Source organism: Peromyscus maniculatus, chromosome 1, assembly GCF_049852395.1.
Source record: "Peromyscus maniculatus bairdii isolate BWxNUB_F1_BW_parent chromosome 1, HU_Pman_BW_mat_3.1, whole genome shotgun sequence".
In the NCBI taxonomy this organism is placed as follows: Eukaryota; Metazoa; Chordata; class Mammalia; order Rodentia; family Cricetidae; genus Peromyscus; species Peromyscus maniculatus.
This window is the reverse complement of record NC_134852.1, coordinates 1,743,519-1,887,697: the sequence shown is the minus strand read 5'-3', so window position 1 is coordinate 1,887,697 and position 144,179 is coordinate 1,743,519. Positions and strand designations below refer to the sequence as shown.

Sequence of the window (144,179 nt, the reverse complement as noted above, 5' to 3'; positions counted from 1 at the left end):
TGTGTATTGTGCCCAGTTTTGCAAAATATGCATATATTATAAGCAAAACTACAGAAAGTAAGCATAAGAGGTTGTTGGGAGGTGTCAGAGAATAAAAAAAATAAGTATAAAGAAAGAAGACACATGTTTCTTAAATAATGGCAATGATGTGTAAATAAGTAACTCCTCTAACACTGTTCTCAAGTGTCTCCAGGTATCTCATACCACAGCTGTGACAGCCTCACTTTTCTTTTTTTATGATTTTTTTTTATTTTACAATACTATTCAGTTCTACATAACAGCCACAGATTCCCTTGTTCTCTCCCTTCCTGCACCCTTCCTCTTCCCCCCCAGCCCACCCCCCATTCCCACCTCCTCCAGATCAAGGTCTCCCCCGAGGACTGAGATCGACCTGATAGATTCAGTCCATGCAGGTCCAGGCCCTCCTCCCAGATTGAGACATGCGTCCCTGCAAAAATCCCAGATTTCTAACAGCTAACTCATACAATGAGCCCAGGACCTGGTACCACTGCCTGGATGCCTCCCAAACAGATCAAGCCAATCAACTGTCTCACCTATTCAGAGGGCCTGATCCAGTTGGGGGACCCTCAGCCTTTGATACATAGTTCATGTGTTTCCAATCGTTTGGCTATTTGTCCCTGTGCTTTATCCAACCTTGGATTCAACAATTCTCATTCATATAAACCCTCCTATTTCTCACTAATTAGACTCTGATCTCTCCACATGGGACCTAACCGTGGATGTCTGCATCCAGATTCCTCAGTCCTTGGATGGTGTTTCTGGCACAACTATTAGGGTGTTTGGCCATCCCATCACCAAAGTACGTCAGTCCTTTCTGTCTCTCGACCATTGCCAGCAGGCTTTTGTGGGGGTACATACCATATTTGTCTTTCTGAGTCTGGGTTACCTCACTCAGGATGATTTTATCTAGATCCATGCATTTGCCTGCAAATCTCATGATGTCATATTTTTTTTCTCTGCTGAGTAGTATTCCATTGTGTATATGTGCCACACTTTATTTATCCATTCTTCAGTTGAAGGGTATCTAGGTTGTTTCCAGGTTTTGGCTATTACAAACAATGCTGATAAAAACATAGCTGAACAAGTGCTCTTGTGGTATGATTGAGTATTTCTTGGGTATATGCCCAAGAGTGGTATAGCTGGAATTTGGGGGAGATTGATTCCAAATTTTCTAAGAAAGCACCATATTGATTTCCAAAGTGGTTGTACAAGCTTGCATTCCCATCAGCAGTGGAGGAGAGTTCCCCTAGTTCCACATCCTCTCCAGCATAAAGTGTCTTCAGTGTTTTTGGTCTTAGCCATTCTGACAGGCGTAAGGTGGTATCTCAGATTTGTTTTGATTTGCATTTCCCTGATGATTCGGGATGTTGAGCAATTCCTTAAATGTCTTTCAGCCATTTGAGTTTCCTCTGTTGAGAATTCTGTTTACTTCTAAAGCCCATTTCTCAATTGGACTGTTGATCCTCTTGATGTATAATTTCTTGAGTTCCTTATATATTCTGGATATCAGTCCTCTTTCAGATGGGGGGTTGGTGAAGAACTTTTCCCATTCTGTAGGCTGTTGCTTTGCCTTGTTGACTGTATCCTTTGCTCTACAAAACCTTCTCAGTTTCAAGAGATCCCATTGATTGATTGTTTCTCTCAGTGTCTGTGATAATGGTGTTATATTTAGCAAGTGATCTCCTATGCAAATGCAGTTCAAGACTACTTCCTACTTTCTCTGCTCGTAGGTTCAGATTTGCTGGATTTATATTGAGGTCCTTATCCACTTGAACTTAAGTTTTGTGCATGGTGACAGATATGGATCTATTTGCAGCCTTCTACACATTGATATCCAATTATGTCAGCACCATTTGTTGAAGATGCTTTCTTTTTTTCATTGTACACTTTTGGCTTCTTTTTCAAAAATTATATGTTCATAGGTGTGTGGGTTAATGTCAGGGTTTTCAATTCGATTCCATTGGTCCACATGTCTTTTTTTATGCCAACTCTAAGCTGTTTTTATTACTGTATCTCTATAGTTAACTTGAAGTCGGGGGTTGTGATGCCTCCAGAGGTTGTTTTATTGTACAGGATTCTTTTGGCTATCCTGGATTTTTTGTTTTTCCATATCAAGTTGAGTTTTATTCTTTCCAGGTGTGTGAAGAATTGTGTTGGTATTTTGATGGGGATTGCATTGAATCTGTAGATTCATTTTGGTATAATTGCCATTTTTACTATGTTAGTTCTGCCTATCCATGAGCGATGGGAGATCTTTCCATTTTCTGACATCTTCAATTTATTTTTTCAGAGACTTAAAGTTCTTGTCATATAGGTCCTTCACTTGCTTTGTTAGTGTTATCCCAAGGTATTTTATGTCATTTGTGGCTATTGTAAAGGGTGATGTATCTCTGATTTCCTTCTCTGCTTTTTTGTCCCAGGAAGAATAGATGCCAGGAAATTATTAAAGTGAGAGATGAAATTAATAAAATAGAAACTAAGAGAACAATACAAAAATTAATGAAACAAAGAGTTGGTTCTTTGAGAAAATCAACAAGATAGACAAGCCCTTATCCAAACTAACCAAAAGACAGAGAGAGAGAATCCAAACCGACAAAATCAGAAATGAAAAGTAGGACATAACAACAGACATTGAGGAAATCCAAGGAATTAGCAGGTCATATTTCAAAAACCTCTACTCCACAAAACTGTAAAACCTAAAAAAATGGACAATTTTCTGGATAGGTACCACATACCTAAGTTAAATCAAGACCAGATAAACCATTTAAATAGTCCAATAACCCCTAAGGAAATAGAAACAGTTATTAAAAGTTTACCAACAAAAAAAGCCCAGGACCAGATGGTTTCAGTGCAGAATTCTACCAGATCTTCAAAGAAGTGTTAATACCAATTCTCTCTAAATTTTTCCACATAATAGAAACAGAAGGAACATTACCAAACTCCTTCTCTGAGGCTACAATTACCCTGATTCCTAAACCAAACAAGGATACAACAAAGAAAGAGAACTACAGACCGAGTTCCCTCATAAACATTGATGCAAAATTAGTCAATAAAATACTGGCAAACAGACAGCCTCACTTTTCAAAGAATGCAAATAAATCATTTACACTCTATAATTTCCTTATTTACTAAATAAAGAGTGAAGAACTGGATTTTGAAATTAAAGACCAGGCTTTGTACATGTATGTAAGTGAAGCACAGAGGGATAGGAAAACATGATGTTCACAATAAACATGTCTCCTACTTCTATTCTCGATGAGGCTTCAGAAGACATAATGTAACCACATTCAGAATGTCTGAAATAGTAAGTGTACATCTATGTGAAAATTCTCTGCAGCTAAGTGTCCCACAAATATTAGTTGTCCTATCAGTTGCATTAGGACCTACACAGTAAAGGAGGGACCATCAACTGAATCTACTCTAGGGCTGTTTACATGTATCCTGCTAGAATGATACTAATTGAAACAGAATTGTGGTCCATTTGATTAGTCATCACCTGCTACTGTGCTACAGAAACTTTGAAGAGGAAGGCTATATATGATAGAACAAGGTAGACTCCTTTCTTAACTCAGCTTCCAGCCTTGTAAGTTGGAGTTGTAACTGGTAGAAAAACATAAAACACTGGACAAATCAAAATTAGAAAAATAGCAATGAGTCTCTAAAATAATTTTGGGTGTTTGTTGATTGCAGGATGGGAAAATGGGGGAGAAGATTGAAATCTTTTCTCTGATTCTCATCTTCTATCCCTCATGAAATAAAACATTGTTGAAATTCTCTTTTTCTATTGGCCACTGCACTGCTGCAAGGGAGAAGACACAACCTGTCACCAAGTCTCCATCTTGTCTTCATTCTGATTTCTTCTCCAGGAACATCTGTGATGAATGAAACTGGACACAAGAAGTGGAATGCTCACGGGCAAGAAGAGGAAAGTCAAAGTGAACATATTTGTCCAGTTGTATGCCTGAGCAGTGTCAATTGTGACCAGCCATGCAGATATGCACATCAAATGGGCAGCAATGTATCCCTATCTGCTTTCATTTCTGTAGATGGAGAGGAGACACCTGTGCATTTATGATTCTTTTTTTTTCTGGTGTTTCTTCACTCCTTGAACAATCTCTGACACTTTCTTCTCTGTGGCTCTGCATCTGATGTCTACAGTCCATGGGATTATATTTGGTTGATAAATATATATGAGGAGAGTTGAAGTAGTTTCATGACATGACTCATCTTTGTGGAAATTAATGCCCCTGGCAGGATGCAATCTTGGGAAAACTAGGGACCATGACTGCCTCATGAGCCCATTAATGTTAATGCCTTTGAATGGGTTGTCAGGGACTTTAATAGATGATCCACAATGAGGCATGCACTATTGGTTTAGAATTATTAAAAAGTCAGAATTCATGGTTACACACTGGGCATTGTATTACAAAGTTCTTGTCAGGGTAAAGCAGCTTCATATTTGGAGCAATTGAGTTCCACACAACTTGTACAGTGGGGCCTATGCTACAAAAATGACAGGTACAGAATATTTACCAAATTCGTGTTTCTACTCTCTTGAGAACCAGTAATCAGGCCACATTCAGAAATTTCCTCAATTCTGCTGTACCAAAACTATCCAGCTCATCAAAGAATTACAGTTCATTTTTACATTAAACGTTGATTTTTAAATATTCAACAAGACCCAGAGAGAACACCAAACCACAGTTCCTTATTTAATATACTATATAAGACATATCGCTTCTCCTACTCCCCATCAAACATTATTAATGAAAAGACGAGCTGAATATTTGATTTCTAAAACACGATATTCCTTCCTTCTTTCACAGATCAATACCTTGCAATAGCCCATTTATTCTTCTTTATCTTTGATTTCCTACATTGTTTTTGCTCACTTTACAATCCTGAAGTGGCTGCAAAGAAGACTATTTTGAATATCAGGTGAGCAAATAGAAACTGGGATGTGACCTACTTATACCATTTTCCTAGTCTTCTACTTAGTTTATTCTAGAACACATATTGCCCGTGTGAGAGTGTTCTGATGAGCATGGAATGCTGAGCCTCTTTCAGTGTACATGGACTGCAGAGAAATTAGGAATACATGGGCAAGTCTTTGCTGTGTGTGGTGATATGTCTTCTTTAGTACTTGAGATAAGGCAAATGGGACTACTAGCCTCTTCTAGATTTTAGAGTACATTTAAAGAGAAATATTTAAAATGTACATGACCGCTGGTACTGTGATGATCTATACTGGGCGCCTAATATGTGGATATAGAATGTGAAAGGAAGATTCTTTAATATGAAGACAGAGCAAATTCACCTTTCTTAGAGGGTACAAATCACAATTCTAGTGGTCCAGATTCAGGATTGTATCCAATTTTGTTTTGGGTGTAATAATGATTTTTAATTAACATACATCATACATGCTTTTATTATGGTAATTAACAAATGTATAGCATTTCATTTGTTGGTATTTGCCCCTCTGTCAACCACATATATTGCTCATGAAAATACTGATTCATTTCTTAGTTAGAACACCTTTATTTTTACTTCATGATATTTGTTCTTGTTTAATTTATGAGATATATAATGTTTTTGTCATACTTACTTCACTTAGTATGTGAAGTACGTCCCAATTCCTTTAGGCCTTCTGTTCTCAAATAATACCTTTCCTACTTTTTTATGTGAAAAAATGTGTATATATGCACACCCAAAGAGAGAAGCGCACTGTGACATCTAGAATCTGTGAAAAATCTTAATTTCCAGATTTTGTCTCTTTAGTTAACATGACATTCTACTCCATCCCCAATACCTGCTAATGACATCATCTACTTATTTCAGATTGGGGGACAACTCCACTATGTGTATATAAATCCTGTGAGACCTTCATCTGAATTTGCATATGCCTAAGAGCATTCTGTACCCAGTAATCATATTTGTTCATCTTCATCACTGGTTTAATCGTTTGTGAATTGCATACAAGCTATTTATTTAAAGTTCTCTAAAATCAATATATATGGTATAGTTAAAAAATCACTTGGCCAGATGGTAGTGGCACACTCCTTAAAGCCAGCCCTCTGGAGGCAGAGACAAGTTTATCTCTGTGAGTTCAAGGCCCACCTGTTCTACAGAGTGAGTTTCAGTAGAGACAGGACTGTTACACAAAGAAACCCTCTCTCAAAATGGCAAAAAGAAATCACTGTGTGTATATTTAATTGTGGTAATCAATGAAATGAAACTTTCAAATTTCTATAAATAAATTGGAAATAGCAATAATGAATCTTTGTTTATATGAAATAAAAACAAAATTTTATAGGAAGTATTTTCTTTATTTCCTCTTATGTTTAGGGGCATCAGGGTTGATTCCATATCTTCTGTATTCTGAATAATGCTGAAATAAACATGAGCAGACAAGTGTCTATATGCTATGCAGATTTATCTACTTTCAGAAAGTCCATAGAGGGTGTAGATGGACCTTAAGATATTGCTGCATTTACTGACTGAATTAGATGTATGTACTTACCACAATGAGGACCTTAGTTTCTACTCATACTAAAAACCAAAAACATGCTCATTAATTAATTAATTTTTTTTGGTTTTCTGAGACAGGGTTTCTCTGTGTAGCTTTGTGCCTTTCTTGGAACTCACTCTGTAGTCAAGGCTAGCCTCGAACTCACAGAGATTCACCTGACTCTGCCTCCCGAGTGCTGGGATTAAAGGTGTGCACCACTACTGCCCGGCTTGGTCTTTTTTCAACTATTCATTTATTCTCACTGTAAAGTGGAACATCTTAACTGTGATTTTACATCATTATAACTAAAATATTTAAATGTAATTTCACACTCATATTGTCTTATATAATTTTAAAAAGGGAAGTAAAATATACGGGTTTTAAATAAGTCAGCATTACTAATTTTTAGTGTTGGCCATGTACTTGTTATAAACTGCATTCATCATGTTGAGGCAGGTCCCTTACATCCATATCATGTTCAGGACTTTTATGATTAAATTGTGTTGGGTTTTGTCATCTAATGAGATGACCATGTGTTCTTTCTTTTATTCATTTTGTTTATATGGTTGATAGCTTAGTAGGTTTCCATACATTGAACCATCCCTGCATCTCTGGGATGATCATTTTGATGAGATATTTGATTAGATTTACAAGCATTTTATTGAATATTTCAGCATTGATGTTCACTAGGAAAATTGGTCTGCCATTCTCTCTTTTTTAGGCTCACCTGTGGATTGGTGATCAAGGTAACTCTATCTCGTAATATGAATTAGGCAATATTGATTTTGTTTCTGTCTTGTAGAATAATTTTAAAAGAATTGATATTAACTTATCTTTGAAAACCTAGTTCGATTTTGCACTAAAACCCTATGACTGTGGGCTTCCCCTCCCCTTGGGAGACTTATGAAGACTGCTTCTATTTCACTAGAATTTATAGGTCTATTTAAATTGTATATCTGTTATTGAGTTAAGTTTGGTAGGGAGATCTATCAAGAAAATTATCCATTTATTTTAGATTTTCTAGTTTGGTGGAGTATCGGTTATAAAAATATGTTCCTATGATTCTCTAGATCTCCTTGGTGTCTATTGTTTGCACCCCTTTCATTTCTCATTTATTTTTAAATATGATAATTCTCTTTCATTCTTTTAGTTAGACTAGATAAGGATTTGTTTACACTGCTAACTTTCCCTGAAAATCAGCTCTTTGACTCATTAATTTTTTTTATTTTTTTCACATTGATGCTATTTTATTGATTTTAAACATAAATATGATTATATATTTTTTCTTTTCACCTCTGGGATAACATTACTTTTTTTCCCAAGAGACTTTAGGTGTGTTGTAAAGTTGTTGGTGTGAGATCTCTCCAGTATTTTTATGTAGGCAATTAGTGCTATGAACTTTCCTCTTAGTACCACTGTTTTCTTGAATCCCACAATTATGGGTATGCAGTATATTCATTTTCACAGAAGTCTAGGATGTCATATTTTTTATTTGTCCCAATGTACTTTCCATTTACTAGAGAGTTATTCAGTTTCCATGAATTTGTGAGAATTCTGTTGCTTTTGTTTATATCTTGCTTTAATTCATGATGGTCTGATATGATACAGAAAGTTATTTCAATTTTCCTCTATCTGTTGAGACTTGTTTTGTTTCTGAGAATGTAGTTAATTTTTGAGAAAGTACCATGATGCACATAGAATGTATATTCTTTTGTGTTTTGGTGCAATGTTCTACAAATATCTGTTAGGGCCATTTCATTTACAACATTAGTTAATGCAGGTATTTCTTTTTTAAGTTTTTGTCTGAATGACCTATCTATTGGTGAGAATGGGTAATTAATTCTCCCAATATCAATGTGTGTGTTCAATATATGATTTAAGCAGTATTAGTGTACCTCTGATGAATTTTGGCAACCTTGTCTTGGGGGCATAGATGTAAAAAATTGAAATATCATTTCTGTGGATTTCTTCTTTGATGAGTATACAGTGGCCTTCCTAACACTTTTGACTAGTTTTGGTTTGAAGTCTTTTTTTGTCAAATATTAAAATGTCTACACAACCTTGCTTCTTCGGTGCATTTATTTGAAATAAATTAATCCATCAATTTATCCAGAGGTAATGACTACTCTTGATGTTGTGGATTGTTTCTTATATGCAGTAAAAGAATGAATTCTGTTTTTCCATCCATTCTGTCAGTGTGTGTCTTTTTTATTAGTGAATTGAGACCATTGATAGTGAGAGATATCAATGGCCAATGGTTGTTGATTCCTGATATTTTTTGTTGTTGTTGTTGTTGGTGTGTGTGTGTGTGTGTGTGTGTGTGTGTGTGTGTGTGTGTGTGTGTATTTCTCTTACTTTATTTCTGTTCTGAGATTATTTATACCTTGTGTTTTCATGGACATAATTGAATCCTTTGGTTGGCGGTTTTATCCTAGAAACTTCTTTATGCCTGTATTTGTAAGTACATATTTATATTTTGAATTATCGTGGAATATCTTATGTTCTCCATCTATAGCGATTGAGTCCTTTGCTGGATTTAGTAGCCTGACCTGCCCTCTCTGGTCACTTAGAGTCCACAGCACATTGGTGTTGGACTTTCTAACTTTTAGAGTCTCCCTTTACAAGTCAGTACTATCTGTATATGTTATTTGGTACTTTCCCTTTTTGCTTTTAATATGCTTTCTTTGTTTTGTATATTTGTTTTTTGATTATTATCTTATAATAATAAGATAATATTAGGAAAGTTTCTCTTCTGGTTCTAATATTAGTTTTCTGATTGCTTCTTGTACTTTAGAGGCATCTCCTATTATAGGTTAAAATTTCTGCTGATTTTGTTGGAATTTTTTTTGCCTTTATCCTGTTGGGTTTTTTTTTTTCATTTAGATTGATTTTTTATAGTGTCCAAAATTTACTCAATGTTTTAGTTGGTGGGTTTTTCAGGTAAAATATTTTCTTTGACTAGTGTTTCCATTTCTTCTACCATATCTTCAATGCCTAAGATTCTATTTTCCATCTCTTCTTTTATTGTAAAATCTTGCATCTGTAGTTCCTATTCAAATTCCTAAGTTTTTTATTTCCACAATTGCCTCAATGTGTGTTTTCTTTATTATTTCACTTTTCATTTTCATGTTGTTAACAGTTATACTATTTTCCTTCACCTCTGTATTTGTATATTCTTGATTTGTTTATGGGGCTTCTTCACTTCCTCCAATTTCTCTTTTTGTTTTCCTGGGTTTCTTTGTGGTATTTATTCATTTCCTCTTTATAGATCTGTAGCAACTTTATATAGTTCATTTTAAGGTACTTTTCATGGGTTTCATCTATCTTGAAATATTTAGAACCTATTGTAGTAGGATAACTGGTCTCTCTCTAGTGGAGATTTACCTCGCTTGCCTTTATAGATTGTTTTCATGCTTGCTTCTGGGTGTCTTGGTCTAGGAGCTTTATAGATATGGGTGCCAATTTCTAGATTTTATCTTTTTAGGTGAGTGTTTTGTTCCTTGGTTTCTCTTTCCACTCTAGATTTTTGGGAAGAAAGATGGCAGTGTGCTAGTTGTTTTTCTGACATGCTCTGTCTGTTATGTTCACATGGAATGACTGCTTGTATTAGAGGCTAGAATACTGGGATAAGTTGGGGGAAAGAAATTTGGAGGAGAAAAGACTTTGTGATCTCTTGAGTAGAGTGCCCAAGAGGAAACTAGAGACAAAAACCATTTTTCCACAATGTTGCAAGAACCAGACCTGGGTGATTGGATTTCAGGAGCAGTAGCAGAGTTGTGGGTCTGCTTTCAACCTACTTGTTGCCCTTTTAGAAGCAGCCCCTGGGTTATCTAAAAGATGTCACATGCTGTTGGGGGCTGATAAAATGTAACAAGTTGGGGTTTGGAGCTTATAAGTGAAAGATATTTGGGGTCCTGTAGTGGGTAGCCATTCCAGCTTGGATCTGGAAGTTCCAACCCCCATTGAGACTCTGGCAACTGTCACACCTACGAGGCGGGGCCAGGGGAGGCGCCGGGGGACCGAGAGCTGGATGGGTGAGCTCTCTCTCTGTGCGCTCTCTCGGTGCCAGGACGCTGGACGGTGGAGGTTGACTGTGCAGAGCTCTGGAGAATACCGCTGGACTGCGTTACACCTTCCCCAGACCCTGCGACCTACCCATTACTTAATTTGTGAGTTACGCCATAAAATAAATATCCTTTTAACTACGTGGAGTGGCCAAAATAATTTCTCCAATATCTGGCCCTCACTTGGAGCAAACTCCAAAGGCCTGGGCGGCTCCCACTGTCTCCTCCCTAGCTGGCGGGTACCTAAACCTGCCTGCAAAGTTCTATATAACCAGGGAACACCTACACAGTTCCATTCCCTAAAAGGACAGAAGGCCAGGGAGCAGGCTATCAGGAGTGTTCTATTGCTGAGCTTGGGCTGAGTCTGGGCAATTGGATATAAGGAAACTGTAAGAGAAAAAAGGTTAATGAGAAGCCTTGCGGACCCTGCTGTATTTGGATGCTGTAAGACAGCAGTGTGTGGGGAAAAGAATATTAGAAAGAAATAATCTGTGGGATTCAAAGGAAATGGGAAGAGTCCAGTTGTGAAGGCTGCCACAGGAGATCTGTTGTAAAACTTATGACCATAATTGGGAGGTTGGATCTGAAAGAAAGAAGAAGGGAAGCCTGCAGGTAGTCTATCTTGATTTCTGGCAGCCATGCCTATTGGTTAATGGGGAATTTTTCTAACATTATTTCTATACTTTGGATATTAGCTTCTGTCAGTTGTGGAATTGATAAAACATTTTGTTTTTTGTAATCTACTTTTTTTTGTCAGAATAACAGTGCTTTTACCTCAGAGAAGCTTTTAAGATTCCTAAGGTCCAATTCATGAATTGTTGATCTTAGTGCTTGTCATAACATCATTCTGTGCAAAATGTCATCTCCTGTGCCAGTGAGTTCAAGGCTATACCCCACTTTTTCCTCTATAAGGTTTAGTGTATCTGTATTTATTTAGAGGTTTTAATCCATTTGTACTAGACTTTGTGAAAATTATTGAAGATGGGTCTATCTGCATTCTTCTACATACAGGCATTCAGCTTGACCAGCACTATTTGTTGAAGATGCTGCATTTATTCCTGTTTACATTTCTGACTTTGTAGCTGAAGTTTTCCTGTGTCCCACATGGTCCGCAGCCGCTCAGACCCATGTAAACACGCAGTGGCTTATATTAATTAAAACTCCTCGGCTATTAGTTCAGGCTAACTACTCACTAGCTTTTACACTTGAACTCAGCCCATTTCTGTTTATCTATATGTCACCACCTTTTCTCTGGCTTTACCTCTGTGCCATTACATGCTGCTCCCTGGAGATGTCTGGCTGATATCTCCTGCCTTTCTCTTCCCAGAATTTTCCTCTTTTCCTTATCCCGCCTATAATTCCTGCCTGGCTACTGGCCAGCCAGCATTTTATTTATCAACCAATCAGAGCAGCACACATTCACAGCACAGAGAATGACATTCCACAGCACTCCCCCTTTTCTGTCTAATCAAAAAGGAAGGTTTTAGCTTTAATATAGTAAAATTGCATATAACAAAACAATTACCAAAAAAGAATTACAGTTATAATATCTAGTTTATTTGTAATTGACATATTTAAAGAAAATATATTATTTATCCTACATTTGTGAGTCTAAGGTTTCATATCTAACTTAACTTTTAGCATAAACAAGTAAAATTGTAATTATAACTATCTAGTCTTCAACTACATCAAAGAACTCAGCAGGATATAATATTACGTAAGTAAACTGGAAGAGCATTGTAAGGAACTTATAAAAATCTAGAATGACAGACAGCTGTCTCCCTGGACAGTCACTGCAACTTCTGTGCAATATTGGGGCATGCTTCTTTAGCTCATAGGCTGAGAGTCTCTCAGTCACTTCACTCTGTGCCCTGTAGAATTTCTGGCAGTTTCTTTTGTGAAACAGGAACTTGAATGAGCATCTTGCCTTGTGAAGTTTAGTGGTCACCTTTCCAAGGATCCTGTATGTCCAGTTTAAACAACATTTCCTCAAGCAGTCCAGGCAAGAGCTGTTTCTTGCCCAAGTGGCTATGTTTGGCAAGAAGATAAACTCCGTATAGAGTGTCTTCAATGCCCATCTTCCTCTATGAAATAAATCTGTGTTGCCAGGAGCAGACTTGTCTCATTGTCCAGAAAGTCTAAGTTTTTAAAACTTTTAAATGTGATATTCTGTAGGCCTTTGAAGTGTCTGAAGATTACCACCTAATTGAATTATATCCATGTTTACCTATAAAACTTGACATGACTATAAATTTGACTATCAAAGAAGACTAATTATTAATCTGTATTTCTTAATTATCCATTACAATTTTAAATGAGCTGTGCAAACCTAATACCTTAAACAAGAGTATAAATATACATAGAGTATAACAAAATTAACTTTAAATTTGTATCAATACACTAAAATCTATAGAAAATTATAACAAGTTGCTCTCTAAAAGTAGATTCAATAATCTATCATTTCATCTTATCAAATCTATATCATATCCCCCTTTTTACTTTTAGAAAGACATTGACTATGACCAATAACAATATGTAACCAATCTCTAGAAAAGACAAATATCCATAATCCACTTTTGGGGAATGTAGGCATAGTTATCAAGGCTACTTTCTGCTGTTTGAGGGCACTGTATTCTTATGGCGATCCTGAGAAAATTGAGAATTACAGTCAAGTACTGACTAGAATAGTCTGTGACACTATAATCACTGAGCTAGTTGCTTTGAAGCTGATCTGGATGTTGGAACATCTTGAGACCTCTCAGGGTCTTCCTTGATCAAACTGTATTAGGCTGGAAGCAATCCACAGGTTCTCATCTTCTGTGAAAACTAAAGCAGAACCTCTTTTCCAAAGCAACATATCCTTAAACACAAATTTTGAAATAAAGACACCTTTGAAATATATATATTGATTTAATTGAGCAGCATTTATAATCAAATGTATTTCTGCAGTTAAAAATCCCAAACACCATACCCTCCACATTCTCTGTGTAATTAATATCCATCTTTACATGGCTTATTTTTTATACTACCTGTACTGTCTCTTTAAAAACTTTATTTTTTAAAACTATTTCTTAGTATAACTGTCTATATTCATTTTCTTTTCTCTTCCAGGCCTATCTACATTTTTATACACACTGTAAATATTTTAGAATTCTATTTCATCTGAGTCTGTCTTATTGTGAATCTATAATCTTTCTCTAACCAGGAGAGATTTTAAATTTTGTACTGCATGGCTAGTACAAAGAGAATCAGCTTTGATTACTGACTCCACCCACCTCAGCTTCCAAATATGCCCTGGATGCCATGTTCGCTGCAGACTCTGGGAGGCACTGGGTCCATGCCTCCATCCAGCAGCATGCAGCCCAGAAAAATCTTCTATTTTTTTGTACTAACAAAAGCTGAATCACCATGCAGTATACAGAATATTTCAAGTTGGAGACAAGATGGTAGACTTGAAGACAAGGCAGAAAAATTATAAAACTGAAACTGTTACAAAGGTAAAAATAAGGACAAATGAAAGATATATGGGACCAGGGGGATAGGATTAAAGGATCAAATTCACAAACAATGAGCAGAATAGAAGAAGAAGGGCTTACCAAGACATCACCACATATCTAGTAAAATACAATGGAATTTCCCACAATATAGGGAGACATGTGGACATCTAGAGACAGGAGCCATTTAAATTCTAAAGACATACCAGAAAAAGAAAATCTTGCCATGACATATTTTACTTAAAATCTGAATTATAAAAGTAAAGAAAGGAAACTGAAGGCTGCAGATAGAGAAACACATTTCTTCAAAAGGCCCTTCCAGATAACAGCAGATTCCTTCATGAACTCTCTTAAAAAGGGAGAGTACCAATGACGTGATTTAAGTTTTTAGAGACACAGATGCCAAACCCAGTTACTATTTTTAACAAAATTATCCTTTATAGTCAATGGAGGCTCTTCATGAGTGTAAACTTGGCTACATGTTGAATTTATTAAACCTTGAAAAGGTTAAAAAGTATAGAAGGCATACTTGAGAGGTGTTTTTTTTATTTAATTTTAAGTAGGAAAATACACTTGTTATCCAGATCGTTAATAAGAAGACATGCCTTATATCAAGTGAAAGTGGTACATGTCTTAATCCCAGTACTCTGAAGGCAGAGGAAGGTTAATTTTTGAGTTCAAGGCCAAGCTACTCCTCAAATCAATTTCCAGGACAGCCAGGACTACAAAGAGCAACCATGTCTATGAAATAAAACCAAAAAAAAAGAAAGAAAGAAAGAAAGAAAGAAAGAAAGAAAGAAAGAAAGAAAGAAAGAAAGAAAGAAAGAAAGAAAAGGAAGTCATGCCTTTAACTGACATCTTTAAAGCTGGGAAAAGACACATCTTTTATCTGGATCTTAAGTTGGGAAGACATAATTTTAAATTAAAACATTTGATCTTGAAAATTCAACTCTAATCTGGGCTCTCCCCTCTGCTGGAAGCCTACGTAAGGACACAGAAAATTGAAACTTGTGCTATTAGTGTGCTTGCTCTCACCTTGCTAGTGTTTCCATTTCTTCACTGGCATTAGAAGCTAAATTTATGGGAACTAAGTGTTTAATAAAGATCAACTGAGACATTCAATATCAAGGAGTGAGAAGTTTCTACTTTCCTGGACTTAGTATTTATACCTAGCATTGTTAGATTAGCTAGACCCCATCCTACAAGCCATCCTAATAGATTACAGACAGACAGATTCAGATTCACTTTAAAATTTCTGTTACTCTAGAGAACCCTATCTAATACAGAGACATCCCAATGTTCATGGATATATGTAAGTTATAAGAATTCATAACCACTCTCACATTTCTATGAAAGACACATGAAGAACTACTACACACTGAAAATCAGGATAAATAAAAGTGGTCATAGAAGACAAAGACAGCATGAGAACACTGGACAAAAAAACAACTGTTATAAAACTCTATCATGTATTGCATTAACAAAACAGACACTAATTAGCATACAATTATCAATAACAATTGAATGTTAAACTTTTCATTCTCTAATCATAATACAAAAGCAAAAAGACTGTTTTGTAAATACCAACATTCATTTTTGCTTCTAAAAACAAACCACACTTACAAACATGGAGAGATCCCTTCTGTAAATATTGAGGGAAATAATTTTCAGGAAATGGAATATAATAAAGAAAAATGATAGACTAAACAGTTGGATAGACATGGATGGAAAATATTCTCAACTAAACACTGACTAATGTAACTAAACAACACTCCAGAAAGATCTGTTCCCTGTGACAAAAAATGACTACATTCCAGGGACAGGATGGTTCAACATATGCAGATTTATCTGCCAAGTAAATGATGCACAAAAATAGATTCAAGCACAGGACTATGTGATTATGCAATTATGTGCAGATAGGGCTCTTACCAAAGTCCAGCATTAATTCAGAATTAATATTTAAAACAAAGAAAAACCTGACAAAATAAAAGGAAGACATTCTGATTAATAAGGTTTTCTTTTTTATTATTCCAGCCTCATCACTATAATTTTTTTCTTATGGCATTTCTATTGACAACATTGAGGAGAAACTCAAAGAGTTTCCATGAAAATTCTCAGTGAGGTCAGTCATATGTGTTGGTGCACATTTTAAATCAAAACTCTTGGGGGGGGGCTCAGGCAAAACCTTCTCAGTTTATGGCCAGTCTGGCATACATAGAGAGTCCATATGAGCTAGGGTTGTATATAGAGACTCTCCCTCAAAAGAAATGAGCAGAAATTGGACATGGATGATATTTTTAGTTCCATCCATTTGGCTGAAAATATCATAATGTCATTGTTTCTTGGTTGTTGTTTTTGCTGCTGAGTTTTTTCTCAATTGTGTAAATGTACCACATTTTCTTTATCCATTATTTGGATGAGGGGAATCATCATGAGCAATGTAACTCAGACTGTGATACACAAACATGGTATGTCCTCATTCATAAGTGGATATTAGATGGAAAGCAAATGAAAACCAGGCTACACTCCACAGCCCCAGAGAAGCTATGTAAGAAGGAAGACCTTAAGAAGGACACATGAATCACCCTAGGAAGGAGAAATTGATGATATCTCCTGGGAAAATAGGGGTAAAGGGAAGAAGAAAGGGGATGGAGAATGGAGACACGAGGAACTGAGATGGTTCAATTGGGGGGAGGCATGGAGAGGGAGAGCAACAAAAGAGACATCTTGATAGAGTGGGGCATTATGGCATTATGGGGTTAGGGAGAAAACTGGTGCCAGAGAAACTCCCAGGATTTCCCAAGCTCAGCTAAGACTCCTAGAGAGGGTGCCTGAACTGGCCTTCTCCTGCATTCAGATTTTTGACTACCTTAATTCTTTCATAGAATCTTCATCCAATAACTATAGAAGCAGATGCAGAGATTGATTGCCAAGCACAGGGCCAAGCTCTCCCAGTCCACTTGAATAGAGGTAGAGGGATTATTTCAGCAAGTGGGGTCAAGATAATGACAGGGCAACACACAGAGAAAGCTGACCTCAGTAGTAGAAGCTTATGAACACTAAACCTACAGCTAGGGGACCTTCATGATACCTACCTAAGTCCCTTGCATGTGAGTGATAATTATGTATCTGAGTCTGTTTGTAGCCCTTGCAGTGGGCCCAAGATCTGTCCCTGGTACATGACATGGATTTGGAAACTATACCCTATGTTGGGATTAATTGCTCAGCCTTGATGCAGGGGGAAAGAAATTTGTCCTGCCTCAACTTGGTATGCTATGCATTATTGACTCTCATAGGAGCCCTTATTCTTTCTGAGGAGTAGATAGGGTGGTGGAAAGGAGGTGTGGAGAGGGAACAGAATGAATGGAGGGAGAGGCAATTTTGGTTGAAGTAAAATAAATAATTTCTTAAAAAAGAAATTGAAGAAGGATAAACATTTTGTCCACTCTTCTTGAAAGTTGTCCTTAATCAGGGCAAATACAAGAAAAAATGGTAAACATGAAATACATAAATAAGAAAAGAAATGTGCCCAGTTGTAGCATACACCTTTAATTCCAGCATTCAGGAGGCATTAGAGGCAGATCTATGTGTGATCTAAGTCAACCTAATCTATGTATGTAGTTGAGGTATACCAGCAATACATTGTGAGAACCTATTTCAAGAAAACCACAACAAAAAGGAATATTTGGAAGTAATCATATTGTGTAGAAAGAGTTAGAGGCCATGTGATTTTGATACAGAACTCAATACTGAATAAAGAATGCAAAGTGAGTTTGCAATGATCAGCAGCTGTTGAAATCAGTATATAGATCACTATCACAAGGTTTCGATTAATACAATGTTTTTGTATTATAAACGTAAAGAAATGATTTAATTAAGTTAAACTATCTAACATTTATTCCAGTTCCACAAATACTTGCAGGCTTTATAAGGCACTTTGACCTCAGGAAACATTCCACATAAAGCTCTATACATATCAGCCCAGCATTTCCTCACAAATGCACCAGGATCTGCCTATTTAGCTGTTTTGCTGCCATTCTTCCCCTGAGAAACCTTCTCCTGTGTGACGTGTCTTTTTAATGCATTTCTTTTTTTATCAATAATAATTTTCTGTTTATTTACACAAAGCATTCATAATAAAAAGCATGACACTTCATCTAAGATATTGTGTCCAATATTTAGCAAACACATAAACAACTTAGAACTTCCTTGCTCCTTTTGGATTTATAAGAATATTCTCAATTAGAACAATAATATTTCTTTCTTTTTTTTCTATTCATTCACAGTTAATACAGAAAATACTTGTAAACATTTCCATATAATGTTTGACACAGAAATCATCAAATAGAAGTATACAATGTTGACAGGAGGCAGTACATTTATAATTTATAACCCCAAATGTATTTATAAATTAGAAATGGAAAGATCTACAAATGAAATTATGAAGGTTCACCAAAGTCATTTAATCTGTCAGTTTCTCATTCATTTTTATGTCTTAATAATATTCTATTGTATGAATAAGCCACATTTTATTTCTCTCCAGTATTTGATAGCTATATGAGTTGTTTTAACTTTTTTACTATTAGCAACACACTGCTGTAAACCTTCATGTACATGTTTCATAGATGCACATTTTCAGTAGTTTGAGGTTATATTCCTAAGGGTAGAATTGTTGAGTAACAGAGTAACAATGTTTTGCATTTTGACCAACCACCAGACTGTTTTGCCAAAGTGGCACACCATTTTACAATCTCACCAAATCCTTGTTTTTAAGGCTCTGATTTTTGTACAAAAGCATTCAATCATTCTGTCAGACCAAACCAGGAAAAGTAAGCTATAGTTCAGAGCTGTTCTATTCCATTTACTATGCAAAGCCAATCTTGGCGTTTGCAACTCTCAGCCCTTTTGAGTATTCTTGCAGTGTTCACCTTTTCCTCCACCACTTTTTTTTCTTCTTTTTTTCTGGTTTATTTCTATCTATTACAAATGTATAAAAAATCCTCCATCAATGCTGCTGATAGCATCAGAACCTTGAGAAATATACCTTTGGTTTGCCTCAGAAAAGGAACACATATTGTACGGTAAAGTTTATAAAATTGGTGCAAAACATTGTAATAATGTTACAATACCAGTTTTAAGAGTTCAGTGACTAATGGGAGCCGATGGGATACATGCAGAACTGTGAAAGTGATCTCACTTAGCCAGCTGTACACGTAGACTGTAAATCTACATTCAGATCATTTCTGAACTAAGACTATCATCTCAGTTTATCTGCTGAGGTCAACCAGGAAACCCTAGAATATACCTTGATTTTTGCAAAAAAACAAAATAGGGGGAGGTGTTTTTTCAGCATTTCAGTCCACGAGTAACAGTATCCTAACAGGCAAAGTGTTCTCTCACTGTCAACATAGAATGAACTGCTGTTGGAGGTCAACTTGGGCTTTAATTTGCATTAGCACTTACATGCATAGTAGTCCAAGTTGTTGACCTCATGACTTTAAAAAGTAACTCTAAAAAAGTATAATGGCCCTTCTTGGAAGACTAAAGAAAGACATCCAGCCACAGTTCTAAAATGTCTCATCAAAACAATATACCCTTTTATGAATTACGCCTCAATTAAAAAAAAAGTAGCCCCAAATAAGAAGCAGCTCTGAAAAAGAAAATATAACTTAAGATATTGGAAAAAAAAAGGTGAATACAGGTTCAAAAGTAATTAAGATATATTTTCTTAAGGCTATCTAGAATTAGGCTTTAAAGAATTCTACCATTTCAAGTTTACCACTAGTTACTAGATACCTATTTACAAACAAGATGTTCACCTTTTTTGTTTCTTTATCAAGAGAAAAATCTACGTTCAGATTATGAGGGTGGTGATGGGGAGGGACTAGAAAACAAGATTCAAACAATCCCATGCAAATATCACATTTTTCAAATGGAAGAACTCCAAACTGCACTAGAAGTTCCAATCACTAAGACACTTTCCATTGAAATGATTTAAGTACAACTACTTGGCACCAAGGTTTAGGCCTAATATAGGCCTGACGACCAAGTCCTTGTTTTCTGGAAGAAAGGCCTCAAAAGTCCCACTCAATTCCATATAACAATACTTCAAAGATCAATTAGGTTTTCCTTTCCTTAATATTTTTGTTTTTGACTTCTAATCCTAAAGACTAGATTAAAACTTAACTCATTTCCCAGAAGGCATTGCTTCCCTTTGCTCTATGAAAGAGTCCACCAAGACCTCTTCCTCAAAACCATCTAGCCCCCAGCCTCCAGCCTTTGCTTGTGATGCATCTTTCTCAACATCCTGAAAAGGTAAAATATGCTCATAAACATTAAAACTAGTTGTTAGAAAGACATAACTAGCTTTATAATTTAAGTTTTAAAGCATAAATACTTGCAGCTTAATCTGCACTGACAATGATTGTCGAAGCCTAGAATTCAACATTTACAAATTCTCATTCACACACACAAAACACACTATTATCACACAACTTGTGTCTTGGGAGAATCTTTTGCTTTTTAAATCTTTGGCCTCCCAGTCAATCCCAAGTTCAACCAACTTTTCCGAGTTCTGGTAGTTACCTGGACCACTGAGGCATTGCCACAAGACTTCTTCTCTTTTGAAACATCCTTTTTCTCTAGATATTAGGATAGCTACACCAGCTTGTTTCTTCTGTGGTGTATGTTGGTGTGGCATTATCTATTGCTTGATTTTTCATGGATGTGTTTAGCTTCTTTGGGTTGAATTTTCCCTTCTAGTGCTTTCTGTAGGGCTGGGTTTGTAGACAGGTATTGATTAAATCTGGTTTTATCCTGGAATATTTTGTTTACTCCGCCTATGGTGATTAAGAGTTTTGCTGGGTATAATAGTCTGGGTTGGCATCCGTGGTCTCTTAGTGTCTGCATGAGATTTGTCCATGATCTTCTAGCATTCATAGTCTCTATTGAGTAGTCTGGTGTTATTCTGATGGGTTTACCTTTATATGTTACTTGGTCTTTTTCCTTTGCGGCTCTTAATATTTTTTCTTTGTTCTGTGTGTTTAGTGTTTTGATTATTATGTGGCGAGGGGACTTTTTTTTTGGATCCAGCCTATTCGGTGTTCTGTAAGCTTCTTGTATCTTCATATGTATTTCTTTCTTTAGGTTAGGAAAGTTTTCTTCTATGATTTTGTTGAATATATTTTCTGTGCCTTTGATTTGGTATTCTTCTACTTCTTCTATCCCTATTATTCTTAGGTTTGGTCTTTTCATGGTGTCCCAAATTTCCTGGACATTTTGTGTTAGGACTTTTTTGTCTTTAGTGTTTTCTTTGACTGACGAATCTATTTTCACTATCATGTCTTCAGTGTCAGAGATTCTCTGTTCCATCTCTTGCAATCGGTTGGTTATGCTCGTTTCTGTAGTTCCTGTTCGTTTTGTCAGGATTTCTATTTCCAGCATTCCCTCAGCATGTGTTTTCTTTATTGTCTCAAATTCATTTTTCAGATCTTGGAATGTTTCTTTCATCTGTTTAATTGCTTTTTCTTGGCTTGATTTGATTTCTTCCCATTTTTTGTTCGTTTTTTCTTCCATTTCTTTAAGGGAGTTTTTAATTTCCTCTCTAATGGAGTTTTTCATTTCCTCTTTAAGGGAAGTTTTTATTTCCTCTTTAAGAGAGTTTTTCATTTCCTGTTTAAGGAAAGTTTTTATTTCCTATTTAAGGTAGTTTTTCATTTCCTCTTTAAGGAAAGTTTTTATTTCCTCATTGAGGGAATGTTTTATTTCTTCTTTAAGGGACTCTATCATCTTCTTAAAGTCATTTTTAGGGTTGATCTCTTCTGTTTCTTCTGTCATGGTATGTTTAGGTCTTGCAGGTGTAGAATCACTAGGTTCTGATGTTGCCATATAAGTCTTTATGTTGTTGCCTGTATTTTTGCACTGGCGTGTACTCAACTTTTCCTCTGTGCGGTGCAGGTGGTGTCTGTGTCTGAGAGTGCCTCTCTTGTTCTAATTTTTAGTCTTGGTTTAGTAGGGGTTCTTGGTTAAATTGGTGCTATTGGGCTGTTTCTTCAGGGACAGCTGATTTCAGTCGATGAATTATATACTTATGATTCTCGTGATCTGTTTTGGTGACTGGGTAGCGCCTTCTTCTGTGTTCCCAGGTCACGTTTTATTCATTTGTCAACTCCTCAGCTGATCTTGTTTCTTCAGACTTCAAATTGTAGGCATCTGAATCCTCTCCCAGATGGGTTTCAGCTGAGCAGGGTAGTCTCACCAACACCTCCAAGTTGTTGGGTTTCACAGGATCAGCAGTTGGGCCCTGGGTTGTCCCCAGACAGAGTGTCCAGACTTGCCCTGGTTCCGACCCACGGAGATAGCCTCTTCCCCAGGTGTTGGGGCTAGGGGCGTCCCCGTTCCAAGCTGTGTCTGTCCCTCTCAGTCCCCGGGCCTGTCCACCCCTGTGGCCCACCGCCACAGGCCCACCTGCGTCTACTTGTCTCCACCGCTGGGCCTGTATGTCCCTGTCAGCTGCTGCTGGGTCTGTCTGCTTCTGCGGGCGGCCAATGGGCCTGTATGTCTCTGCAGGCTGCCGTTGCGGGCCTACCTACCTCTGTTTGTCACTGCTGCCGGGCCCATCCACCTCTGCGAACTGCCACGGGACCTGTATGTCTCTGCCAGTTGCCGCTGGGCCTGTATGTCCCTGTCGGCCGCTGCCACCTGGCCCTTCCACCTCCGCAAGTCGCTGACCTGCATCTGCCTGTCTCTGCTGCGTGGCCTGTCCACCTCTGTGGGCCACTGCCAGGCCTGAATATCTCTGTTGGCGGCTGCCGGTCCTGTCTACCTCCGTCTGCTTATCTCTGCCGCAGGGCCTGTCCACCTCTGCGGGCCACCGCTGGGCCTGAATGTGTCCGCCAGCTGCCGCTGGGCCTAAATGTCCCTGTCAGCCAATGCCGCTGGACCCATCTACCTCCGTGGGCCACTGCCACAGGCCTACCTGCCTCTGCTTGTCTCCGCCATCTTGAATCTCTAATATTTCTTATAATACTTGCATTTCTGTTCTGCCTTCTCATTGGTTTTAACTCAACCACATGACTTCCTTATTATTGCCTGTCTATACAGACCTCCAGGTATCTGTGGTTGGTACTGGCATTAGAGGCGTGCATCACTAACCTGGCTGTGTCCTTGAACACACAGAGACTTTGCCTGCCATGTGATTGGTTTAAAGGCGTGTGCTACCACTACCAGACTTCTGCTAAATGGCTTGCTATTAGCTCTGACCCCCAAGCAACTTTATTTATTAACATACAAATAAAATCACATTTCAGCATAAATAAAATATCACCACATGTATTATTTGAGAATTTAAGGCCTAAGGATCTAAGCATGGCTTCCCATGTGAAACCAATATAAAGAAAATATCACACTGTCTCATTAATTTCATATGCACACATACAAACATAAGAAAGTTAGAAAGAAACTGCTTAGACTGAGGAATAAAATGAGTAGTAAGTTGAGCAGTAGATGTGGGCAAGAAGAGAGAAAATGCCACCAAAGGACACATGATACATGTATGAATTACCAGAATAAAGTATATTAAATAAAAAAGAAATAATTATACACACAAAACAAAGCTGGATACCATGCCCAAACTGGACCACTGGAATTTTTATTTGCACTCTCCATGAAAGGTGATATTTCTGTTTTCCTTTGAAAGACTCTTCCTATCACATTCCTCTATTTCCACATTTTAGACACACAGGATAGCTCATCACAAAACCAGAGGTCATGCACTCTTTAAAAATTTATTATTGAATAAAAAATAAGATCCAGATAAGAACAATAGGCATGTGTGCATCATCTCAAATACTAAATAAGACACATCACTAACCACAGCAAAGAAGTGCCCTACTTTTTTTCTGCCTTCTCTGTAGTCCATATCCACTGAAGGATGATCGGCCCATACTCACCCAAATGCCCTCATCCTGGCTGTGCAAGTTCTAGAAATCAAACAATAATAGAAAACTAGGAAAATGTTATAAGAACAATTTACACATTAAACACAGGGCCACTTCCCATTTGTTATTTGGTCCTAAGATACTCAAAAATGTCTTCTTTGCAGCATTTTCTAGATTGTAAAATGAACTAAAACAATGTAGGGAATCAAATATAAAGTAGAAGAAATGAGTCAACACAAGAAATTAACTTATGAGAACTGAAGCTTGGGGACAAAGATGATGTTTTAGAAATCAAATATTCAACTTATCTACACTTTAATAATGATTGGTGTAGAGGAGGAATGAGAAATCTTATTTGGTGTTTGATATGTAGAACAGAGATCTCTATGGATCTTTTTGAATATTTAAAAACATTTTTGTAATGCTATAAATGTAACAGTGGATCTATGATTAGCTGGATAGTATTAAAATGGCAGGATTAAGGAAATTTTGGAATTTGGTCTGATTATTGGTTCTCAACACAGTGGAAGCACCGGATTTGGTTAGACATTAACTGTCACAGGTGTAGGTCCTGTGCATGCTGTGTGTAACTGAATTGCTATAAACATCGAGCTGCTTTTGCCTACCAGGGACTTTGTGATTCAATTCCCAGTATGTAACCATGAATTCTGACTGTGAGTCCCTCCTGAACCATCACTGCAAGTCTCAATGCGGATCATCCAATAAAATCTACTGACATCATTTCTAAAGGCAATAACATAAACAGATTATTCAGGCAGTCCAGGGACTAAATTTTCCCAAACTGGCATGCTCCAAAGAACCTTAATTTCTACAACTATGAGTGATGTCATGAAACTAGCTGAACTCTCCTCATATATATTTATCAACCAAAATTAATCACATGAACATCAGATGCAGATCCCAGGGAAGAGAGTGTCCAAGATCCTCCAGAGGGAAGGGACCATCTGGAAAAAAAGAAAACATGAATTCATAAGTAGTCCCTTCTTTGGCTATAGGAACAAAGCAAGGGAAATACGTGGGTGCCCATATCATGTGTTGATCTGAATAGCACTTCACAATGCACACTGCCCAGGTGTCACGTAAGACAAAGATGTTCACTTTGATTTTTCTGTTCTTCCTCCTGAACATTCCACTTCTTGTTTCCAGGTGCTTTTGGAGAATGAAGCAGAATAAAGACAAGGATGGAGACCTGTCGACAGGCTGTCTCTTCTTCCTTTGGGCTGTGAAGGAGCATGTTGAAAAAGATTATTTCAACTACATTCTGAATACACAGTAAGTTTCTTTGTATCTTCTACATAAATGTGTGAAGTAGGTGGCTAGGAAGATGATAGTCAGAGCATTGCTTTGAGTCTTTTGTCCTGTTACCCAATCTGCACACCAAGAAACAACCCCAGATTCATTTAGAGACTCAATGCTATTTTTCTACTTTTAATTTGTCCAGAGTGTTTTGTTATTCTCCCAGTTAGCCTCCTACTTATAACGCTGGAAGCTGAGCAAAAAAGGACTCTGTATCTTGTCCATCACATATAGCCCTCCTCTTGACATTTTCCACGGCACAGTAGCTGGTGATATCTCACTGAAAGAAACACCACAGTATGCATGGAGTATCATTCTAAATGAGTGTAACAAAATGACTGTCAAAAGAGTCTGTGATGACCTTTGATCACTATGTCACTCCTAATGCACGTGCTAGGACAACTAATATTTGTGGCCACCCTAGCTGCAGAAAATTTTTACATATCTATTCAGTTCCTCTCTCAGATGTTCTTCACGCAGTCACATTGTGTCTTCTAAAGCTGCATCAAGAATAAAAGTGGAGACCTGTCCACTGTGAACTTCACATGTGTTCCTGTTTCCCCATACTTCACTTGTAGACATGTGTAACACCTGACCTTTAATTTCATAGTCTAGTTCTTCCCTCTCTTTATAGGCTACAAAAGGAATGTGTGGACTATAAATGACATGTTTGATTCTTTGAAATCTGAGGCTGCAACTAATAGTGGTGACTGCTTACTTTCTTTTTTTAATTAAGAAATTTTTTATTCACTTTTCATACCAATCACAGATCCCCCTCTTCCCTCATATGACTGCTTACTTTCATTGTCATTTGCCTGATTGACTGCTGTGGCATGTGATACTTGGCTACACTTGAAAATAGTTACATACAAGTACATCTCTAACATTATTTAAGAAGCATACGATTTTTCTCTTTGTGTCTAAGGTTTATTCTCTGACACTTATATTTACCTCTTGTGTTTCTCTTTCTGTAATTTTACTAGTTGTAGCTGCAGATTTTACCAATTTGGGCATAATATACATTTTGATTTTTTATATTATTGATAGTTGTTTTCAAACACAGCACTTTAGTCCAGTAGGCAACAGTAACAGCTCCAGTCATTAATGTTTCATATTGTTTAGTGGGCAGGAGTTGTTGTTTGAGATTCATAAGTTATACTCTCAAATTCTGGGTTGACTGGTACTGAAAATTTCAATGACATTTTTACATGTGGTAATAAAGAATATTCTAAGGTGTTTTTTTATTTCAAAAATACATAGATAAACATTTGTATTTATTCATAAAGATACCACAGTGGTACAATATCTAAACGGAAAATAGATTGTATTTAAATCTGAGTGAATTTATCAGAATGAAAGAATATGTTTGAGTTTGATGTTTATTGGTCAGATGATATGAAATGAGTAAGAACATATGGGAGTTATTATTCTTCCCATACACATAAACACAAAACAATATTTTTCTATTCCTACTAACTTTTAGACTATTTTTATTTTCAAAATTCATAAACATTTTCCATACATTGTACACTTTACAATCTTTTATTATTCAAACATGTAATATTACCATAAACAAATCTCAGTGCAATTTCCAGATGTTCCCAATTCTCAGTAATATGCTAGCTAATGCTGTGCATATGTATGTGGAAAGGTATAAAAAAGGTGCTTTGTGTAGGAAAATTTTATGTTGGTCAGATATACCATGTGGGAGTACATTGAACACACCTCTGTAAACATAAAATAGATGACCAATACTGAGGTACATGCCCTTAATCTTTTCATTCAGGAAATTGAGTAGGAGTATTGCTGTGTATTTGAGGCCAGTTCAGTCTAAAGCCAAGTGTCATTCCAAATCAGGGAATCCATTATCCTTTTATGGCATCAATGAGTAGTCCTCATGTCCATACACAGATGCATATATTTAACATATATATTTAATTTTATTTAAAAATAAATCTTTTAAAAAACATTTTGTGCCTGTAATAGACAATCCAGAAAGAAAAAAAAGAACAAGATGAGAATGCACATGAAAGAATATGGTAACTACATAGCCGCTTATTATAATGAATTATAAGTACAAGAGCCAAATATTGCCCAAGAAAGATTATTGTTCACTCACCAGTCATTCTTTGAATACCTTATCCAATTCAGTTTGTTTCATAAAAATTACCAGAAACTTGGCTCATGCACCACATGTCATATGCTATAATTTCAAAAGGAATTCAAGATCAGGTTTATTGTTTTGTCAAGGACTGTGCCCTTGTATTTACCTTATGAGCAAGCACACAAAAACATAGTGGACAGCACTCTCTGTGGAAAATGCAATGTCCCATCTTTTTTTTATGGTAGATGCACTCTCATGAACTTTATGAACTTATTGGACAGCATCTTTCATCATTTGGACATTCCTGGACCTCTACAAATCCCAGCAGATGAGGTTTTTTTAGGGTGATTTTGCAGGAAATCCTGTTTCCATTGGTACCATTCCCAGATTCTAAGAAGTTTGTGAGGAGGAGACTGGCCTCACACTTAAGTCAAACTGTGTAGTGCAAGGGTAAAATTCAGAGCTTTGATGGGACTTCCATATTCCCTTGTGTGAAACAAGATGAGGGAAGAAGTAACAACTAAGGAGATTTTTTAGAATACTTAGCAGAAAAGTGTTTACCGGTGTTTATAAGTTTTGAGGAGTGCATGATACCTCATGATACTGCCTGTGTCCTAGTTCCCTTAGTTGCTTATGGACCCTTCCATCCTATCCTGTATGATCATGATCAATTTCCATATCTGTATCTGATGGTCCTAAAGACACATCTCTACCCCTGGCCATGATCTATTTGATGCTTCACTTCAACTGGAACAGGATTGGGCTGTCTATCTTAGACAATGATCGATCATGCTATACAATTTCTTTCACATTTGAGAAGAGACATGGAAAAATACAGTCTGCTTCATCTTTGTGAACATGATCCCGGGCAGCATATCAAAAGCTGAAATGTATTATACCAAATCATGACACCATCCATGAATGTAGTAATTATTTATGGTGACACAAACAGTATTCTAGCTTTGAGCTTTTGTATGTGAGACTCTTTAGGTATACAGAGAATATGAGTCACCACCTCACAGTGGGATGTCACTACAAGTAAGGGAAGATTCACACTTGACTCATCCCTTGGGACTCAAGCTTTTGCACAAAACCATCCTTGGATTTCTGATTTCAATTTTTTTGTCTGGATATTGACCCAACTCAAATACTAAGATGAATACCTGGCAAGACTGGGGAATAAATTTTAACTGTGAACTGTTGGCATCTATGTATAAGACACTGAAAAACTGTTTATCCAATGCCTAGTTGGAATGGCTAATGTTCCAGACTATTGACATGGTCCTTAGTGATGGAAGTTGTGATGTATACAATTCTGTGTATGCTGTGTCCCTTGCCCTGCATGAGATCCTTTGTCAACAAGAAGATAATCAGCCAATGGACAATAGGAAAAACCTGATATTTGCCTCATGAAAGTAGTGTTTCTTCTATTGGATGATATTTGGTGTCCTAAATATCATAATGCTTAAGAGTCTCACAGATGTGCAAATCTAGTGTATTAAGAAATAATCACCAAATGGAAAGATTTTTGAGCATTTTTTTTCTTTCTGAAATACGTGTAGCTGTTGTTTGTAGTCTCTAATGCAAAGCCAATTAAGTGGAAGAAACAATTTATCAATGAAAATCAGTGATTATATTACAAAGCACCCAAATATCATCAGTCCATCCTAATACTGAAAACATATCAGCCCTTAGTCATTAATGCTCTCTACGTTGAGAAGATGAGCCCTCAATTATTAATTTTCAAATATGTTGTAATCAGTGTAGGAGATGACTTTCACAAGTGTCCTTAGCTAATTCTGCCCCCACTCTAGGCTCTGGCGAGTAATTATGCATGAATTTGTGCTGTGATTCAGTACAGTGCATTCATGCATATTCATGTATGGGAATGGATGCATCTCACTGTGTATGGATGTATGTTTGTGTGTTTCTGTGCGTCTGTGTATGTATCTGTGTTGCTTTACATATATGTGGGTTTGTGTCTACCTGTGTATATGTCTGTGTGCTGGTCAGTGTATGTGTCTGCATGTGCCTATGTGGGTATTTTGCATGTTTCTGTGTAGTGTTTGACATCCATATGTCTGTGTTGGTGTATATGGGTGTGTCTGTTGTTATGTCTTTTAATGTGGGAATAAATTTGTGTGTGTCAAAGTCTCTCAATGTGGTTGTTTGTATCTGTATATCTCTCACTATGTATATTTTTCTGAGAACATGTATATTTGTGTGGGCCTGGGTATATTTTGATTGTTTCTCTTTTTGTGTGTCTATTTAGGTATATACATCTCTGTGTTTATATGTGACAGCATGTTTCTCTGTGTGTCTTAGCACGTATGGAAATATTTGTAAATGAGTATTTTGCTGTATTATGTATGTATCTTTGTATGGATGTGAGTATCTCTGTGTGTATCAATGTGTGTGTATGTGAGTCATTGTAACCTCATGATCTAATTCAACAGTGTTAGTGCTATTACTTAATCTCAAATATTATATTGAGTGGATATATAGAGAATAGACAGCTTTGTCTTTTTCCTGATTTTAGTGGGGTTGCTTTGAGTTTCTTTCTGCTGGCTTGGATTTTGGTTATAGGATGGTTGTACATTGCCTGCACAATGTTGAGATATGTTCTCTGTATTCCTTCTTTCCCCAAGACTTTTACCAACAAAGGTTGTTGGATTTCGTCAAATGCCATTTCAGCATCTATTGAGATTATCATGTGGTGTTTTTCTTTAAGTTTGTTTATACAGTGGATTACACTGACTGATTTTCATATGTTGAACCATCCCTCAAAATCTGGGATAGAGTCTATTTGGTCATGATGGATGAACTTATTGATGTGTTTTTGGATTCAGTTTGCAATTATTTCATTGAGTATTTTACATCTATGTTCATAAGGAGAATTTGTAACTTTCTTTTATTATGAAATGATTTGTGGTTTGTGTATCAGATGACTGTGGCTTCATAAAGTGAAGAGGCAATCATTCTTCTGTTTATATTTTGTGGAATAATTTGAGGAAAACTGATATTAGGTCTTACTGTAATATCTGGTAGAAGTCTATCCTAAAGCCATCTGGCACTGGGATTTATTTGGTTTGGAGACTGTGAAAGACTGATTCTATTTCCTTAGGGGTTGCAGGTGCATTTCAATTGTTTGGTCTTGATTTAAATTGGCAAGATATAGCTATTGAGAAAATTATGCAATTCTTTTAGCTTTTCCAATTTCTTAATTACAAGTTTTCAAATGTGACCTAATGACTATACCGATTTCCTTGATATCTATTATTATATCTCCCTTTTAATTTCTGATTTTGTTATTTGGATATTCGGTCTATCATTATATTATGTTGGATAAGAGTTTGTTCCTCTTCTCAAAGAACAAATTCTTGTTAGATTAAATCTTCTTTATTATTCTCTTTTTTCTATCTTATTGATTTTAAACCTTAGTTTGATTATAATAGTGTCTATTCCTCTTGCATGGGGCTTATTTCTTTTTTGTTCTAGAGCATTCAAGTGTATTGGAAATTGCTAGTATTAGTTCTCTCCAATTTTTATGGTAAAAAAGCTAGATAAACAAACTTTTCTTTTACCAACACTGCCACTTGGTCCCATAAATTTGGGTGTATGCTATATTCATATTCATTGGTTCTCAGAAGTCATTAATTTCTTTCTTCTTGCTTTGGATCCCTTAGTCATTCATTAAAGATTTCAGTTACCATGAGTTTGAGAGCTTTTTGTTTTTTTTTTCTCATATTGTCGATATTTGGGTTTAATTTGTAGTGGTCTGATAGGATGCATGGGGTTATTTCAATTTTCGTGCATCAATTGAGACTTGCTTTGTGACCAACCATAGGGTCAGTTTTGGAGAAAGTTCCATGAGGTCCTGAAATACTTTTTGTGTTTGAGTGCAATGTTCTGTAGATAACTTTTAGGTCCTTTGATTTATAATGTCTAATAGCTTTTGTATTTCTCTGCTTAGCTTTTGTCTAGATGACCTGTCCTTTGGACAGAGTGGGATATTGAAATTACCAATTATCAAAGTCTGATAATCAATGTGTGATTTAAGCTTCAATTATGTTTATTTTACAAATGTGAATGCCCTTGCATTTAGAGCATAGATGTTGAGAAGTAAAATGTTATCTATGTGGATTTCTTTTTTTTCAGTATAAATTTCACATTTTATTGTACTTTATTTTTAAAAATATTTAAAGTTTTCATCAGTACAACATAATTGTTATACTAATGATATATAATTATATATTGATGCAGGTATGTGTTTGATGATCAGAATGATTGAAATTTAAAATAAAAAATTATAATCATGTGATTATTTCCATTTTCATTAGACCTAAAATAGTGTTCAAGATACAAAAGAACATAAATGTGGATAAAAAGATAATTTAATATCCTACTACTTAATGACAATATTAAATACTATTTCTTGTTGAAATAATAAGCTATATAGAACAAAGAATGTCTATTTACTGTGGATAAAAGCATATTTTAAGACTCTACGCATCATAGCATAAATACACTAGGCATCAGTAATTAATATTTGTTGGACATTTAACGTATCACACTACCATGGAAAAATGAGATTGATGCAAATTAAATTCAAAGATAGTATCTCTTTATCGCCTCTTCTTCACTACTAAGTGGGAATTTATCCTATTTTAAGGTTTGCTTGGCTTTCTTGTCTCTAAATTATTTTCTGAATATTGGAGGCCTTTCAGAGAATTTTTTAAATGGGATAAAATGTGAAAAAGAATAAACCATATTAAGAACACATGTATTTTAAATGCTTGAAAAATACCAGGAATGCAAAGTTACATTAGCATACAAAATTCTCATTAATTTTATAGTATTTCACAGAGATGTGGAGTATTAAAACTTTATAATGGCTGCTGTACAAATGTAGAAAATGAGCTGAGCAAGTACGTAGCTTAATTGTGAAATTCCAAAGATGTATGTTTCATAACATGACAAATTATTATAACTTCATACATAAGCTGAAATCAAAAGTTTAATAATACTGACCTTCCCTACTATATTAGTTATGGTTCTCTAGAAGAACAGATCTTATAAAAATACTCTATATATACAGAAAGGAGAGTTAGGATTTCTTATATGACATATATGTAGTATCTTTTCTCATCTCCTTTTGTTAATTTTGGTTTCGGTTGCATTTGGTTAGATGTTAGAATGGCTTAACTATCTTGTTTTCTAGGTTATTTTTCTTAAAATATTTTTCTACCCATTAACTCTGAGATATGACTATTTTGATTTTAAGGTATACTTATTATTTCCAGAAGAAGGATGAATATTCTTTCCACATCCGTATTGTTGTTAGTCTGTCTCTTTTTATTTTGGAGCTGATACCACTGATATAACAATGATAATTTCTGTTTTTTTTTTTATTGTTGTTGTTGATGTTGGCTCTTGTGTGTGTTTTGCATCTTTGCTTTGCTGGTAAGAGATTATTTATTTCCTGTGTTTTCATGAATGAAGTTAACTTCCGTAGTTTCAGTTTTTCTTCTGTTACCTTCTGTAATGCTGTATATGTGGGCAGATATTGTTTAAACTGAATTTATTGTGGATTATCTTATTTTCCCCTTTTATGAGGATTGAATTAATGTTTTGCTGGGTATAGGAGTATGGGTTGTCATTTGTGATCTCCTTGAATTTGAAGTACACCTGACCACATCATTCTGGCTTTTATAGTTTCCATTGAAAAGTCAGATAAAATTCAGATAGGTCTAACTTTTTTTTAATATTCTTTCTTTGTTAGGTATATTTAATCCTTTGATTATTTTGCAAGGACATCCTTTTTCTGTTCCAATCTATATGGTGTTTTTAAATTTTTTTTGTATCTTGATAGTTTTCCCCTTTTCTAGGTTAGGAAAATTTCCTTCTACAATTTTGAAAAAAATTATTCTTGGAATTTGAGATATGATTCTTCTAATTCTTCTAGTTCTATTATTCTTATTATTGGCCTTTCCATAGTGATCAAGTATTCCTGGATGTTTTGTGTCAAGGATTTTTAGAATCTAACATTTGATAATTGTATCTATTTTTTCCTCTCATATCTGAATGTCTCAGATTCTCTATTCCATCTCTTGTATTTTGTTGGTGATGCTGATTTGAGTAGTTCTTATTTGCTTACCTAGATTTTCCTTTTCCAGAATTCCTTCAGTTTGTGTTTTCTTTATTGTTTCTAATTCATTTTCAGGTCTCTTTTATTAAGAAATTTATTCATTTTAAATAACAACCACAGACTCCCCTCTTTTCCCTCCTCCTGCCTCTCAGCATTCCCTCCTAATCCATTCTGCATTCCCCATTCCCTCCTCTGAGAAGGTGAGGCCTCCATGGGAAGTCAGCAGAGCTTGATACATTCAGCTGAGCCAAGTCCAACCTCCCCACCAACCTCATCAAGGATGTGCAAGGAATCCAACTGTAGGTAGTGGGCTCCATAAAGCTGGTTCACGCATCAGGGATGGATCCTGATCCTACTTCAAAGAGGCCCCTTAAACAGATCAAGGTATAAAACTGCCTCAATTATGGAGAGGGCCTAGTTGATTCTCATGGAGGATCTACAGGTGTTGGTCTAAAGTTTGTCTTGGTTTGGTTGTCTCTGTAGATTTCCCCATCATGATCATGATGCTCCTTGCTCATGGAATCCCTCTTATCTTTCTTTGATTGGACTCCTAGAGCTTGGCCTGGTGCTTGGCTGTGATTCTCTGCATCTGCTTCCATTAGTTACTGGATGAAGGCTCTATGATGACAGTAATGGTATTCACCAATCTGATTATTAGGTTAGGTTGTGTTCAAGTACCATTTCCACTATTGCTAGTAGTCTAAGCTGGGGTCATCCTTGTGAAATTCTTGGAACTTCCCTAGCACCCAGATTCTCTCTGTCCCCATGATGTCTCCCTCTAACATGGTATCTCTTTCATTGCTCTCCCACCCTGTTCATGCTCCAGCTCAACCTTTCTGTTCCCTCATGTTCTCATCCCTGATCCCATGTCTGCTATTCCCCCCTCTCAGTTTACTCAGGGAGATCTCATCTATTTCCCCATCCCAGAACAATCCATGCATCTCACATAGGGTTATCCTTATTAGCTAATTTCTCTCAAGCTGTGGGTTGTAGTCTGGTTAATCTTTGCTTTATATCTAGTATCCACGTATGAGTGAGGAAATGCCATATTTATTCTTCTGAGTCTGGGTTACCTCACTCAGGATGACATTTTGAAGTTCCATCCTTTCAGGTCTTAAAGTTATATTCATTTCTTTCAACTCATTTTCCCCTTTCTTTAAAGGATTTACTCATTTCCTACACTGTTTCATTTGTCTTTTCCTCTATTTCGTACAGGGATTTTTTTCATTTCTCCCTTAATGTCCTCAACCATCTCCAAGAAGTTGGTTTTAAGGTCTTTTTTATTCTACTTCACTGTGTTGAATAGTCAGGGCTTGCTGTAGTAAGATAGCTGCCATTGCTGGTGACATATTGTCTCAGCTGTTGTTGATTGTATACTTACACTTGTGTCTAGGCTTCTAAGTTTGTGCTGAATATAAGCCTAGGTGCTTATTTTTATGTTGATCTTATTTGGATGTGTTTTGCTCCTTTGTTTCTGTTTTCTCTTTTTCCCTCCAGTTGGCCTGAGGTTCTTCAAGATATCTCCACTTGAGTTGGAGGAAAAAGTTCTGGTGTCTGAATTGGACTCTGGTCCAACAGGGGAACTCTTTCCACATTGGGGCTGGGGCACTCTGATGCACAGGTATTTGTGCTTGTAGACAGGAGTGGAGCCCCATAATGTGAGATAGTATAGAGTTGGGCCTCCAATGTGAACATCTTATAGTCCTGCATGTTCTCCAGTTGATTAGAGACTCACTTAATATTTTGGGTCTGTTGCCTTGTGGTCTGGAGTGTTATGGATGGGTGATAGCTTTGGGGGGACAAAGACAGTGGGAGATGTTCAAGGATGGGTAGCCTACATTGAATTCTGGTGGCCATTGTTGTCTCTGATAGAGATGGGAAACTCTGCCCCATTGGGGTCTGGGATAATGTAGAAACAGTTATGAATACAGGAGATAGACTAGGCTGACACTAAGAGAGTGAGAGACCTGGTGAGTTCAACATGCAAATGGCCTATAAAGAGTTTTGTTTGCAGGTATGTGAAAGGGTAGAGACTTGATTGACAAGTGTATGGTTGGGTTGAATCATTGACTTGCCCTGTCACTGGTGCTTTATCTGTGGTTAACAGTCATTTGTTCATCTGCCCAGGAAACTACAATGTTCAAAGCACATGTGAAAACAGTAAAACTTTTCTGAACAGTCAATTAGCAAAAAGTAAGTAAATATTAAATGTAAAATTACTCAGATGATTCTCACAGTGCTACGCAACTTGCACCATAGGACTGTGTTGCAGATTCTGTTTTAAACACACATCAAGTATGTTTTGCACCATGTGTTCCATTAAATCATGCACGTTATTAGACCAACTGCAGATAATTACTTTCCCCTCCATTCCAACAAATCCAATCCCACAATGCATTCCCCATCTCAGCAGCAGACTACATGTTGGGCAATCAATTCTCTACCTCTGACCCTGTTGTCAATGGAACACAGGAAACTCCCCTTCCTAACTTTCCTCCTCTCACTCATTGCTTTAACATAGCCCCAAATTCAAAGAGACATTCCCTGGATACTTATACACCACTCCAGGCAGGGAAGAATAAGACTTAACTGCAAATGTTCACCTCTCTTTCATTTCCTCAAAAAAAAGCCATGTCATCTACCCAGTACTTTAGCCAATCACCTGTTTCAGCCAGCCACATCAAATTCTCCAGTGAATCATACAGATCTTCCTCACCAAACTTCCTTGTCCATACTCTATGCTTTTTTCCTAGTCATGCAACCTGAGCAACTATAACCAGGGAACACTCAGGAAACTATGGTCAGAGAAGCAGATTGGCAATCCGCAGATATTCACCAATGCTTTTATTCTTCAGCTGTCAAATCACACATTACCATTCTCAGTTTTATAACAGACTTTCTGCTCTGACCATTCTTGAATGTCTAACACATTTCTAGGGCACTAAGACATACAGGGGAAAAACCTAGTTTCCTTGATTCAAAGAAACCAACCCTTTCCATCTCCCCACCTGGCCTTTCTCCCTTAATCAGTCTCAGATCCCAGTACCTAAAAATATATTTTACATGGGTAACTCAGTGAATAGGCCTCTCAGGATAGCAGAAATTTTTCTATCAGGCAACATACAGCCACCAAAAACTACAATGACAAAATTAAAATAACAGAAAAAAAACCCATCCCTGGTACATCAGTAGGCTTTTAGGAACCAAATACCTATGCTGGGACATCTTGCACATCCATGGCCAGGGGGAGGGGCTTGGACTTCCATCTACTGCATATGTCACCCCATGGAGGACCTTGTCTTCTTGTTTGAGTAGTGGAGGGTAGGTGGAGTGGGAGAGGCTGAGGGAGCTGGAGGAATTTAGAAGGCGATCTTTGGTTGGTGTGTAAAATGAATGGAAATTTTTTTTGTTACTCCTCTCTGTTTATTTAGCATGTCCTTTAGAGTGTGATTTGATCTTTCTATGACTGCTTGGCCTATAGGATTATGTGGTATATCTGTAATATGCTTTATATTTTAATAAGCAAAAAACTGTTTCATTTTATCCAAGACATATGCTGGAGCATTGTCAGTTTTAATTTGTGAAGGCATACCCATGATGGCTGTAACTACTAGCAATGTTTGGTTACTGCAACCACCCTTTTCTGAACTCAGAGCACTTGCCCTTTGAAATCCTGAATAAGTATTAATAGTGTGTATATATTTCAGTTTTTCAAATTCTGCAAAGTGAAACACGACCATCTGCCAGATTTCATTCCTCTGAGTACACTTGGGGTTACATCCTGCTGGTAGTGGAGTCTGATTTTCAAAAGAACAAGTAGGACATTTTCTTACAATTTCCTTGTCTTGTGCCAGGTTATGGAAAAATCCCTTTTAAAACTTTTCCTATTGACATGATGTTTTTTATGAAATTCTGAGGCCTCCATCACAGTTCCTATCAATAATTTATCAGTCTCATCATTACCTTGTGCTAGAGGGCCTGGCAGACACATATGGGATCAGATGTTAGCTATATATAAAGGAGGACTCCTAGTCCTTATTACATCTTATAACTGAATAAATAGTAAAGTTTATTCTGACTCATCAGAGATAAATTCTGTAGTCTCAGTATGTAGTACCATTCTTTCAGCATATTGAGAGTCAGTAACTTTTGAGAGATTCTGAAAAATCCAATAAAATCAACAGAATAGTGCACAATTTTGATTTTAGTACAGAATTTTAAAGACTTTGAATGACTTTAATTAAATTTTCTGATTTGTAACCTGCCTCTCCTTGTTTCTTTGCATCTGTCTAAAATGTATGAACTCTACATATGGGTATTTCCTGTACAAATTGAGTCAAAATCCTATCAGCTCTCTTTATAAGTTGAATTCTATCACTTTTGGGATATTTGCTATTAATCTCTCCTAAAAAATTATTTCAACCTCTTTACCAAGTTTCACTGTTTGCCCATAATTTGTCAATGTCCTCCTTAGTTAAAGGTATGACTATTTTTGCTGAGACTATTCCTGCTAATTGATGAATTTTCAGTTTTCCTTTTAAAAAAAAGTCAGAGATATTTTCCACATAAGTTTTAAATTTTTTCTCTGTTTATTTGGTAGAATTATCAATCCAATATATCTTCCCTCTGCATTAAAATTCCTGTAACAGAATGCTTAGAGGGTAAAATAATCAAAACACAATCAAGCTTTGGATGCACAAGATCCACATGTCCTTCCTGTACTTTCTTTTCCACCAAGGCAAACTCTCTCTCAGCTTCAGCTGATAAATCTTTTGGACTATTTAATTCCTTGTCATTGTCTAAGGATTTGAAGAAATTACTCAGTTCATCATTTTTTACCCCAACAATGGTTCACAGATAGAAATATTTTCAAATAAACTTTGAAAGTCATTAGGAGTCCGCAATTGATCTCTCCTCATTTGTACCCCTTTGGATCTAATTTTTTGTAGACCTATTTTGTATCCCAAATAATTAAAAGAATATCCTCTTTTGTATCTTTTCAGGAGCAATTTGTAATCCCCAACAAGGCAATGTTTTCTTTATTTCTTCAAACATTCTTTCTAAATTATCGGCATTGAATCATCCAGTAAAATATTGTCCATGTAATGATTAATTATAGACTTAGAAAACTGTTTATGTATTAATTCCAATGGCTTTTGTACACAATATTGGCACAGGGTTGGGCTATTCCAATTCCCTGTGAGAGAAGCCTCTACTGATATCTCTTTGCTTGTTGAGAATTATTATATGTAGGCACCACAAAGTTGAATCTTTCTCTGTCTTTTTTCTTGTAAGGGTGTTGAAAAGCAACAGTTTCTTTTTAAAATATATTTTATGATTTAATTTAATTTTATATATCAGCCATGGATTCTGCTGTACTCCTTCCTCCAGCCCCACTCCCCTCCTTCCCCCTGCCCACCCTCCATTCCCATCTCCTCCAGGGCAAGGAGGTAGATTCAATCAAGGCAGGTCCAGTCCCCTTCTCCCTTTGCCCAGGCTGAGCAAATTGTCCCTGCATAGGCCCCAGGTTTGAAACAGCCGGTGCATGCAATAAGGACGGGTCCCAGTCCCATTGCCTGGGAGGCTCCCAAATCTTTTAAATTAATCAACTGTCTAAATTATCCAGAGGGTCTGATCCAGTTGGGGGCTACTTAGCTATTGGTTCATAGTTCATGTTTCATGCTAGAAATCTCATACAATGACTGATGGAAGCAGATGCAGAGATCCATTTCCAGGCTCAAGGTGGAGCTCCAGGAGTACAGTCAGTTAGAAAGAGGAGGGGTTGTATGAATGAGAATTGTGGAGACCATGATTGGAAAAAGCACAGGGGCAAATAGCAAAACTAGTGAAAAGCACCAGTTTTTTTTTAATTGATAACTATAAGAGGCCATCCTTCAGGTAACAGAGTAGGCAAAGGAAATCTAGATTGTAGAGAGCCAATTGGTTGAATTACTTTGGTAATTGCTCTTATGTCTGTTACTATTCTCCATTTACCAGATTTCTTTTTGATAACAAATACAGGAGAATTCCAAGGGCTGGTTGATTCTTCAATATGCTGAACATTTAACTGTTCTTGTTTCTGCTCTTCTAAAGCCTGCAGTTTCTCTGTTGTTAAAGGCCATTGCTGAACCTATATAGGCTTGTCTTTTAACCATTTTAAAGGTAGAGCTGTTGGTGTCTTTGGAGAATCATCAGTTGCTGTGTCCTGTTCTTGTACAATTTGGATGGCTGGTGAGCACTCATTAGAATAATACCTTCTAATATTTCTCTCAGAAAGATGTATTAGTTTATGATTTGTTTCTGAGGTTGGAGGAATGTTAATCAGAGTATTCCATTGTTGTAATAGATCAGAGCTCCGTAAGTTCATAGCAATATTAGCCACATATGGCTTTCATTTTCCTCTCTGTCCTGCTGGTCCTACACATTAGAGCCATCTTGCACTCTGTTTCACTTGAGATAATGTTCTATTCCCTAACAGCTGAACATTTACCTCCTGCAGAGGCCAATTTGGATGCCAAAATTCTGGTGCAATTATTGCCACATCCATACCCATGTCTACTAATTCTACCTAGAAAACATCATTTATTCATATTTTTAATTTTGGTCTTTGTTTATTTAGAGAAGTTTTTCAAAAATCTGCTTAATGGTTACTCCAGAATTTCCTATTTTTCTGCTGTAGTTGTTCTATTCTCCCGAGCAGTGTGGTTTATTTCAAAAGTCATTTGGTTATTTAATTGCTCTGAGTAGGGGTTTTGTTTATGATGGCATAAAGGACTGAACTGAATTTGCTGTGGGGGCCTACATGATGTCACTCTGTGAGTTTCCTGAAGGCAGAGACAAAGGATTAACTTGTCAGTCTCTTGTTGATATACATTTGTTGGTCTAAATTTTAACCCTATCAAACCTTCTGCATAATCCAGAATGGAGGGACATTCCATTGCCATTTTTTTTGAATAAGCATTCTTTCTAGGATCCCCATGTTTATACGCCCTTTTCTAATAATTTTGTTTTCCACAACCAAAACTCCTACTTTTTTTCCCTCAAAGGTTTTGAAATCACTTATTTCCACATATCATCAAGGTCATGAGACTCTGTGTCCCTGATCCAATCTTCCAAGGGGGCTGATCTTGCTTTTAATGGCCTGATTATTCTTTTGCATTTTTCATTTGCATTCTCAAAGCCAAACATTCAATTATTTTCTGTCCAGCTTCTGAATTTGGTATTATTCTATATACTACAGAGGACATCCTTTGTAAGAAATCTGTGAAGGATTCTCTGGAACCCAATATACCTTTTGTGAATGATTCATTTTTTTTCTGCTTCCTCAATTCTGTTCCATGCATTTATTGCTGCCATGTGACATAGAATTTAAGGTTTGGTTATCATATAAACAGTATCTTTGTATATCAGCATATTTACCTTATCCAAGCAGTTGATCCTGGTACATTTCCACATCTCTTGTTCTACATTGGCTTTTTATTGTCTTAGCCTCCTCCTTTAACCATGTTTTCCACTGTAATTGTGCTCCAGACTCTAGGACAGCTGTAACCAATTCTTTCCAGTGCTGAGGAGTAATCCTATTACAAGTTTGCCATGAGTTTAACTTTTGCTTTAGAAGTGGAGATTGCATGCCATATGACACTATAGCTTCGTTAAATCCTTAAATCTCCCATTTCCACTGGAGTCCAGTTAGCGTGTGCATGCCCTTAAGCAGGTAATTCCTGTAAGGTTGCCAGGTCGATTAAGTTTGATTGTTTGAAAAGAGGCTATCTTTCTGTAACCATATAAGTCAATCCTGAAATAATTTTACCTTTAAATTCTTTTCTCTGCGTCTGAATTTCTCTATAAATCATTTTAACAGCTATTATCTTGGCACTTAAATTGAACAACATTTTTAATACTATAATAAGGATGATTAAACAAATAATATTCATAATTGATGTTATATAAATCCCATCAACAATATTTACCCTCTCATTTAATTTTTCCATTTTTCAGACTGCCAAATGTGTTATCAAAAAATACCCATTTTGCTCCATTGTAAAAATGTTTCCCATTTTCTTTAATATGGGCAAAAATTGTCTTTCAACTAGTTTCTCCCTTTAAGATACCTTAATGACTTACCAAGTCTGCTTAGAAGAGTAGAAGTCCAAGGGAATTTAAAAGCTGCTATCTAGTCTGCTGGTAGTCCAAAATTTGAATTCAAAGAGAGAGGGGGTTGGCTATTACACAGCAGGAGAAAAAAACAAATTCTAGCCTTCTGCTCTGGCTTCAGCCACTCAGGCCTAAGCCACAGACTCAGTAACCCCAAAAGCAGTCCAGCCACTTGCAGCTCTGTCCCCTTGCAGCTCTGGCTGTGTCCAGCTAACCTTACCTCAACATACAACAGCTTAAAAATTGTGTGATACTTCCTTTTTCTCTGCACCTTTATTACCTTGCGGTTCTGTCCACTCATTGGCTTGTTGCCTAGATGCCTCACTTACTTGTCACTGCCTGTCTGTTCAGACCTCCAGGTCTGTATGGCTGGTAGTGGAATTAAAGGCATGTGTTACCCTTCCTGGTTCTGTTCCCTAGTATGGCATTGAACACAGAGAGACCCTGCCTGACAAGTGATCAGATTAAGGTATGTGCTACCACTGCCTGACTTTTCTGTTTACTTAAAATGGCTTGCTATTTCCTCTGATCTGTAGCCAAACTTTATTTATTAACATACAAATAAAATATTACTACATTTCAACACAATAAAATATTGCAACATCCAGATTATTGCATCCTTTTAAATTCACAGCACTGGACATTTGATTCAGTATTTGGGTCTGGTTGGGAATACCATTCAGTTTTGGATAGTCCTTCTATTGACTACAAAGAATTATTTTTAAGTCTCTGTCCATAATAACCATCATACCCTCTTACAGAACATCAACTGAAAACATCCAGTTTCCATTGGCCTTAACTTTTTCCATGGATGAAGTCAATAGGAACCCTGATCTTTTGCCAAATATGTCATTAGTATTTCAATTGCTGGAGGGTGGATGTATGACTGTGTCAAAATTATACAGTCTCATGCCTTTAGCTAATGAAAATCAAGATTATTACCCTAATTATGATTGTAATGAAGAGCGTACTTGTTTAGTGGTGCTGACAGGACCAAATTGGGAAACATCTGCGATATTTGGGACATTTCTGGACCCCGGGCTATCTCAACAGGTGAGATTTTTGTGGTGTGGGTTTTCAAGAAATTGTGACTCTATTGGAATGATACTAAGATGCTAAGAAGAGTATGTGGAATTATGTGAAACAGTATGGTTCAAGAGTACTATTAAGAGACTTGATGTGGCTTCATTTCTTTTTTTGAAGTTGAGATGAGGGATAAATTATAAATAAGAAGATTTTATAGAACTCTTTGCTGAAAGTGTGTTTACAAGTTCTTAGAAGTACCTCATGCTGCTCCTTGTGTCCTAGATCCTTCAGCTTACCTATGGACCTTTCCATCCTATCTTGAGTGATCATGAAAAATTTCCCTATCTATATCAGATGGCCCCCAAAGATACAGCTCTACCCCTGGCAATGGTCTCGTTGATGCTTCACTTCAACTGGAACTGGATAGGACTGGCAATCTCTGACAACGACCAGGGTATCCAATTTCTCTCACATTTGAGAACTGAAATGGAAAAAAATATAGTCTGCTTTGCCTTTGTAAGCATGATCCCAGCCAATATACATTTATTCATGTCAAGAGCTGAAGTGTATTATAACCAAATCATAACATCATCTGCAAATGTAGTTATCATTTATGGTGACATAGACAGTACTCTAGCTGTGAGCGTTAGTATGTGGGAATCTCTAGGTATACACAGAATATTTTTGACCACATCACAGTGGGATGTCACTACAAGTAAGAGAGACTCCACAATTGGCTCATCCCATGGGACACTGTCTTTTGCGCACCATCATTCTGAGATTTCTGGTTTTAAAACATTTGTCCAGACACTGAACCCTCTGAAATACACAGATGAATACCTTGCAAGGCTGGGATGGATGAATTTTAACTGTGAGGTCTCAGCTTCTAAGTGTAAGACACTGAAGAATTGTTCATCTAATGCCTCATTACAATTTCTAATGGGACAGACTATTGATATGGCCTTTAGTGATGACAGTTATGACATGTATAATGCTGTTTATACTGCAGTCCATGCTGCCCATGAGATGCTTCTTCAACATATGTATAATGGGAAAGAACACTATGGTAACTGCTTGAAGGTAGTGTTTTTTCTATTGGATGAAATTATGTGTCATCAATATAGCCTTTAAGAGTCTGTCAGATGCTCCAGTTTACTGGATTAGCAAATGTTTAATCAAATGGGAATATTCTGAAATTATTTTCTGGTAAGGAATTAAATCTAGAGTCTCATATAAATATTAATGTCAAAGCAATGGAGTGGAGAACGCAATTTATCAAGGAATATCAGTAACATAATTACAGAACACCTGAATATCATTTCACTTCTTCTATTACTGGAAATATAAGAGTGCTTCCTCGTTAATCCTCTCCATGATAAGATGAGCCCTTGTTCATCGATTGTCAAATGTGGTAATCAGTGTATGAGATGGTTTTCACAAGTGTTCTCAACTGATTCTGCCCCAGTATAAGCTCTAGGGACCTTATTTAGCACACTGTGAGTAATTACACATGAATTACTGTATAACAGTGGTGCTCTTATTTATTTCGGGACATACATGTATCCATGTGTGTGAATGAAAGGTTCTCACTGTGTATGGGAGAATGATTCTTTTTTCCTGTGTATCTGTGTGTATATTTGCGTTGCTGTGTATATTGTGTATATCTGTCTATCTGCATATCTATCTGTGGAACTGAGCATAAATTTATCTTGTGTCAATGTCTTTGTGTATGTGTGTTTGTTTTATGTATATTTTCCTGTGTGTTTTTCAGTTCAGCTGCATGACACTACTGCATGCTTTGTGTATCTGCTTTCACATATGAATATCTGTTCTCTCTCTCTCTCTCTCTCTCTCTCTCTCTCTCTCTCTCTCTCTCTCTCTCTCTGTGTGTGTGTGTGTGTGTGTGTGTGTGTGTGTGTGTCTGTGTCAATCTTTTATTGTGAGCATAAATTTGTATATGTCAATGTTTCTCAGTGTGGGTGTTTCAATATGTATATATCTCCCCATGTGTATTTGTTTATAAATGTGTGCATTTGTGTGTGAGCCTCTGTGTTTTTCAGGTTTCTGATTCTGTGTGTCTGTTTGGGTTAGTATGACTGTCTGTTTCTGACTGTATTTTGATGTGTGGGTCTGACATATATATGTGTGTGTATATTGTTTGTATCTGTATTATATATGTATGTCTATATGGATGTGAGTCTCTCTCTGTCTCTTTATGTGTGTGCATTTTTCTTACCAAAGGTTTGTGTCTGCATGTATGTCTGGGTTTCTGTTTGGTATTTTCCTATGAAAAAAATTAAATTCCAGGAACGTTATGAAACTTTTATTTATCCACTTTCTTTTATTTCTCTTGTTATATTTCTCTCATGGACACCTTCAACAATGTTGCCTTTAAGATGAAATCAGTATATGCTTTCTCACTTCAAGGAAGGGCACATACACTATAGAATGCTGCCTCTCTTTCAGCTGCACTCATTTCTGAGAAAGACTCATTTCACTAATCCTGTTGGAGAAAAAGTGAATATGAACCAGAGAGAAAACCTACAGGCAGAGTATGACATTTTCCAGATTTGGAATTTCCCAAACGGATTTGGACTCAAGGTGAAGATAGGAGAGTATAGTCCATATTTTCCACATGGTCAACAGCTCTATTTATATGAAGATGTGATAGAGTGGGCCACAGGAAGTAGACAGGTGGGTCTGACCTAACTGTAATTATTTCTGTCATATAGCAGTAACACTGTCAAGTGGGTCCATTTGTGCTGCCTTGTAACTGATGCACTGAAAAAGACTGTCACAATAAGAAGCATTTTCCAGCATCTCTCTTCATGTTTCTTCTTTTCAGTTCTTGATGTGACATTTTGTTAATTCTTTGAGGTTCTCAGACATGCCTACAGTGATTTTTCAATCATTCTAGAACATGTTTCTTGTTTTTATTACAAAAAGAAAATTAATAGTTACCACTGTACTATATTATTTCCAGTAAAATGTGCAATATCCTCTTGATACCATTCTGATTACTACATAGTGCTTATTCTTTTTCCTGCTGAAACTTAGACATTGATGCTGAAAGACTGAAGGTAAATGTAAGGAGGAGAAAAGTAAACACATGCAAACCATTAATTATTTTTAAATAATTTCTTTTAAGCCTTTGTACCAACAGGTCCTAAATTGCCACCATTGTTAACCAAATATTAAGATAATGTTTTCATGGCCCATTTAGATACCCTATGAATTACAACTTTGTTTCTTCTCTCTTCCCTTCTTTCTTCTCTTTCTTTCTTTCTTTCTTTCTTTCTTTCTTTCTTTCTTTCTTTCTATCTTTCTTTCTTTCTTTCTTTCTTTCTTTCTATCTTTCTTTCTTTCTTTTTCTTTCCTTCTTTCTCTCTGTCTCTCTTTTTCTTCTTTTTTTCTGTTTAATGTGTATGGATGTCTTGTCTGCATATATGTCTCGGCAACACTGATATTCCTGGTACATATGGATATAAAACAATACCCTGAATCTCTGGGTTGTAGAGAGAGTGCAGGGCCACCCAGTGGGTGCTGAAAGTCAAATTTGAACCCTGTATATGAGCAATAATTGTTATAGACAGTTGAGCCATTTCTCCAGCCTTGAAGCACGTTCTGTAAATAATAATAATAATAATAATAATAATAATAATAATAATAATAATGGAACATTTCTTGGTCCCAATAATTCTTTTTAGATCTCTCAAACAAACCAGGGTGTGCCTATTTTCCTCATCTGAGTGGGGAGGAAGTATTATTGGTAATAAAAGAAATGGATTTGGAAATTTATAAATGATGTATACTTCTATGAACCTAAGGTATATTATAGGAATGAATTCTGATGTGGGTGGATTTAAGGTATTCAATTCAAACTTTCCGAAAGCTCTCTTTGGTCCTAGAGGTCAGTGACTCTGTTCATACCCAGTGAGCCCTGCCCCTAGGACCCATTCCTGGGCAGCAACCATTCCCCCTGGGAACACTAGCCCAACTCAGCACCAGTTGCTGGCCAGTAGGCAGGGCTCCTATGGGAAGGCCCTTCCCTCAGCAAGGCCTCCCAGTGCACCCTGCAATCTTCCCGTCCTGCCCCCATTCCCATCCTCCGGAGACCCCAGCAACTTCCTGAGGCTACCAAACCAACACCCAGCTATCATTGGGCTTGGAGAGAGCTCTCATTGGACAAAGAGCTGTCATTGGACCAAGAGTAATCTCAGGAGACAGGGAATCTGCCAGCTCTCATTAGAACAAGAGTACCTTTTGGGGGAGTAGAATCTGCCACCTCTCAGTGGACCAAGACAGACTTCCTGGAACACAGAATCTGTCAACTATGACTGGACCAAGAGTCCTGATAAGACCAAGAGTGGATCACAGAGCCACAGAATCAACTATCTTAGGTTGACCCAAGAGAAGTTCCCCGAGAGACAGAATCTGCCTGCTCCAATTAGACCAAGAGCTAATATAGGGCCAAGATGTCTCCCTGAGCCACAGACACAACAAGCACAGAGAGGACCAACAGCAACTTGCTAAGACACAGGCACCTCTTATAGCAATTAGAGGAAGAGATGGGCAGACATCAAGGCAGAGGTAAAAACAACAACATAAAGAGCAATACAGCATCACTAGAACATAGCCCTCCTCCAACAGCAAGACCTGAACATCACAAGGTAGAAGAAGCAGAAGAAAGCAACATTAAGTATAATATCATGAAGATGCTAGAGGCTTTTCAAGTAAAAAATGAAAAATGAAATTGAGGAAGACCCTAACAAAAATGTGGAAGAAATCAATAAAGAAATTGAGAAAAAGAAATAAAAAATTAGAAGAAGTCTATTAAGAAAAAGAGTAAAAGACAAATAAAAAAATTGGAAAAAAACAATAAATCCCTTAAAGAAAATCATGGAAAAGCAATTAAACAGGTGAGGGAAACAGTTCAAGACCTGAAAAGGGGAATATAAACAATGAGGAAGACACAAACAGAAGGAATGCTGGAAATAGAAAATCTGTGTAAAGGAACAGCAAAAACAGATGCAAATATAACCAAGAAAATACAAGAGATGGAAAAGAGAATCTCTGGTGTAGAGGATACAATAGAGGAAATAGATTCATCAGTCAAAGAAAATACTGAAGCCAAAAAAGTCATAACACAAAATGTCCAAGAAATCTGGGACACCATGAAAAGACCAAACCTTCAAATAATAGTGATAGAAGAAGGAGAAGAATACCAACTCAAAGGCACAGAAAATACATTCAACAAGATCACAGAGAAAACTTTCCCAACTTAAAGAAGGAAATTCGTATGAAGATACAAGAAGCCTATAGAACACCAAACAGACTAGACTCCCTAAAAAGTCTCTTTGCCACATAATAATGAAAAACTAAATGTACACAATAAAGAAAGAATATTAAGATCAGCAAAGGAATAAGGCCACGTGACTTATAAAGACAAACCCATCAGAATAACACCTGATTTCTCAATGGAGACTTTGAAAGCCAGAAGGACCTGGACAGATCTAATGCAGACACTAAGAGATCATGGATACCAGCCTAGCCTAAAATATCCAGCAAAACTTTCAATCTTCTTACAGAGTGAACAAGACATTCCAAGAGAAAACCAGATTTAAACAATACCTATCCACAAATCCAGCACTACAGAAAGCACTAGAAGGAAAATTCCTACCTAAGGAAGTCAGATACAGTCCAAAAATACAAGCAATAGATAACCTCACAACAGTTACCTCAAAGAAGAGAAGCACACACACACACTACCACCAAAAACCATTAACAGGAATGAACAATCACTGGTCATTAATATCCCTTAATATCAATGGACTTAACTCACCTATAAAAAGACATGGGCTAAGAGAATGGATAGGAAAGCAGGACCCTTCTTTCTGCTGCATACAAGAAACACAACTCAAATTCAAGATTGACACTATCTCAGAATAAAAGGGTGGGAAAAGTCTTTCTAATCAAATGTTCTTAAGAAGCAAGCTATGTAGCCATCATAATATCCAGTAAAAGAGTATTCAAACTAAAATCAATTAAAATAGATCAAGAATGGAATTACGTCCTCATCACAAGAAAGATCCACCAAGATGAAATTTCAATTCTGAACATTTATGCCCCAAACACAAGGGCATCCACATATTTAAAAGCAACATTACTAAAGCTTAAATCACACATAAAACCCCACACATTAACAGTGGGAGACTTCAACACCTGACTACTGAACAGATGTGACAAATCAAAACATAACAGAGAAATAAAGGACATAGCTGTTGTTATGACTCAAATGGACTTAATCAATATCTACTGAACAATCCATCCTAACTAAAAAGAATATACCTTCTTCTCAGTACCCAGTGGAACCTTCCCTAAAATCAACCACATACTCTGCCACAGAGCAAATTACAACTGATACCAAACAATTAGAATACCCTCCTGTGTTCTATCACACCACCATGGTTAAAGTTAGATTTCAACAAAAAAAGTTACAGAAAGCCTCCAATCTCATGGAAACTGAATAATGCTCAACTGAATCACCAATGGGTCAAGGAAGAAACAAATAAAGAAAATAAAGACTTCATAGCAATAAATGCTGACATAAAGAAGTTGGAGAAATCTCACACTTGTAACTTAATAGCACACCTGAAAGCTCTAGGACAAGAAGAACCAAAGTCACCCAGGAGGAATAGAAGCCAGGAAATAATCAAATTGAGAGCTGAAATCAATAAAATAGAAATAAAGAGAATAATCAATTAAAGAAAGAGTTGGTTCTTTGAGAAAATGAACAAGATATACAATCCCATATCCAATCTAACCAAAAGGCAGAGAGAGAGCATCGAAATTATGAAAGTCAGAAATGAAAAAGGAGACATGACAATTTACAATGAGGAAATCCAGAGAATCATCAGGTCATACTTCAAAAACCTGTACTCCACGAAACTGGAAAATCTAAAAGAAATGGACAATTTTCTGTATCAGTACTACATGCCTAAATTAAATCAACACCAGCTAAATTATTTAAATAGACCAATAACCCCTAAGGAAATAGAAACAGTCATTAAGTCTCTCAACCAAAAAAATCCCAGGACCAGATGGTTCCAGTACAGCATTTAAACAGATCTTCACAAAAGAGATAATACCAATACTGTTTAAATTGCTCCACACAATAGCGACAGAAGGAACATTGCCAATATCCTTCTATGAGGCTACAATTACTGTGATTCCCAAGCAAAACAAAGATGCAAGAGAAAGAGAACTACAGATGAATCTCCCTCATGAACATTGATGCAAAAGTACTCAATAATCAATAAAAGAAACATTGGAAAACATACTCCAAGAATACATCAAAGTAATTATCCAACGTGATTAAGTAGGTTTCATTCCCAGAGATTCAAGGGTGGTCCAACATATGAAACCTGTCAATGTTATACACCATATAAAAAACTGAAAGAGAAAAACCACATGATCATCTCACTAGATGCAGAAAAGGCCTTTGAAAAAATCCAACACCCCTTCATGATAAAGGTCTTGGAACAATCAGGAATGCAGGGAACATACTTAAACATAATAAAGGCAATTTACATCAAGCCAACAGCCAACATCAAAGTAAATGGAGAGAACTCAAAATGATTCCACTAAAATGGAACAAGACAAGGCTGTCCACTCTCCCCATACTTATTCAATATAGTACTTGAAGTTCTAGTCAGAGCAATAGTACAACATAAGGATATCAATTGGATATCAATTGGATATCAATTGGAAAGTAAGAAGTCAAGCTTTCACTATTTGCAGATGACGTTATAGCATACATAAGTGACCCCAAAAATTTGAGCAAGGAATTCATACAGCTTATAAACACCTTCAGTAATGTAGAATGATAAAAGATTAACTAAAAAAAAAACAGTAGTCCTCCTACATACAAATGACAAATGGACTGAGAAAGAAATCAGAGAAACATCTCCCTTTACAATTTCCACAAAAGATATAAAATACCTTGGTGTAACTCTAAATAAGCAATGGTAGGACCTGTATGAAAAGAACTTTAAGTACCTGAAGAAAGAAATTGAAGAGGTGTCAGAAAATGGAAAGCTCTCCCTTGCTCATTGATAGGTATGATTAACATAGTAAAAATGGCAGTCTTACCAAAAGCAATCTACAGATTCAATGCAATCCCCATCAAAATCCCAACACAATTCTTCACAGACTTGGAAAGTACAACACTTAACATTATATGGAAAAACAAAAAATCCAGAATAGCTGAAAGAATCCTATACAGTAAAACAACCTCTGGGGTAATCATGATCCCTGACTTCAAGCTCTACTATAGAGCTACCGTTATAAAAACAGCTTGATAATGGCATAAAACCGACATGTGGACAAATGGAACCAAAGTGAAGACCCTGACATTAACCCACACACCTATGAACATATGATTTTTGACATGGAGCCAAAACTCTACAACGGAAAAAAGATAGGATCTTAAGCAAATGGTGCTGGCATAACTGGATGTCAACATGACTGCAGGTAGATCCATATCTTTCACCATGCACAAAATTTAAGTCTAAGTGGATCAAAAACCTCAACATTAATCCAGCTACTCTAAGCCTGGTAGAAGAGAAAGTAGGAATTAATCTTGAACTCATTGGCATCAGAGGTCACTTCCAAAATATAACACCAGTAGCACAGACACTGAGAGCTACAATTAATAAATGGGACCTCCTCAAAGAAACTGAGAAGCTTTTGTAGGGCAAGGTACACAGTCAATTAGAAAAAACGACAGCCTACAAAATGGGAAAAGATCTTCACCAACCCCATATCTGAGAGAGAGTTGATATCCAGATAATATAAAAAGGTCAAATATTTAGACATCAAAATACCCAAGAGTCCAATTAAAAAATGGGCTATAGAGCTAAACAGAGAATTCTCAACAGAAGAATATCAAATGGCTGAAAGACATTTAAGGTATTGCTCAACATCTTTAATCATCAGGGAAATGCAAGTCAAAATGACTCTGAGATACCATCTTACACATGTCAGAATGAATATGATCAGAAATATTGAAGACAGCTTATGTTGGAGAGGATGTGGAACAAGTTAAATACTCCTACACTGTTGTTGGGAATGCAAGCTTGTACAGCCACTTTGGAAGCCAATATGGCACTTTCTTAGAAAACTGGGAATCAACCTTCCTCAGTATCAACCTCCCAGCTACACCACTCTTGGCCATATACCCAAGGAATATTCAATCATACCACAAGGACACATGCTCAACTATGTTCATAGCAGCATTATTTGTAATAGCCAGAACATGGAAACAACCTAGATGCCCATCAACTGAAGATTGGATAAATAAAATGTGATACAGGTACACAATGGAGTACTACTCAGCAGAGAAAAGCAATGACATCATGAGGTTTGCAGGCAAATGGATGAAACTAGAAAATATCATCCTGAGTGAGGTAACCCAGACTCAGAAAGACAAACATGGTATGTACTCACTCATAAGTGGATACTAGATGTAAAGCAAAGGATAACCAGACTGCAACTCACAACTCCAGGGAGGCTGCCTAGTAGAGAGGACCCTAAGAAAGACACAGGGATCACCCAGGGAAAGAGATATGGAAGAGATCTACAGGAGCAAACTGGACATGGGGGGAAATAATGGAGGGCAAGGGAGGGGGAAATTGAGCTTAGGGGAATGGGAGGTCCCAGCTGGATCAGGAACAGAGTGGGAGAACAAGGAAGGAGATATGATGATAAATGATGACCCTATGGGAATAGGAAGAAGCAGAGTGCTAGAGAGGTCCCCAGAAATCCACAAAGATACCTCCACTATAGACTACTGGCAATGATCAAGAGAGTACCTGAGATGACTTATTCTGATGATGGGATGGCTGAACACCCTAACTGTCATGATAAAACTCTCATCCAGTGACTGGTGGAAGCAGATGTAGAGATGCACAGCTAATCCCCAGTTGGAGCTCTAGAAGTCTAACCTGCGAGAGAGAGTCGGGATGATATGAGCAAGAGATACTGAGACCATGATTGTAAAAAGCACAGGGACAAATAGCGAAACTAGTGGAAACACATGAACTATGAACCAATAGCTGAGGAGCCCCCATGGGACTGGAGCAGTCTCTCTGAATGAGTGAGACAGTTGATGAACTTGAACTGTTTAGGACCCCTCCCCTGCCCCGCAGTGGGACTGGGACCTGTCCTGGATATATGAGCTGGCTTTTGGAACCTAGGGCCTATTTTGAGACACTTTGCTCAGCCTTGGTGTAGGGAGGAGGCGACTGGACCTGCCTCAACTGAATCTACCAGGCTGGGTGGAATCCCCAGGAATAGGTGGGAATGGGGGGCGCATTGGGGAGGTAGGTTGGTGAATGGGAGAAGGGAGGACAGGGGAATCCCTGGCTGATAGGTAAAATTAAACTAATTATAAAATAAAAATATTTACAAAAAACAATCCCAGCACTTGGGAGGCAAAGCCAGGCAGATCTCTGTGAGTTTGAAGCTGGGCTACAGATTGAATTCCAAAGAAGGCACAAGCTACACAGAGAAACCCTACCTTGAAAAACCAAAATAAAAAATAAAATAAAGTAAAAAAATTTAAAATCCTCCATATAATAGGAATTTGCTATCTTGAGCCTCTAGGCTTGGGGCCTTAGGGCTCCAGGGGCAGCCCATCTGGTCTGTTTAGGGCCTTGGATCTGTGGTAGCATCTAATGCCCTTCCAACCTGCTGTGCCTCCTGCACTGACTCCCTGCATTTCCAGTGTCCCAGCCCAGGGCCAGGCACTGATGGAACCATGGTGATGTTCACTCTGTCCAGGCTGCTGCATTTCCAGAAAACCAAATACACAAGGTGAGCAGTGGAGCTGGGGGGTGGAAGACAGGGGTCAGGGCACAGTTGCAGTCATAGCCTTAAATATAAGTATGTTCAATGACATACTGAAAAAGAATTCAAACAATGATAATGACAGTGTTCCAGATGCAAAACAGGACACAAATCACCTTCAGGACAATACAATGAGATCAAAAAACTTACAAGCAATAAGGAACTGAGAGAACATGTGACAGATGCATTCCTAAATGTACAAAATTATGAAAAAGTCAAACTGAAATATGCAAAGGAAATAAAATAAATCCAAAATATCTCAGTAAAACTTTTCTCCAGAGGAATATTTAATGTTGAAGACAAGTTGGTAGCCTTGAAGACCATGCAGAAGTATTAGGAAACTAAAATTGTGGAAAGATAATAATTAGCGCAAATGAAATATGTATAGGACCAGGGAGGGGGATACCATTAAACAATCAAATTTACACACAATGGGCAGAAGAGAAGGAGAAGGACTCACAATGACATCAACAGTATATCCAGTAAAATACGACGGGAATTTTCCAAAATATAGTGATACAGGTGGCCATCTTGAGGTAGGGCATTTAATATTGGAAAAGAACCTTCCTGTCACATATCTTACTTAAAATTTGATTTATGCATATAAAGGAAGGAAATTAACAGTTTCAGAAAGGGAAACCCATTTCATAGAAAGGCCCCTTTTAGTTAACAGCAGATTCCTTCATGAACTTTCTTAAAAGGGGATAGTAACAGTGATGCAATCCAAGAAGCTAAAGATGTTACTGTATCCGACAAAGTTATTTATAGTCAAAGGAGACTGTGAGGATTTTCATGGGTATAAACTTGAGTGGAATTTATCAAAACCAAAAATGGAGGGCACACTTGAGAGATATTTTCACTTAACTGGAAGTAGGAAGATCAATTTGTTACCCACATCTTTGAGATAGGGAGATAGGCCTTATATTAGGTGATGGTGGTACATGCCTCTAATCTGAGCACTCAAGAGGCAGAGGCAGAGGGATCTTTGTGTTCTAGGCCAGCCTCTTTTAAAGAGGGAGCCCCAGGACAGCCAGGGCTACAATGAGAAACCATGTCTCTTAAATATAACGCCCCCCAAAAAAAGAAGAAAAAGGAAGTCTTGCCTGTAGTTGACATCTTTTAACCTGGGAAAAGACATAACTTTTATCTAGATCTTAAGTTGGAAAGACACAATTTTGAATTACAACATTTGATTTTGAAAATCCCACTCTGTGCTGGAAGCTTATATAAGGACATTTAAAAAGGAAACTTGTGCTCTTTGCTTTCTCTCACCTTGCTAGTAAGTCCATTTCTTCACTGGCATTCGAACCATCTATGGTATTTAAGTGTTTTCTGAAGATCAGCTGACACATTCCACATCATAGAATGAGAAGTTTCTACATTTTTGGATTGTCATTTATATGTAGTGATAGCTAGATTAGCTAGACTGCATCCTAGAAGACATTCTAATAAATTGTCTGAATCCATATATATGTATATGTGAGAGAGAAAGTCAGAGAAACAGAGTGGGGGAGACAGAGAGACAGAAAGATTCATTCTATAAGTACTTTAAGAACCCTAACAAATACTAAGACAGACCAATGTTCCATGATATACATGAGTTTTAGGAATTCATAACCCCTCTAACATTTCTGTGGAAGACTCTTGAAGTAGTACTACATCCTGAAAAGTAAGATAAATATGAGTGGTCAAGGAAGAGAAAGAAAATGAGCATTACAACACCAGATCGAAAAACAAATGTTATCAAACTGTATCAAATATTGCAATAACAAAAATGGACAATAATTAGCAAGTAATTATCAATATGAAATCAATGTCAATCTTCATATTCTCTAATCATAATACATGAACAAAGACATTGTTTTGTCAAACCAACATTCATTTTTTTCTTCTAAAAACAAATCTTATTTACAAACGTAGAGAGATTCCTTCTGTAAATATGGACGGAAATAATTTTGAGGAAATGGAACATAATAAAGTAAATGAGAGACTAAAATCTTTGATAGACATGGTAGAAACAATCTCAAATAAACACTGACTAATATAAGTGAACAACAAAACAGAAAGTTCTGTCCCTGTGACAAATATAGCTTAATTCCAAGGATACAGGGATGGTTCAGCATATGCAGGTCAGCTAAGTAAATGGGGCACATAAATATATTCAAACATAGGACTGCATGATTATCCAAATATGTGCAGAATGTGCGGTTAAAAAAATCCAGCATCCATTCATATTAAAAAAAAAACCTAACACAACAGAAGGAACACATTTTGACTTATTGAAGTTTTCTGTTTTATTAAATAATTTTCCCTAGCCCAACCACATAAGAAGTGTTTTCTATGGCAATCTTCTTGACAACATTATACTACAGGAAGAGAAACTCAAAGAATTTCAACAAAGGTCCTAGTGAGGCCAAGTGTATGTGGTCGTGCATGTCTATAATCAAACTCTTGGATGGAGAGGCAGGTGAAACCTTCTCAGTTTATGGCCATTGTGGTGTACATAGTGAGTCCAAGTGAGCTAGGGTTGCATATACAGACCCTCCTTCAAAAGGAATTACCAAAAATTAGACAGTGATGGTTTATTCTAGTTACATCCACTTGCTTTAAACTTTCACAATGACCTTGTTTTTTTTTGCTGCTGAGTAATTATGTAAATGTATCACATTTCTTTTGTCCATTATTTGGATGAGGGCCATCATCCTGAGTGAGTTAATAAAGACCCAGATATGGAAACATGCTCACTCATAAACTGAACATAAGATGGAAAGCAAATGATAACTCTCCTCAGCCCCAGAGAAGCCAAGTTAAAAACGACACATGGATCACCCTAGTAGGGGAAATTGTTGGAATCTCCTGGATAAACTGAGCTTTGGGGACATGAGGTTTTGTGGTGGCCCAGATTAAGGAATGATATATATTGAGAGAAGGGGTAATTATGGCAATATAGGGATAGGGATAAACCTGGTACCAGAGAAACCCCTAGGATTCTACAAGAATGGCCCAGCTAAGATTCGAAGAGAGGGTACCTGAACTGGCCTTCTCCTATAAACATAATGGTGAGTTCCCTAATTGTATCATGGAGTCTTCATCTAGTAACTATGGAAGCAGATGATTAGATGCACAGCCAAGCACTGAGCCAAGCTCTGGAATTCCAGTTGAATAAAGGAGGGATTATATGAACAAGTGGGGTCCAGATCATGACAGGACAAACCACAGAGACAGCTGACCAGAGTAGTGGAAGCTGAAGGAATGTAGACCAACAGCTAGGAAGCCCTCATGGGACTTACCTAATCCTTGTGCATGTGGGTAATAAAAGTATTGCTTGGTCTGTTTGTATTTCCTTGCAGTGGGACCTAGTTCTGTCATTGGCACATAAACTGTCTTTTTAGAACCTATTCCCTATGGTGGGATTAATCACACAGCTTGATAGAGGTGGGTGGAGTTTGGTCCATCCTCAACTTGGTGTTCCATGCTATGTTGACTCCCATGGAAGGCCTTACCCTTTCTGAGGAGTGGGTGTTGTAGAGAGGAATGGTGGAGAGGGAACTGGATAAGAGGAAGGAGGGGAAACTGTGTCTGGCAAATAAAATAAATAATTTAATGAAGAATAAAAAAGAAATTGGGTGAGAAGATACATTTTCTCCACTCATCTTCAAAATAATCCTTAATATCGTAGCAAGTACAAAAAGAAATGATAAACATGAAATACAGAAACAAGGAAAGAAATGTGACCACCTGTAGCTTACACCTTAAATTCTAGCATTCTGGAGGCAGGAGAGGAAGATCTCTATGTGATCTTAGTTAATCTACTATATACAGTTAGTCGAGATATACCAACAATACATAGTGAAAACCTGTTTAAAGAAAACCACAACAAAAAGGAATATTTGTAGTTAATCATGCTGTGGAGAACATGAAAGAGCTCATGCATAGGAGACACTGTGGTTCTGACACAGAACTCAATACTCAACAAAAGATGGCATGTGAGTACCTGATCATCAGCAGCTGTGTTAAACAGTATATAGATCCCTATCACCAGGTTTTTGATTGTATAACGCTTTTATATTTTAAACTTTAAGAAATCCTATAAGTAACTTTAAACAATCTCACTTTTATTACAGTTCCCCAAATATGTGCAGGCATTATCAGGCCCCCTCACCTCAGGAAACATTCCATCTTTCAGTTCAATGCATATTAGTTCAACACTTTGTCACCAGAAATACACCAGGCTCTGCCTACTTAGCTGTTATTCTCTTTACATTCTGCTTGTCATGCTGTGTAATACTATTTATTGGAGTCATCTTTGCTGTCAGAGATTTGAAGAGACATTTCCCATGTTTCTGATATCCATTTATCTTACTTTGTTGCATTGTTGCTATGATTAAACACTGAACATAAGCAAACTGAGGAAGAAGGGTTGATTAGGCTAATGGGTTACAGTACAGGGACAACAAAGCAAGGATCTGGATCCTTCAACTAAAGAAGAGACCCTGAAGGAACATTGTCTACTGCTTTGCTCTGCTTGATTTCTACTACAGCCCTGCATAGGGACAGCACTGCCCACAGTGGACTGGGAACTCATAAATCAATTATGCAGAAATAAAGTCCATAAATAATATGACAGCCAGTTAGTTCAATGGAGAGAAATGTTTTAGTTACACTTACCTCTAACTTTTGTAATGTACTTTCAGTCAAGGTGAAATTAACTAGACAAATCTCTTTTCAACCTCTATGGTGTTTGCCCACAGCAAAGAAACAATTCTTATTCCTAAATTTCTAAGATTGGGAAGCTACTCAACTTACATCAGATTGTTTCCATACATTTGCCTGTAGCATGAAACTTAAAAGTTTTTATTAATAAAATCAAACTTAAGGCCAGTTATTTGGGTAAACACTGGAATATCAGAGAGCTGAAAAAGCCACAACTAACCTCACCTGGCCAACTTCTCAGCTGATTTTGTTTCCTCAGACTGGAAGCCTCTGTGTCCTGATATCTGAATGGCTCTCAGCTGAAATGTGCTGCTCAAAATCTCAAAGCTTAACAAGCCAAATGCTTCTTACTCCTGTTCCTCATGCCTTATATATCTATCTGCTTTCTACCACCATGCCCTGAGATTAAAGGCTCACTTTCTGGGATTAAAAGCTTCAGTCTACATGGTTGGCTGTATCCTTGAAGACATGGATTTCTGCCTAGCTCTGCCTCCCAAGTGCTGGGATTAAAGGCGTGTGCTACCACTGCCTATCCTCTATGTTTAATATTGTGGATGCTCTGTCTCTGACCCCAGATAAGTTTATTAGAGCACACAATATTTTGGGGAACACAATACCACCACATTTGCTTGTTTGGCATTATAAAATATACTAAGTTTAATGTGGTCACTCATTTGGTATATATAAATAAGCTTATTGATATTTCATCATACTAATATAATTTTCTTATAGAAGAAGTAAGTAAAACTCCTGATATCAGCATATGTATAATTTTCCTCAGATGCCACCCTCTGTGTGCAGTGCTGATTGTGGTCCTGGATTCAGAAAATTCTTGCAGGAGGGAATTGCAGCCTGCTGCTTTGATTGCATTCCCTGCCCAGAAAATGAAGTTTCTAATGAGACAAGTGAGTGTTTGCTGTTAGATAAATCCTTCAGATAGATCATCTTCTCCCAAACACACTGGGATGATCAAAGGTTCTAAAAGATATCTGTAAAAATAAACCATATCACTTTCCCATGTTAGTTTTGATAGGACTATGATCATTAACAATGTCACTTTAAGTAACATGTTATGCCATGACATACATCTTTGACTCATTGAAAATCCATGGTAGGTGGCCTTTTCTCATAGAAATTTTGATAATCAAACCACAATGTGAGGGAATTCCATAGAAGGTCTTTACTAGTGACTAATCTCCTTTGAAACTACAAGTAGATTAGATTCCAATGCTAAAATTTTATTAATATTTATTTTTTATATTTACGTGTTTGTTTGTGTCACTACATAAGTTTATAAGTTGATAGGCACCATGAATATGCAGGGAATCAATGGAGAACAGACTAGGGCTTCTGATACCTTGAACTCTGCTATGTGGGTTCAAGAAACCAAATATAAGCCCTCTGTCTCTCTAAGATTAATGAAGACTGGAAACAAATTCTTGGGAAATTATAAGAAACTGTTCAGTATGATACAAAGGATTACAAGCTATATCCTGAGATCCCCCTTTCAAAGTATCCTTGTGAATTGAAATCTAGAGGAGTGTGGGGAATTGTTTCCAAATAAAGTAGAAACTATGGAGTACTATAATCAGTATTTTTATATATAGCATAGTTAATAAAGTAAAATGTAGATAATAAAGTAAAATAAATAAAATAAAATAAAATGTAGTTAATAAAGTAAAATGACACAATGGTTTTGAATGATAGCAACTAGCTACAGTTATCCAAATGGTGTTGTCGCCTACACAGCCCAGGTTAGTCAAAAGATTATTTAGAGTTGTTATATAAAAATGACAGATACTTATGTTTTCTATCCTGTTGCTTATCACTCTATATAAAGAAAGTTCTTAAAGAACATTTATTTCCAGTAAAACAGTTCAGAAGTTAAATCCCTTTCTACTAAAGCTGATGATGAGTTCATCCCTTGGGCCCATGTAATAGAAAGATTTTGTCAAGTCTTAAAGTTTGTGTTCTGATCCCTATGCATTTGCACATACAACTTACTGCAATTTACTTAAATCAACTCTAAAGAAATTATTTTACATATGAAACATATAAGAATAAATGGTATTTATAACAATAAATATATCAAAAATTAAAGAATTTTTTTATTTAAATATATATATATATATATATATATATATATGAAATGGGTGGTTATGTGTAAACAATTGCATGTGCATTTGAGAGGTATCCAAGGACCCTGTAGTTAGAGTTACAGTCAGATGTGAGACACCTGACATCGTCTTTAGACCTGAATTAAGTTCTTCTACAAGAGCAGTATATTCTCTTCACTACTGAGAAAAATTTCTATTCCTTAAAAATATAACTAGTTACATGTGTCTATAAATGCATTGTTATAGATAAAAAGACCAGAAACCTAGAAGTACATCATGACTCTATGCAATTTCAAATGATTCAGAGAAATTGTACTCAAGTTTCTTAAACTTTCTATGGTGGAGACTGCAACTTATGGACAGGATACTATTCCTCCAAACAAACATCTGTCCTATCACTCTTGCTTGAGTGTTCTTCTTTTATTATGACCATGGTATTATATCAATATCTATTTAGCACTTTAGTGCACTCACAAAATCTGAGACTCTCATAGATGGAAATAATTGAAAGAGGAAGAAAGGTGGTGGTATGTTCCCAAAGGTTATAGAATCAGGAAGAAAGGCTTGTTAATGTTAATTATATACAGAGGTTTCTGCCTGCAGTAGGGGTTAGTGTTTTTTATGAACAGGACTCAGAGACAAACTATCCCTACTTCCAGATAAGGACACAACTAGGGACAGATTTTTTTGATTTATTATTTTTGCATTTATAAACATAAAAATTATATTTATGTAACATACTTCTTTCACTCTCACCATCCTGCTTCCCCATATAAACTCAATCACTCTCTTATTAGAGCTCTGTTGTTACTTTTGCATGTACAAACATACACATACATACACACACAATTTACTAATTATGAGTGAACTTTATTAACAATAAGCATGGAAATATGGATCTAGCAAGCCCTTCCTTTCTTCCCCATTGCCTTTGCCTTGCTAAAAGTCGTGAGATTACAGTGATAGTTTGAATGAAATTGGCCCTATTAGAGGGTGGGGTCTTGTTGGAGAAGGTGTGGTCTTAATTGGAGGATTTGTGCCACTCTGGATGAAGACTTCGAGGCCTCTTATATGCTTAAGCCATACCAAGTGAGAGGGTTTTCTTCCTGTTGCTTATGGATCAAAGATGTAAAATATTCAGCTTCTTCTCAGAACTATATCTGCATGCATAGTACCATGTCCCCTATGATGATAATGGACTGAGCCTTTGACCTATAAGCCACTCAATCAAATATTTTCCTTTGTAAGAGCTACTGGGGTCATGGTTCTCTTCACAGCAATAGAAATGCTAACTAAGGCTATTATATTCCTAAAGCTAGTCATCAATGTCTATTCCCTTATTTGAGCACTTCCTCCTCCTGAGGCTGAAAAATAATGTTCAGCATTCAAAGAATTGAAGTCCAGCTTCCAAAAACTCTGTTGTGTCTGTCCCTATTAAAGTGTCCAATCAAAATTAAAGACTTCAGCCTAACGAGGGATTTCCCTTTTATCTTTATAAGCTGCCATTTTCCAAGAGGCCATGTCTATGTCTTCTTTATCAAGAGCAGTTTTTTGTCTTACATGTCCAAATACCTCTTCCCCTCTTTCTTATTGTTTTCCTCTTCTCCTTCATTCTGTATCTCTTGTTATTGTCTCCTATTCCCTTCTCATTATTCTTTGGGTCAAATAAATCTACTTTGTGTTGGCATGCCATGTGTGAATTCTAAGTGTCCCTACAGATTATGTTTAGTATTTCTTCTATGTCAATGGGTTTGGGCTAGTAAATTCAAACTAGAAAACATATCTTAGAAAGTGTCCCAATAGAAGACAAAGTCCCCATCTACTCTAGGAAGAACATAAATAAAAAGGCAGAAAGACATCAGGAGGCACTACAACCATGGGATCGGAGACTTTAAAATACACTCTGTGCAAAATAATGGTTAATGATTTTACCCTCTCTCAATTCACCAGTTTAATTCATGTACTGAAAATATCTGTGCTTTCTTTTAACATAACAAATGACATAAACAACACACCTTAAATTAGATAACACATGATGTGATGGTTTCATTTCCCATAAAGATAATGAATGAGTATTATGAAATGGAAGCACTGTTATTCAGCAATATCCTTCGACTCCATTCTGAGAAACAAATGCAGATAGTGCAATGTTTCTTCAGCAAATTCAATTAAAATATCCAGTGAATAAATGGCTAAAGCGGCATTAATCATACTTTCCTTTCTCCATCAGATGTGGAAAAATGTGTGAGGTGCCCAGAGGACCAGTATGGCAACAGAGAGCAGAACCACTGCATTCCCAAATCTGTGGTCTTTCTGACCTATGAAGACCCCTTGGGAAAGACTCTTGCCTCAATAGCCTTGTGCTTCACTGCATTCACAGTACTTGTTCTTGCGGTCTTTGTCAAGCACCATGACACTCCACTTGTGAAGGCAAACAACCAGAATCTTAGTTACATCTTGCTCATCTCACTCATGTTTTGTTTCTTGTGCCCCTTGCTCTTTATTGGCCATCCCAGCTCAGCTACCTGTATTCTACAGCAAATCACATTTGGAGTTGTATTCACGGTGGCTATTTCCACGGTGCTGGCCAAAACAGTGACTGTGCTTTTGGCTTTCATAGTCATAGGCCCTGGAAAAAGGATGAGGTTCTTCATGATTTCAAGGGCACCCAACTACATCATTGCCATATGTACCCTTATCCAAATTATTCTCTGTGCAATATGGCTGCTAGTTTCTCCTCCCTCTATTGACACTGATGCACACTCTGAGTATGGCCAAATCATCATTGTGTGCAACAAGGGCTCAGTTACTGCATTCTATTGTGTCTTAGGATACCATGGCTCCCTTGCCTTAACAAGCTTTATTGTGGCTTTCTTGGCCAGGAATCTCCCTGACAAATTTAATGAAGCCAAATTGCTGACCTTCAGCATGCTGTTGTTCTGCAGTGTGTGGATCACCTTTCTCCCTGTCTACCACAGCACCAAAGGCAAGGTCATGATGGTGGTGGAGGTCTTCTCCATTTTGTCCTCAAGTGCAGGTCTGCTGGGATGCATCTTTATCCCCAAGTGCTACATAATTTTGTTCCGGCCAGAGAGAATTTCTCTTCAAAAGTTAAGGGAGAAAACATCTTCCTAAACACTCTTTTAATAAATTGTCACTGAAAAATATAGTGATGGTACAGAAACACCTGTTGTGATACAATGCAAGATGTATGCATCAGCTATCGATTCTCATCGTTTCTTCTATGATAATGCCCAGAAATGCCAGGTATACTATGTAGCCGTACAGCAGTTGCCTGATCAAATGATTACACAAAATATTTGGACTCCAATTGAACTGTTGGATTTTAAAAGGTTTAAGGAGGCAATAGTATCTTATGGCATGCATTCCCCATATGTAAAGCAAATGTTAAACTCTTCGTCTACATATAATAGGATTGTACCACAGGACTGGTGTGACTTTGCACAAGCTGTTCTGGAACCCAGCCAGAGACTTCAGTTTCTAACATGGTTTAAGGAGGAAGCTAGAAACGTAGAAAAGCAATGGAGGGATAAAGGAATACAAGTTTGCCAGGATCAGCTTATTATAGAAGGCCAATATGCTTCAGTACAAACACAATGTTTATATGATGTTCAAACCCTAATTTTATGTCGAATGGCAGCCTTGAATGCATGGGACAGAGTTGATTAACCAGGAAAAAAAACCTGAGTAATTCACAAAGGTTATGCAAGGCCCAAAAAATCTTTCACAGATTTTTTAGAAAGACTGGCTTCAGCAGTACACAGAATGGTCACAGAATCAGAAGCTAGTAAGGCAATAATTGAAGCTTTGGCATTTGAGAATGCGAATGCAGCATGCAAAAGAATAATCAGGCCATTAAAGGCAAGATCTGCACCTTTGGAAGATTGGATTAGAGAAACAATTAATGTTGAGGCTAATGAGCATGATGATACTTGGGTAGGAGAAGTAATTTCAAAAGGTTTGAGGAGTGTCAGATGTTTTGGATGTGGAAAGCAAGGACATTTTAAAAGGGACTCTAAACAGGTCATTCCTAGAAGCAATGTTTCTTCAAGGAACAATGGCAACAGAATGCCCCTTCCTTCTGGAGTATGCAGAAGGTGTGGTAAGGGAAAACACTGGACCAACGAATGTAGATCAACAAAGGACAGACAGGGTAATCCTTTGCCTTAGTTTTCGGGAAACTCCCGGAGGGGCCTCATGCAGGCCCCCATAGCAAAACCAGTTCAAACCTTTCCTGCAGCTGTAAAGGAAATCCCTGCTCTGAGCGATTAAATAACCAGATGACTATTGGAATAAATCATGCTGGTCAGGATGATGAAACAGAGAGAATAGAAAATTCAGGAGAAAACATAAAGAATTTTTTTTGGCAAACTTCTATTAATGAACAGAGACCAAAATTAACGATAAAAATAAATGGTGTTTTGTTGTCTGGTCTGGTAGACACAGGTACGGACGTTACCATAATTGCACCAGAATTTTGGCATCCAGCTTGGCCTCTTCAGGAGGAAAACGTTCAACTGTTAGGAATTGGGACATTATCTCAGGTGAAACAGAGTGCAAGATGGCTAGAATGTATAGGTCCAGAAGGACAGAGAGGAAAATTAAAACCATATGTGGCTAACATAGCTATGAACCTGTGGGGTCTAGACTTGTTGCAACAATGGAATACTCAGATTAACATCCCTCCAATCTCAGAAACAAATCATAAACTAGCACATGTTTCTGAGAGAAATATTAGAAGGCATTATTTTGAGTGGTCACCAGCCATCCATATTATACAAGAACAAGGCACAACAACTGATAATCTTCCAAACATACCAACAGCTCTACCTTTAAAATGGTTAACAGACAAGCCTGTATGGGTTCAGCAATGGCCTTTAACAACAGAGAAACTCCAGGCTTTAGAAGAGCTGGTAGAAGAACAGTAAAATGCTCAGCATATTGAACAGTCAACCAGCCCTTGGAATTCTCCTGTATTTGTTATTAAAAAGAAATCTGGTAAATGGAGAATGGTCACAGACCTTAGAGCAATTAACAAAGTAATTCAGCCAATGGGCTCTCTACAATCTGGAATTACTTTGCCTACTCTGTTACCAAAAGGATGGCCTCTCATAGTTATTGATTTAAAAGACTGTTTCTTTTCAATACCCTTACAAGAAAAAGACAGAGAAAGATTTGCTTTCACAGTGCCTACTTATAATAATTCTCAACCGGTTAAAAGATTTCAATGGAGGGTCCTCCCACAGGGAATGTTAAATAGCCCAACTCTGTGCCAATATTTTGTACAACAGCCATTGGAAGTGATACGTAAAAATTTCCTAAACCTATAATTTATCATTATATGGATGATATTTTACTAGCTGACTCAAATGCAGATACTTTAGAAAGAATGTTTGAAGAAGTAAAGAGAATTTTGCCTTGCTGGGGATTACAAATTGCTCCTGAAAAAATACAAAGAGGAGATTTTATTAATAAATTCTAAATAGATTCTAAAATAGAGCTACAAAAAGTTAGACCCCAAAAGGTGCAAATTAGGAGAGATAGACTACAGACTCTTAATGACTTTCAAAGATTATTTGGAGATATTTCTCATCTATGAACTATTGTTGGGGTAAAAAATGATGAACTGACTAATTTGTTCAAAACCTTAGAAGGTGACAAGGACTTAAATAGTCCAAGAGAATTATCACCTGAAGCTGAGAAAGAATTGGCCTTGGTAGAAAAGAAAGTACATGAAGGGCACATGGATCGTATTGATCCAAAGCTGGATTGCATTTTGGTTATCTTACCTTCTAGGCATTCCCCTACTGGAATATTAATGCAGAGGGAAGATATTATATTGGAATGGATATTCTTACCATATAAACCAAATAAAAAATTAAAAACTTATGGGGAAAATATCTCTGACTTGATTTGGAAAGGTAAATTGAGACTTCGTCAATTAGCAGGAATAGACTCAGCAGAAATTGTCGTACCTTTAACTAAGGAGGACATTGAAAAATTATGGACAGAAAGTGAACCTTGGCAAAGAGCTTGAAGTAATTTTTTGGGAGAAATTAACAGCAAATATCCCAAAAGCAACAGAATTGATTTTATAAAGAGAGCTGATTGGATCTTGCCTCGAATTGTACAGCAAAAACCCATATCTGGAGTTCGTACATTTTATACAGATGCCAACAAACAAGGAAAGGCAGGTTACAAATTAGAAAATTTAAGTAAAGTGGTTCAAAGTCCTTATAATTCAGTGCAAAAATCAGAATTGTATGCTATTCTGTTGGTATTAATGGATTTTTCAGAAACTCTCAACATAGTAACTGACTCTCAGTATGCTGAAAGAGTGGTATTACATATTGAGACTGCAGAATTTATCCCTGATGCTTCAGAAATAACTTCACTATTTATTCAATTACAAGATATAATCAGGAAAAGGAGTCATCCTTTATATATAACTCACATCCGATCTCATACTGGTCTGCCAGGCCCTTTAACACAAGGCAATGATGAGATTAATAAATTATTGATAGGAAATGTGCTGGAGGCCTCAGAATTTCATAAAAAACATCATGTCAATAGTAAAGGTTGAAAAAAGGATTTTTCCATAACCTGGCAACAAGCCAAAGAAATAGTAAAGAAATGTCCTACTTGTTCCTTCTATAATCAAACACCATTACCAACAGGATGTAACCCAAAGGGTACTCAGAGGAATGAAATCTGGCAGATGGATGTGTTTCACTTTGCAGAATTTGGAAAATTGAAATATGTACACCACACTATCGATACTTATTCAGGATTTCAATGGGCAACTGCTTTGAGTTCTGAAAAAGCTGATTCTGTAATCACTCATTTGCTAGAAGTTATGGCCATCATGGGTATACCTGCACAAATCAAAACTGACAATGCTCCATCATATGTCTCTGTTAAAATGAAACAGTTTTTTGATTATTACAAAATAAAGCATATTACAGGTATACCACATAATCCTACAGGTCAAGCAGTTATAGAAAGATCAAACAGAACTCTAAAGGATATGCTAAATAAACAGAAAGGAGTAACAAAAACCCCCAGAAATAGACTGCATAATGCTCTATTAACTTTGAATTTTCTGAATGCCAATGACAAAGGAACAGCAGCTGCAGAGAGACATTGGATAATAGAAAAAACTACAGAATTAAATCAGCCTATATACTTTAAGGATGTGCTGACTTCAGAATGGAAAACAGGGTATGTATTATGTTGGGGACAAGGTTTTGCTTTTGTTTCTACAGGAGAAGATAAGCTGTGGGTACCATCAAAATTGATAAAGGTTCGATTTGAACAAGAGAAACCTCTTAATTAGAAGAAGTGATAGTTCATCAACCAGCATGAACATCCAATTTAAACTAACTTGTACCAGTAACACATGCCTTTTCATTTAATCAGATAATAACTTGCCAAAAGGGAACATCCCCAAAATTAGTCTTGGGGAAAGGTTTTTGTTTTTGTCTTTTAGGAGAATGATGGTTAAGGAATCTGAAGAACACAAGACAAATGAGACAACTGAAGAAAAGGGACAAATCATCAATCCTAGGAAACAGAGTGAAACGGAGTATGGGTATATATTATCTAAAAAATTTTATGTCTTCTTAAATGTTTGTTTCTGCTTTTCTCTAAAGATTTAACACTATTGGTTTTCTAATAGTCCCAGTTCAATTAAAATTTAAAGCTGACTTTGGAGTTGGAGAATGGCTCTCTCCTTCTTTAAACTCAAACATGTTGTTAAAAGAAAAATGCAAACTCCTTGTATCATGCCAGAAAAAAAGAGCCATTTTCTGCTATGGGACAGGACAAAAGCCAAATTAATTAAGGGACTATTCTATTACTAATCTCAACTCTTTGATTCTATTCTGATTCTTTAAACTTTTCTTTAAGTATAAATTTTATATCAAAATTTACAAGATTAATATATATATATATACATTTTAAACTTTGTTAAGATATGAATGGTCATATAGAGTACTAACTAATTCTAGAAAAAAGGCTTCAATTAGCTGCATATATATGTCTTTGTGTTCAAGTCTCTTATCAGTTTTCTGCAGGAAATCACGGCCAGGCCTAACATCAACTGAAGTCTCCAGGAAGAAGATGGGGCCCCAGAACAACAACAATTCCACATGGACAATAACAATATCACTGAACTGACAAACATCATCTAGAGATCAGCTTTGAACTACAAGGTGCTCAGAGCAATTTTGAGATGACTAGCTGAGATGATCCAGTCTCAAAGACTACTTGAATAAGGACTTGAGATAAACCCTGAACATTGCATTATACACAGACTGGATAATAATGAAGGATATAGTTACCTTTCCTAGAATTTGACAATTAACCTAAAATTTTTCTTTCAGGATAAAGATAACTTCGCTCATACCCAGCAGGAAGCAATTTTAAGAATGACGCCTACATTCCCAAAGAAGTGGTGTGGGGCGGGTGGTTCTTTGGTTCTTTTAATGGGGTTTGGGTCTGGGATAATTTTCATTATTTAGGGGGGTAGGTTACAAGTTGTTGTCAAGGGTTAGGAAAAAAGCTAAGCAAAGGAGATTAGATTTAAGGTTCTTGTTTTAAAAAAAATGGAAAGAAAGAAAGAAAAGAAAAAGACAATTACTAGTTTTAAATACTTTACATTATTACCAACTATTAGGATATAAAGAAATGAAAGTAGTTAGACATTACAATAGAAATTGTAGTCATATTAGATATGTTTTAAAAATTGAGCAGATATATTTTAGACAGGTCATCTTCAAACCCTTCAGAGATCTACCGAATATGGCATTTAAAATGTTTTAATAACTTAGAAATTTTTTTCTTTTTTGAGACATGTCGGCTCCTGGCAGTACCAATCTACTTCAGAGAAAATATGAGCATTGAAGAAACTGCATATGGAGTTAACTTTCATTGTGGCAAAAGTTAGCCACTGGACAACAAAGTATCCTCAAATCAACAAGACAAAATGGACAGACATCACACGAAACAAATGACTACCGATTCCTGCCAAAACATGTGTGGTTATGGCTTTGTCAAAAGGCATCTTCTGAGGCCAGGTCAATATGGCACCATCCCTGAAGTGGCCTTCACAATCTGGAAAAGGTACAGTGCCCTTTTCTTCGAAGGCAGCTGAACAGGCAGTGGGCCGATGGCTTCTGTTGTGCAATGGAACAGCAACTGAAAGCTCATGCCTCTCAATAGTAGACTGGCACTTAATAGAGGGATGTGGAGAAGAAGGGGATGCTGAGATGAAGCCATATATACACAGCCAAGAAGAATGGACAGCTGAATTCAAAAACCATCCACAATTTCCAGAATTTAAAATCCTGAATCGTGACATGACACTAGTGGAATTCAGGTGTTTCTGGTACATGGACTGCTCTCACCCAATGTGAGGTTGAACTGTTGACCTTGTGTACAACCTACTTCACAAATGAGTCTGTCAGATACGATAAGCCTATAGGCTGAAGATGATGCCCCAACACTGCGAAGAAACCTCAGGTGACTGTCCAGGCAGCTGGCTGTTTCTGTCAACTCACAAAATTTTTGGAAGTTGCTTTTGTGCACTTCCTGTTTTTATTTTTGTTAGCTAATATTATTTCCTTCTTGGGTCTCTGAGGGAGTTGAAGATTAGTTAGTTATAGTTGAAGATTAATTAGGATAGAAAGTGAATTAGATACATTTTGGACTTACTAAAATAGGATAGATAAGGGAATTATTTTCTCTGATTTGTCAAATACAAATGGACTAGACATCGTTTAGGTATTTGTTACTTGTATATATTGTATATAGTTATTGTACTTTTGTATATAGTTTTTCTTTTGATAGTTATAACCTTTTGCCTTTTTTCTTTTTATTAAAATAGAAAAGGGGAAATATGGTGATATTTTATTTGTACTGCAATATGATTTTAATTTTATGTTAATAAATAAAGTTGCTCTGGGGTCAGAGCTATTAGAGCCATAGCAAGAGCGTGGTGGTTAGAAGAGCTAGGTAGATTTCTGTGTGTTCAGGGATACAGCCAGTATTGGAGACATACACCTTTAAGACCTGGAGGGCGGTACTTACAGGCAGGGATGAGGCAGTCATGTGGTTTGGTTTACAACCAATGAGAAGGCAGAACAGAAAGACTATTTAAACACAGACAAACAGGAAGTAGCTCTCTCTTGGGGAAGCTAGGAGCACTGCAGGAGGTAAGATTTTATCTCTGAGTTCTGACCTCTCGGCTTTCTGTTTTACATTGGCTCTGTGTTACTTATTTTAATAAGATGATTGGTTACATCTACAATACTACTTTTCTGTACATTGTATGTTATAATCTTCCACTGCAACACTTATTTTCAAGACCTGGTTCCTGGAGCTTAGTGCATAATGGATGTGTTATTTTATTTCTCTAATACAAAGTAATATTTGAAATAAACTCAAGTAATTCTTTTGTTATCTGATTTAATGTGTGACTTTTAATGTAAGAGAAAAACCGAGAAAGTTTGTAGTAGAGGGAATGAATATTTGCAGACTAATTACCCATTCTGGAGGTGACAAGAGACTGCTGTTGCATAGTAGAAGTTAGAGGAGTAAAACTTAGGAGAAAGAAAGATGTTTTGTTAAATAGATAAAAATAATATTGAGAAAGATGGGGAGATGTATCAGCATTTAAAATCATGTACAGCTTTTTCAAAGGAGACCAGTTCACTATCAAATCCATGCATCTTACCATTCTTAGGTACCTTTAACAAGAGTGCCAATGGATCAGATGCCTTTTCTGTCTCTCAAGAACACCTACACACAGGCATGCACATAAGAACACACTCAAAAAGCACACATACACATAAGGGAAATTAAATGAAAATTTTAAAGTGAAATTTACATAGCACTATAATGGAACCCTGGCTTTTTCTCTTTCCCATTCATTGAAGTAGATTTTCTTTCACATAATATTGCCTGATTATGGTTTCCCCTCCCAGCTCCTTAAAGCTCTCCCAAGATCCTCCCCGCATCACTTCTTATCTTAATCCACTGCTGTGGATATTGCTCTATATAAATAAAACACTGATGTCCAGTGACCAGGCAGGAAGTAGGTTGCCAGGCAGGAAGTAGGTGGGACAAGGAGAGAGGAGAATTCTGGGAAGCGGGAGGCTGAGGGGGGAGACACTGCAGCCTCCGCCAGGACAAGCAGCATGTAAAGATGCCGGTAAGCCACCAGCCACGTGGCAAGGTATAGATTTATAGAAATGGGTTTATTTAAGATATAAGAACAGTAAGCAAGAAGCCTGCCATGGCCATACAGTTTATAAGTGATATATGAGTCTGAGTGATTATTTTATAAGTGGATTGTGGTACTGCGGGGCTTGTGGAACCTGGAGAGAAGCCTTCCAGCAACAATCCACCCCACTTCTATCTCTCACCGGAAAACAGTAAGGTATCTAGGTGATAATAATTAAAAAATATACTATGATAAAGAAAATCTAACACATTGGAATTGGTCAAAATCGGCAAACATAAGGAAAGAGCCCAAGAGATGGCATGAGAATTAAACACATGTGTTTGTACACTCAGGAATCCCCCAAAAATCTTTTCTTGAACCATAACATATATGCAAGCAATGTGTAGTTTAAATGTGAGTAGAAATTACATATATAAAGGTGTGAACATACACAAACACACACACACACACACACACACACACACACACACACACACACACACAGCATGAAACACCTACAAAAGTGGAACAAAATGGAAACTCTCAAATTACTATGAGACAAGGACCTCCAAAAATGAGGTTTACTCAATTTTCTTTTCCCATCTAGTTCTGGGAATGGAGTCCACCCTTAAAAGTAGTTCACTTCCCTATTGAGACTCGTTTAATGGAAAGTAAATTCTCATTAGCTGGTGGATTTCGGTTGGAGATAACTTCTGGTTTAGGGATAGGCTTGTGATCACTTCTACTCCCAGGTCTGGGACCCCAAGCAGGAAAAAACATGTTTGCACTGTTCCTGTTTCCTAGGTTCTATGATTTATTTATTTATCAATCCTGTTCATTTATAAGGATTTTTTTTGGTATCCTCTGTCATGGTATCTGCTCCACCCATGAACCTGGGCTATACAGGTCAAAAGAGGCTGTGTTTCATGCCATCATATGTGACCTCTTAAAAGGAAAGGGAGAGGGGTCCCATTCTTCTTCTTACTGGCTTGATCTGTTGGCTAGGTGCATTTGCTCACTTACAGAACAGAAGATAACTTGAGTTTACTTGTGTCTGAATTAGTGAGTGTATTTCTAAATGTAAATCTTAATAAATCCATATTACCCATTAAATAGACTCACATGCTTTGACCTTGATAGTTCTCCACTCTGTCTGCCTCTTATCCTCTTTCTACATATGGGTCCATGCTATTTTCTGTGGCTTATAGTGAGATATGTGAAGGAGGCAACCCTTTTAAACTTAGTTTTCTTCCTCTCACCATAATGTCTGGTTGTTGATTTCTGTTTGCTCTTTCTTCCTGTCTGCTACAGAATGAAGATATTTTGAAGATGACTGAGAAAGATGTTGATCCTGAATGTAACACAATGCAATTACAAGATTTATTATTGCCTTTTTTAGAACACTAACATTTGGTTTTACTGTAGGTAAGGGTGGATCTAAACCCAGAAAGGAGAAACTTAAGCTTAATTAACACATCCACCAGGCCTTCTCAAACAGGTATTCTGGATGCTTAAGTCTGTTCTTAGTGAATCTGTGAAGTATCTCAAATAAGATACTTACTCCATCCAGAGATTGTCCTGGATGGATGCTGCTAATGATGATAATTACAGAAAGGCCTTAAATTAGGGATCCTGGCTGTGTTACTGTCCATAAGTGTATCTACATATTCCATTAGTAGAGGTGAAATTGTGCCTAATAAATGATGGAAATGCTACAACACATGAGAAATTCATAGCCGCATATGGCTAATAATCAAAGGACAATATCACCAAGGCTCCTTGAGGTTCGGCTTGACCTTCGCTCCTTCCAGTTAGTACATTGTAATAATCAGCTGAAATCTTACTTTGTATTATTGCAGCTTGCAATAGTTCTGTTTTTTTCATTTAGCAAAGAAAAGTAGAATGTTTAATCCTCTCTAGGAAAGCAAAAAATGTGGATAAATTTAAATATGGAGATGACTGGAAAAATGGTAATGGTTAATTAGTATTGATATTTATTCAATATTTGTATCAATAATATATAATTGTAATTAATTAAATATATTTATAATCAATAATCTCTATAGATATAAAGCTTAGGATTAGTTTAACCATCAAAAGTTTAACCATCAAAAGTTTTCCTGTGTCCCAGCTGGCCAGCCATTGGGACAAGTCTCTCCCACTTGCATCCCCCAAGTAAGCAAATGGAAGCATATAAATATATATATATATATATATATATATATATATATATATATATATATATGATTTATTTATTTATTGTGTATATAATGTTCTGCCTGCATGTATGCCTGCAGGTCAGAAGAGAGAACCAGATATCATTATAGATGGTTGTGAAGCACCATGTGGTTGCTGGGAATTGAACTAAGGACCTTTGGAAGAATAGCCAGTGCTCTTAACCGCTGAGCCATCTCTCCAGCCAGGAAGCTTATATTAATTATAACTTCTTGGCCATTAGCTCAGGCTTATTACTGACTTAGCTCTTACAGGTTATTTAACCCATAATTCTTATCTATGTTTAAGCATATGGCTTGGTACCTTTTCTCAGTGCTGCTTTGTCATCTTGCTTTCCCTGTGTCTGACTGGTGACTCCTCACTCAGCCTACCTTTTCCCTGATTTCTCCTTGTTTGCTCATCCCACCTATATTACTTGCCTGGCTACTGTGCAATCAACATTTTATTTATCAACCAATTAGATCAACACATATGTGTAGCTAGAGTTTTCCTGCCTTGCCCACAGTCAGGACAAATCTTTGTCACCCGCCAGTCCCACAGCCACTCAGACCCAACCAAGTAAACACAGAGACTTATATTGCTTACTAACTGTATGGCCGTGTCAGGCTTCTTGCTAACTGTTCTTTTATCTTAAATTAATCCATTTCTATAAATCTATACCTTGCCACGTGGCTGGTGGCTTACCGGCATCTTCACATGCTGCTGGTCATGGCGGCGGCTGCAGTGTCTCTCTGCCTCAGCCTTCTGCTTCCCACAATTCTCCTCTCTCCTGTCCCACCTACTTCCTGCCTGACCACTGGCCAATCAGTGTTTTATTTATTGACCAATCAGAGCAATTTGACATACAGACCGTCCCACAGCACATATCCACATCATACATAATTACATTCCACAGCAAATAGGTGTAGTTGTATGTAATTAGAATATCTCTGTCCCAAGGAGGGAGCAGAGAAGTAACATAAAAATCTATCATTAGTCAGTGTGACATAATATGGTACAGTGTGTCTAAATAATAAGATTCTGGTTTATCAAACAGAAGTGGTTAATTTTAAATACTAAGTATATTTTTAGTTTCTGATTATTGGTATTAATTTGGTTAATCTGTATTTTAATGAAGTATTGCTAGATTAAGAGTTACATAAGTTAGTCATGAGCAACTGTGGACTGCAGTTAAAGCTGACCTAATACTTCAAATTTATAATCAACACAATGGTAATCCATTTAACTTTGGGAGGGCTGTAATCACCTGTGTCAGGGTATATACAGAAAGACATACAGAACAATTATCACAAGCACATGAAGAGTGAGTCTGATGGTACATACAATTCATGATCACGGGCAGAGTTCATACAATTAATAATAAAACCTTAAAACAAAAAGGCAATCTAGTCTCTTTGTGGGAAGGTTATGTAAACATAAATGAAATGAAGGGGAGTGATATTTTTGGGCATGGAATTTGCTTATAGTTGCTTCATGCTGAAATAGGGCAAAGTTTGGAGTTGAGAAGACTGGAACACAGTGGAAGCTCAGGGAAGTGTTGGAGTTTTCACATGTTGTCCATGCAGGCAGCAATTTGAATCAGTCTGTGATTAGCGACAAACAGGAGTGCAGAAGGACTCCTTGGTATGTGGGATGGAGTGTGGGGTGCAGGGCTGCAGCTAGACAGCACACCAGTTGGCAAGAGGTTGACAACCTTTAATTCTTTAAGTGATTAGAATTCCTGCTGGAAACAAATATATATTCGTGGTAGAACATGCAGTCATGGTGTTTTTAAGGAGGAATCTTTTTTTTCTATCAGTTTATTTCTAAAGCCAAGGTCTAAATATTAAGAATCTAGAAGTAAATTACAGCTTGTAGGCAGACTGGCAGCTAGGAGTGCCTTTGTCCTGCAGTGCCTGGCCGTGTGGTGTGATCAAGTGATCCAGGATCCATGAAGGTGAGTCAGTGTCCTGTTAAAACATGCAACCACATTCTCCTCCTGTCATTATTAAAATATCAGGACCTTCCAATTATCAGTGAGGAGGTCCAAGAGGCTCAAGTGTAACTTTTGTGGAGAAGTGTCTGAGCAAAGAACACATATTGTCCTCAGATTTATATTCATATGATTGCAATGGCACATGATTTAAGTTATGATGGGCAGATGAATATTAAAATCTTTACTTTGCATTTTGGATACTTGGGTGTTTAAAGTATGATGAGCTCTTTCTACCATAGCTTGACCTTGGGGCTTATAAGGAATCCCTTAGTGGGAGATAAGAAAAGTGAGCACCAGTTCTTAAAAGTTCTTGAAGTGTAAGAAGGCCATTGTCCATTTTTTGAGCTCTAGGCATTCCTGATATTGAAAATCAATGACCCAAATGCTGTAGATTGAATTAACATGTGAAATTATGAAAGCATATTTAGTACTCTTACAAACCATCGATAATGAACAGATAATGGTCATGTAGTTCATATGAAAAGATGTATGTTTATCTGATCTGAGTTATTTGCCATTCTTCAGGCTCATAATACAAGATATTATGCTGTTCAGCCAATGAGGGAGGGTTGTCACATGAATATCTTGCCCAAACAATTCTTCTCTTTTTGGTTTAATTTCATTCCTAGGCCCAGTCTTTTAGAATTAAGACCCTCCCACAAACAGAGCCAAGGATGCTTTAGCCTTAGATGTATAATTTTCACGATGATCTTAGATTAGGGTCATCAAAGAGGAATGTCAAGTAAAAATTTGAGTACAACCATGGGTATATCTAAATAAGTATGTACTCAGGAGAGATCATCAAGCACTTTTTGAAAACCATGTAAAGTTTTTAAACAGTGCATTCTCAAATGAAAAGGTTGAGGAGAGACAAAATCTGTGTGAATAACATGTCCCAAATATGAGAAAAGAGGTTGAATTTGGATTTTTCTGGGGCCATTTGAGGCCCAATATAAAGTCAATTGTTGGACCAGAAAATGTAATCCTTCTTGTAAATAGGCTCTGTCAGCATGAGAAATCAATATATCATTCATACAATGAACAAGTTAAACCTCAGAATACATTATACAAACTTGCAAAAACATATTTTTGACTTATTGTCAGGCTAGTTTTGCCTCCTTGAGGTAAGGTATTTCCCTCATACCTCTGATAGAGTCTATGAAAATTTGGAGAAAATAAGCTAAAAAGTGAAACATTGACAGTCTTTAGGGTGTAGAGGTATGGCAAAGTAGCAATCTTGCAAATATATGACAGTTATGTTTTTGATTTCTAGGGATGGCCATAGGAGATGGCAAGACAGGCTGTAAAGTGTCCATAGGCTCCAATGAATTCCATTTAATTTTCTATGATCTTGTAAAAGCCTTCATTAGCCTGATTTTTTCCTTAATAACAAATATTGGTGTATTCCAAGAGCTTGTGGGGGGGGCTCTATCTTCCACCAGACAGGTAGCAGCTTCATATTTCTCAGCATTTAATGGCCATTGTTTACCCTTATTGGAGCATCAGACTTCCATGTAATGGAGGTCAGCAGTGAGAATAGTGGTCCCTAGGATAGATTTTGATACCCTAGGCCATGTCTATCATTTTTTAATTTCTGGAATAATGGGCTCAATTTTGCCTTGGGTTTGTTTACCCAAGTCCTTTTCAGGGTTTAAAAACCATCTGAAGCATTTGAGCTGAAACCAGTTCATTAGCAGAGCTTAATAACACACCCATTAGTTGTAGCACATCTCTTTCCTATAAAGTTATAGGTATGGAGGGGATGACATATAGACAGAAAGAGCTATGATTTTCTCTATCAGATTACCGTAATATTCCTGAGCTTCTGGCTACAACATTAGCTTGACCTAGGCCTAGTAGAGAGGAAAGAGTAATAGTTATTTCAAGAACCCAGCCAATCATTTTGCAAAATGCTTGAAATGTCTGTGCCTATGTCTAGCAAGCAATTATTTTCTTTCCCTGTGTTTAAAACATTTAGTTGGTCTGGAAAATTTAATTTCCTATACCCAGAAAGCCCTGTCACTAGAATCAGAACTGGCACCTCCCTTAGGTGCTGCCATTCATTAATGTGAATTGTTTTTGTAGTGGGTTGTACAATGGTCTTAATCTCTCTAGTAAAGTCAAGATTGATCATCCCTGGGGCAACATTGATACCTTGTACAACAGAGGAGCTATGGCTATGGAGGTCCATAGACTCTTGTACTAAGGCATACTGTTGGGGAGTCAGTGAACTGATTATATTGTGAAGGAGGTGGAACATAATTCCACTCCTAAAGTCTATATATCTCAGACAATAAAAAAACTTTATCATTAGATCTAACTTAGACATACATCCTCAGTATATCTAGGTTATTTACTGAGACTCATGTATCTTTTATAACATATTAGATGTTTATATGTTATATTTATCTCTCCCAATAAATTGTATTTCATATATCCTAAATTATTTCTGAACTTCCCCTAAACATTCTTTATATCCAGGCCTTAATATCTGGGTAAAAACTTTACATCTAAAAGCATCTTTGCATTTATTTCTTCAGGAGACATGAATGATTAAATATGGAGAGCAGCCAATGTAAAGTGAATGAATTCCTTTAAACAAAGTAACAGTGAAAGATTATTTTGAAAACTGTTTGGTGAGCTATCTTAACTTGAAATTGAGTATTAAGGCAAATTAACTTTAGACCTGGTAAATGGAAATACAGAGCAAATGATCCCAAAGTCAGATTTGGACTAAACCTTGGCAGTAAGGGGCATGGCAGTTTTGTCTAAAGTGGGGATCTTAAACATTTTAAATGCCAGGGGCTAACTAATGAATTGATTATATTTGACATACTTTGCATGTATATAAATATGATTTTATATACATTAGAGAATTTGACTTTTATTAAGATGATCAAGCTGTAACTTGTATCCAAAAAAATTGTCTTTAATAGCTTATAATTTAAGTACTACTTATTGTTAAACAGTTTAAAGCTTAAGTTGGACAAGCAATTGATAAGTTGTATATCTTAATTATCTTTCATAGTTTATAATTTAAGTAAACTTATTCTTAATAGTTTATAAATTAGTTGTCCTATAAACTTAGAACTTTAAGTTTTATCCATGTTAGGTTTAGGCTTGAAAACAATAAGCCTGTACTGAAGTTATTTTAATATATGGACAAGAGTTCTTATTCAGAATTATTGTATGTAAGGAGAGTGACAACTGAATAAATCATTTATGGTGTATCATAAAATAAGATAAGCACAGTAAAAAAATTAAAAGGGAGAAGTTTTGTTTTTGTCTTTTTATCTGTAGCAGCCAATTTCTCCAGTTTGTAATCAAGTCAGGTAACTGCTGGGCAAGGCAAGGTGAGCAAAGGGCTTGAGATGCAGGCTGAAGTGACCTGAGACAAAGTTAGCAGAAATGCAAGGAGATTAATTACAGGCAGGCAGTTAGGTTCAGAGACAAAAGAAGGCAGATGTTTAGGAAGCATTTATTTAGGTATGACTTCTCAGTCTCCTGAAGTCTCTGGGGTCCAGAAAACCCATAGGATTTCCAGATCATGGAAGAGTCTCCCTTTTCTGCAAGTCTGGTTTGAATGATTTAACTGGAAGTCCTTAGATTTGGCCAAGATTTTTGTAAATAACCAAGAACCTCATAGCAACAGGCAACCCAGAGAGAGAGAAAAAAAAAAACAGACACTTTTGTAATACAGTGATAGGAGAGCTGAAGAATTAGTTTATGAATGCTGAGGAATTGCTATAGTTTTAAAACTGGCTCAAGCAGGGCTTTGAGGCTTGTACTGTTATTTAAATGAAGGCTGCTGGATGGAGCTTCTAGCTAACTGCAGAGCAGGTTAGAAATTTTACAACTCAAGTTATTCTTTTAGATTCCAGTGAGTCAGAGCAAAAAAAAAAAAAAAAGACCTTTGTAACAGGAGGCTGCCACTTCAGAGGACTTAGTAGACTTCATTAGCTGTATTTTACACTCTCAGGAGGTCATGTATTGTGATAATATTGTGTTATTTCTTTCTAAGGCCCTGGATGAAGTAACAACATGTTTCTCCCTAGAAGTGAAATGTTAGAATCTTTGCCACTTATCATAGTCTGCCAGTGAAACCATCCCACCAGGTCTGAGGCCCTTAGGGGTCCTGTAAATCTTTCTTGACATTTTTCAGGGAGCCTTTTGGGATTAAGATAGTCTGTTGCTTCCTTATCTAAGCTTGTAAACTGACTGGAGCTGCCTGAAATGCCTCTTATCTCAAGACTATGTCCTATAAGTTCTATCAGAAGCTCCTTCTCTTTAGACTTGTTCTGACCCACGGTTTGAAAAATATTCTTAGGGGACTGGGGCAAGGTCTTATTCAAACTACTCAACACTCCCGGAGGTACCATGTCCTTGGCTCTGCAGCACCCTTTAGTTAGGTCCACTTGGTAGCTGAAGACTCTGGAGGTCATCTTTATGACCCTCCAGGAAACTGACTCTACTCTGGACAGCATCCTCTATGTGACTTCTATCTCCTTGGATGTTTGGGTAATTACTCTTCTGACTATTATGGTTATAATGCAAAGCACCAGGTAATGAAAGCTATTGGGTCCAGCCCCTGAATTGCATTCACCCATAGTTTCATAAGAGATGCTACTAGTGGTGGATTAATCTGAGACATTCTCTAATAAATCTATGTACACAGAGTTCTTTAGTCTATACACTTTATTCTTCTGAGTCAACTCTCTCTCTCTCTACATGCCTTCCATTTGCTCTCTTACTTATCTCCTTTCTTGCCTAATACTCTCTACCTCTTTCTGCTGTTCCCTCTAAAAATATTAGTTCTGCCCCTTCTTGGTCTTTCTCATCTCGTTCTTACCCCTTTACTTCTTCCCCATCTGACTTCCTCATCTTCTATCTTGTGGGACATGAAGAAAAATGGCTCAAAGAGGTAAGTATATATCACTAAGTGCCTACATAAAAATGTTGGAGATATCTCGCACTAACAACAATACAGCATACCTGGAAGCTTTAGAGCAATAACAAAATGACACAATGTAACATAAGAGGAGTAGATACAAAAATTTAATCAATCTCAGGTTTGAAGTCAATAAAATAGAAACAAAGTTCTCTATACATAGAAAAAAAAAGTAATCAAAGAGCTGGTTCTTGGTGAAAATGAACAAGATAAACAAATCACTATCCACACTAAGTAAAAGACACAGAAACAAAATAGAGATTAATGAAATTCAGAAACTAAAAGGGGAAGAGAACAGACACTGAGGAAATCCAGAAAACCATAAGAAAATATTTTAAACTGGAAGATCTATAATAAACAGATGTTTTTCTCAAGATGTATCTCCTCCAAAAGTCAACTCAAGATCATATACATAGTTTAAATAGACCCATAGTCCCTAGTAAAATAGAAGCTGTCATTAAATGTTTCCCAACCAAAAAAAAGCCCTGGGTCATAATATATAATTGCAGACTTTCAAAGAAGAGCTATCACCAGTACTCAAACATTTACTCCACAAAGCAAAGATAGAAGGAATATGCTCAATTCATTTCACGAGGCAGTTATCTTGATATGCAGATCTCCTAAATATTGAACAAAAAAAGAATTATAGTCCAATTTCCCTTATGAAAGTAGATGCAACAATGCTCAATAAAATACTTGCAAATCAAATCCAATAATGCATCAAAAATATCATCCAATATGAACAAGTCAACCTCTTCACAGAGATGGAGGGATGGTTCAATACAAGAAACCAAGTAACATAATCTATCACATAAACAAACTGGAAATAAAGGAGATAATATATGATCATCCCATGAGATGAAGAAAAGCCTTTGAAAGAATACACCACCACTTAGTTGTAAAAGTCATGGAGACAATTAGGGATAAATGGGACATACCTCAACGTGGTTAATGCAATTTAAAGAAAGTTCATGGACAACATTAAAATATTAGAAATGCTGACTTCTTCATAACCAGTATTAGATTTTAACTTTATTTTTTTTTCAAATTGTGAAAGACAACATGAGTATAAAAATACACTCAATTGTTTTAGCTATATAAAGGGAAAACCATGGTAAAGATGGGAGTTCCCCATCACTGTGATAATTGGTGACTAAAATCTGACCTATAATAAATGAATGAGCATGTAGGAGTTGTGGGAATAATAGTGAATGTTTCTAGTGTGAGTTGAAGCCTATGGCTCCATTGTGGTAAGCACATATAGCTACTTCAGTCAGTAATTGTAGGAATATCTTATGGTTCATCCACACCTTTCATGAAACCTTCTGAAAGCAAATGAGTCAGCATAGCAAATATATATTTGTCTGCCCAGATTTATTTCACTGTTATTCAGAATATGCTAGATATGGAATCAGTCACAATGATTCTAAAAAGGTGAGGAAATAAAGAAAAGTTTCCAGCTAAAATTTTGTGATTTTATTTTCATATGTACAAAGATTCACTATTGTTATTTATAATGCATTATTAGAATTTTGAAAGTTTTGTATCATGAATTACCAAACTTAAATATATACACAGTGATTTTTAACTAAACCGTATACACGGATTTTAGAGATATTTAGACAAATTGATTCTATGTAATTCATAAATGATTGCAACCAAAGATGAAGTTAAACTAATATGATTACTGAGTCCTGACTTCTCTTAGACATATTATAATTCAGAGGAAATCCTCACCAGGTTTATTTACACATAATGAAGGTGTCTGCAGCCTGGAAGAAATAAATGATGTCATTAGCAAGTATTGGGGAAAAATTAGTAGGTTATCCATGTTATCTAAACAGACTCTGGAAATTTAGACTTTTCAAAGATTCTACATATAATTGTGTGTATCTGTGTGTCTATGTGTTTATGTGTATGTGATTATGAGTTTGTGTGTGCATGTGAATGTTTTTGTGTGTGTGCATGTATGCAAATATTTATATGAAAAAGTAGGAGAGGTATTATGTAGATGTAATTCTAAACGGTCTTATTAAATAAGAAACACAGAGCCAAAAAAATATTTAAAAGCCCAATCGGTCAGAGCACTAGCAAATAGCCTTTAGCTTACCAGTTGCTGCCATTCTTCCTCTGGGAGAGAGACCTTCTCCCGTATGACCTGTCTTTTTATTGCCTTTCTATTCTGCCTTCACATTGGTTTTAACTCAACCACATGACTTCCTCATTAGTGCCTGTCTATACAGACCTCCAGGTTTCTGTGATTGGTAGTGGCATTAGAGGCGTGCATCACTAACCTGGCTGTGTCCTTGAACACACAGAGACTTTGCCTGCCATGTGATTGGATTAAGGGTGTGTGCTACAACTGCCAGACTTCTGCTAAATGCCTTGCTATTAGCTCTGAACCCCAGGCAACTTTATTTATTAACATACAAATAAAATCACATTTCAGCACAAATAAAATATCACCACATGTATTATTTGAGAATTTAAGGCCTAAGGATCTAAGCATGGCTTCCCATGTGAAACCAATATAAAGAAAATATCACACTCTTTCATTAACTTAATAAGCACACATACAAACACACAAAAATAAGAAAGTTAGAAGGAACCTGCTTAGACTGAGGAATAAAATGAGTAGTAAGTTGAGCAGTAGATGTGGGCAAGAGTAGAGAAAATACCACCAAAGGACACATGATACATGTATGAATTACCAGAATAAAGTATATTAATTAAAACATAATTATACACACAAAACAAAGCTGGATACCATGCCCAAACTGGACCACTAGAATTTTTATTTGCACTCTCCATGAAAGGTGATATTTCTCTGTCTTCATATGAAAGACTCTTCCTGTCCCATTCCTCTATTTCCACATTTTAGACTCCCAGGATAGCTCATCACAAAACCAGAGGTCATGCAGTCTTTAAATATTTATTATTGAATAAAAAATAAGATCCAGAAAAGAACAATAGCCATGTATGCATCATCTCAAATACTAAATAAGACACATCACTAACTACGGCAAAGAAGTGCCCTACATTTGTTCTGCTTTCTCTGTAGTCCATATCAACTGAAGGATGCTCCTCCCACACTCACCTGAATGCTCTCACACTGGCAGTTCAAGTTCTAGAATGCAAACAATAATAGAAAACTAGGAAAATGTTATAAGAACAATTTACACATTAAACACAGGGACACTTCCCATTTGTTATTTGTTTCTAAGATACCCAAAATAGTCTTCTTCACAGCATTTAATACCTTGTAAAATGAACTAAAACAATGTAGGGAATAAAATATAAAGCAGAAGAAGTGAGGCAAAACAAGAAATTAATCTATGAGAAATGAAGCTTGGGCACGAAGATAATGTTTTAGAAATCAAATATTCAACTTATCTACACTTTAATAATGATTGGTGTAGAGGAGGAATGAGAGATCTTATTTAGTGTTTGAAATGTAGGACAGGAGATCTCTATGGATCTTTTTGAATATTTAAAATCATTTTTGTAATGCTATAAATGTAACAGTGGCTCTATGATTACCTGGATAGTATTAAAATGGCAGGATTAAGGGAATTTTGGAATTTGGTCTGATTATTGGTTCTCAACACAGTGGAAGCACAGCATTTCGTTAGATATTAACTGTCACAGGTGTAGGTCATGTGCATGCTGTGTGTAACTCAATTACTCTAAACATCAAGCTGCTTTTGCCTACCAGGGACTATGTGATACAATTCCCAGTATGTAACCATGAATTCTGGCTGTGAGTCCCTCCTGAAACATCACTTCAGGTCTCAATGCGGATCATGCAATAAAATCTACTGACATCATTTCTAAAGGCATTAACATAAACAGATTATTCTGGCAGTCCTGGGAACAAATTTTCCCAAACTGGCATCTTCCAAAGACTCTTAATTTCCACAACTATGAGTGATGTCATGAAACTAGCTAAACTACCCTCATATATATTTATCAACCAAATTTAATCACACGGACATCAGATGCAGAGCCCCAGGGAAGAGAGTGTCCAAGAATCTCCAGAGGGGAGGGACCATCTGGAAAAAAAGAAAACATGAATTCATAAGTAGTCCCTCCTTTGGTTATAGGAACAAAGCAAGGGAAATACATGGGTGCCCATATCATGTGTTGATCTGAATAGCACTTCACAATGCACACTGCCCAGGTGTCAAGTACAACAAAGATGTTCACTTTGATTTTTCTGTTCTTCCTCCTGAACATTCCACTTCTTGTTTCCAGGTGTTTTTGGAGAATGAAGCAGAATAAAGACAAGGATGGAGACCTGTCGACAGGCTGTATCTTCTTCCTTTGGGCTGTGAAGGAGGATGTTGAAAAAGATTATTTCAACTACATTCTGAATACACAGTAAGTTTCTTTGTATCTTCTACATAAATGTGTGAAGTAGGTGGGTAGGAAGATGAGAGTCAGAGCATTGCTTTGAGTCTTTTGTCCTGTTAAGCAATCTGCACACAAAGAAACAACCCCAGATTAATTTAAAGACTCAATGCTCTTTTTCGACTTTTACTTTGTCCAAAGAGTGTTTTGTTATTCTCCCAGGTAGCCTCCTACTTATTAGGCTGGAAGCTGAGCGAAAAATGACTCTGTATCTTGTCCATCACATATAGCCCTCCTCTTGACAGTTTCCACAGCACAGTAGCTGATGATGTCTCACTGAAAGAAACCCCACAGTATTCAAGGAGTATCATTCTAAATGAGTGTAACAAAATGACTGTCAAGTGAGTCTGTAATGACCTTTGATCACTATGTCCATCCTAATGCATGTGCTAGAACTACTAATATTTGTAATATTTGTGGCCACCCTAGCTGCAGAGAATTTTTACCTAGCTATTCAGTTCCTCTCTCAGATGTTCTTCACGTACTCACCTTGTGACTTCTAAAGCTGCATCAAGAATAAGAGTGGAGACCTGTCCACTGTGAACTTCACATTTGTTCCTGTTTCCCCATAAGTCACTTATAGACATGTGTAACAAGTGACCTTTAATTTCATATCTGGTTCCTCACTCTTTATAGGCTACAGAAGGAATGTGTGGACTATAAACTATATGTTTCCATTCTTTGAAATGTGAGACTGTAACTAATAGTGGTGACTTCTTACTTTCTTTTTTTTTTTTTTTTTTTTTTTTTTTTTTTTTTTTTTTTTGGTTTTTTTATTATTATTATTATTATTATTTTACAACACCATTCAGTTCAACATAATAGCCACAGAATCCCCTGTTCTCCCCCTCTCGCCCACCCCTCCCCCCAGCCCACCCCCCATTCCCACCTCCTCCAGATCAAGGTCTCCCCCGAGGACCGGGGTTGACCTGGTAGACTCAGTCCAGGCAGGTCCATTCCCCCCTCCCAGACCGAGCCAAGTGTCCCTGCATAAGTCCCAGGATTCAAACAGCCAACTCATGCAACGAGCCCAGGACCTGGCATCAATGCACAGCTGCCTCCCAAACAGATCAAGCCAACTGACTGTCTCACCCGTTCAGGTGGCCTGATCCAGTTGGGGGCCCCTCAGCCTTTGGTTCATAGATCCTGTGCTTCCATTCATTTGGTTATTTATCCCGGTGCTTTATCCAACCTTGGCTTCAACAATTCTCGCTCATATAAATCCTCTTCATACTCACTAATTAGACTCCCAGTGCTCCACCAGGGGCCCAGCCCTGGATGTCTGCCTTCAGATTCCTCAGTCCTTGGATGGGGTTTATGGCATCACTATTTGGGTGTCTGGCCATTCCATCACCAGAGTAGGTCAGTTCCTGCCGTCTCGCGACCATTGCCAGCAGTCTTTTGAGGGGGTATCTTTGTGGATCTCCGTGGGCCTCCCTAGCTCTCTGCTTCCTCCCCTTCTCACCTTCCCATGTGGTCTTCATTTACCATGGTCTCCTATTCCTTGTTCTCCCTCTCTTTTCTTGATCCAGCTAGGATCTCCCACTCTTTCCCTCGACTGTCGCCCTTCATTGTTCCCACTCATGACCAGGCTATTCATGTAGATCTTGTCCATTTCTCCGTGTCTTTTTTGGGGTCCCGTTTTCCAGGTAGCCTCACTGGTGATGTGAGTAGCAGTCTAGTCATCCTTGTTCCACATCTAGCATCTTCCTATGAGTGAGTACATACCATATTTGTCTTTCTGAGTCTGGGTTACCTCACTCAGGATGATTTTTTCTAGATCCATCCATTTGCCTGCAAACCGTGTGATGTCGTTGTTTTTCTCTGCTGAGTAGTATTCCATTGTGTATATGTGCCACAATTTATTTATCCATTCTTCAGTTGAAGGGCATCTAGGTTGTTTCCAGGTTTTGGCTATTACAAACAATGCTGATATGAACATAGCTGAGCAAGTGCTCTTGTGGTATGATTGAGCATTTCTTGGGTATATGCCCAGGAGTGGTATAGCTGGATCTTGGGGGAGATTGATTCCCAATTTTCTAAGAAAGCGCCATATTGATTTCCAAAGTGGTTGTACAAGCTTGCATTCCCACCAGCAGTGGAGGAGAGTTCCCCTAGTTCCACATCCTCTCCAGCATAAAGTGTCTTCAGTGTTTTTGATCTTAGCCACTCTGACAGGCGTAAGGTGGTATCTCAGAGTTGTCTTGATTTGCATTTCCCTGATGATTAGGGAAGTTGAGCAATTCCTTAAATGTCTTTCAGCCATTTGGGATTCCTCTGTTGAGAATTCTCTGTTTAGTTCTAAAGCCCATTTCTCAATTGGACTGTTGGTCCTTTTGATGTCTAATTTCTTGAGTTCCTTATATATTCTGGATATCAGTCCTCTGTCAGATGTGGGGTTGGTGAAGATCTTTTCCCATTCTGTAGGCTGTCGCTTTGCCTTGTTGACCGTATCCTTTGCTCTACAAAAGCTTCTCAGTTTCAAGAGGTCCCATTGATTGATTGTTTGTCTCAGTGTCTGCGCTACTGGTGTTATATTTAGGAAGTGATCTCCTATGCCAAGGCGTTCAAGACTATTTCCTACTTTTTCTTCTAGCAGGTTCAGAGTAGCTGGATTTATGTTGAGGTCTTTGATCCACTTGGACTTAAGTTTTGTGCACGGTGACAGATATGGATCTATTTGCAGCCTTCTACACGCTGATATCCAGTTATGCCAGCACCATTTGTTGAAGATGCTTTCTTTTTTCCATTGTACACTTTTGGCTTCTTTGTCAAAAATTATATGTCCATAGGTGTGTGGGTTAATGTCAGGGTCTTCAATTCGATTCCATTGGTCCACATGTCGGTTTTTATGCCAATACCAGGCTGTTTTTATTACTGTAGCTCTATAGTAGAGCTTGAAGTCGGGGATTGTGATGCCTCCAGTAGTTGTTTTATTGTACAGGTTTCTTTTAGCTATCCTGGGTTTTTTGTTTTTCCATATGAAGTTGAGTATTGTTCTTTCCAGATCTGTGAAGAATTGTGTTGGTATTTTGATGGGGATTGCATTGAATCTGTAAATTGCTTTTGGTAAGATTGCCATTTTTACTATGTTAACCCTGCCTATCCATGAGCATGGAAGATCTTTCCATTTTCTGAGATCTTCTTCAATTTCTCTTTTCAGGGACTTAAAGTTCTTGTCATATAGGTCCTTCACTTGCTTGGTTAGTGTTACCCCAAGGTATTTTATGTCATTTTTGGCTATTGTGAAGGGTGATGTATCTCTAATTGCCTTCTCAGCTTCTTTGTCCATTGTATATAGGAGGGCTACTGATTTTTTTGAGTTGATTTTGTATCCTGCTATGTTGCTGAAGGTGTTTATAAGCTTTATCAATTCCTGGGTGGAATCTTTGGGGTCACTCAAGTATACTATCATGTCGTCTGCAAATAGGGAAAGCTTGACTTCTTCCTTTCCAATTTGAATCCCCTTAATCTCCTTATGTTGTCTTATTGCTCTGGCTAGAACTTCAAGTACTATATTGAATAAGTATGTGGAGAGTGGACAGCCTTGTCTCGTTCCTGATTTTAGTGGAATTGCTTTGAGTTTCTCTCCATTTAATTTGATGTTGGCTGTTGGTTTGCTATATATTGCCTTTATTATGTTTAGGTATGTTCCCTGTATTCCTGATCGCTCCAAGACTTTTATCATGAAGGGGTGTTGGATTTTGTCAAATGCCTTTTCTGCATCTAGTGAGATGATCATGTGGTTTTTTTCTTTGAGTTTGTTTATATGGTGTATTACATTAATGGACTTTCGTATGTTGAACCACCCTTGCATCCCTGGGATGAAGCCTACTTGATCATGGTGGATAATCGTTCTGATGTGTTCTTGGAGTCTGTTTGCCAGTATTTTATTGAGTATTTTTGCATCAATGTTCATGAGGGAGATCGGTCTGTAGTTCTCTTTCTTTGTTGCATCCTTGTTTGGTTTAGGAATCAGGGTAATTGTAGCCTCATAGAAGGAGTTTGGTAATGTTCCTTCTGTTTCTATTATGTGGAACAATTTAGAGAGTATTGGTATTAACTCTTCTTTGAAGATCTGGTAGAATTCTGCGCTGAAACCATCTGGTCCTGGGCTTTTTTTGGTTGGGAGACCTTTAATGACTGTTTCTATTTCCTTAGGGGTTATTGGACTATTTAAATAGTTTATCTGGTCTTGATTAAACTTAGGTATGTGGTATCTATCCAGAAAAATGTCCATTTCTTTTAGGTTTTCCAGTTTTGTGGAGTAGAGGTTTTTGAAATATGACCTTATAATTCTCTGGATTTCCTCAATGTCTGTTGTTATGTCCCCCTTTTCATTTCTGATTTTGTTGATTTGGATTCTCTCTCTCTGTCTTTTGGTTAGTTTGGATAAGGGCTTGTCTATCTTGTTGATTTTCTCAAAGAACCAACTCTTTGTTTCATTAATTTTTTGTATTATTCTCTTAGTTTCTAATTTATTAATTTCACCTCTCACTTTGATAATTTCCTGGCGTCTATTCTTCCTGGGAGACTTTGCTTCTTCTTGTTCTAGAGCTTTCAGATGTGCTGTTAATTCACTAGTGTGCGATTTCTCCAACTTCTTTATGTGGGCATTTAGTGCTATGAATTTCCCTCTTAGCACTGCTTTCATAGTGTCCCATAAGTTTGGGTATGTGGTGTCTTCATTTTCATTGATCTCTAGGAAGTCTTTAATTTCTTTCTTTATTTCTTCCTTAACCCATTGGTGATTCAGTTGAGCATTATTCAGTTTCCATGAGGTTGTAGGTTTTCTGTAGTTTTTGTTGTTGTTGAAATCTAGCTTTAAACCATGGTGATCTGATAGAACACAGGAGGTTATTCTGATTGTTTTGTATCTGTTGAGATTTGCTTTGTGGCCAAGTATGTGGTCGATTTTAGAGAAAGTTCCATGGGGTGCTGAGAAGAAAGTATATTCTTTCTTGTTAGGATGGAATGTTCTGTAGATATCTATTAGGTCCAATTGGGTCATGACATCAGTTAAGTCCTTTATTTCTCTGTTAAGTTTCGATTTGGGAGATCTGTCCAGTGGTGAAAGTGGGGTGTTGAGATCTCCCACTATTAATGTGTGGGGTTTTATATGTGGTTTAAGCTTTAGTAATGTTTCTTTTACATATGTGGGTGCTCTTATGTTTGGGGCATATATGTTCAGAATTGAAACTTCATCTTGGTCGATCTTTCCTGTGACGAGGATGTAATGTCCTTCTTGATCTCTTTTGATTGATTTTAGTTTGAAGTCTATTTTGTTGGATATCAGGATGGCTACCCCTGCTTGTTTCTTAAGACTATTTGATTGAAAAGTCTTTTCCCAGCCTTTTATTCTTAGGTAGTGTCTATCTTTGAATTTGAGATGTGTTTCTTGTATGCAGCAGAAGGATGGGTCCTGCTTTCGTATCCATTCTGTAAGTCTATGTCTTTTTATAGGTGAATTAAGTCCGTTGATATTAAGGGATATTAATGACCAGTGATTCTTCATCTCTGTTATTTTTGGTGGTAGTGTGTGTGTACTTCTCTTCTTTGGGGTTTACTGTTGTGGCTTTATCTATTGCCTGTGTTTTCAAGTGTGTATCTGACTTCCCTCGGTTGGAATTTTCCTTCTAGTGCTTTCTGTAGGGCTGGGTTTGTGGATAGGTATTGTTTAAATCTGGTTTTGTCTTCGAATGTCTTGTTCCTTCCGTCTATGATGATTGAAAGTTTTGCTGGGTATATTAGTCTGGGCTGACATCCATGGTCTCTTAGTGTCTGGATTACATCTGTCCAGGTCCTTCTGGCTTTCAAAGTCTCCATTGAGAAATCGGGTGTTATTCTGATGGGTTTACCTTTATAGGTCACTTGGCCTTTTTCCTTGGCTGCTCTTAATATTCTTTCTTTATTCTGTACATTTAGTTGTTTAATTATTATGTGTCGAGGGGACTTTTTTTGGGGGTCTAGTCTGTTTGGTGTTCTATAGGCTTCTTGTATCTTCATAGGCATTTCCTTCTTTAAGTTGGGAAAGTTTTCTTCTATAATTTTGTTGAATATATTTTCTGTGCCTTTGAGTTGGTATTCTTCACCTTCTTCTATCCCTATAATTCGTAAGTTTGGTCTTTTTATGGTGTCCCAGATTTCTTGGACATTTTGGTTCATGACTTTGTTGGCTTTAGTGTTTCCTTCGACTGATGGAACTATTTCTTCTACTGTATCTTCAATGCCAGAAATCCTCTCTTCCATCTCTTGCATTCTGTTGGTTATACTTGCATCCGAAGTTCCTGATCTTTTACTCAGGTTTTCTATTTCCAGCATTCCCTCTGTTTGTGTCTTTTTCATTTTTTCAATTTCCCTTTTCAGATCTTGGACTGTTTCCTTTGTTTGTTTCATTGCTTTTTCATGGTTTTCTTTCAGTGCTTTATTGTTTTCTTCCAGGATTTTAATGTTTTCTTCCAGGACTTTATTGTTTTCTTGGAGGGCTTTATTGTTTTCTTCTAATTTGTTTGCCCTTTCCTCTAGTTGTTTACAGCGTTCTTCCAATTTTCTTGTCTTTTCCTCTACACACGCCTCTACCTTCTTCATGAAGTTACTCATAAGGCTACTTTCTTCTGCTTCTTCCAATTTTTGGTGTTCAGGTCTAGATGTTGGAGGCGAGCTAGGTTCTGGTGATGCTGTATTGCTCTTCATTTTGCTGTATGTACTTCTGCTTTGACGTCTGCCCATCTCCTTGTGATTCCTTCTTAGTCTTATCAGTGGACTTGTTTCACAAAGATCTGACAGACTCAGGAGGACTCTCTCTCTTGTCCAAAAGGGAGTTCTCTTGTCCAACTCTTTGGTCCAGAAGGGAAGTCAGGGGCAAGCTCTGGTCCAGAATGGCAGTCGGGGACAGGCTGGGAGCTGGGGGCCGGTCTCTAAGTCTCAGGAAGTGGGTGGGGTCTTGGGCAGATGGGCGTGGGGGCAGGGCGCGGAGACTGCAGGGGCTGCCGGGGGCTTGGAAATGGGGATCCCTCCCGGTGGGGCTAGAAGGGGAGCTGCCCGGTGGCCAAAACCCGGCGCCAAGCTGGGCAGGTCCTCCCGGGGTGGCTGGTGGCCAGGGATGCGGTCCGGGTTGGACCCGGGTACTCACCTCTGGTCCAGAAGGGAAGTCTTCGGGGGCAGGCTGGGAGCTGGGGGCCGGTCTCTAAGTCTCAGGAAGTGGGTGGGGTCTTGGGCAGATGGGCGTGGGGGCAGGGCGCGGAGACTGCAGGGGCTGCCGGGGGCTTGGAAATGGGGATCCCTCCCGGTGGGGCTAGAAGGGGAGCTGCCCGGTGGCCAGAACCCGGCGCCAAGCTGGGCAGGTCCTCCCGGGGTGGCTGGTGGCCAGGGATGAGGTCCGGGCTGGACCCAGGCACTCACCTCTGGTCCAGAAGGGAAGTTGTCGGGGGCAGGCTGGGAGCTGGGGGCCGGTCTCTAAGTCTCAGGAAGTGGGTGGGGTCTTGGGCAGATGGGCGTGGGGGCAGGGCGCGGAGACTGCAGGGGCTGCCGGGGGCTTGGAAATGGGGATCCCTCCCGGTGGGGCTAGAAGGGGAGCTGCCCGGTGGCCAGAACCCGGCGCCAAGCTGGGCAGGTCCTCCCGGGGTGGCTGGTGGCCAGGGATGAGGTCCGGGCTGGACCCAGGCACTCACCTCTGGTCCAGAAGGGAAGTTGTCAGGGGCAGGCTGGGAGCTGGGAGCCGGTCTCTAAGTCTCAGGAAGTGGGTGGGGTCTTGGGCAGATACTTTCTTTTTTTTTTTTTTTTTTTTTTTTTTTAATTAAGAAATTTTTTATTCACTTTACACACGAATCACAGATCCCCCTCTTCCCTCATATGACTTCTTACTTTCATTGTCATTGGCCTGATTGACTGCTGTGGCATGTGATACTTGGCTACACTTGAAAATAGTTACATACAAGCACATCTCTAACATTATTTAAGAAGCATACGTTTTTTCTCTTTGTGTCTAATGTGTTTATTCTCTGACACTTATATTTACCTCTTCTGTTTCTCTTTCTGTAATTTTACTAGTTATAGCTGCATATTTTACCAATTTGGATATAATGTACATTTTGATTTTTTATATTATTGATAATTGATTTCGAACATAGCACTTTAGTCCAGTAGGCAACAGTCAAAACTTAAGTCACTGATTTTCCTTATTATTTAGTGGGCAGAAGTTGTTGTTTTAGATTCTTAAGTTATACTCTCAATTTCTGGGTTGACTGGTACTGAAAATTTCAATGACATTTTTACATGTGGTAATAAAGAATATTCTAAGATGTTTTTTATTTTAAAAATGCATAGATAAACATTTGTATTTATTCATAAAGATACCACAGTGGTACAATTTCTCAGTGGAAAATAGATTGTATTTAAATATGAATGAATTATTCAGAATGAAAGAATATGTTTGGGTTTGATATTTATTGGTCAGATGATATGAAATGAGTAAGAACATATGGGAGTTATTATTCTTCCCATACATATGAGCACAAAATTGTATTTTTCTATTCCTACTAACTTTTACACTATTTTTGTTTTCAAAATTCATAAACATTTTCCATACATTGTACATTTTATAATCTTTGTTATACAAACATGTATAATTTGCCACAAACAAATCTCAGTGCCATTTCCAGATGTCCCCAGTTCTCAGTAATATGCTAGCTAATGCTGTGCATATGTATGTGGAAATGTACACAAAAGGTGCCTTGTGAAGGAAAATTTTATGTTGGTCAGATATACAAATTGGGAGTACATTGAACACACTGGTGTGCATTTGAGACCAGTCCAGTCTAAAGCCAAGTGTCATTCAAAATCAGGGAATCCATTATCCTTTTATGGCATCAATGAGTAGTTTTCATGTCCATACACAGATGCATATATTTACCAAATATACTCTGTGTTTCAATTTTATTTAAAAATAAATCTTTTAAAAAAACATTTTGTGCCTGTAATAGACAAACCAGAAAGAAAAAAGAACAAGATGAGAATGCACATGAAAGAATATGTTAACTACATTGCCCACTAATTATAATGAATTATAAGTACAGGAGCCAAATATTGCCCCAGAAAGATTATTGTTCATTCACCAGTCATTCTTTGAATACCTTATCCAATTCAGTTTGTTTCATAAAAATTACCAGAAACTTGACATCACAGTGGGATGTCACTACAAGTAAGAGAAGATGCACACTTGACTCATCCCTTGGGACTCAAGTATTTGCACAAAACCATCCTTGGATTTCTGGTTTCATTTTTTTTTGTCTGGACATTGACCCAACTCAAATACTAAGATGAATACCTGGTAAGATGGGGGAATAAAATTTAACTGTGAACTGTTGGCATTTAAGTGTAAGACACTGAAAAACTGCTTATCCAATGTCTTGTTGGAATGGCTAATGTTCTAGACTATTGACATGGCCCTTAGTGATGGAAGTTATGATGTATACAGTTCTGTGTATGCTGTGTCCCTTGCCCTGCATGAGATGCTTTGTCAACAAGAAGATAATCAGCCAATGGAAAATAGGAAAAACCTGATATTTGCCTCATGAAAGTAGTGTTTCTTCTATTGGATGATATTTGGTGTCATCAATGTCATAGTGCTTGAGTCTCTCAGATGTGCAAATCTAGTGTATTAAGTAATAATCACCAAATGGATAAATTTTTGAACATTTTTTTTCTTTCTGAGGAAGTACATGTAGATGTTGTTTTTAGTCTCTAATGCAAAGCCAATTAAGTGGAATAAACAATTTATCAGTGAAAATCAGTGATTATATTACAAAGCACCCAAATATCATCAGTCCATCCTAATACTGAAAACATATCAGCCCAGTCATTAATGCTCTCCATGTTGAGAAGATAAGCCCTCATTTATTAATTTTCAAATATGTTGTAATCAGTGTAGGAGATGGTTTTCACAAGTGTCCTTAGCTAATTCTGCCCCCACTCTAGGCTCTGGGGAGTAATTATGCATGAAATTGTGCTGTGATTCAGTACAGTGCATACATACATATTCATGTATGTGAATGGATGCATCTCACTGTGTATGGATGTATGCTTGTGTGTTTCTGTGTATCTGTGTATGTATCTGTGTTGCTTTACATATATGTGGGTTTGTGTTTGCCTGTGTATATGTCTGTGTGTACTGGTCAGTGTATGTGTCTGTATGTGCCTATGTGGGTATTTTACATGTTTCTATGTAGTGGTTGCACATCCATATATCTGTGTTGGTGTATATGGGTGTGTCTGTTGGTATGTGTTTGAATGTGGGCATAAATGTATGTGTGTCAATGTCTCTCAGTGTGATTGTTTGTATCTGTGTATCTCTCACTATGTATATTTTTCTGAGAACATGTATGTTTGTGTGGGCCTGGGTATATTTTGATTGTTTCTCTTTTTGTGTGTCTATTTGGGTGTATACATCTCTCTGTCTATATGTTACAGCATGTTTCCCTGTGTGTCTTACCATGTATGAGAATGTGTGTAAATGAGTATGTTGCTGTATTATGTATGTGTCTTTGTATGGATGTGAGTATCTCTGTGTGTAGCAATGTGTGAGTGTGTGTGTTTGTTTGTGTGTGTATGTGTGTAGTTGTAACTTTGTGATGTAATTCAACAGTGTTACTGCTCTTACTAAATCCCAGATATTACATTGAGTAGATATAGAGAGAATAGACAGCCTTGCTTCTTCCTGATTTTAGTGGGGTTGCTTTGAGTTTCTTTCTGTTGACTTGGATTTTGGTTATAGGATGGCTGTATATTGCTGTATTTTGTTGAGATTTGTTTTCTGTATTCCTTCTTTCCCCAAGACTTTTATCATCTAAGTTGTTGGAATTTGTCAAACATTATTTCGGCATCTAATGAGATTATCATGTGGTGTTTTTCTTTCAGTTTGTTTATATAGTAGATTACAATGACTGATTTTCATATGTTGAACCATCCCTCAAAATCTGGGATAAAGTCTATTTGGTCATGATGGATGATCTTATTGATGTGTTTTTGGATTAAGTTTGCATTTTTTTTTTTGGTTTTTTTTTTCAAGACAGGGTTTCTCTGTGTAGCTTTGGAGCCTTTCATGGAACTCACTTGGTAGCCCAGGCTGGCCTCGAACTCACAAAGATCTGCCTGGCTCTGCCTCCCGAGTGCTGGGATTAAGGGCGTGCACCAACACCATCCGGCCAGTTTGCATTATTTGATTGAGTATTTTACATCTATGTTCATAAGAGGAATTTGTAGTTTTCTTTTATTATGGATATATTTGTGGTTTGTGTATCAGATCACTGTGGCTTCATAAAGTAAAGTCGCAATCATTCTTCTGTTTATATTTTGTGGAATAATTTGAAGAAAACTGCTATTAGATCTTACTGGCATAACTGGTGGAAGTCTATTCTAAAGCCATCTAGAACTGGGATTTATTTGTTTTGGACACTGTGAAAGACTGATTCTATTTCTTTAGGAGTTGCAGGTGCACTTCAATTGTTTTATCTTGATTTAAATTGTTAAGATATATCTATTGATTAAATTATGCAATTCTTTTAGCTTTTCCAATTTTTTAATTACAAGTTTTCAAATGTGACCTAATGACTATTCAGATTCCCTTGATATCTATTATTATATCTCCCTTTTAATTTCTGATTTTGTTATTTGGATATTCCGTCTATCTTTATATTAGATTGGATAAGAGTTTGTTCCTCTTCTCAAAGAACCAATTCTTGTTAGATTGAATCTTTTTTATTTTTCTCTTTTTTCTATCTTATTGATTTTAGACCTTCATTTGATTATAATAGTGTCTATTCCTCTTGGATGGGACTTACTTCATTTTGTTCTAGAGCATTCAAGTGTATTGTAAATTGCGAGTATTAGTTCTCTCCATTTTTTTTGGTAAAAACCCTAGATAAACAAACCTTTCTTTTACCAACACTACCATTTGGTCCCATAAATTTGGGTGTATGCTATATTCATATTCATTTGGTTCTCAGAAGTCATTAATCTCTTTGTTCTTGCCTTGGATCCCTTAGTCATTCATTAAAGATTTCAGTTGCCTTGAGTTTGAAAGCTTTTTTTTCTCTTATTTTCGATGTTTGGGTTTAATTTGTAGTGGTCTGATAGGATGCAGGGGGTTATTTCAATTTTCATGCATCAATTGAGACTTGCTTTGTGACCAATCATGTGGTCAGTTTTGGAGAAAGTTCCATGAGGTCCTGAAATACTTTTTGTGTTTGAGTGCAATGTTCTGTAGATATCTTTTAGGTCCTTTGATTTATAATGTCTAATAGCTTTTGTATTTCTGCTTAGCTTTTGTCTAGATGACCTGACATTTGGACAGAGTGGGATATTGAAATTACCAATTATCAATGTTTGATAATCAATGTGTGATTTAGGCTTCAATTATGTTTCTTTTACAAATGTGAATGCCCTTGCATTTAGAGCATAGGTGTTGAGAAGTAAAATGTTATCTATGTGGATTTCTTATATGATATATATGTAGTATCCTTTCTCATCTCCTTTTGTTAATTTTGGTTCGGAGTACATTCAGTTAGATGTAAGAATGGCTTCACTATCTTGTTTTCTAGGTTATTTTTCTTAAAATATTTTTCTAGCCATTAACTCTGAGATATGACCATTTTGATTTTGAGGTATACTTATTATTTCCAGAAGAAGGATGAATTCTCTTTCCACATCCGTACTGTTGTTAGTCTGTCTCTTTTTATTTTGGAGCTGATACCACTGATATATCAATGACCAATGATTGTTAATTTCTGTTTTTTTTTTTATTTTTGTTGTTGATGTTGGTGCTTGTGTGTGTTTTGCTGCTTTGCTTTGCTGGTAAGAGATTATTTATTTCCTGTGTTTTCATGAATGAAGTTAACTTCCCTAGTTTCAGTTTTTCTTCTGTTACCTTCTGTAATGCTGTATATGTGGGCAGATATTGTTTAAATTGGATTTATTGTGGATTATCTTATTTTCCCCTTTTATGAGGATTGAATTAATGTTTTGCTGGGTATAGTAGTATAGGTTGTCATTTGTGATCTCCTAGCATTTGCAGTACACCTGACGACATCATTCTGGCTTTTATAGTTTCTATTGAAAAGGCAGATAAATTTCAGAAAGGTCTACTTTTACATGTTACTACAATGTTTTCATTGCAGTTTTTAATATTCTTTCTTTGTTGGTATATTTAATCTTTTGATTATTTTGCAGGGACATCCTTTTTCTGTTCCAATCTATATGGTGTTTCTTAATTTTTTTTCCTTGATAGGTTTCTCCTTTTCTAGGTTAGGAAAATTTCCTTCTACAATTTTGGAAAAAAAATATTCTTGGAATTTGAGATATGATTCTTCTTATTCTTCTAGTCCTATTATTCTTATGATTGGCATTTTCATAGTGTTCAAGTATTCCTGGATGTTTTGTGTCAAGGATTTTTAGAATCTAACTTTTGATAATTGTATCTATTTTTTCTCTCATATCTGAAGGTCTCAGATTCTCTATTCTATCTCTTGTATTTTGTTGGTGATGCTGGTTTGTGTAGTTCTTATTTGCTTTCCTAGATTTTCCTTTTCCAGAATTCCTTCAGTTTGTGTTTCCTTTATTGTTTCTAATTCATGCTCAGGTCTCTTTTATTAAGAAATTTATTCATTTTACATAACAACCACAGACTCCCCTCTTTTTCCTCCTACCACACCTCAGCATTCCCTCCTAAACCATTCTTCATTCCCCATTCCCTCCTCTGAGAAGGTAAGGCCTCCTATGGAAGTCAGCAGAGCTTGATACATTCAGTTGAGCCAAGTCCAACCATCCCACCAACCTCATCAAGAATGTGCAAGGAATCCAACTGTAGGTTGTGGGCTCCATAATACTAGTTCATGCATCAGGGATGGATCCTGACCCTACTGCAAAGAGGCCACTTAAACAAATCAAGGTATACAACTGCCTCAGTTATGGAGAGGGCCTAGTTGATTCCCATAGAGGATCTCCAGGTATTGGTCTAAAGTTTGTGTTGGTTTGGCTGTCTCTGTAGATTTCCCCATCATGATCATGATGCTCCTTGCTCACAGAATCCCTCTTATCTTTCTTTGATTGGACTCCTAGAGCTTGGCCTGGTGCTTGACTGTGATTCTCTGCATCTGCTTCCATTAGTTACTGGATGAAGGCTCTATGATGACAGTTAGGGTATTCACCAATCTGATTATTAGGTTAGGTCATGTTCAGGTACCATTTCCACTATTGCTAGTAGTCTAAGCTGGGGTCATCCTTGTGAAATCCTGGGAACATACCTAACACCCAGTTTCTCTCTTTCCCCATGATGTCTCCCTCTAACATGATATTTCTTGCATTGCTCTCCAACTCTGTTCATGCTCCAGCTCAAACCTTCCATTCCCTCATGTTCTAATCCCTGATCCCATGTCTGCTATTCCCCCCTCTCAGTTTACTCATAGAGATCTTATCTATTTCCCCATCCCAGGGCAATTCATGCATCTCTCTTAGGGTTGTCCTTGTTAGCTAACTTCTCTGGAGCTGTGGTTTGTAGTCTGGTTATTCTTTGCTTTATATCTAGTATCCACGTATGAGTGAGGACATGCCATGTTTATTCTTCTGAGTCTAGGTTACCTCACTCAGGATGACATTTTCAAGTTCCATCCTTTCAGGTCTTAAAGTTATATTCATTTATTTCAACTCATTTTCCCCTTTCTTTAAAGGATTTACTCATTTTCTACACTGTTTCCTCTATTTCGTACAGGGATTTTTTTCATTTCTCCCTTAATGCCCCCACCCATCTCCAAGAAGTTGGTTTGAAGGTCCTTTTTTATTCTACTTCACTGTGTTGAATAGTCAGGGCTTGCTGTAGTAAGATAGCTGGCATTTCTCGTGACATGTTGCCTCAGCTGTTGTTGATTGTATACTTACACTTGTGTCTAGGCTTCTAACTTTGTGGTGAATATAAGCCTAGGTGCTTATTTTATGTTCATCTTATTTGGATGTGTTTTGTTCCTTTGTTTCTGTTTTTTCTTTTTTCCCTCCAGTTGGCTTGAGGTTCTTCAAGACATCGCCACTTGAGTTGGAGGAAAAAGTTCTGGTGTCTGAATTGGACTCTGGTTCATCAGGGAAACTCTTTCCATGTTGGGGCTGGGGCATTCTGATGCACAGGGATTTGTGCTTGTAGATATAGTGGATCCCCATAATGTGAGATTGTATAGAAGTGGGCCTCTAATGTGGATATCTTATAGTCCTGCATGTTCTCCAGTTGATCAGAAAATCACTTAGTATTTTAGGTCTGTTTCCTTGTGGTCTGTAGGGTTATGGATGAGTGATAGCTTTGGGGGCACAAAGACAGTGGGAGATGTTCAAGGATGGGTAGCCTTCTGTGAATTCTGGTGGCCATTGTTGTCTCTGATAGAGATGGGAAACTCTGCCCCATTGGGGTCTGGGATAATGTAGAGACACTTATGAAAACAGGGGATAGACTAGGCTGACACTAAGAGAGTGAGAGGCTTTGGGATTTCAGCATTCAAATGGCCTATAAAGAGTTTTGTTGGCAGGCCTGTGAAAGGGTAGAGACTTGATTGACAAGTGTATGGTTGGGTTGAATCATTGACTTGCTCTGTCACTGGTGCTTTATCTGTGGTTAACAGTCATTTGTTCATCTGCCCATGAAACCATAATGTTCAAAGCACATGTGAAAACAGTAAAACCTTTCTGAACAGTCAATTAGCAAAAAGTAAGTAAATATTAAAAGTAAAATTACTCAGATAATTCTCACAGTGCTACACAACTTGCATCAGAGGACTGTGGTGCAGCCTCTGTTTTAAACACACATCAAGTATGTTTTGCACCATGTGTTCCATTAAATCATGCACGTTATTAGACCAACTGCAGATAATTACTTTCCCCTCTATTCCAACAAATCCAATCCCAAAATCCATTCCCCAGATCAGCAGCAGACTACATGTTGGGCAATCAATTCTCTACCTCTTACCCTGTTGCCAATGGAATACAAGAATCTCCCATTCCTACCTTTCTCCTCTCACTCATTGCTTTGACAGAGCCCCAAATTCAAAGAGACATTCCCTGGATACTTACACTCCACTCCAGGCAGGGAAGAATAAAACTTAACTGTAAATGTTCACCTCTCCTTCAGTTCCTCAGAAAAAAAAAATGCCATGTCATATACCCAGTTCTGTAGCCGATCACCTGTTTCAGCCAGCCACATCAATTTCTCCAGTGAATCATACAGATCTTCCTCACCAAACTTCCTTGTCCATACTCTATGCTTTTTTCCTAGTCATGCAACCTGAGCAACTATACCCAAGGAACACTCAGGAAACTATGGTCAGAGATGCAGATTGGCAATCCACAAATATTCACCACTGCTTTTATTCTTCACCTGTCAAATCAAAATTACCATTCTCAGTTTTGTAATAGACTTTCGCTCTGGCCATTCTTTTTTTTTTTTTAATTTACCTTTATTTTACAATACTATTCAGTTCTACATTACTATTCAGTTCTACATAACAGCAACAGATTCCCTTGCTCTCCCCCTTTTTGCCCCCTCCCCTTCCCCCCAAGATACCCCCCATTCCCATCACCTCCAGATCAAGGCCACACCCGAGGACTGTGATCGACCTGATAGACTCAGTCCAGGCAGGTCCAGTGCCTTCCTCCTCCGAGATTGAGCCAAGCGTCCATGTATAAGTCCCAGGTTTCAAACAGCTATCTCATGCAGCAAGCCCAGGACCTGGTACGACTGCCTAGATGCCTCCGAAACAGATCAAGCCAAGCAACTGTCTCACATATTCAGAAGGCCTGATCCAGTTGGGGGCAACTCAGCCTTTGGTTCATAGTTAATGTGTTTCCATTCGTTTGGCTATTTGTCCCTGTGCTTTATCCAACCTTGGTTTCAACAATTCTCGCTCATTTAAACACTCTTCTTTCTCACTAATTAGACACCCAGCGCTCCACCTGGGGGCCTAGCTGTGGATGTTTGCATCCAGATTCCTCAGTCCTTGGATGGGGTTTCTGGCACATCTACTAGGGTGTTTGGCCATCCCATCACCAGAGTAGGTCAGTCCCAGCTGTCTCTTGGACATTGCCAGCAGACTTTTGTGGGGGTATCTTTGTGTATTTCTGTGGGCCTCTTTAGCACTTTGTTTCTTCCTTTTCTCATGTGGTCTTCATTTACCATGGTCTCCTATTCCTTGTTCTCCCTTTCTGTTCTTGATCCAGGTGGGATCTCCCGCTCTCTTTCCCTCGCCCCTTGTTGTTCATTGTTCCCACTCATATCCAGGCTGTTCATGTAGATCTCATCCATTTCTCTGTCATTGGGCGATCCCCGTGTCTTTCTTGGGGTCCTGTTTTACAGGTAGCCTGACTGGTGATGTGAACAGTAGTCCAGTCATCATTGTTCCACATCTAGTATCCTCCTATGAGTGAGTACATCCCATATTTGTCTTTCTGAGTCTGGGTTACCTCACTCAGTCTGATTTTTTCTAGACCCATCCATTTGTCTGCAAACCACATGATGCCATTGTTTTTCTCTGCTGAGTAGTATTCCATTGTGTATATGTGCCACAATTTATTTATCCATTCTTCAGTTGAAGGGCATCTAAGTTGTTTCCACGTTTTGGCTATTACAAACAATGCTGATATAAACATAGCTGAGCAAGTGCTCTTTTGGTATGACTGAGCATTTCTTGGGTATATGCCAGAGTGGTATAGCTGGATCTTGGGGGAGACTGATTCCCAATTTTCTAAGAAAGTGCCATATTGATTTCCAAAGTGGTTGTACAAGCTTGCATTCCCACCAGCAGTGGAGGAGAGTTCCCCTTGTTCCACGTCCTCTCCAGCATAAAGGGTCCTCAGTGTTTTTGATCTTAGCCATTCTGACAGGCGTAAGGTGGTATCTCAGAGTTGTTATGATTTGCATTTCCCTGATGATTAGGGATGTTGAGCAATTCCTTAAATGTCTTTCAGCCATTTGAGTTTCCTCTGTTGAGAATTCTCTGATTAGTTCTAAATCCCATTTCTTAATTGAACTGTTGGTCATTTTGATGTCTAATTTCTTGAGTTCCTTATATATTCTGGATATCAGTCCTCTGTCAGATGTGGGGTTGGTGAAGATATTTCCCCATTCTGTAGGCTGTCGCTTTGCCTTGTTGACCGTATCCTTTGCTCTGCAAAAGCTTGTCAGTTTCAAGAGTTCCCATGGATTGATTGTTTCTCTCAGTGCCTGTACTACTGGTGTTATATTTAGGAAGTGATCTCCTATGCCAGTGAGTTCAAGACTACTTCCTAATTTCTCTTATAGCAGGTTCAGAGTAGCTGGATTTATGTTGACATCCTTGATCCACTTGGACGTAAGTTTTGTGCATGGTGACAGATATGGATCTATTTGCAGCCTTCTACATGTTGATATCCAGTTATGCCAGCACCATTTGTTGAAGATGCTTTCTTTTTTCCATTGTATACTTTTGGCTTCTTTGTCAAAAATTATATGTTCACAGGTGTGTGGTTTAATGTCAGGGTCTTCAATTTGATTCCATTTGTCCACATGTCGGTTTTTATTCCAATACCAATCTGTTTTTATTACTGTAGCTCTATAGTAGAGCTTGAAGTCATGGATTGTGATGCATCCAGAGGTTGTTTTATTGTACAGGATTCTTTTGGCTATCCTGGTTTTTTTTTCATATGAAGTTGAGTATTATTCTTTCCAGGTCTGTGAAGAATTGTGTTGGTATTTTGATGGGGATTGCATTGAATCTGTAGATTACTTTTGGTGAAATTGCCATTTTTACTATGTTGGTCCTGCCTATCCATGTGCATGGGAGATCTTTCCATTTTCTGACATCTTCTTCAATTTCTTTTTTCAGGGACTTAAAGTTCTTGTCATATATGTCCTTCACTTGCTTGGTTAGTGTTACCCCAAGGTATTTTATGTCATTTGTGGCTTTTGTAAACGGTGATATATCTCTGATTTCCTTCTCAGCTTCTTTGTCCATTTTATATAGGAGGGCTATTAATTTTTTTTGAGTTGATCTTGTATCCTGCTATGTTGCTGAAGGTGTTTATAAGCTTTATCACTTCCTGGGTGGAATCTTTGGGGTCACTCAAGTATACTATCATGTCATCTGCAAATAGGGGAAGCTTGACTTCTTCCTTTACAATTTGTACCCCCTTAATCTCCGTATTTTTTCTTATTGCTCTGGCTAGAACTTCAAGTTCTATATTGAATAAGTATGAGGGGATTGGACAGCCTTGCCTCATTCCTGATTTTAGTGGAAGTGCTTTGAGTTTCTCTCCATTTAATTTGATGTTGGCTGTTGGCTTGCTGTAAATTGCCTTTATTAAATTTAGGTTTGTTCCCTGTATTCCTAATTGCTCCAAGACTTTTATCATGAAGGGTTGTTGGATTTTATCAAATGCCTTTTCTGTGCCTAGTGAGATGATCAAGTGGATTTTTTCTTTGAGTTTGTTTATATGGTGTATTACCTTGACGGACTTTCGTATGTTGAACCACCCTTGCATCCCTGGGATGAAGCCTACTTGATCATGGTGGATAATTGTTCTGATGTGTTCTTGGAGTCTGTTTGCCAGTATTTTATTGAGTATTTTTGCATCAATGTTTATGAGGGAGATCGGTCTGTAGTTCTCTTTCTTTGTTGTATCCTTGTTTGGTTTGGGACTCAGGGTTATTGTAGCATCATAGAAGGAGTTCGGTAATGTCCCTTCTGTTTCTATTATGTGGAACAATTTAGAGAGTATTTGTATTAACTCTTTTTTGAAGATCTGGTGGAATTCTGCACTGAAACCATCTGGTGCTGGGCATTTTTTGGTTGGGAGACTTTTAATGACTGTTTCTATTTCCTTAGGGCTTATTGGACTATTTAAATAGTTCATCTGGTCTTGTGGTACCTATCCAGAAAATTGTCCATTTCTTTTAGGTTTTCCAGTTTTGTGGAGTAGAGGTTTTTGAAATATGACCTGATATTTCTCTGGATTTCCTCAATGTCTGTTGTTATATCCCCCTTTTCATTTCTGATTTTGTTGATTTGGATTCTCTCTCTCTCTTTCTTTTGGTTAGTTTGGATAAGGGCTTGTCTATCTTGTTGATTTTCTCAAAGAACCAACTCTTTGTTTCATTAATTTTTTGTATTATTCTATTAGTTTCTACTGTATTAATTTCACCTCTCACTTTGATAATTTCCTGGTGTCTATTCTTCCTGGGAGACTTTGCTTCTTCTTGTTCTAGAGCTATCAGGTGTGCTGTTAAGTCACTAGTGTGAGATTTGTCCAACATCTTTTTTTTTTTTTTTGGTTTTATTATTATTATTATTATTATTATTATTATTATTATTATTATTTTACAACACCATTCAGTTCAACATAATAGCCACAGAATCCCCTGTTCTCCCCCTCTCGCCCACCCCTCCCCCCAGCCCACCCCCCATTCCCACCTCCTCCAGATCAAGGTCTCCCCCGAGGACCGGGGTTGACCTGGTAGACTCAGTCCAGGCAGGTCCATTCCCCCCTCCCAGACCGAGCCAAGTGTCCCTGCATAAGTCCCAGGATTCAAACAGCCAACTCATGCAACGAGCCCAGGACCTGGCACCAATGCACAGCTGCCTCCCAAACAGATCAAGCCAAATGACTGTCTCACCCGTTCAGGTGGCCTGATCCAGTTGGGGGCCCCTCAGCCTTTGGTTCATAGATCCTGTGCTTCCATTCATTTGGTTATTTGTCCCGGTGCTTTATCCAACCTTGGCTTCAACAATTCTCGCTCATATAAATCCTCTTCTTACTCACTAATTAGACTCCCAGTGCTCCACCAGGGGCCCAGCCGTGGATGTCTGCCTTCAGATTCCTCAGTCCTTGGATGGGGTTTATGGCACCACTATTTGGGTGTCTGGCCATCCCATCACCAGAGTAGGTCAGTTCCTGCCGTCTCGCGACCATTGCCAGCAGTCTTTTGAGGGGGTATCTTTGTGGATCTCCGTGGGCCTCCCTAGCTCTCTGCTTCCTCCCCTTCTCACCTACTCATGTGGTCTTCATTTACCATGGTCTCCTATTCCTTGTTCTCCCTCTCTTTTCTTGATCCAGCTAGGATCTCCCACTCTTTCCCTCGACTGTCGCCCTTCATTGTTCCCACTCATGACCAGGCTATTCATGTAGATCTTGTCCATTTCTCCGTGTCTTTTTTTGGGGTCCCGTTTTCCAGGTAGCCTCACTGGTGATGTGAGTAGCAGTCTAGTCATCCTTGTTCCACATCTAGCATCTTCCTATGAGTGAGTACATACCATATTTGTCTTTCTGAGTCTGGGTTACCTCACTCAGTCTGATTTTTTCTAGATCCATCCATTTGCCTGCAAACCGTGTGATGTCGTTGTTTTTCTCTGCTGAGTAGTATTCCATTGTGTATATGTGCCACAATTTATTTATCCATTCTTCAGTTGAAGGGCATCTAGGTTGTTTCCAGGTTTTGGCTATTACAAACAATGCTGATATGAACATAGCTGAGCAAGTGCTCTTGTGGTATGATTGAGCATTTCTTGGGTATATGCCCAGGAGTGGTATAGCTAGATCTTGTGGGAGATTGATTCCCAATTTTCTAAGAAAGCGCCATATTGATTTCCAAAGTGGTTGTACAAGCTTGCATTCCCACCAGCAGTGGAGGAGAGTTCCCCTAGTTCCACATCCTCTCCAGCATAAAGTGTCTTCAGTGTTCTTGATCTTAGCCACTCTGACAGGCGTAAGGTGGTATCTCAGAGTTGTCTTGATTTGCATTTCCCTGATGATTAGGGAAGTTGAGCAATTCCTTAAATGTCTTTTAGCCATTTGGGATTCCTCTGTTGAGAATTCTCTGTTTAGTTCTAAAGCCCATTTCTCAATTGGACTGTTGGTCCTTTTGATGTCTAATTTCTTGAGTTCCTTATATATTCTGGATATCAGTCCTCTGTCAGATGTGGGGTTGGTGAAGATCTTTTCCCATTCTGTAGGCTGTCGCTTTGCCTTGTTGACCGTATCCTTTGCTCTACAAAAGCTTCTCAGTTTCAAGAGGTCCCATTGATTGATTGTTTGTCTCAGTGTCTGCGCTACTGGTGTTATATTTAGGAAGTGATCTCCTATGCCAAGGCGTTCAAGACTATTTCCTACTTTTTCTTCTAGCAGGTTCAGAGTAGCTGGATTTATGTTGAGGTCTTTGATCCACTTGGACTTAAGTTTTGTGCACGGTGACAGATATGGATCTATTTGCAGCCTTCTACACGCTGATATCCAGTTATGCCAGCACCATTTGTTTAAGATGCTTTCTTTTTTCCATTGTACACTTTTGGCTTCTTTGTCAAAAATTATATGTCCATAGGTGTGTGGGTTAATGTCAGGGTCTTCAATTCGATTCCATTGGTCCACATGTCGGTTTTTATGCCAATACCAGGCTGTTTTTATTACTGTAGCTCTATAGTAGAGCTTGAAGTCAGGGATTGTGATGCCTCCAGAAGTTGTTTTATTGTACAGGTTTCTTTTAGCTATCCTGGGTTTTTTGTTTTTCCATATGAAGTTGAGTATTGTTCTTTCCAGATCTGTGAAGAATTGTGTTGGTATTTTGGTGGGGATTGCATTGAATCTGTAAATTGCTTTTGGTAAGATTGCCATTTTTACTATGTTAACCCTGCCTATCCATGAGCATGGAAGATCTTTCCATTTTCTGAGATCTTCTTCAATTTCTTTTTTCAGGGACTTAAAGTTCTTGTCATATAGGTCCTTCACTTGCTTGGTTAGTGTTACCCCAAGGTATTTTATGTCATTTTTGGCTATTGTAAAGGGTGATGTATCTCTAATTGCCTTCTCAGCTTCTTTGTCCATTGTATATAGGAGGGCTACTGATTTTTTTGAGTTGATTTTGTATCCTGCTATGTTGCTGAAGGTGTTTATAAGCTTTATCAATTCCTGGGTGGAATCTTTGGGGTCACTCAAGTATACTATCATGTCGTCTGCAAATAGGGAAAGCTTGACTTCTTCCTTTCCAATTTGAATCCCCTTAATCTCCTTATGTTGTCTTATTGCTCTGGCTAGAACTTCAAGTACTATATTGAATAAGTATGGGGAGAGTGGACAGCCTTGTCTCGTTCCTGATTTTAGTGGAATTGCTTTGAGTTTCTCTCCATTTAATTTGATGTTGGCTGTTGGTTTGCTATATATTGCTTTTATTATGTTTAGGTATGTTCCCTGTATTCCTGATCGCTCCAAGACTTTTATCATGAAGGGGTGTTGGATTTTGTCAAATGCCTTTTCTGCATCTAGTGAGATGATCATGTGGTTTTTTTCTTTGAGTTTGTTTATATGGTGTATTACATTAATGGACTTTCGTATGTTGAACCACCCTTGCATCCCTGGGATGAAGCCTACTTGATCATGGTGGATAATTGTTCTGATGTGTTCTTGGAGTCTGTTTGCCAGTATTTTATTGAGTATTTTTGCATCAATGTTCATGAGGGAGATCGGTCTGTAGTTCTCTTTCTTTGTTGCATCCTTGTTTGGTTTAGGAATCAGGGTAATTGTAGCCTCATAGAAGGAGTTTGGTAATGTTCCTTCTGTTTCTATTATGTGGAACAATTTAGAGAGTATTGGTATTAACTCTTCTTTGAAGATCTGGTAGAATTCTGCGCTGAAACCATCTGGTCCTGGGCTTTTTTTGGTTGGGAGACCTTTAATGACTGTTTCTATTTCCTTAGGGGTTATTGGACTATTTAAATAGTTTATCTGGTCTTGATTAAACTTAGGTATGTGGTATCTATCCAGAAAAATGTCCATTTCTTTTAGGTTTTCCAGTTTTGTGGAGTAGAGGTTTTTGAAATATGACCTTATAATTCTCTGGATTTCCTCAATGTCTGTTGTTATGTCCCCCTTTTCATTTCTGATTTTGTTGATTTGGATTCTCTCTCTCTGTCTTTTGGTTAGTTTGGATAAGGGCTTGTCTATCTTGTTGATTTTCTCAAAGAACCAACTCTTTGTTTCATTAATTTTTTGTATTATTCTCTTAGTTTCTAATTTATTAATTTCACCTCTCACTTTGATAATTTCCTGGCGTCTATTCTTCCTGGGAGACTTTGCTTCTTCTTGTTCTAGAGCTTTCAGATGTGCTGTTAATTCACTAGTGTGCGATTTCTCCAACTTCTTTATGTGGGCATTTAGTGCTAAGAATTTCCCTCTTAACACTGCTTTCATAGTGTCCCATAAGTTTGGGTATGTGGTGTCTTCATTTTCATTGATCTCTAGGAAGTCTTTAATTTCTTTCTTTATTTCTTCCTTAACCCATTGGTGATTCAGTTGAGCATTATTCAGTTTCCATGAGGTTGTAGGTTTTCTGTAGTTTTTGTTGTTGTTGAAATCTAGCTTTAAACCATGGTGATCTGATAGAACACAGGAGGTTATTCTGATTGTTTTGTATCTGTTGAGATTTGCTTTGTGGCCAAGTATGTGGTCGATTTTAGAGAAAGTTCCATGGGGTGCTGAGAAGAAAGTATATTCTTTCTTGTTAGGATGGAATGTTCTGTAGATATCTATTAGGTCCAATTGGGTCATGACATCGGTTAAGTCCTTTATTTCTCTGTTAAGTTTCGATTTGGGAGATCTGTCCAGTGGTGAAAGTGGGGTGTTGAGATCTACCACTATTAATGTGTGGGGTTTTATATGTGGTTTAAGCTTTAGTAATGTTTCTTTTACATATGTGGGTGCCCTTATGTTTGGGGCATGTATATTCAGAATTGAAACTTCATCTTGGTCGATCTTTCCTGTGACGAGGATGTAATGTCCTTCTTGATCTCTTTTGATTGATTTTAGTTTGAAGTCTATTTTGTTGGATATCAGGATGGCTACCCCTGCTTGTTTCTTAAGACCATTTGATTGAAAAGTCTTTTCCCAGCCTTTTATTCTTAGGTAGTGTCTATCTTTGAATTTGAGATGTGTTTCTTGTATGCAGCAGAAGGATGGGTCCTGCTTTCGTATCCATTCTGTAAGTCTATGTCTTTTTATAGGTGAATTATGTCCGTTGATATTAAGGGATATTAATGACCAGTGATTCTTCATCTCTGTTATTTTTGGTGGTAGTGTGTGTGTACTTCTCTTCTTTGGGGTTTACTGTTGTGGCTTTATCTATTGCCTGTGTTTTCAAGTGTGTATCTGACTTCCCTCGGTTGGAATTTTTCCTTCTAGTGCTTTCTGTAGGGCTGGGTTTGTGGATAGGTATTGTTTAAATCAGGCTTTGTCTTCGAATGTCTTGTTCCTTCCGTCTATGATGATTGAAAGTTTTGCTGGGTATATTAGTCTGGGCTGACATCCATGGTCTCTTAGTGTCTGCATTACATCTGTCCAGGTCCTTCTGGCTTTCAAAGTCTCCATTGAGAAATCGGGTGTTATTCTGATGGGTTTACCTTTATAGGTCACTTGGCCTTTTTCCTTGGCTGCTCTTAATATTCTTTCTTTATTCTGTACATTTAGTTGTTTAATTATTATGTGTCGAGGGGACTTTTTTTGGGGGTCTAGTCTGTTTGGTGTTCTATAGGCTTCTTGTATCTTCATAGGCATTTCCTTCTTTAAGTTGGGAAAGTTTTCTTCTATAATTTTGTTGAATATATTTTCTGTGCCTTTGAGTTGGTATTCTTCACCTTCTTCTATCCCTATAATTCGTAGGTTTGGTCTTTTTATGGTGTCCCAGATTTCTTGGACATTTTGGTTCATGACTTTGTTGGCTTTAGTGTTTCCTTCGACTGATGGAACTATTTCTTCTACTGTATCTTCAATGCCAGAAATCCTCTCTTCCATCTCTTGCATTCTGTTGGTTATACTTGCATCCGAAGTTCCTGATCTTTTACTCAGGTTTTCTATTTCCAGCATTCCCTCTGTTTGTGTCTTTTTCATTTTTTCAATTTCCCTTTTCAGATCTTGGACTGTTTCCTTTGTTTGTTTCATTGCTTTTTCATGATTTTCTTTCAGTGCTTTATTGTTTTCTTCCAGGATTTTAATGTTTTCTTCCAGGACTTTATTGTTTTCTTGGAGGGCTTTATTGTTTTCTTCTAATTTGTTTGCCCTTTCCTCTAGTTGTTTACAGCGTTCTTCCAATTTTCTTGTCTTTTCCTCTACACAAGCCTCTACCTTCTTCATGAAGTTACTCATAAGGCTACTTTCTTCTGCTTCTTCCAATTTTTGGTGTTCAGGTCTAGATGTTGGAGGCGAGCTAGGTTCTGGTGATGCTGTATTGCTCTTCATTTTGCTGTATGTACTTCTGCTTTGACGTCTGCCCATCTCCTTGTGATTCCTTCTTGGTCTTATCAGTGGACTTGTTTCACAAAGAGCTGACAGACTCAGGAAGACTCTCTCTCTTGTCCAAAAGGGAGTTCTCTTGTCCAACTCTTTGGTCCAGAAGGGAAGTCAGGGGCAAGCTCTGGTCCAGAATGGCAGTCGGGGACAGGCTGGGAGCTGGGGGCCCGGTCTCTAAGTCTCAGGAAGTGGGTGGGGTCTTGGGCAGATGGGCGTGGGGGCAGGGCGCGGAGACTGCAGGGACTGCCGGGGGCTTGGAAATGGGGATCCCTCCCGGTGGGGCTAGAAGGGGAGCTGCCCAGTGGCCAGAACCCGGCGCCAAGCTGGGCAGGTCCTCCCGGGGTGGCTGGTGGCCAGGGATGGGGTCCGGGCTGGACCCAGGCACTCACCTCTGGTCCCGAAGGGAAGTTGTCGGGCCAGGCTGGGAGCTGTGGGCCGGTCTCTAAGTCTCAGGAAGTGGGTGGGGTCTTGGGCAGATGGGCGTGGGGGCAGGGCGCGGAGACTGCAGGGGCTGCCGGGGGCTTGGAAATGGGGATCCCTCCCGGTGGGGCTAGAAGGAGAGCTGCCCGGTGGCCAGAACCCGGCGCCAAGCTGGGCAGGTCCTCCCGGGGTGGCTGGTGGCCAGGGATGGGGTCCGGGTTGGACCCGGGTACTCACCTCTGGTCCAGAAGGGAAGTCGTCGGGGGCAGGCTGGGAGCTGGGGGAGATTTGTCCAACATCTTTATGTGGGCATTTAGTGCTATGAATTTCCCTCTTAGCACTGCTTTCATAGTGTCCCATAAGTTTGGGTATGTGGTGTCTTCATTTTCGTTGATCTCTAGAAACTCTTTAATTTCTTTTTTTTTATTTCTTCCTTAACCCATTGGTGATTCAGTTGAGAATTATTCAGCTTCCATGAAATTGTAGGTTTTCTTTAGTTTTTGTTGTTGTTGAAGTCTTACTTTAAACCATGGTGGTCTGATAGAACACAGGAGGTTATTCCAATTGTTTTGTATCTGTTGAGATTTGCTTTGTGGCCAAGTATGTGGTTGATTTTAGAGAAAGTTCAATGGGGTGCTGAGAAGAAGGTATATTCTTTTTTGTTAGGATGGAATGTTCTGTAGATATCTATTACGTCCATTTGGGTCATGACATCAGTTAAGTCCTGTATTTGTCTGTTAAGTTTCGATTTGGGAGATCTGTCCAGTGGTGAAAGTGGAGTGTTGAGATCTCCCACTATTAATGTGTGTGGTTTTATATGTGGTTTAAGTTTAAGTAATGTTTCTTTTACATATGTGGGTGCCCTTGTGTTTGGAAAATAAATGTTCAGAATTGAAACATCTTCTTGGTGGTTCTTTCCTGTGATGAGTATGTAATGCCCTTCTTGATCCCTTTTGATTGATTTTAGTTTGAAGTCTATTTTGTTGGATATCAGGATGGCTGCTCCTGATTGTTTCTTAAGACCAATTTATTGGAAAGTCTTTTCCCAGCCTTTTATTCTTAGGTAGTGTGTGTCTTTTAATTTGAGGTGTGTTTCTTATATTCAGCAGAAAGTTGGGTCCTGCTTTCATATACATTCTGTAAGCCTATGTCCTTTTATAGGTGAATTAAGTCCATTGATATTAAGGGATATTAATGAACAGTAATTGTTCATCCATGTTATTTTTTGTTGTAGCCTGTGTGTACTTCTCTTCTTTGTGGTTTACTGTTGTGGCTTTATCTATTGCCTGTGTTTTCGAGTGTGTATCTGAATTCCTTCAGGTGAAAATTTCCTTCTAGTGCTTTCTGTAGGGCTGGGTTTGTGGATAAGTATTGTTTGTATCTGGCATTGTCTTGGAATGTCTTGTTCATTCCATCTATGATGATTGAAAGTTTTGCTGGGTATATTAGTCTGGGCTGACATCCATGGTCTCTTAGTGTCTGCATTACATCTGTCCAGGTCCTTCTGTCTTTCAAAGTCTCCATTGAGAAATTGGGTGTTATGCTGATGGGTTTGCCTTTATAGGTCACTTGGCCTTTTTCCTTTGCTGCTCTTAATATTCTTTCTTTGCTTCTTGTATCTTCATAGGCATTTCCTTCTTTAAGTTGGGAAAGTTTTCTTCTATGATTTTGTTGAATATATTTTCTGTGCATTTGAGTTGGTATTCTTCACCTTCTTCTATCCCTATAATTCGTATGTTTGGTCTTTTCATGGTGTCCCAAATTTCTTGAACATTTTGGTTCATGACTTTGTTGGCTTTAGTGTTTTCTTTGACTGATGAATCTATTTCTTCTACTGTATCTTCAATGCCAGAGATGCTCTCTTCCATCTCTCGCATTCTCTTGGTTATACTTGCATCTGAAGTTCTTGATCTTTTACTCAGATTTTGTATTTCCAGTATTCCCTCTTATTGTGTCTTCTTCATTTTTTCAATTTTTGTTTTCAGGTCTTGGACTGTTTCCTTTATTTGTTTCATTGCTTTTTCATGATTTTCTTTCTGTACTTTATTGTTTTTTCCAGGACTTTATTGTTTGCTTCTAATTTGTTTGCCCTTTCCTCTAGTTGTTTGCATCGTTCTTCCCATTTTTAGGTCTTTTCCTCTACACAAGCCTCTAACTTCTTCATGATGTTATTCATAAGGCTGTTTTCTTCGGCTTCTTCCAATTTTTGATGTTCAGATCTAGATGTTGGAGGCAGGCTAGGTTCTGGTGATGGTGCATTACTCTTAATTTTTTTCTGTATGTACTTCTGCCTTGACGTCTGCCTGTCTCCTTTGGTTCATTCTTGGCCTTATCAGTGCACTTGTTTCAGACAGAGCTGACAGATTCAGGAATTCTCTCTCTCTCTTGTCCAGATGGGAGCTCACTTGTCCAAATGGGAACTCTGGGGCAGGATGGAAGCTCTTATCTGGATGGGAACCTGGGGCAGGATGGGAACTTTTGTCCAGACTGAAGTCAGTGGTAGGATGGGCACTCTTATCCTGAAGGGAAGTCCAGGGCAGGATGTATGCTCTTTTCCAGAAGGTAAGTCCAGGTCAGGATGTGAGCTCTTGTCCAGAAGGGAAGTACAGGGAAGGATGGGAGCCCTCTTTGGTGCAGAAGTGAAGTCGGGGGCAAGATAGGAGCTGGGGGCCGGTCTCTAAGTCTCAGAAAGTGGCTGGGGTCTTGGGCAGATGGGCATGGGCCAGGGCAAGGAGATTGCAGGGGCTGCTGGGAGCTTGGACAAGGAAATCCTTCCCAATGGGGCTAGAAGGGGACCTGCCCGGTGGCCAGAACCTGGGGCCAAGTTGGGCAGGTGTTCCCCGAAGTGGCTGGTGCCCAGGGATGGGGTCCGGGATGGGCCCAGATACTCACCTCTGGTCCAGAAGGGAAGTCGGGGCAGGATGGGAGCTGGGATCTGGTCTCTAAGTCTCAAGAAGTGGCTGGGGTCTTGGGCAGATGGGCGTGGGGTCAGGGCATGGAGATTGCAGGGGCTGCTGGGGGCTTGGACAAGGGGATCCTTCCTGGTGGGGCTAGAAGGGGACCTGCCCGGTGGCCAGGACCTGGGGCCAAGTTGGGCCTGCTCTGGCCATTCTTTACTCTCTAACACATTCCTAGGGCCCTAAGACATACAGAGGAAAAAACCTAGTTTCCTTGATTCAAAGAAACCAACCCTTTCCATTTCCCCACCTGGCCTTTCTTCCTTAATCAGTCTCAGATCCCAGTACCTAAAAATATATTTTACATGGGAACTTCAGTTAATTGGCCTCTCAGGATAGCAGAAATTTTTCTATCAGGCAACATACAGCCACCAAAAACTATAATGACAAAATTAAAATAACAGAAAAAAAAAACATCCCTGGTACATCAGTAGACTTTTAGAATGGGACAGCTTGCACATCCATGGACAGGGGGAGGGGCTTGGACTTGCATCTACTGCATACTTCACCCCATGGAGGACCTTGTCTTCTTGTTTGGGTAGTGGAGGGTAAGTGGAATGGTAGAGGCTGAGGGAGCTGGAAAAGTTTAGAAGGCGATCTTTGTTTTGTGTGTAAAATGAATGGAAAAATTTCTTTGTTACTCCTCTCTGTTTATTTAGCATGTCCTTTAGAGTGTGATTTGTTCTTTCTATGACTGCTTGGCCTGTAGGATTATGTGGTATATCTGTAATATTATTTATATTGTAATAAGCAAAAAACTGTTTCATTTTACCTGAGACATATGCTGGAGCGTTGTCAGTTTTAATATGTGAAGGCATACCCATGATGGCTGTAACTACTAGCAATGCTTGGTTACCACAATCACCCTTTTCTAAACTCAGAGCATTTGCCCTTTGAAATCCTGAATAAGTATTAATAGTGTGGTGTATATTTCAGTTTTTCAAATTCTGCAAAGTGAAACAAGTCCATCTGCCAGATTTCATTCCTCTGAGTACACTTGGGGTTACATCCTGCTCATAGTGGAGTCTGATTTTCAAAAGAACAAATGGGACATTTCCTTACAATTTCCTTGGCTTGGTGCCAGGTTATGGAAAAATCCCTTTTAAAACCTTTCCTATTGACATGATTTTTTTTATGAAATTCTGAGGCCTCCATCACAGCTCCTATCAATAATTTATAAGTCTCATCATTACCTTGTGCTAGAGGGCCTGGCAGACCCATATGGGATCAGATGTTTGCTATATATAAAGGATGACTCCTTGTCCTTATTATATCTTATAAATTAATAAACAGTGAAGTTTATTCTGACTCATCAGAGATAAATTCTGTAGTCTCAATATGTAATACCATTCTTTCTGCATATTGAGAGTCAGTAACTGTTGAGAGATTCTGAAAAATCCAATAAAATAAACAGAAGAGCACACAATTTTGATTTTAGTACAGAATTTTAAAGACTTTGAATGACTTACTTAAATTTTTCTGATGTGTAACCTGCCTTTCCTTGTTTCTTTGCATCTGTCTAAAATGTTTGAACTCTACATATGGGTGTTTCCTGTACAATGTGAGGCAAAACCCAATCAGCTCTCTTTATAAGTTGAATTCTATCACTTTTTAGATACTTGCTATTAATCTCTCCTAAAAAATTACTTCAACCTCTTTACCAAGTTTCACTGTTTGCCCATAATTTGTCAATGTCCTCCTTAGTTATAGATATGACTATTTTTGCTGGGACTATTCCTGCTAATTGATGAAGTCTCAGTTTTCCTTTTAAAATCATGTCAAACATATTTTCCACATAACTTTTAAATCTTTTTCTCTGATTATTTGGTCAAATTATCATTCCAATATATCTTCCCTCTGCATTAAAATTCCTGTAACAGAATGCTTAGAGGGTAAAATAACCAAAACACAATCAATCTTTGGATGCACAAGATCCACATGTCCTTCCTGTATTTTCTTTTCCACCAAGGCAAACTCTCTCTCTTTCATCTTCAGCTGATAAATTCTTTGGACTATTTAATTCCTTGTCACTATCTAAGGTTTTGAAGAAATTACTCAGTTCATCATTTTTTACCCCAACAATGGTTCACAGATAGAAATATTTTCAAATAAACTTTGAAAGTCATTAGGAGTCCGCAATTGATCTCTCCTAATTTGAACCCTTTGGATCTAATTTTTGTAGACCTATTTTGTATCCCAAATTATTAAAAGAGTATCCTCGTTGTATCTTTTCAGGAGCAATTTGTAATTCCCAACAAGGCAATGTTTTCTTTATTTCTTCAAACATTCTTTCTAAATTATCAGCTTAAATTATATTAAGTCTATTAAATTATAGACTTAGAAAACTGTTTATGTATTAACTCCAATGGCTGTTGTACACAATATTGGCACAGGGTTGGGCTATTCCAATTCCCTATGGGAGAACCCTCTATTGATATCTCTTTGCTTGTTGAGAAGTATTATATGTAGGCACCACAAAGTTGAATCTTTCTCTGTCTTTTTCTTGTAAGGGTGTTGAAAGGCAACAGTTTTTTAAAAATATATTTTATAATTTAATTTAATTTTACATATCAGCCATGGATTCCCCTGTACTCCCTCCTCCAGCCCCACTCTCCTCCCTCTCCTCCGCGCACCCTCCATTCCCATCTCCTCCAGGGCAAGGAGATAGATTCAATCAAGACAGGTCCAGTCCCCTCCTCCCTTTGCCCAGGCTGAGCAAAGTGTCCCTGCATAGGCCCCAGGTTCCAAACAGCTTGTGCATGCAATAAGGACAGGTCCTGGTCCCATTGCCTGGGGGCCTCCCAAATCTTTCAAATTAATCAACTGTCTAAATTTTCCAGAGGGTTTGATTCAGTTGGGTGCTACTTAGCTATTGGTTCATAGTTCATGTGTCATGCTAGAAATCTCATCCAATGACTGATGGAAGCAGATGCAGAGGTCCATGGACAGTTCCCAGTGGAGCTCCAGGAGTCCAGTCAGAGAGAAAAAGGAGGGATTGCATGAACGAGAATTGTTGAGACCATGATAGGAAAAAAGCACATGAACAAATAGCCAAACTAGAGAAAAGCAACAGTTTTTTTTTTTAAATTGATAACTATAAGAGGCCATCCTTCAGGTAACAGAATAGGCAAAGGATATCCAGATTGTAGAGAGCCAATTGGTTGAATTGCTTTTTTAATTGCTCTTATGTCTGTTACTATTCTCCATTTACCAGATTTCTTTTTGATAACAAATACAGGAGAATTCCAAGGGCTGGTTGATTCTTCAATATACTGAACATTTAACTGCTCTTGTATCAGCTCTTCTAAAGCCTGCAGTTTCTCTGTTGTTAAAGGCCATTGCTGAACCTATATAGGCTTGTCTTTTAACCATTTTAAAGGTAGAGCTGTTGGTGTCTTTGGAGGATCATCAGTTGCTGTGTCCTGTTCTTGTACAATCTGGATGGCTGGTGAACACTCATTAGAATAATACCTTCTAATATTTCTCTCAGAAAGATGTGTTAGTTTATGATTTGTTTCTGAGGTTGGAGGAATGTTAATCTGAGTATTCCATTGTTGTAATAGATCAGAGCTCCGTAAGTTCATAGCAAAATTAGACACATATGGCTTTCATTTTCCTCTCTGTCATGCTGGTCATACACATTAGAGCCATCTTGCACTTTGTTTAACTTGAGATAATGTTCTATTCCCTAACAGCTGAACATTTACCTCCTGCAGAAGCCAATTTCGATGCCAAAATTCTGGTGCAATTATTGTCACATCCATACCCATGTCTACTAATTCTACCAAGAAAACATCATTTATTCATATTTCAATTTTGGTCTCTGTTCATTTGGAGAAGTTTTTCAAAAATCTGCTTTATGATTCCTCCTGAATTTCTATTTTCCTACTGTAGTTGTTCTATTCTCCCGAGCAATCGGGTTTATTTCAATAGTAATTTGGTTATTTAGTTGCTCTGAGTAGGGGTTTTGTTTATGATGGCATAAAGGACAGAACTGAATTTACTGTTGTTGCCTACATGATGTCACTCTGGGAGTTTCCTGAAGGCAGAGACAAAGGATTAACTTGTCAGTCTCTTGTTGATATACATTTGTTGGTCTAAAGTTTAACCCTACCAAACCTTCTGCATATTCCAGAATGGAGGGACATCCCATTGCCATTGTTTTTTGAATAAACATTCTTTCTAGGAAACCCTTCTTTATATGCCCTTTTCTAATAATTTTGTTTACCACAACCAAAACTCCTACTTTTTTCCCTCAAAGGTTTTGAAATCACTTCTTTCCATATATCATCAAGGTCATGAGAATCTGCGTCCCTGATCCAATCCTCCAAGGGTGCTGATCTTGCTTTTAATGGTTTGATTATTCTTTTGCATTCTTCATTTGCATTCTCAAAAGCCAAACATTCAATTATTTTCTGTCCAGCTTTTGAATTTGTTATTATTCTATATACTGCTAAGGACAGCCTTTGTAAGAAATCTGTGAAGGATTCTCTGGAACACTATATACCTTTTGTGAATGACTCAATTTTTTTCCTGCTTCCTCAATTCTGTTCCATGCATTTTTTGCTGTCATGTGACATAGAATTTAGGTTTGGTTATCATATAAACAGTATCTTTGTATATCAGCATATTTGCCTTATCGAAGCAGTTAATCCTGGTACATTTCCACACCTCTTGTTCTACATTGGCTTTTTATTGTCTTAGCCTCCTCCTTTAACCATGTTTTCCACTGTAATTGTGCTCCAGACTCTAGGACATCTGTAAGCAATTCTTTCCAGTGCTGAGGAGTAATCCTATTACAAGTTTGCCATGAGTTTAATTTTTGCTTTACAAGTGAAGAATGCATGCCATATGATACAATAGCTTCGTTAAATCTCCTTAAATCTCCCATTTCCACCGAAGTCCAGTTAGCTTGTGCATGCCCTTAAGCAGGTAATTCCTGTAAGGTTGCAGATCGATTAAGTTTGATTGTTTGGAAAGAGGCTATCTTTCTGTGTCCATATAAGTCAATCCTGAAATAATTTCACCTTTAAATTCTTTTCTCCGTGTCTGAATTTCTCTATAAATCATTTTAACAGATTTTACTAAAGCTTTTATCTTGGCACTTAAATTGAACAACTGTTTTAATACTATAATAAGGATGATTAAACAAATAATATTCATAATTGATGTTCTATACATCCCATCAACAATATTCACCCTCTCATTTAATTGTTCCATTTTCAGACTGCCTAATGTGTTATCAAAGAAGATCAATTTTGTTCCATTGTAAAAATATTTCCCATTTTTTTTAATATGGGAAAAATTGTCTTTCAACTAGTTTCTCCCTTTGAGATAAATTAATGACTTACCAAGTCTTCTTAGAAGAATAGAAGTCTAAGGGAATTTAAAAGCTGCTATCTAGTCTGCTGGTAGTCCAAAATTTGAATTCAAAGAGAGAGGGGTGGGCTATTACAAACCAGGAGAAAAAAAACTAACAAATTCTAGCCTTCTGCTCTGGCCTGAGCCACATCTGGCCTGAGCCATGGACTCAGTAACCCCAAAAGCAGTCCAGCCACTTGTAGCTCTGGCTGTGTCCAGCTAACCTAACCTCAGCATGCAACAGATAAATGTATGTGCTACCACAGACTGACTTTTGTGTTTACTTAAAATGGCTTGCTATTTCCTCTGATCTGCAGCCAAACTTTATTTATTAACATACAAATAAAATATTACTAAATTTCAACACAATAAAATATTGCCACATCCATCTTATTGCATCATTTCAACTTCACAGCACAGGACATTTGATTCAGTATTTGGGTCTGGTTGGGAATACCATTCAGTTTTGGATAGTCCTTCTATTGACTACAAAGAATTATTTTTAGGTCTCTGTCCATAATAACCATCATACCCTCTTACAGAACATCAACTGAAAACATGCAGTTTCTATTGGCCTTAACTTTTTCCATGGATGAAGTCAATAGGAACCCTGATCTTTTGCCAAATATGTCATTCATATTTCAATTGCTGGAGGGTGGATGTATGACTGTGTCAAAATTATACAGTCTCATGCCTTTAGCTAATGAAAATCAAGATTATTACCCTAATTATGAGTGTAATGAAGAGCATACTTGTTTAGTGGTGCTCACAGGACCAAATTGGGAAACATCTGCAATGTTTGGGACATTTCTGGACCCCTACCTATCTCAACAGGTGAGATTTTTGTGGTGTGGGTTTTCAAGAAATTGTGACTCTGTTGGAACAATACTAAGATGCTAACAAGAGTGTGTGGAATTATGTGAAACAGTATGGTTCAAGAGTACTATTCAGAGACTTGATGTGGCTTCATTTCTTTTTTTGAAGTTGAGATGAGGAAAAAATTATAAGTAAGTAGTTTTTATAGAACTGTTCGCTGAAAGTGTTTTTACAAGTTCTTAGAAATGCATGCTACCTCATGCTGCTCCCTGTGTCCTAGATCCTTCAGCTTACCTATGGACCTTTCCATACCATCCTGAGTGATCATGAAAAATTTCCCTATCTATATCAAATGGCCCCCAAGGATACAGCTCTACACCAGGCAATGGTCTCTTTGATGCTTCACTTCACCTGGAACTGGATAGGACTGGCAATCTCTGACAATGACCAGGGTACCCAGTTTCTCTCACATTTGAGAACTGAGATGGAAAAAAATATAGTCTGCTTTGCCTTTGTAAGCATGATCCCAGCCAACATGAATTTATACTTGTTAAGAGCTGAAGTGTATTATAACAAAATCATAACATCATCTACAAATGTAGTTATCATTTATGGTGACATAGACAGTACTCTAGCTGTGAGCTTTAAAATGTGGGAATCTCTAGGTATATACAGAATATTTTTGACAACATCACAGTGGGATGTCACTACAAGTAAGGGAGACTCCACAATTGGCTCATCCCATGGGACACTATCTTTTGCACACCATCATTCTGAGATTTCTGCTTTTAAAACTTTTGTCCAGACACTGAACCCTCTGAAATACACAGATGAATACCTTGCAAGACTGGGATGGATGAATTTTAACTGTGAGGTCTCAGCTTCTAAGTGTAAGACACTGAAGAATTGTTCATCTAATGCCTCATTACAATTTCTAATGGGACAGACTATTGACATGGCCTTTAGTGATGACAGTTATGACATGTATAATGCTGTGTATACTGCAGTCCATGCTGCCTATGAGATGCTTCTTCAACATGTGTATAATGGGAAAGAACACTATGATAACTGCTTGAAGGTAGTGTTTTTTCTATTGGATGAAATTATGTGTCATCAATATAGCCTTTAAGAGTCTGTCAGATGCTCCAATTTACTGGATTAGCAAATGTTTAATCAAATGGGAATATTTTGAAATTATTTCCTGGTAAGGAATTAAATCTAGAGTCTGATATAAATATTAATGTCAAAGCAATGGAGCGGAGAATACAGTTTATCAAGGAATATCAGTAACATAATTACAGAACACCTGAATATCATTTCACTTCTTCTATTACTGGAAATATAACAGTCCATCCTCGTTAATCCTCTCCATGATAAGATGAGCTCTTGTTCATCAATTGTCAAATATGTGGTAATCATTGTATGAGATGTTTTTCACAAGTGTTCTCAACTGATTCTGCCCTAGTGTAGGCTCTAGGGACCTTTTTATAGCACACTGTGAGTAATTACACATGAATTACTGTGTAACAGTGGTGCTGTTATTTATTTCTGGACATACATGTATCCATGTGTGTGAATGAATGGTTCTCACTGTGTATGGGAGAATGATTCTTTTTTTCTGTGTATCTGTGTGTATATCTGTGTTGCTGTGTATATTGTGCATATCTCTCTATCTGCATATTTATCTGTGGAACTGTGCATAAATTTATCTTGTGTCAATGTCTTTGTGTATATGTGTTTGTTTTATGTATATTTTCCTATGTGTTTTTCAGTTCAGCTGCATTACACTACTGCATGTTTTGTGTATCTGCTTGCACATATTAATATCTGTTTTTCTCTCTCTCTCTGTGTGTGTGTGTGTGTGTGTGTGTGTGTGTGTGTGTGTGTGTCAATCTTTTATTATAAATTTGTATATGTCAATGTTTCTCAGTGTGGGTGTTTCAATATGTGTATGTCTCCCTGTGTGTATTTGTTTATAAATGTGTGCATTTGTGTGTGAGCCTCTGTGTTTTTCAGGTTTCTATTTCTGTGTGTCTGTTTGGGTTAGTATGACTGTCTGTTTCTGACTGTATTGTGATGTGTGTATCTGACATATATACGTGTGTGTATATTGTATGTATCTGTATTATGTATGTATGTATAAATGGATGTGAATCTCTCTCTGTCTCTGTGTTTGTGTGCATTTTTCTTACCAAATTTTTTGTCTGCATGTATGTCTGGGTTTCTGTTTGGTATTTTCCTATGAAAAAATTAAATTCTAGGAACGTTGTGAAACCTTTTATTTATCCACTTGCTTTTATTTATCATATTATACTTCTCTCATGGACACCTTCAATAATGTTGCCTTTAAGATGAAATCAGTATATGCTTTCTGACTTCAAGGAATGGCACATACACTATAGAATGCTGCCTCTCTTTCAGCTGCACTCCTTTCTGAGGAACACTCACTTCACTAATCCTGTTGGAGAAAAAGTGAATATGAACCAGAGAGAAAACCTACAGGCAGAGTATGACATTTTCCAGATTTGGAATTTACCAAATGGATTTGGACTCAAGGTGAAGATAGGAGAGTTTAGTCCATATTTTCCACATGGTCAACAGCTCCATTTATATGAAGACGTGATAGAGTGGGCCACAGAAAGTAGACAGGTGTGTCTCACCTAACTGTAACTATTTCTGTCATACAGCAGTAACACTGTCAAGTGGGTCCATTTGTGCTGCCTTGTAACTGATGCACTGAAACAGACTGTCACATTAAGAAGCATTTTCCAGCCTCCCTCTTCATATTACTTCTTTTCAGTACTTGGTGTGACATTTTGTTAATTCTTTGAGGTTCTCAGACATGCATACAGTGATTTTTCAATCATTCCAGAACATGTTTCTTGTTTTTATTACATAAAGAAAATTAATAGTTACCACTGTAGTCTATTATTTCCAGTAAAATGGGCAATATCCTCTTGATACCATTCTGATTACTATGCAGTGCTAGTCCTTTTTTATGCTGAACCTTAGACATAGATGCTGAAAGACTGAAGTTAAATGTAAGGAGGAGAAAAGTAACACATACAAAACATTAATTATTTTTAAATAATTTCTTTTAAGCCTTTGTACCAACAGGTCTTAAATTGCCAACATTGCTAACCAAATATTAAGATAATGTTTTCATGGCCCATTTAGATACCCTATGAATTATAACTTTGTTTTTTCTTTCCTTCTTTCTTTCTTTCTTTCTTTCTTTCTTTCTTTCTTTCTTTCTTTCTTTCTTTCTTTTTCTTTTCTTCTTTCTTGCTGTCTCTCTCTTTCTTTGTTCTTTTTTTCTGTTAAATGAGTATGGATGTCTTGTCTGCATATATGTCTCGGCAACACTGGTATGCCTGGTGCATATGGATAAGAAAACAATAGCTTGAATATCTGGGTTGTAGAGACAGTGCATGGCCACCCAGTGGGTGCTGAAAGTCAAACTTGAACCCTGTATATGAGCATTAATTGTTATAGACAGTTGAGCCATTTCACCAGCCTTGAAGCATGTTCTGTAAAAAAATAATAATAATAAAGGAATATATCTTGGTCCAAATAATTCTTTATAGATCTCTCAAACAAACAAGGTTGTGTCTATTTTTCTCATCTGTGTGGGGAGTAGGTATTATTGGTAGTATTAGAAATGGCTTTGGAAATTTATAAATGATGTATACTTCTATGAACCTAAGTATATTATAGGAATAGGTATATTATAGGAATGAATTCTGATGTGGATGGTTTTAAGGTATCCAATTCAAACTTTCTGACAGATCTCATTGGTCCTAGAGGTGAGTGACTCTGTTCATACCCAGTGAGCCCTGCCCCTAGGACCCATTCCTGGGCCCCAAGCATTCCCCCCTGGGAACACCAGCTCAACTCAGCACCAGTTGCTGGCTGGTAGGCAGGGCTCTTATGGGAAGGCCCTTCCCTCACCAAGACCTCCCAGTGCACCCTGCAATCTACACATCCTGCCCCCAAACCCATCCTCTAGAGACCACAGCAACATCCTGAAGCTAGGAAAACAACCCCCAGGTATCATAGGGCTTGGAGAGTGCTCTCATTGGACAAAGAGCTCTCATTGGACCAAGAGTAACCTCAGGAGACAGGGAATCTGCATGTTCTCATTAGAACAAGAGTACCTTTCAGAGGAGTAGAATCTGCCACCTCTGAGTGGACCAAGAGAGGCCTCCTAAAACACAGAATCTGTCAACTATAACTGGACTAAGAGCCCTGATAAGACCAAGAGTGGATCAGAGAGCCACAGAATCAACTAGCTTGGGTTGACCCAAGAGAAGTTCCCCAAGGCACAGAATCTGCCTGCTCCAATTAGACAAGGAGCTAAGATAGGGCCAAGATGTCTCCCTGAGCCACAGACACATCAAGCACAGAGTGGACCAACAGCAACTCGGTAAGACACAGGCACCTCTTATAACAATTAGAGGAAGAAATGGGCAGATATCAAGGCAGAGGTACATACAAAAACATAAAGAGCAATACAGCATCACCAGAACATAGCCCTCTTCCAACAGCAAGACCTGAACATCACAAGGTAGAAGAAGCAGAAGAAAGCAACATTAAGAATAACATCCTGAAGATGCTAGAGGCTTTCAAGTAAAAAATGAAAAATGAAATTGAGGAAGATCCTAACAAAAAAGTGGAAGAAATCAATAAAGAAATTGAGAAAAAGAAATAAAAAATTGGACGATGTCTATTAAGAAAAAGAGGAAAAGAGAAATAAAAAAATTGGAAGAAAACAATAAATCCCTTAAAGAAAATCATGGAAAAGCAATTAAACAGGTGAGGGAAACAGTTCAAGACCTGAAAAGGGAAATAGGAACAATGAAGAAGACACAAACAGAAGGAATGCTGGAAATAGAAAATCTGAGTAAAGGAGCAGCAAAAACAGATGCAAGCATAACCAAGAGAATACAAGAGATAGAAGAAAGAATCTCTGGTGTAGAGGATACAATAGAGGAAATAGATTCATCAGTCAAAGAAAATACCAAAGCCAAAAAAGTCATAACACAAAATGTCCAAGAAATCTGGGACACCATGAAAAGACCAAACCTTCAAATAATAGTGATAGAAGAAGGAGAAGAATACCAACTCAAAGGCACAGAAAATACATTCAACAAGATCATAGAGAAAACTTTCCCAACATAAAGAAGGAAATTCCTATGAAGATACAAGAAGCCCGTAGAACACCAAACAGACTAGACTCCCTAAAAAAGTCTCTTTGCCACATAATAATGAAAAACTAAATGTTCAGAAAAAAGAAAGAATATTAAGATCAGCAAAGGAATAAGGACATTTGACTTATGAAGACAAACCCATCAGAATAACACCCGATTTCTCAATGGAGACTTTGAAAGCCAGAAGGACCTGGAAATTATAAAGCAGACACAAAGAGATCATGGATGCCAGCTTAACCTAAAATATCTAGCAAAACTTTCAATCACCATAGACAGAGTGAACAAGACATTCCAAGAGAAAACCAGATTTAAACAATACCTATCCACAAATCCAGCACTACAGAAAGCACTAGAAGGAAAATTCCTACCTAAGGAAGTCAGATGCACCCCAAAAACACAGGAAATAGATAAACTCACAACAGTTAACTCAAAGAGGAGAAGTACACCCACACACTACCACCAAAAAACATAAACAGGAATGAACAATCACTGGTCATTAATATCCCTTAATATCAATGGACTTAATTCACCTATAAAAAGACATGGGCAAAGAGAATGGATAGGAAAGCAGGACCCATCTTTCTGATGCATACAGGAAACACACCTCAAATTCAAGATTGACACTACCTCAGAATAAAAGGCTGGGAAAAGTCTTTCCAGCAAAATAGTCTTCAAACTAAAATCAATCAAAATAGATCAAGAAAGGAATTACATCCTCATCACAAGAAAGATCCACCAAGATGAAATTTCAATTCTGAACATTTATGCCCCAAACACAAGGGCATCCACATATGAAAAAGAAACATTACTAAAGCATAAATCACACATAAAACCCCACACAATAACAGTGGGAGACTTCAACACCTGACTACTGGACAGATGTGCCAAATCAAAACTTAACAGAGAAATAAGGGAGTTAACTGTTGTCATGACTCAAATGGACTTAATCAATATCTACTGAACATTTCATCCTAACAAAAAAGAATATACCTTCATCTCAGCACCCCATGGAACCTTCCCTAAAATCAACCACATACTCGGTCACAGAGCAAATCTCAACTGATACAAAACAATTAGAATACCCTCATGTGTTCTATCAGACCACCATGGTTTAAAGTTAGATTTCAACGAAAAAAATTACAGAAAGCCTACAATCTCATGGAAACTGAATAATGCTCAACTGAATCACCAATGGGTCAAGGAAGAAATAGAGAAAAAAAATTAAAGACTTCATGGTGAACAATGTAAATGAATATATCACATACCCAAACTTATGAGACATATGAAAGCAGTGCTAAGAGGAAAATTCATAGCAGTAAATGCCCACAGAAAGAAGTTGGAGAAATCTCATTCTAGTAAATTAATAGCACACCTGAATGCTCTAGAACAAGAAGAAACAAAGTCACCCAGGAGGAATAGATGCCAGGAAATAATCAAATTGAGAGCTGAAATCAATAAAATAGAAATAAAGAGAATAATCAATTAAAGAAAGAGTTGGTTCTTTGAGAAAATGAACAAGATATACAAGCCCATATCCAATCTAACCAAAAGGCAGAGAGAGAGAGAGCATCAAAATTAGCAAAGTCAGAAATGAAAAAGGAGACATAACAATAAACAATGAGGAAATCCAGAGAATCATCAGGTCATACATCAAACACCTATACTCCACGAAACTGGAAAATCTAAAAGAAATGGACAATTTTCTGTATAGGTACTACATGTCTAAATTAAATCAACACCAGCTAAACTATTTAAATAGACCAATAGCCCCCAAGGAAATAGAAACAGTCATTAAGTATCTCAACCAAAAAAATCCCAGGACCAGATGGTTCCAGTATAGAATTCAACCAGATCTTCAAAAAAGAGATAATACCAATACTCTTTAAAATGTTCCACACAATAGCAACAGAAAGAACATTGCCAAAATCCTTCTATGAGGCTACAATTACTGTGATTCGCAAGCCAAACAAAGATGAAAGAGAAAGGGAACTACAGATCAATCTCCCTCATGAAAAATTGATGCAAAAGTACTCAATAACATATTGGCAAACATACTCCAAGAATACATCAAAGCAATTATCCTCGGTGATTAAGTAGTTTTCCTTCCCAGAGATTCAATGGTGGTCCAACATATTAAAGCCTGTCAATGGTATACACCATATAAACAAACTGAAAGAGAAAAACCACATGATCATGTCACTAGATGAAGAAAAGGCCTTTGACAAAATTCAACACCCCTTCATGATAAAGGTCTTGGAACAATCAGGAATGCAGGGAACATACCTAACCACAATAAAGGCAATTTACATCAAGCCAATAGCCAACATCAAAGTAAATGGAGAGAACTCAAAATGATTCCACTAAAATGGAACAAGACAAGGCTGACCACTCTCCCCATACTTATTCAATATAGTACTTGAAGTTCTAGTCAAAGCAATAATACAACATAAGGATATCAAGGGGATACAAATTGTAAAGAAAGAAGTCAAGCTTTCACTATTTGCAGATCAGATAACGTTATAGTATACATAAGCAACCAAAAAAAATTGACCAAGGAATTCATATAGCTTATAAACACCTTCAGTACTGTAGAATGATACAATACTAACTAAATAAAAAAAAAACAGTAGCCCTTCTACATACAAATGACCAATGGACTGAGAAAGAAATCAGAGAAACATCTCCCTTTAAAATTTCCACAAATGTTATAAAATACATTGGTGTAACTCTAAATAAGCAAGCCTAGGACTTGTATGAAAAAAAACTTTAAGTACCTGAGGGAAGAAATTGAAGAGGTGTCATCAAATGGAAAGCTCTCCCTTCCTCATTGATAGGTACAATTAACATAGTAAAAATGGCAATCATACCAAAAGCAATCTACAGATTCAATGCAATACCCATCAAAATCCCAACAAAATTCTTCACAGACCAGGAAAGAACAATACTTAACTTTATATGGAAAAACAAAAAGCCCAGAATAACTGAAAGAATCCTGTACAATAAAACAACCTCTGGAAGCATCATGATCCCTGACTTCAAGCTCTACTATAGAGCTACAGTTATAAAAACAGTTTGATACTGGCATAAAAACTGACATGTAGACCAATGGAACCAAAGTAAAGACCCTGACATTAATCTGCACACCTATGAAGATATGATATTTGACAAAGAAGCAAAAAATGTACAACGGAAAAAAGAAAGCATCTTAAGGAAATGGTGCTGGCATAACTGGATGTCAATATGACTGCAGGCAGATCCATAACTGTCACCGTGCACCAAACTTAAGTCTAAGTGGATCAAAGACCTCAACATTAATCCAGATAATGTAAACCTGATAGAAGAGAAAGTAGGAATAAATCTTGAACTCATTGGCATCAGAGGTCACTTCCTAAATATAACACCAGTAGCACAGACACTGAGAGCAACAATTAATAAATGGGACCTCTTGAAACTGAGAAGCTTTTGTAGGGCAAAGGACACAGTCAATTAGACAAAATGAAAGCCTACAGAATGGGAAAAGATCTTCACCAACCCCACATCTGACAGAGAGTTGATATCCAGAATATATAAAAAACTCAGAAATTAGACTTCAAAATATGCAAGAGTCCAATTAAAAAATAGTCTATAGACCTAAAGAGAGAATTCTCAACAGAAGAATCTCAAATGGCTGAAAGACATTTAAGGAATTGCTCAACATCTTTAATCATCAGGGAAATGCAAGTCAAAATGACTCTGAGATACCATCTTACACATGTCAGAATGACTATGTTCAGAAATATTGAAGACAGCTTATGTTGGAGAGCTTTAGAAGCAAGGTGAATACTACTACACTGTTGGTGCGAATGCAAGCTTGTACAGCCACTTTGGAAATCAATTTGGTTCTTTCTTAGAAAATTAGGAATCAACCTCCTTTAGTATCAACCTCCCATCTATACCACTCTTGGTCATATACCCAAGGAATATTCAATCATACCACAAGGCACATGCTCATATATGTTCATTGCAGGCTTATTTGTAATAGCCAGAAGCTGGAAACAACCTAGATGCCCATCAACTGAAGATTGGATAAATAAATTATGGTACAGATACACAATCGAGTACTATTCAGCAGAGAAAAGCAATGACATCATGAGGTTTGCAGGCAAATGGATGAAACTAGAAAATATCATCCTGAGTGAGGTAACCCAGACTCAGAAAGACAAACATGGTATGTACTCACTCATAAGTGGATACTAGATGTAAAGCAAAGGATAACCAGACTGTAACTCACAACTCCAGGGAGGCTGCCTAGTAAAGAGGACCCTAAGAAAGACACAGGGATCACCCAGGGAAAGAGAAATGGAAGAGATCTACAGGAGCAAACTGGACATGGGGGGAAATAATGGAGGGCAAGGGAGGGGGAAATTGAGCTTAGGGGAATGGGAGGTCCCAGCTGGATCAGGAACAGAGTGGGAGAACAAGGAAGGAGATATGATGATAAATGACGACCCTATGGGAATAGGAAGAAGTAGAGTGCTAGAGAGGTCCCCAGAAATCCACAAAGATACCTCCACTATAGACTACTGACAATGATCAAGAGAGTACCTGAGATGACCTATTCTGATGATGGGATGGCTGAACACCCTAACTGTCATGATAGAACTCTCATCCAGTGACTGGAGGAAGCAGATGTAGGGATCTAAAGCTAATCCCCAGGTGGAGCTCCAGAAGTCTAACCTGCGAGAGAGAGTCGGGATGATATGAGCAAGAGATATTGAGACCATGATTGGAAAAAGCACAGGGACAAATAGCCAAACTAGTGGAAACACATGAACTGTGAACCAATAGCTGAGGAGCCCACATGGAACTGGACCAGGCTCTCTGAATGAGTGAGACAGTTGATGAGCTTGAACTGTTTAGGACCCCTAACCTGCCCCACAGTGGGACTGGGACCTGTCCTTGATACATGAGCTGGCTTTTTTGAAACCTAGGGCCTATTTTGAGACACTTTGCTCAGCCTTGATGTAGGGAGGAGGCGACTGGACCTGCCTCAACTGAATCTACCAGGCTGGTCTGAATCCCCAGGGCAGACCTTGCCTTGGAGGAGGTGGGAATAGGGGATGCATTGGGGAGGTAGGTTGGGGTATGGGAGAAGGGAGGACAGGGGTATCCCTAGCTGATATGTAAAATTAAAATATTTATAAAAAAATATTTAGAAAAAACAATCCGAGCACTTGGGAGGCAAAGCCAGGCAGATCTCTGTGAGTTCGAAGCCACCCTGGGCTACAGATTGAATTCCAAAGAAGGTACCGGCTACAAAGAGAAACCCTACTTCGAAAAACCAAACTAAATAAATAAAATTAAATTAAATTAAAAAATTTAAAAACCTTCATATACTCGGAATTTGCTATCTCGAGACTCTAGTCTTGGGGCCTAAGGGTCTAGGGCCAGCCCATCTAGTCTGTTTAGGGCCCTGGAGCTGTGGTAGCATCTAATGCCCTTACAAACTGCTGTGCCTTCTGCAATGTCTCCCTGCATTTCCAGTGTCCCAGCCCAGGGCCAGGCACTGATGGAACCATGGTGATGTTCACTCTGTCCAGGCTACTGCATTTCCAGAAAACAAAATACACAAGGTGAGCAGTGGAGCTAGGGGGTGGTAGACAGGGATCAGGGCACAACTGCAGTCATAGCCTTAAATATAAGTATGTTCAATGACATACTGAAAAAGAATTCAAACAATGATAATAACAGTGTTCCAGAGGCAAAACAGGACACAAATCACCTTCAGGACAATGCAATGAGATCAAAGAATGTACAAGCAATAAGGAACTGAGAGAACATATGACAGATGCATTCCTAAATGTACAAAATTATGAAAAAGTCAAACTGAAATATGCAAAGGAAATAAAATATATCCAAAATATCTCAGTAAAATTTTCTCCACAGGAATATTTAAAGTTGAAAACAAGTTGGTAGCCTTGAAGTCCATGCAGAAGTATTAGGAAATTGAAATTGTGAAAAGATAAAAATTAGGTCAAATGAAATATGTATAGGACCACGGAGGGGGATACCATTAAACAATCAAATTTACACACAATGGGCAGAAGAGAAGGAGAAGGACTCACAATGACATCAACAGTATATCCAGTATAATACGATGGGAATTTTCCAAAATATAGTGAGACAGGTGGCCATCTCTAGACAGGGCATTTAATATCAGAAAAGAACCTTCCTGTCACATATCTTACTTAAAATTTGATTTATGCATATAAAGGAAGGAAATTAACAGTTTCAGAAAGGGAAACCCATTTCATAGAAAGGCCCCTTCTAGTTAACAGCAGATTCCTTCATGAACTTTCTTAAAAGGGGAGAGTAACAGTGATACAATCCAAGAAGCTAAAGATGTTACTGTATCCATCAAAGTTATTTATAGTCAAAGGATGCTGTGAGGATTTTCATGATTATAAACTTGAGTGAGTCTGGAATTTATCAAAACCAAAAATGGGGGGCACACTTGAGAGATATTTTCACTTAACTGGAAGTAGGAAGATCAATTTGTTACCCACATCTTTGAGAATGGGAGATAGGCCTTATATTAGGTGACAGTGGTACATGCCTTTAATCTGAGCACTGGAAAGGCAGAGGCAGAGGCAGAGGCAGAGGCAGAGGCAGAGGCAGAGGGATCTTTGTGTTCTAGGCCAGCCTCTTTTACAGAGGGAGCTCCAGGACAGTCAGGGCTACAATGAGAAACCATGTCTCTAAAAGTAAACCCAAAAAAAGAAGAAAAAGGAAGTCTTGCCTTTAGTTGACATCTTTTAACCTGGGAAAAGACACATCTTTTATCTGGATCTTAAGTTGGAAAGACACAACTTTGAATTACATCATTTGATTTTGAAAATCCCACTCTGTGCTGGAAGCCTATATAAGGACATTTAAAAAGGAAACTTGTGCTCTTTGCTTTCTCTCACCTTGTAAGTCCATTTCTTCACTGGCATTTGAACCATCTATGGTATTTAAGTGTTTTCTGAAGATCAGCTGACACATTCCACATCATAGAATGGGAAGTTTCTACATTTTTGGATTGTCATTTATATGTAGTGATTGCTGGATTAGCTAGACTGCTTCCTAGAAGACATTCTAATAAATTGTGTGAATCCATATATACATATATGTGAGAGAGAAAGTCAGAGAAACAGAGTGAGGGAAACAGAGAGACAGAAAGATTCATTCTGTAATTTCTTTAAGAACCCTAACAAATATTAAGACAGACCCATGTTCCATGATATATATGAGTTTTAGGAATTCATAACCCCTCTAACAATTCTATGGAAGACACTTGAAGACCTACTACATACTGAAAAGTAAGATAAATATGAGTGGTCAAGGAAGAGAAAGAAAATAAGCATTACAACATCAGATCGAAAAACAAATGTTATCAAACTGTATCAAATATTGCAATAACAAAAATGGACAATAATTAGCAAGTAATTATCAATATAAAATCAATGTCAGTCTTCATATTCTCTAATCATAATACATGAAAAAAGAGATTGTTTTGTCAAACCAACATTCATTTTTTCTTCTAAAACAAACCTTATTTTCAAACATAGAGAGATTCCTTCTATAAATATGGAGAGAAATAATTTTGAGGAAGTGGAACATAATAAAGTAACTGAAAGACTAAAATCTTTGATAGACATGGTAGAAACAATCTCAAATAAACACTGACTAATACAAGTGAACAACACAACAGAATGTTCTGTCCCTGTGACAAACATAGCTTCATTCCAGGGATACAGGGATGGTTCAGCATATGCAGGTCAGCTAAGTAAATGGGTCACATAAATAGATTCAAGCATAGGACTGCTTGATTATCCAAATATGTGCAGAATGTCCTCTTAAAAAAGTCCAGCATCCATTCAGATTTAAAAGTTAAAAAAAAACAAAAACAAAAACCTAACACAACAGAAGGAACACATCTTGACTTATTGAAGTTGTCTTTTTTATTAAATAATTTTTCCCAGCCCAATCACATACGAAGTTTTTCTATGGCAATCTTATTGACAACATTATATTACAGGAAGAGAAACTCAAAGAATTATAATAAAAGTCCTAGTGAGGCCAGGTGTATGTTTTCGTACATCTCTATAATCAAACTCTTGGATGGAGAGGCAGGTGAAACCTTCTCAGTTTATGGCCAGTGTGGTTTACATAGTGAGTACAAGTGAGCTAGGGTTGCATATAGAGACCCTCCCTCAAAAGACATGACCAAAAATTAGACAGTGATGATTTTTTCCTAGTTACATCCACTTGCTTTTAACTTTCACAATGACATTGTGGTTTTTTTTTGGCTCATGAGTAATTATGTAAATGTATCACATTTCTTTTATTCATTCTTTGGATGAGGGCGATCATCCTGAGTGAGTTAACCAAGATCCAGATATGGAAACATGGTATGTGCTCACTCATAAACTGAGAATAAGATAGAAAGAAAATGATAACACTCCTCAGGCTCAGAGAAGCCAAGTTAAAAATGACACAGGATCACCATAGGAGGGGAAATTGCTGGAATCTTCTGGATAAACTGATCATTTGGGACATGAGGTTTTGTGGTGACCCAGTTGGGGGAGGGATGGAGTGGGAAATTAAGGAATGATATATATTGAGAGAAGGGGTAATTATGGCATTATGGGGATAGGGAGGAACCTGGTTCCAGAGAAACACCTAGGATTCTAGAAGAATGGCCCAGCTAAGATTTGCAGAGAGGGTACCTGAACTGGCATTCTCCTATAATCATAATGGTGAGTTCCCTAATTGTATCATGGAGTCTTCATCTAGTAACTATGGAAGCAGATGATTAGATGCACAGCCAAGCACTGAGCCAAGCTCTGGGAGTCCAGTTGAATAAAGGAGGGATTATATGAACAAGTGGTGTCCAGATCATGACAGGACAACCCACAGAGACAGCTGACCAGAGTAGTGGAAGCTGAAGGAATGTAGACCAACAGCTAGAGAGCCTTCATGGGACTTACCTAATCCTTGTGCATGTGGGTAATAAATGTATAGCTTGGTCTGTTTGTACTCCCTTGCAGTGGGACCAAGTTCTGTCATTGACACATAAATTGTCTTTTTAGAACCTATTTCCTATGGTGGGATTAATCACAAAGCTTGATGCAGGTGGGTGGAGGTTGGTCCTTTCTCAACTTCATGTTCCATGCTATGTTGACTCCCATGGAAGGCCTTACCCTTTCTGAGGAGTGGGTGTTGTAGTAGAGAGGAATGATGGAGAGGGAACTGGATAAGAGGAGGGAGGAGAAACTGTGTTTGGCAAATAAATTAAATAATTTAATGAAGAACAAAAAAGAAATTGGTTGCGAAGATACATTTTCTCCACTCATCTTCAAAATAGTCCTTAATATCATAGCAAGTACAAAAAGAAATGATAAACATGAAAAATACAGAAGCAAGGAAAGAAACATGCCCACTTGTAGCTTACACCTTAAATTCTAGCATTCTGGAGGCAGGAGAGGAAGATCTCTATGTGATCTTAGTTAATCTACTATATACAGTTAGTCGAGATATACCAACAACACATAGTGAAAACCTGTTTAAAGAAAACCACAACAAAAAGTAATATCTGTAGTTAATCACGCTGTGGAGAACATGAAAGAGCTCATGCATAGGAGACACTGTGGTTCTGACACAGAACTCAATACTCAACAAAAGATGACATGTGAGCACCTGATCATCAGCAGCTGTGTTAAACAGTATATAGATCCCTATCACCAGGTTTTTGATTGTATAATGCTTTTATATTTTAATCTTTAAGAAATCCTATAATTAACTTTGAACAATCTCAATTTTATTCCAGTTCCCCAAATATTTGCAGGCATTATAATGCCCTTTTACCTCAGGAAACATTCTACCTTTCAGTTCAATGCATATTAGTTCAACACTTTTTCACCAGAAATACACCAGGCTCTGCCTAGTAGCTGTTATTCTCTTTACACTCTGCTTGGCATGCTGTGCAGTACTATTTATTGGAGTCATGTTTGCTGTCAGAGATTTGAAGAGATATTTCCCATGTTTCTGATATCCATTTATCCTACTTTGTTGCACTGTTGCTATGATTAAACACTGACCATAAGTAAACTGAGGAGTAAGTGTTGATTAGGCTCATGGGTTTCAGTAAAGGGAAGACAAAGCAAGGATCTGGATCCTTCAACTAAAGTATAGACCCTGAAGGAATATTGTCTACTGCTTTGCTCTGGTTGATTTCTCCTACAGCGCTGTCTAGGGTCAGCACTGCCCACAGTGGACTGGGAACTCATACATCAATTATGCAGTAATAAAATGCATAAATAATATGACAGCCGGCTAGTTCAATGGAGAGAAATGTTTTAGTTACACTTACCTCTAACTTTTGTAAAGTACCTTCTGTCAAGGTGAAATTAACTAGACAAATCACTTTGCAACCTCTATGGTGTTTGCCCACAGCAAAGAACCAATTCTTATTCCTAAATTTCTAAGATTGGGAAGCTACTCAACTTACATTAGATTGTTTACATACAATTGCTTGTAGCATGGAACTTAAAAGTTTTTATTAATAAAATCAAACTTAAGGCCAGTTATGGGGGTGAACACTGGAATGTCATAGAGATGAAAAAGCCACAACTAACCTCACCTGGCCAACTTCACAGCTGATCTTGTTTCCTTAGACTGGAAGCCTCTGTGTCCTGATAGCTGAATGGCTCTCAGCTGAACTGTGCTGCTCAAAACCTAAAATCTTAACCAGCCAAATGCTTAACCAGCCAAATGCTTCTTGTTCCTGATCCTCATGCCTTATATATCTATCTGCTTTCTACCACCATACCCTGAGATTAAAGGCCTCCTTTCTGGGATTAAAGGCTTGAGTCAACATGCTTGGCTGTATCCTTGAAGACATGGATTTCTGCCTAGCACTGCCTCCCAAGTGCTGGGATTAAAGGCGTGTGCTACCCCTGCCTATCCTCAATGTTTAATATTGTGGATGTTCTGTCTCTGACCCCAGATAAGTTTATTAGGGTGCACAATATTTTGGGGAACACAATATCACCACATTTCCTTGTTTGGTATTATAAAATATACTAAGTTTAATGTGGTCACTCATTTGGTATATATAAATAAGCCTATTGATATTTCATCATACTAATATAATTTTGTCATGGAAGAAGTAAGTAAAACTCCTGATATCAGCATATGTCTAATTTTCCTCAGATGCCACCCTCAGTGTGCAGTGCTGATTGTGGTCCTGGATTCAGAAAATTCTTGCAGGAGGGAATTGCAGCCTGCTGTTTTGATTGCATTCCCTGCCCAGAAAATGAAGTTTCTAATGAGACAAGTGAGTGTTTGCTGTTAGATAAATCCTTCACATAGATCATCTTCTCCCAAACACACTGGGATGATCAAAGGTTCTAAAAGATGTCTGTAAAAGTAAACCATATCACTTTCCCAAGTTAGTTTTGTTAGGACTATGATCATTAACAATGTCACTTTAAGTAACATGTTATGCCATGACATACATCTTTGACTCATTGAAAATCCATGGTAGGTGGCCATTTCTCATAGAAATTTTGATAATCAAACCACAATGTGAGGAAATTCCATAGAAATTCTTTACTAGTGACTAATCTCCTTTGAAACTACAAGTAGATTAGATTCCAATGCTAAAATTTTATTAATATTTATTTTTTATATTTACATGTTTGTGTCACTACATAATTTTATAAGTTGATAGGCACCATGAATATGCAGGGAATCATTGGAGAACAGACTAGGGCTTCTGATCCTTTGAACTCTGCTATGTGGGTTCAGGAATCCAAATATAAGCCCTCTGTCTGTAAGATTAATGAAGACTGGAAACAAATTCTTGGGAAATCATAAGAAACTGTTTAGTATGATACAAAGGATTTCAAGCTATATCCTGAGATCCCCCTTTGAAAGTTTCGTTGTGATTTGAAATCTAGAGTAGTTTGGAGAATTGTTCTCAAATAAAGTAGAAACTATGGAGTACTATAATCAGTATTTTTATATATAGCATAGTTAATAAAGTAAAATGTAGAAGACACAATGGTTTTGAATGATAGCAACTAGCTACAGTTATCCAAATGGTGTTGTCACCTACACAGCCCATGTTAGTCAAATGATTATTTAGAGTTGATTATATAAAATGGCAGATACTTACGTTTTCTATCCTGTTGCCTTTCATCCTATATAATGAAAGTTCTTAAAGAATATTTATGGCCAGTAAAACAGATCAGAAGTTAAATCCCTTTCTACTAAAGCTGATGATGAGTTCATTCCTTGGGCCCATGTAATAGAAAGATGTTGCCAAGTCTTAAAGTTTGTTTTCTGATTCCTATGCACTTGTGCATACAACTTACCACAATTTACTTAAATCAACTCTAAAGAAATTATTTTACATATGAAACATATAAGAATAAATGGTATTTACAATAATAAATACATGAAAAATTAAAGAAAATATTTTTATTATTTAAATATGTATATATACATATATATATATATATGTGTGTGTGTGTGTGTGTGTGTGTGTGTGTGTGTGTGTGTGAAATGGGTGGTTATGTGTAAACAATTGCATGTGCATGTGAGAGGTATCCAATTACCCTGTAGTTAGAGTTACAGTCAGATGTGAGACACCTGACATGGGTCTTTAGACCTGAATTCAGTTCTTCTGCAAGAGCAGTATATTCTCTTCACTACTGAGAAAAATTTCTATTCCTTAAAAATATAACTAGTTACATGTGTCTATAAATACATTGTTCTAGATAAAAACACTTGAAACCTAGAAGCACATCATGACTCTATGCAAGTTTTACTCAAGTTTCTTAAACTTTCCATGGTGGAGACTGCAACGTATGGACAGGATATTATTCCTCCAAACAAACCTCTGTCCTATCACTCTTGCTTGAGTGTTCTTCTTTTATTGTGATCAGGTATTATGTCAATATGTATTTAGCACTTTAGTGTACTCACAAAATCTAAAACTTTCATAGATGGAAATTAGTGAAAGAGGAAGAAGGTGGTGGTCTGTTCCCAAAGGTTATAGAATCAGGAAGAAAGGCTTGTTAATGATAAGTATATACAGAGGTTTCTGCCTGCAGTAGGGGTTAGTGTTTCTTATGAACAAGACTCAGGGACAAACTATTCCTATGTCCAGATAAGGACACAACTGGGGACAGATTTTTTTTGATTAATTATTTTTGCATTTATAAACATAAAAATTATATTTATGTAACATACTTCTTTCACTCTCACCCTCCTGCTTCCCCATATAAACTCAATAACTCTCATATTAGAGCTCTGTTTTTACTTTTGCATGTACAAACATACACATACACACACACAACTTACTAATTATGAAGGAACTTTATTTACAATAAGCATGGAAATATGGCTCTAGGAAGCCCTGCCTTTCTTCCCCATTCCCTTTGCCTTGCTAAAAAATCATGAGAATACAGTGATAGTTTGAATGAAATTGGCCCTATTAGATGGTGTGGTCTTGTTGGAGAATGTGTGGTCTTATTGGAGAATTTGTGCCATGGTGGATGAAGACTTTGAGGCCTCTTATATGCTTAAGACATACCAAGTGAGACGATTTTCTTCCTGTTGCCTATGGATCAAAGATGTAAAATATTCAGCTTCTTCTCAGAACTTTGTCTCAATGCATAGCACAATGTCCCCTCATGATGTTAATGGACTGAGCCTTTGAACTATAAGCCAATCAATCAAATGTTTTCCTTTGTAAGAGCTACTAGCGTCATGATTCTCTTCAGAGCAATAGAAATGCTAACTAAGGTTATTATATTCCTAAAGCTAGTCACCAATGTCTATTCCCTTATTTGGGCACTTCCTCCTCCTGAGGCTGACAAATAATGTTCAGCATTCAAAGAATTGAAGTCCAGCTTCCAAAAACTCTGTTGTGTCTCTCCTAATTAAACTGTCCAATCAAAATTAAACACTTCAGCCTAACCAGGGATTGCCCTTTTTCTTTATAAGCTGTCTTCTTTATCCAGAGCAGTTTTTTGTCCTCCATGGCCAAATACCTCTTCCCCCTCTTTCTTGTTGTCTTCCTCTTCTCCTTCATTCTCTACTCCTGTTTTTGTCTCCTATTCCCTTCTCATTATTCTTTGGGTCAAATAAATCTGCTTTGTGTTAGCATACCATGTGTGAATTCTAAGTGTCCCTACAGATTATGTTTAGTATTTCTTCTATGTCAATTGGTTTGGGCTAGTAAATTCAAACAAGAAAACATATCACAGGAAGTGTCCCAATAGAAGACAAAGTCCCCATCTACTATAGGAAAAACATAAATAAAAAGGCAGAAAGACATTAGGAGGCACTACAACCATGGGATCAGAGACTTTAAAATACACTCTGTGCAAAATAATGGTTACTGATTTTACCCTCTGTCAATTCACCAGTTTAAGTCATGTACTGAAAATATCTGTGCTTTCTGATAACATAACAAATGACATCATTGACACACAGTAAATTAGACAATACATGGTGTGATGGTTTCATTCCCCATAAAGAAAATGAATGAGCATTATGAAATGGAAGCATTGTGATTCAGCAATATCCTTCGACTTCATCCTCAGAAACAAATGCAGATAGTACAATGCTTCTTCAGCACATTCAGTTGAAATATCCAGTGAATAAATGTCTAAAGCTGCATTAATCATACTTTCCTTACTCCATCAGATGTGGAAAAATGTGTGAGGTGTCCAGAGGACCAGTATGGCAGCAGAGAGCAGAACCAGTGCATTCCCAAATCTGTCGTCTTTCTGACCTATGAAGACCCCTTGGGAAAGACTCTTGCCTCAATAGCCTTGTGCTTCACTGCATTCACAGTGCTTGTTCTTGTGGTCTTTGTCAAGCACCATGACACTCCACTTGTGAAGGCAAACAGCCAGAATCTTAGTTACATCTTGCTCATCTCACTCATGTTTTGTTTCTTGTGCCCCTTGCTCTTTATTGGCCATCCCAGCTCAGCTACATGTATTCTACAGCAAATCACATTTGGAGTTGTATTCACTGTGGCTATTTCCACTGTGCTGGCCAAAACAGTGACTGTGCCTTTGTCTTTCATAGTCATAGCCCCTGGAAGAAGGATGAGATTCTTCATGATTTCAAGGGCACCCAACTACATCATTGTCATATGTACCCTTATCCAAATTATTCTCTGTGCAATATGGCTGCTAGTTTCTCCTCCCTCTATTGACATTGATGCACAGTCTGAGTATGGCCAAATCATCATTGTGTGCAGCAAGGGCTCAGTTATTGCATTTTACTGCATCTTGGGATACCATAGCTCCCTTGCCTTAGGGAGCTTCATTGTGGCTTTCTTGGCCAGGAATCTCCCTGACAAATATAATGAAGCCAAATTGCTGACCTTCAGCATGCTGTTGTTCTGCAGTGTGTGGATCACCTTTCTCCCTGTCTACCACAGCACCAAAGGCAAGGTCATGATGGTGGTGGAGGTCTTCTCCATTTTGTCCTCAAGTGCAGGTCTGCTGGGATGCATCTTTATCCCCAAGTGCTACATAATATTGTTCCGACCAGAGAGAATTTCCCTTCAAAAGTTAAGGGAGAAAACATCTTCCTAAACACTCATTTCATAAATTGTTACTGAAAAATATAGTGATGTTACAGAAACACCTGTTGTGATACAATGCAAGATGTATGCATCAGCTATTGATTCTCATTGTTTCTTCTATGATAATGCCCAGATATGTCAGGTGTACTACTTTTCTGTACATTGTATCCTATAATCTTCCACTGCAACACTTATTTTCAAGACCTGGTTCCTGAAGATTAGTGCATAATGGATGTGTTCTTTTATTTCTCTAATACAAAGTACTATTTGAAATAAACTCCAAGTAATTCTTTTGTTATCCAATTTAATGTGTGACTTTTAATGTAAGAGAAAAACTGAGAAAGTTTGTAGTAGAGGGAATGGATATTTGCAGACTAATTACCCCTTATTGAGGTGACAAGAGACTGTTGTTGCATACTATGAGTTAGAGGAGTAAAGTTAAGGAGAAAGAAAGATGTTTTGTTGAATAGATAAAAATAATATTGTGAAAGATGGAGAGATGTATCAGCATTTAAAATCATGTACAGCTTTTTCAAAGAAGACCAGTTCAGTATCAAATCCATGCATCTTACCATTCTTAGGTACCTTTAACAAGAGTGCAAATGGATCAGATGCCTTTTCTGTCTCTCAAGAACACTTACACACAGGCATGCACATAAGAGCACACTCAAAAAGCACGCATACATATAAGCAAAATTAAATAAAAATTTTAAAGTGAAGTTAACATAGCAATATAATGGAACTCTGGCTTTTTTTTTCTTTCCCATTCATCGAAATAGATTTTCTTTCACATAATATCCCCTGATTACGGTTTCCTGATGTGGGATGTTCTGTATGTCCTGTGGGAGCCCTTCTTGGGTTCTTTGAGGCGTTACCCAGCAGGTCCGTATAGAGGATGATTAGGACCATGGGCCTGAGTGCAGGTGTTTGAGATGGTCTGCACTTGGCTGTGCTGGGGGATGGTCTGTATGTCAAGTTGCTCTGATTGGTTAATAAATAAAACCTGATCGGCCATGGCTAGGCAGGAAAGATAGGCGGGACTAACAGAGAGGAGAAATAAAAGGACAGAAAGGCAGAAGGAGACGCTGCAGCCACCGCCATGACCAGAGACACTGCAGCCGCTGCCATGACCAGAGACACTGCAGCCACCGCCATGACCAGAGACACTGCAGCCGCTGCCATGACCAGCAGCATGTGAAGACGCCAGTAAGCCACCAGCCACATGGCAAGGTATAGATGTATGGAAATGGACCAATTTAAGATAAAAGCACAGTTAGCAAGATAAGGACAGTTAGCAGGAAGCCTGCCACGGCCATGCAGTTTGTAAGCAAATTAAGTCTCTGTTTTTACTTGGTTGGGTCTGAGCGGCTGTGGGACTGGCGGGTGACAAAGATTTGTCCTGACTGTGGGCAAGGCGGAAAACTCTAGCAACAGTTTCCCCTCCCAGCTCCTTAACGCTCTCCCAAGATCCTCCCCACATCACTTCCTATCTGAATCCACCCCACTTCTATCTCTCACTGGAAAACAGTAAGGTTTCTAGGTGATAATAATTTAAAAACATACTATGATAAAGACAATCTAACACATTGGAATTGGTCAAAATCAGCAAACATAAGGAAAAGAGCCCAAGAGATGGAATGAGAATTAAACACATGTGTTTGTACACTCAGGAATCCCCCAAAAATCTTTTCTTGAACCATAACATATATGCAAGCAATGTGTAGTTTAAAAATGAGTAGAAATTACATATATAAAGATGTGAACACACACACACACACACACACACACACACACACACACATAGCATGAAACACCTACAAAAGTGGAACAAAGTGAGAACTCTCACAATACTGTGAGACAAGGGCTTCTAAAAATGAGGTTGACTCAATTTTCTGTTCCCATCTAGTTCTGGGCATGCAGTCCACCCTTAAAAGTAGTTCAGTTCCCTATTGAGACTTGTTTAATGGAAAGTAAATTCTCATTAGCTGGTGGTGATCAATTGGAGATTGCTTCTGGTTTAGGGATGAGGCTTGTGATCACTTCTACTCCCAGTTCTGGGACCCTAAGTGGGAAAAACCATGTTTGCACTGTTCTTGTTTCCTAGGTTCTATGATTTATTTATCAA

The 144,179-nt window shown here is 37.7% G+C and overlaps 2 protein-coding genes across 3 annotated transcripts; both read left to right on the top strand.

The window, feature by feature from the left end:
- The first annotated feature begins 25,136 nt into the window (after positions 1-25,136).
- On the top strand, positions 25,137-63,647 carry LOC102927799 (vomeronasal type-2 receptor 116-like). 2 transcript variants are annotated; one of them, XM_076564415.1, is made up of 6 exons: positions 25,137-25,318; positions 42,510-42,759; positions 43,057-43,854; positions 45,241-45,468; positions 59,177-59,300; positions 62,743-63,647. In XM_076564415.1, the coding sequence occupies exons 1-6, from the start codon at positions 25,137-25,139 to the stop codon at positions 63,645-63,647; spliced, it is 2,487 nt and encodes an 828-aa protein (XP_076420530.1). The 2 variants fall into 2 exon arrangements, with proteins under 2 accessions (XP_076420530.1, XP_076420522.1); XM_076564407.1 differs by having other exon boundaries at positions 42,510-42,801.
- A 21,466-nt stretch (positions 63,648-85,113) lies between these two features.
- On the top strand, positions 85,114-142,064 carry LOC143272534 (vomeronasal type-2 receptor 116-like). Its single transcript, XM_076568040.1, has 6 exons — positions 85,114-85,295; positions 120,934-121,225; positions 121,488-122,285; positions 123,629-123,856; positions 137,653-137,776; positions 141,160-142,064. The coding sequence occupies exons 1-6, from the start codon at positions 85,114-85,116 to the stop codon at positions 142,062-142,064; spliced, it is 2,529 nt and encodes an 842-aa protein (XP_076424155.1).
- The last annotated feature ends 2,115 nt before the right edge of the window (positions 142,065-144,179 follow it).

Bases quoted from the DNA above. Each gene is read 5' to 3' on its own strand.
- LOC143272534 (XM_076568040.1), top strand. From the start codon at position 85,114: ATGTTCACTTTGATTTTTCTGTTCTTCCTCCTGAACATTCCACTTCTT. The intron at 121,226-121,487 runs GTGAGATTTTTG...CCTGTGTCCTAG, and splicing joins ACCCCTACCTATCTCAACAG to ATCCTTCAGCTTACCTATGG. The intron at 123,857-137,652 runs GTGTGTCTCACC...AATTTTCCTCAG, and splicing joins GGGCCACAGAAAGTAGACAG to ATGCCACCCTCAGTGTGCAG.
- LOC102927799 (XM_076564407.1), top strand. From the start codon at position 25,137: ATGTTCACTTTGATTTTTCTGTTCTTCCTCCTGAACATTCCACTTCTT. The intron at 25,319-42,509 runs GTAAGTTTCTTT...ACCCTCTTACAG, and splicing joins AACTACATTCTGAATACACA to AACATCAACTGAAAACATCC. The intron at 59,301-62,742 runs GTGAGTGTTTGC...TTTCTCCATCAG, and splicing joins TGAAGTTTCTAATGAGACAA to ATGTGGAAAAATGTGTGAGG.